This window comes from Arabidopsis lyrata, assembly GCF_000004255.2.
Source record: "Arabidopsis lyrata subsp. lyrata unplaced genomic scaffold ARALYscaffold_3, whole genome shotgun sequence".
Classification (NCBI taxonomy): domain Eukaryota; kingdom Viridiplantae; phylum Streptophyta; class Magnoliopsida; order Brassicales; family Brassicaceae; genus Arabidopsis; species Arabidopsis lyrata.
This window is the reverse complement of record NW_003302553.1, coordinates 13285175-13424311: the sequence shown is the minus strand read 5'-3', so window position 1 is coordinate 13424311 and position 139137 is coordinate 13285175. Positions and strand designations below refer to the sequence as shown.

Genomic DNA, 139137 nt, shown 5'->3' with positions numbered 1-139137 from the left:
GACAAAAACGAAAGATTTCGAGAAATATTACCTGACACATTATTTCGTGTTAGGTTGCCTTGTCGTCACAATCCACTAAAAATATTATTTTTAATTAACACTTAATTTTAAACCCATTTCTCACGGCAATACTTGGAGAGACTCTATTTGTGTCTACAACTCCATTTCTCTTTTGTTTTTACGTTTCTTGCCATTGCTAAAAGTTTGGTTGATTACATTAAAAAAAAAAAGAGGTTTGGTTGATGTCCACGCTAAAACATTTATTCATTATTTCAACCCTTTAGTTAATTTTCATTGAAATAATACATACGAAGACTTGCCGAGTCAAGTTCTTAACAGAGAAGTTTTTTGTCCTATTGTCAAGAGTATTGTATTAATTAAAGACTAAGAAAGACAAGGTTGAGGATATTATTTATATACATAAAATATTGTACGTAGACACAAACATTTTATGCTAACTTCTCCGCTTTAAAATTAGGAAAAATGTTTCTCAGATACTTAGGAAGCGCCAACATATGGTGAAGATGAGATGTCAGATGATGAGGCTAATGATGATGAAGATGGTTTGTTTGATACATTTATATTGTCTGCATATGTCACCATGTGTTGGCGATTTCTTATGTCACCATGTGTTGACGATTCCTTCAGGTAGCTGAGAAACATTTTTCTTTAAAATTAGCGTTACAAGAAATAAGAAAATGGAGAGATGTCAACCATGGGAGCTGCCAACATCCGTAGAAGTATATCTCCTCTACATACAGAAGTCGAAGCTCTCCTTTGGGCGATGAAGTGTATGATTGGTGCTGACAACCAAGATGTAGCTTTCTTTACAGACTTTTCAGATTTGGTGAAGATGGTGTCTTCTCCAACCGAATGGCCGGCTTTTTCAGTGTACCTGGAGGACTTTCAGAGTGACAGGGAAGAATTTTCAAGTTTTTCTTTATCTTTAATTCCTCGTAGCGCAAATGTAAAAGCGGATAAATTGGCTCGACAAGTTCGTACCGAACCGCTTCACATCACTTATGTAAACAACATTTCGCAGGAATGGCTCTTTTGAGCGTTTAATTTAAGTTGTTGACAAAAAAAAAAAAAATAAGAAAAATAGAAAATGATCAGAAAACTTCCTTACTCTTCTCTATTTTTTCCAAATATATTACAAATGCCGCCATGTTGGTGTAGACACTATGTTCACCAGATCAGAGCAGTACGTGACAAGAACAACTTCAGTACTCTTTTGTTCGGCAATTATGTTTTTCATCGCCTATACTAAAGATTCCACTTTGCTATGTAATGGGAAACTACTCCAGCGAAGGTTACAAACTCCCATGAGTGTTGCTTCATTTTTAACTTTCAGACAATATAATCTGTGAAGTCACTCTTCCCCCTTACATAGTGGAGTGGTAGGATGAGATTCTCTAATAACCTCTAAATAGAATCTCTAATATTTTTCAATGTATATTAACCCTTGTTCTAAAAATCCCCGCCTAGACCCGATTACTCCCCGTTTAATCGCTAGGCCCACCCTATCCGCCTCGATTAATGACTAATCCTCTAAAGAAATCAGTCACCCGATTACTCTCCGCCTAATCCGATTACTTCCCGCCTAATCCGATTATTCTCCGCCTAATCTTACATACCCCGATTATTTTTAGATTGCTAGTATAAAAAAACTTTTAATTTTTGTTATTCAATCATTTGAATTGGGACTTTGTAATGTTTTACAATAACTTATGTTCAAATTTTAATAAAAATCATAAATTTGTAATAAAAATCATAAAAATTTGTCTCAAAAATACATTTTTATGTATTTACTGCAATTTTGAAAATAATATTGGATTGATATGTTTTAAGAATATTAAAATAACCCTAAAACTAATCCCCGATTAATCCTCGATTTTAATCCGATTTTCCGACTAATCGCTAGGCCCATGCCGAGCGCCCGACTAGCGCCTAGCGATTTTTCAAACAAGGATATTAACAAACACATATTCATGCATAGTGGCAGAAATAAAAATAAACACTACAAGAGAGAAGCACTTGACGTCGGTTTATTTTGACTTTTACGTCACATATAAACTGACTTAAATGAATGACAACGGTTATTAAACCAACGTAATATCTTTCGACACAAAATATCTTAACATATCAAATACATAACCGACATTTACTTTAACGTCTCAAGATTTGTGTCGGTTTTACTCACATTCACAACGGTTTTAAGTGACGTAAGCTAAAACTGTTTTTTTTTTTTTTGTGATTAATGTTTCCCGTATTTTATTAAAATATGAAAATAAACGACATTACAAACGGATTAGCCTTGGTCGTGTTGACTTAAGACTATCCTCTCTCAAAATCGAATCCAAAGTGTTCGGAACAAAATCAAATGAATGAAAACCTAGAGAAAGAGAAAACGCATAGTTAGCTAACCCATCCGCCAGACGATGAAGTGTTTGAGTCAGTTATACAACCGACGTGCATATAATTAATCTTTTTAATTATTTTATGCTATTATATATACATATAATTATGCTATTATGCTATTTTATATATATATATAAGATTTTCCGATGAAAAATCTTGGTTTTTTGGCTTCATACAGAACATTCGATCTTTGCTTAAAATTTGATATAGAGGACACTCTCACATACAATGCAGACCAATACATAATGTTACTTGCTATGAACTAAATACTCACTTTTCGTGAGCGATTAGATTCTCCCATCTTCGTGGATGGTATGATGATCCTGCATCTCATCCATGGTGAGATAATTTCCAGTTGATCTTAGATTTCAAGTGGTATTAAAGAAATATTGATATTAGATTTCAAGTGGTATTAAAGAAATTTCCAGTTGATCTTAAATTTCAAGTGGTATCGATATTTTCAGATCGAAGAGAGAACTAAACGTATCTATCTCATACAGTTTTTGCATCTTCCAATGACTCCATTATATAATCAGTTGGTCATTAACTAGACTCACTCGGCATAAACCACACTATCAATCCGCCACAGTCATCTCATCGGCCTAAGGACAAAGCTAACTCATATGCTAAGTTGGGGTTGGTCCAAGAGGTCCAAAATCTTGAAATGGCCAAACCTACACATCATTATACATACCGAAGATTAGCCAAATAGATTACCAAAACAAATGCAAATAACACATTTGAAGTTCCGAAATCTGTTAATCTGACTATATTTGTATGTTAATGACAAAAAGCTTATACCCTCCAAAGCACTCTGCCTTGAATAAGACCTTAAGGTACATGACCAAAGTTTCTTGAGTCTCTCGAGTTATGAGTATAGTCACCTTGAACAAAGACATGTTCTTTAGGAACCTAAAACCAAAAGAACATCGAAAGATCAATTCTCCACTAATCCAACAAACTAAACAACTTATAATTGAAGAAGAAGAGGATGAAATTGTTCTCCGAAGAAAGAAGAAGCTCGTGTTTAGTGGTTGGGCTTTAACCCAATAAACAAATTAGAAGGACCCAAATTGAGTCCGTAATGACAATGGCCAGAAGCATGAAGCACTTTTGCGTTGGTTTATAACGTCGGTTTAGTAACTTTGTTTTTAAACAAGTTTACGTCATTTTCTTAACTGTCGTTAACTAAATGACTTTACATTGTAGATTTCTTGTAGTGACAGTGTGACACTGACACATAATTATGTCACTTAGAAAAGTTTAAAGTTTAATAATTAAAACGAGTATTCATTTTTTAATCAATTCATCTCTATGTCGGTTAAATTTTTACGTGTGATTCAATACCTTTTTGATACAAGTGATATTAAACAGTTTTTTTTTTAAATAAAATTATAGAGGATATTAATTGATATCAGACACTATAATGTGTACAAAAAAGTATTTATACCTGACTGCATATTCACATTTAAAAATGATAAACTAACATAAAAATTTGAGTATTTTTCTAAATACTCGTAAGTTTAAGATGGTTTAATATAGGAATCCAAAAAAATGTTTAAGATGGTCATGGTCCCCAACTTCTAAGATTGGGCCATATTCGTAGATAAACAACATTCCTTTCGAGACCATTAACTAAAGTTTAGTTGATAAAATAAAAAAGCGTTGGTTAATCAAAAGATTAGTTGGATAAGTATAATTAATCAGATTCATAATTTCAAGGTTTGTTGTAGCCTATATTGCAAACAATAGGCAACCTACTATAGGTTTGCATCTGGCCGACATGTGGCACCCTCTTTTATGTAGGAATTTCAGTTTTCTTCCTTTTCATTTTCATATGCTTATCACAATTATTTATAAGAAATTGATTTGTTCTTTTTAATGTATTTTTCACTCAATAGTGTTTATTTGCATCTGGACTACATGTAGTTTAGTTGATGGGAAGTTTATTCTAACATCAAGTCATTTACCTATACTCACCAAAACTCTTGCAAAGATGATGTTCTCTAATAAACAAGTCACACAAGATTAATCGTCTAGTGGATCACACAAAACTTATCATAAAATAATTTCATATCCATGATCTATTTCTCTGCCATTAGATACTTAGCTAGTTCTGTGAACCTATTTGTATATAAATATAGATATGTAGATTTTTTTTGAATCTATGTTGCATATTTGGTTTGGTCTGCTTGGCATACATATTTATTGAAAACATTGGTAGTAAAATTATAAAATCATCCTAAACCAAAGAGGCAAAGAACTAAGGGAATTTTGCCAAATGTGCCACATTTTGGGAAAATCTTAGCAAATGTACCACATTTGAAATGGATTTAGCATTCTTGGACGATTTTGCCCTTCTCTGTGCGTCAGGTATGTGTTAGGGGAAGGAGCTACAGTAGACGCCGGTTGGGAAACGGGGACAACTTTGTGTCAGAGAAGGACAACTTTGTCTGAAAGACAACTTTGTGTCAGAGAAGAATGACAAGACATTGCATTAAATGCAGTTTACATTTACCATGGACAATAATTATGAAATAGAGTGAATGATGTCCCCCAAGAATAAGTCCAGATCTCTTGATTGTCCATCGCCAGATGATGTGGTTTTACCAGCCAGAGATCTGGATTTACTCGGGGACAACTTCTCTTGATTGTCCATCGCTAGATGATGTGGTTTTACCAGCCAGAGATCTGAATTTACTCGGAGACAACTTGATCTTTATTTTATTCCGCCAGAGAGCCGAAGACGAAGATCTGGATTTACTCGGAGACAACTTTGTTTTACCAGCCAGAGGGAAAAAAAAAGGTTCAATAATCCGGGTAAGTGAGGACAATATTGTTCGACTAATCTGTGGACCAAAATAGATGCCGAGAAATCTAAATAAAATTCAAAACCCTTAAACGAGAACAATTGGTAGACAAAATGTGGGATTCATGATAATAAAACAAAATGATGAATCGGGGACAAGATCTAAACGCAACAGAGAATTCCCATTCGGGGACAAGATCTGGACAACAGTAGAGAATGTTTATATGAAAAAAGTTTTGTCGTGAATGAGAGAAAGAACTAGACAAAGAGAGAGATAAAATGAAAGTGAAAGAAATAAATAAAGAAAATAAAAATGTAACAACAAATAAAGAAAGAGAAAATTGTAGTTACCAATGTAGAAAAATAAAGGAAGGCAGAAAAGTCAGAGGGGCACATCAACTACAGGTTTTGGTCTCTCATGTTGGAGGGTAAAATGGTCTTTACCAACAGCAATTGTGGTACAAGAGAAAAATGAGTATATGAAGTGGTAGAACCAAAAATGTTTCGGTGAAATGTGGTATAGCAGCTAATTTTCTCAAGAACTAAATATATTTACGAAACAAAAACAGACTTTTTATAATATGTTGTAAATGAATCAGCCAAATATACATTTAAATTAAGAGAAAGACAGAGACAAAGAACAAACTAATGAAATTAAACAAACTTTTTTCTTCGAAAAAATAGTAGATTTTTTTTAAGAAGAGGAAAAAAAACACTAGTAGAAACGAAGATAGAAGCACACTTCACTAAACGCCTAGTACCAATTTATAAAATTTTCATTTTATCTATTGCACTATTTGCTATATGTTCTCAACTATGTGTTTTCAACCTTTTTATCATTTTCTTTTCACCTTTTTTTTTCTTCTGCTCAACTACAATATCTCATTACCATCAAATTTAAATTCACATGGATTTTTGCCCAACTAAACATTGGAGAGTGAAAACGTTTTTGGATCAATCTCCCAATCGATTCCTCTAATACGGAGAATGTTTTGTTTTCCGGCTAACCTTCGACATTTTTTGGTTTTTATTATTCTATTTTAATTTTTTCTTGTACCTCATATTTTATATTCTTTGGTTTCTATTCTTCTACTAAAAACTTTTCTTGTACTTCAGTCTCTAGTTTCAGAGGTTTATCATGAAATATCATGGTCGGACGGTGAGTAAACAAAAAATAAGTTTTTTTTCTTGGATTTTTATTAATGGTAATAAATAATAAAATTAATTTAAATTTAAATTAAATAAATTAACAGAAATTAACTGTTCCATCTTTTTTAATGGCGGTGCAAACAAAATAGCTAGTTTAAAAGTTTAAAGTGTTAAGTAAAATTATCTTGATGGTTTATAGTGAAATTTTTTCGAGTTTCAAAATGCTACCCGGTGACAGGGTTAAAAATGTGATTTTACCCAGTAAAATACAATTTGGAATCTCAATTCACAAATGCAACTTTGAATACAAATTACTATTCCATCAACCATTTCATTTTCTTCTTGGTAGACAAACATGCACTACTTTAACTTCCGCAAAAGAACTCGCCAAGTCGCCATGAAATGGATGTCTTGAAGGAGCGGTCGAAGGTATGGCCAATCTTCTCACTTGGTGATCATAGATACAAACAAGCTCCTTATAATCTGTCTCAAATATGACCCGTACTGAAACCTAGAGATGATCAACATGGCCCATCTCAGTGCCTCTATGTCTGTCTCAATCACTGTTGTTACTTACCCTCGGAATTGCTGTTGCCCATCCATTATACTTTCCCATCATGATTTCTAAGTACCACATTGGTTACCTTCTCTCGACCAAGCACCATCAGAATTGCATTTTGATTGCTCGAGTAATTACCAAATACACTTAACCGTAAGGTAGTATATACGGGGTCGATCCACAAGGACCAAAGATACTCTAAGGATTTCCGAGACTCGTTCTTAGCTAAAGCGAATAGTTGTTTTGTTTGGGTTTTCAGATTGTAAAATAAAAATGCAAATAAATTAAACGATTTAACTTTCAAGATTTAAAGACATTGGGTCATAGGGTATTTCAGAGATCAATGATCAATGGAAACATGAGACAAAGAATTCAACAACTAAGAACCGTTCTTGAACATGAACACAACTAGACTATTTCTCTTTCAAGACATTAATCACTAAATTCGACTATTCGATTACTAAACTTTCGCATGTAATTTCCTAGTCAAATTCACATTATCAAACAAGTTCATTAAGTTCACAATGCGTCCTAACGTCAACTTTCGTTGGCTAGAAATACATTGATCAATTCACATTCTTTCAGGCAATCCATCGAACACTTTTGATGCATAGAAAAAACCTCTAATCTACAACCGGGTGATCAATCCTATTCTAGCATTAAGAACATGTGAATAAAAGAACCTAGAGAATGAGAACCCTAATAACAATCAATCCATTAATCCATTGAATCTCCTAATTAGAACCCTAAACCCAATTGGAGAACTACTCACACATAGCAATAGAAACAAGACAAATAGATTGAAAGAAAAGCATAATTAAATTGATAAATAAAGAACAAGGGTTTAGAAATCTTCTCCAAAGTGTCAAAGAGTATGAATCTCTAGAATCCCAAAAAGCTTCCAAAGAGAAGTCTCAAGAGTTGCAGAGAAAGAAGCGTCAATGAGAAAATTAGGTCTCCGGGTTTTTATACCCAATTCCAGAAAATAAGAAATAAAACTGGTTAAGGAAAACCAAACTGGGCGTCTGGGGTTGGATCGATCGATCCGGTGGGTGGATCGATCGATCCCGCATCACTGGAAACTGATTCTCGTCCGTCAGGGTAATGGGATCGATCAATCCACAAGTAGATCGATCGATCTGGATCTTCTGGTCTCCAACTCCGCAACTGCTTCAAATGCTCGCCAGAATGACCTGTCTTCACTAATTCGAGTATAACTCTTGAATTCACCGTTAGATTTCCCTAAAACCACTTGGAAAATCAAGCGAACATCTTCATCTAGTTTGTGTCAAAAATTCAGAAAGATCTAACGGTGGAAAGTCTTCCATATGAGGTCAAACGTCTGACACGTCCAAACAAAACTGCATTTCCAAATGTGTGTTTATATCCCAAAACAGCTCGTTTTCCTCCAAAGAAACTTAAAACCTGTAGAGACTCGATAAAGGACTAAAAGACTCTTAAAGCACACTTTGACTCTATAAAATATATGATCTAGGAAAGAAAACAAAGACTCAAAACCGATAAAAACACAACACATCACATTTGACCCAATTTGAAGGAGCTAGGGAGCTGCCATCTTGCCCTGTTCATTTCCACTCCTCTAAGCCCTGTTCATTTCCACTCCTCTAAGCCCTGTTTATTTACTTCTTACTTTGATATATGTACAAAATGGAAATGGACGTTCTAATAATATAGTAAAGTATACATACATATTAAACTTATGGATATGTATTATGGCAAGTATCTGTAATTTGTTTCATATTCGAAAAATAATATATTGTACTATATTTTTATTGCTTCGAAACATTAAAGAATTCAAAAGTTTGAACAAAACAAAACGAAACAACGGATAATTTGACCACCCTGATATTAATAAGTATTGTTATCGCATTATCTTTGGTTTATAAACTTTCTATAATTGTATAATCTTAAAGTAAGTAAGATGACGCCCGATGGTGGCACATGGCTAACCAACTCTCTATGCCTTGGAGAGTGTACAAAGTTCAAAGCTCAAGGGTTTTGGCCTTTGAAGTCTCCAAGAGAATCAATTTCAGATGCCCAAATTATTAATTGTTTTGGTGCATAAATATTTTTGTTATAATATGATGTAATATTGAAGTTAAGTAAAAAGATGATGATGTAACTTATTGCTATCAAATAGTGTAGATCACTCTTTCTAAGAAATATCATCAAAGAATGTTCTAAGATTTGATGCATTACTTTTCAATAACTATGCACGTAATACATTAGAGTAAAACTATTTTAAATGATACTATAATTAGTGAGAATCGGGATTAGTGAGTGCAGCTTGGAGCTGTTGTTGCTCCTCAAATCTCGAAGCAAATTAAAACAAACAATGGACTGGTTTCTGGTTTTCTATTTTCATTAATATAATCAAATCTTGCAATTACCTAGGGTGGTATTACTATTAATAGCCTTTCTATTTTGATGATATTCCTAAATAGAGTTACAAAGCACTTTCCTATTAAGAGTCCAAACACTAGTACTTAAGTTCTTACATCAACCCACTTAGTTTTTTTAGGTTCTGTCTTTTTTCTAGGGTTTGATCATATTATTTGAGAGTTGAAATGAATCTTGAGAAGAAAATAGAAGAAGAGTACTTCTTGATGAGTTTGGCTTCAATTTTGTTGAAGAGGCCTTTTTTATGGGTCTCTCTCCATGCCCCTCCACTTCTTCATATCTTTGGCCTTCGTTTCTTACACCTCCTCCTTACTTCTGCTGCTTTGTTCTTCTCCTCTTTCTTCTTCCCAATCTCACGTACTCATTCTTCACTCCAACCATCAAAACAAGATCAAGATCAAGAACGAGACTATATTGCCACTGAAGATATTACCGGGAAATCCGAGGATAACCTTGAGACTACCAATGAAGAGGATGATGATGGCGCAATACCCGATGATGAGAGTCTCATAGAGTTGTCTTTACCGAGTGGTCACTATGTTGGTCACCACTACACTAGTAACAAGAACAATCTCTGTCTCCACAACAAGGTTCAAGATTTCCCGCTCTTTGACCTATTAACTGAGTTAAATGATTTTATCGAAGAAGATAATCTCATTGAAATCGATATCTCCATCGGATCCATTAAGTATTCAAGGTTTGAGATCAAAGCTTGATGTATTTACATCCAAATGCTTTTCTTCTTCTTTTTTTTGTGCACAATATCCGGTGCTTTGCAAAGAAGATCTGTCTTCCTAATCTGTATCTACAATTGTATACCTAATCTGTCTTCCTTTTTTTTCCCCCATATATGTTGGGGATTTCGTATAATTATTATCTGAATAAAACTCAGATGGCAAATTAATTTTAGTACTTTTTGCACTTCATTGTGCTCTCTGGTTTCTATAATGTTGTTAGGTTAAAGAATTATGCCTTTGTTATAATAATAATTATCTCTACTACGTAAATCTAATACAATGTCTCCACCAAACTTACTAAGCAGCACAAGATTTCTCTTTCATTTGCCGCTAGAAATAAGATTGATTCATTTGTGTTAGGAAGTCCATGATAATACGCGCGATGGACTTCCCTATACGATACATTATAGATGTAAATATTATCAAGTTTTCAATCTAAGTAATTAGTCAGTAATTTCATCAGGTTAAGTCCATTTGACTCCGTCTTCCCCACCGAAATTCGACTCCACAAGTCGCGTTACCCCGCGTAGTAGGGATTGGTTATAGATCGGGCCTTGTCAATCCAAAGATGTCAAAAAAAAAAAAAAAATTAGTCACTGCTCAAAATTTCCATTGTGTGTTTAAAGATTGGACAGTTCAGAGTTAATTTCCATTGCTATACGAATATATAGCAAGCAATATAATTTTGGAAATTATTAATGTGAAATAGTTTTCTTACAATATAATTGTAATTCATAAAACATGTTATTGATAGTTGGATTACTAATTTTACTAGGATCGGACCCGCGGCCCACCGCGGAAGAATATTGGTTTACATACGTTGCGTTTAATATTGTGTGTGTTTTTAGTAGAACGAATCGTATAGTATACTTATAAATATTCATAATAACGAATCGTAGAGAAAATATAAAATTGTTTATAAATATACCTAGGCCTGGGCAAAAAACCCGGACCCGAAAACCCAAACCGAAACCGACTCGAAAAAACCGGTTCGGGGCGGGTACGGGTATTAGCTATTTACCCTATTGGGTCTTGTATTGTCGTACCCGTGGGTATAGGGTAAAACCCGATCTGAACCCGATACCCGAACGGGTACCCGATTACCCGAAATTACATATAAATTTTAAATATATCTAATATTTGAGTTAAATATATTTATATCCAAATATCCGAGAGTAATTACCAAAAAAGAAATACATTTATATTTAAATACTTAAGACTAAATATATTTATACATGAGATATTTGTAAGTTTTTCGGATGTTTGGATAAAATTTTGGTTATTCGAGTAAAATTTTGGGTTAAAATTCGGATATTAGGATAAAATTTTGGATAAAAATCGGATATTCGAGTAAAAATTTCGGGTATTTGGGCAAACTTTCGGGTATTAGGGTAAAATTTTGGGTATTTGGGTATAATCGGGTATAATTTACCCGAACCCGACGGGTACCCGATTTTTTCGGGTATTTAGCGGTTCTGAAATTTTAAACCCGAACCGACCCGAACCCGATTGGACCCGAACCGAAACCGAGCCGATATTTTAGATTTACCCTATTGGGTCCTAAACTTCTCTACCCGAAGGATCCGAACCCGATCGGGTTTTACCCGAACCCGACCCGCGTACCCGATTGCCCAGCCCTAAATATACCCATCGTATTAATTATGATTTACAAAATAGAATTATGTGTTTTAAAATTCTAAAATTAGACTATTAATGGGAATTAGAGCAGTCAAAATAGATCAAAAACCGCGGGTCGAGCCCACATCATCTCACTATGGGGCAGATTTGGGAAAATATATTAAATCCGCAAATAAGCGGGCCACATGGATTAATTCGCAGTGGGTCATAGGTTTAATCGGTTTTCATCCGCGGGTTGGCGGATCAGCCCGCATATTAGTATTTATTGATATAATTATAATTTATTCAACATGTGGTAATTTATACAAACTTTTAATAGTATTTTGATTTATTTATTTTAGTAGTATTTGATTTTATTTCGATTTTTCATTATTAATTCGAATATATATTCCAAAAAAATTTCAAAGATCCGATTTCAGAATTTCGGGTCAATTTTCTGATTTTAACCCGACCCATTTTCATTTGTACTTCTCTTTTAATAGTATAGATATAAGGTATATATTGAAAACAACGAGTAACTCAGTTATTTCATCAGGTTACTCCACACTTTCTTTTGCTGGTGATTTACCAATGATAGATATTCATTTACATTTTATAGATATCTAGCAACCAAAAACAGATCCATATAGTTACAATAAAATTATCGGTCTAAACACTAAAGATAACATTTTCATATTGTTGACTGATGAGCTATATATGAACTGTGTGAAATTTTTTAAATTCCAACCAGATCACGTGATCTACAACGTTTTCGTGCATTGCATGTTTATGATTCTCTTTGGTTCTCCATGGTTTATAAGTCTAAAGAAAGTTTTAAACTTTTCTTTTGGCCGAAGATAGGCTAGAGCCACCACGGTTCTTTATCTCGAGATAACAAAACCATTGCAAGTCATAGAAGACAGGCTCAAATTCAAATCTGTATAAGCGAAAGAGAAATTAAAGAAAAGATGGTTACAAATTTATTTCAAACATAACGTTGAAGAAAAAGAGACAGGCGACAAATAACACAATATCAAGGGTTTGTCACATCACACAATCGATCTAGTAAGTAATGATTCTGAATACATTTTCGCCAGAACACCAAAATCACAAATTTAACAACAATGTATTATTAATAGTTAGAGCTTTAACCAACGTGGGTTGGGCTAGTGGTACTTGAGGGGGTAATCCCAATATGGTGTCCGCAGTTCGATTCCCGTTGGCCACCGAGGTTTTCATCTGGCCCCCTCGGGCCTCCAGGAAACACATTGAGCGTTGGGTTCGGACGGCCCGACAGGGAACCGGCCTCAAGCCTTGGTGCTAGTCGGGCTTCAGTCCGGATACCTGGATTATCAAAAAAAAAAAAAAAATAGTTGAGCTTGGTTTCACACGAACCATTGGTTTTTTTTTTTTTTATGGTTTATCTTCTTATTCGTCCTCACATTTGATAAATTGAACACTGGGAATGTGTTGGACTTTGTAGTAATCTTCCCCACCTGCTACCAGTTTCTCCTTCATACGGAAGCTCCAACTTTTTGCAGTCAAGGTACGAAGACAGGGCATCGACCCTTCCTCCACTCTCCACTCCTCCAACTCCATTTGTTCAGCTAATACTAGATCACAAAGTTGAGGGAATCCGCCTTTTCAACACACCATTCTCCTCCCAACGAAAGCACCACTTTTGAATACAACTGACTTCAAATGAAGCAAATTTTCTAGAACCTGCATTGGATCCTCCTTCATGTTGCAATGAACTAGAGATATGTGTGCATCAGTGCATGGTTGGGAGGAAATCGATATTGATCGGATAACTTTGGCACACTACATGTCAACACTAAGTTCTTAGGATGGATAAAATCCAGTACTACTTCTCCACCATGATCGGCGAGACGGATTTCTTGCCAATCGAATAAAGCAAACGTCTCGAAGTATGTCATTTCACGGAGAGATGATGATATAGTTTCAGAAGTACAGCTGCCAGTGAAGTATACATTGAGACTCCTAAGCCTAGTCAGGGGGAGGAGGTTTGTCACACTACGGTGTTTCGTTTAGAAAAAACACAAAGTATCCAAGTTCACTAGATCACCCAATTCCAACTTTGTTGTATCATCCATTGGAAGAGGTAGGAAAAGATACCTCAACTCTAGCATCTCTTTTAAAACATTTGGCACATGAACTGGCCCCAGATAATTAACAAATAAGGTCAAATAGAGCAAGCGCTTTAGGTTCCGTAGAGAAGAAGGTAGATGACAAACCCAAGCCTCGTATAAGTTCAAGAGTCTCAAGTGGATGAGCTCTCCAATGCTGGAATGTAACTTTGCTCCTTCAAACATTACTCCACTTAGATCTAATACTCTGAGCAACGGCAAACTCCCCAAGCCTGGAACGAATTGTATCCGAGAGTCTTCTTCGTCTCCAAAGAAGAAAAGAGATCTAATTTTTTTTTACTTTTTCCATGTTTCAATATGTGAAGTGCATTACGAATATGCATATTTAACCTCTTGGGATCCTCAGCAGGGTAACCTTTAATGATTGAACCAGAATCTTTCAGTTCCATATGAAGTCGTAAAAGATCGTGTTACACTGGAAAAGAAAATTACCAGTATAAAGCTCATACAGACAACAGCCAAAGGAACATATATCCAATGGATGGTCATAGGCATTAGGCAAGCCCAAGAATGATTTCAGGTGATCTGTAGAAGCTGCTGCGACTAACATAAAGATATGGTGTAACTTCGTTTTCGCCAACAAACATTGCATTACCAAAGTCACAAAGCTTTAAGACGTTTTTCCCTTCATTGACCAGCATGTGTTATCGCAGTAAAAAACCCCACAATTCTTTAGATGTTTAAGGGAAATGAATATCTGCTTTGAATAAGCCCTAACAGCAGGGAGTTGAAGACCAATGTTTCGACCAAACTTCTTCAAGATCTCACCAAGATTCATATGGAGCAACCCAAACACAAAGCAAAGGTGGTTACAGTACTTAAAGCTTGAAAGAAAACGAACGCAGTCTTGCTCTTGCAAGCTTTATCTATCGTCTCGTTGTTACTAATAATTTTTAAAGAAACTTTGGAAGGCTTTGAATCTGAAGTGCCTTCCATGCCTTAAGTGAATAACTCAGTTTTTTGGCAAAAGTCTCAGCATCTATGGGTTCACTCAAGTTCAACACAAGTACGCCACTCTAACTGTCTTCTTTCCCACACAAGTACATCAATGTTTTTCGTATAATCAATAAAGAAGTACATTCGTCAAAAGGGAAAGATAACTCTTTTTGCAGGCTAAAGAGATATTACATATGATGTTGTAGTGAGGATATGGTAAATTACATATGGCAAGTCTCCAGTCTTTAAACACGCAAGACTGGTGCCTTATTGAACAATAGACATGAAACAAAGAAACAGAAAACACGTTCTGAAGAGTGGTTTTTCAACGAGAGGTGGGAGTGGAGGTGGAGGCTGGGCCACGCGTTGCGTTGAGGAGGTTGGCATGATCAGTGTTACAGTAAAGATAACTCTCCCTACCAGTTGAAGTTGTTGTGCGGACAGTGGAGAAACCCACATATTCCATCTCCTGCGATCTCTTCAAGCAGATGTTAGCCATGAACCTGAACAACTCTTTCTCCTGGTTCCAGGGTTGGTTTACATATTCCTCAATCGGCATCCACTGACAAGAGAGCTGACCCGTTAAAAGATCTTTAAACTAAAACCATCCTTGGTTGAGGTTCATCACAAGATATGTAACATGTTTACCTTAGCAGCGTAGATCTCAGTCTTTTCTTTCTTGATTTCAAAAGTGCCTGGTTTCATGTTCAACTCACAGAGGAACATTATATCCGTCTTTCTTTTTTCCGAGAATGATTTGTGGCTTTCCCTGCAAAAGAATGATAATCCAGTCTAAGATTAAATATGTTGCCAAGACATTTAAACACATTTTTAGTCACAAATGAAGAGATGTGGTTAAAACCTGAAAGCTAGAACTTCTTTAAATGTCGTCTTAATCTGAAGCAGAAAAAGAAAATAGAAAACGCAAAGTCATTACAAAACCATGAAACTAGAAATGTTTACAAGATTTGAAGCCTGATACTTACACCAGTTTCTTCTTCCACTTCTCTTTCTGCTCCAGCCCACACACCCTCTCCCTGTGGATTTGTAAATTTCAGTTAGCTTAGATATGATATCAGAGGGAAATGCAAAAACAAACTTAAGTATTTGTAGTTGTAACTGTAAATATTCCTTAAGGCTTTGGGGAAATAAGATCAGATGACACAAAAAATGTGCCAAACTTTCACAAACTCACCTCTTTAATAACACCGGTAGGCAGTTTCCACACTCCTGTACCATCGAAAGGACCGCCAATCTCCTGGACAACGAGCACCTTCACATAGAAATATCTCATCCAGGTTCAGTTCTGTTCTCGTCATGCCAGAGGTCAAAACACTCGTTGGCAATAAACAAACATCACTGAGAAAAAAGACAAACAGAAGACCTATCTATACATTACAGAAGAACTAAACAGACTCTCTTGTTACCTCTCGGTTACTGTTTAAGACAAAAGCAGCAATCCCAATACGATGAGAAGCATTAGCAGGAATAGTGTTGTGCAAGTCTGAGAGCCAAGATACAAGCATCAAGTAATCACTCTCAGCATGGTGGTATTTAAACCCTTCCTAAAAAGAATCATAAAACAAAAAAAATGCAATCACCAAAACTGAACAAGAATCAATCCAAAAACTCCATAGTTTTCAACATAACATCTTCTTAATTACCGCTTTGGCAGGTGCAATAAGATTCTCAAGCCCATCAGCAAGCTTTAACCATATTCCCTTCTTCCCCTGCAAATCCCATTCTCAACTCATTGCCACAGAAACTTAAAAGAAACATTCTAATAAATTGTGTAAAGTGGTCTGTTATTGAAATACCTGATTCCTCCATTCCACAAGTGAAGCCCTCAGCTTTGGGACAAAATCCTCAGTAGTCATTGGCTCTGTCAAGTTCACCTTAACACCTCCATAATCATCGGGCTTCCATTGAAGTAAAGGGGTCTCCTGAGCTTCAACGTCCATGCTACATAAAGAACCAATCCATATTCTAAGAAAACCCAAGTTCCCATAATCAAATGTGAGTAAGAAGAAACATACCTTGAAGAAAATTGAGTTCTTTGTGGTAATGGAATGATTCGAACTCAAGGTTTTATTACAAGAAGCCAAGAGGACGACTTAAAGGGTAGACTTTTAAGAATTTCCATGTAATTGAGTTGCTACAGAGACTTAGCTTTCATTAATTCGGGTTTATATTATTAGTCTATTAAATCTCTATGACTTTGATTGTGAGATACATATACCAAATTAGTGCTATAAAAAGATACAAAATTAAATTTACCAAATTTCAAAAGTAAAATACCAATCAATTCCTTAGTTTCGATAGAACTGGAGGTTGTGAAGAGTCTTTTGCACGTTGTGAATTACTTGGAAAAGAAACAAAAATGACGTCACTGCTCGTTGAAGCCGACTCATAAATGGAGATGAGATTCCAAATTAAGGGTTTTTTTCGATAGAACTGGGCCATTTTGCTTCGTCAACGGTACAGTAGCTCTCTCTCTCTCTCTGCCTTTTACAGGTTGCAATTGCAACGGCGACTTAGGAACCAAAGAGGGTGCAAAACTATGCTAGGTCTTGCTTCGCATTTGCAGTCACAATGATGAGACTGAAGACATTGGTTTGGACCGTTTGGTTTAGCTAGATTTTGTTTATGAACAACCAAATATGAAGAGTCTTATACAGGTTAGGTTACAAGTGACAAGGAGAAAGAGAATTAGGTTAAACAGAAACACTTTCTGAAGAGAGTTGTGAAGAGAGACGTAGAAGCATGGTCAAGCTTTCCGTTGAGGAAGTCGGCCGTGTTGCAGTAAAGATAGCTCTCCTTACCAGTTAAATTCTTAGTAAGGACAGTGGAGAAACCTAAGTACTCCTCCCGAGACCTCTTCAAGCAAATGTTAGCCATGTACCTGAAGTTCTCTCTGTTCTGGATAAAAGGTTGCTTTACGTAATCCTCAATCGGCATCCACTGAGAAAACAAACAACAAGAGAGTGTTCTGCAGTAACTAAAACCCTCCTTGGTGAGTTGGTTCAGGCTCATCACAAGTTATATAAAATGGTTATTTACCTTAGCATCCAGGATCTCAGAGTCTTGTTTCTTAATTTCAAATGTGCTTGGTTCTAACTCACATAGAAAATATATATCCGTTTTTCTTTCCAAGAATGATTGGTGACTTTCCCTGCGAAAGGACGACAAGATTGCAGTCAAGACTAAACAGATTAGCAACTGGTGGTGGGGCTAACTAATATAGAGATCTTGTTACCCAAAAGCCAAGACTTCTACAAATTTTGTCTCAATCTGAAATCAAAAGACCAAAAGAAAACATGAATTTTTAATCTGCAATGTCTATATTAACCATAAAATTAGAAATGTCTTTCGAGGTTTGAAGAGTGAAACTTACACCAGTTTCTTCTTTTACTTCCCTAACTGCTCCAGCCCAAATACCCTCACCCTGTGGATTTGTAAAATAAGATCAATGTGTGACTATATTCTCTATACCAAGCTGACATGCTCAAAGAGCACAAAAATATGCCAAGATCACATAAAACTTACCTCTTGAATAACACCGGTAGGAAGCTTCCACAGTCCGGTACCTTTGAAAACACCATCAATCTCCTGAACCACAAGCACCTGCAAATGGAAATTTGTTCATTAAGGTTCAATCAAATGTATATTTCAAGCTCTTGTTGTATCAAAGAAAGAGTCAGCTATATATAAACATCAAGTAGTGAAAAATACAAGAGACTGATACACCAAATAAATAAGCCGGGAGAAATATGAAGTAATAATATATTGTTACCTCTCTGTTCTTGTTTAGTACAAGAGCACCAATCCCAATACGATGAGAAGCATTGGCAGGAATAGTGCTAGGCAAGTCAGAGATCCAAGATGTAAGAACCGCATATTCCTTCTCGGCATGGTGGTATGTAAACCCTTTCTGAGAAATCACCAAACAGAATCCGATACAATCACTAAAGCTGAACAAGAATCAATCCAAAAACAAAACAAAACATAACATCTTCTTACTTACCTTAATTGCAATGTCAACAAGACTTAAAAGCTCACAAGGCAGCTTTATCCAAATTCCCTTTTTCCCCTGCAAATCCATGTCCACAAAAGTCACGTTAAGGCATCACCAATGATTCAAAGAAGACCATATTAAAAGAACATTGAGAAGGATAAAGTCTTTAATACCTGATCCTTCCATGCCTTCAGTGAAACGTCAAGCTTTGCATAAAACTCTTCAGCAGTCATGGGTTCAACTTCCATTAAGTTCACCTCAACACCGCCATATCTGTCTTCTTTTCCATTAAGTAAAGCGATCGGTTGAGCTTCACCGTCCATGCTGCAGTATCTAAGTAAAACTCTCTTTATTAAAACTTAAAAGACAAGAACAACAAAACCAAATCCCAAAGATAACAAAGAAGACTGCATCTGTATTTTATAAGAAAACGTAAACAAAGAAAGTCTAGATAGTTTTCCAAATCACACTTCGATATATTCTTGATTTTTTATTTTCTTCTTTCTTTAGTAAACAACAATCAATGGTTTAGGGATTCTCTTTAGTCTTCAAATACAGATGAAAATAAAGAATCAAAGGAAAAAAATTCGTCATAAATGTCATTATAGGGAACTAAAAGTTACCAAAACAGAAATCAATCAAACCAAAAAACAAAGTCTTTCTCAATATAAGGAAGTAAAAAACACCATGAGCATCCATCACTTTTGCATTGATTATTGTTCTCTTAGGAAAAAAAGTCAAAAGCTTTAACAAAAACCCTAACACCAAAATCGAAATTCACCATAAATGTCATTCACAGGGAACTAAAAGTTACCAAAACAGATTGCAATCAAACCAGAACAAAGTCTTTCTCGATATAAGGAAGTAAAAAAAAAAAAAAAAAAACACACCAAGATCATCACATTTTTCACTGTATATTGTTCTCTTACGAAAAAGTTGGGAGCTTTCAAGCATTATGGGTCAAAAAGGCTCTAAAAAGACCCTAACTTGAAAAACTCTGACAACAAAATCGGAGAGAAAGAATAGAAACAAACAAAGAAACGGCATTGAATCTAAGAAAGAAAAAAATGGGCAAGACCTTTGCGAGATTGACGATATGTTTCAGGAGATGATGCTGCTATAGTTACAGTCTTCGAATTTGTTGAGAAGACAGTAACGCAAGCAAATGTTCTTCGTTAGTTATAACTGGAAGGAAACAAGAGGAGACAACCTAATTTGCCACTAAACGAGGTAAATGAATCACGCATGCCATTTTGTGATTTGAATGCCACTTTTTGGATAATACTCTTTTGTCCTTAATGAATTATCCGATTTAATTTTAAAACAAAAATAAAAAACAAACTAAAATCGAGATGCAATCTCTTCTCCGACATAATTGAAGTTTCCTCGGCAAGCTGAGAGCTCGAAAATTTCTCTGACATTTGTTTTGTTGACAGTGAAAACCATCTCAGGTCGACTAATTCATTCATTTCGCCGGCCGTCGTCTCTTCTCCTCTGGCGCAACGCCTTCTTTTTTTCCTCCATTGTTGGATCGAAACGAGATTGAGAGCTCGACATTTGGTTCCTCCACTCCTGAAACGCTCCTCCTCTGGGGAAACCATATTTGGTCGACTCATCCATTCGCTGGTCGTCGCCTCCTCGGTCGCAGCGGCTTCTTTCTTCTCCTCCATTGTTGGATTTCGATTGAAGTAAGTAAGTGAAACGAAATTTGGTTGTTTAGGTATTTGCAATGGTAGTTGTAGGATTTAGTAGTTGAATAGTGTTGAATATGAGGAAAATTAGAATGTAGCTCCCCGTTGTAATTACAGAAGGAAATGGTACAACTGAAAGTGAATAAGACAACTGGTACATATATGATATTGCAGTTCGACAGATACAAATGGTATAACTGTTACAAGTGATGTATCAACATTTGTGATTTATTTGATTCTATTTGCAGGAGGCGATGAAGAAGAATATCCACACAAACATATATTTTGACTATGAAGGGTACTATTTAGCAGAGCATGACTGGAATTGCAACAATTCACTATACGCTATAATATTTAAGACATCATCTTTGGAGAGAATAACATATGTAGTTTTAGTAGATAAAATCTGGAAGAAGATTGCTATAGATAGAGCGACAAGGAAGCTGAAATTGAGTTACATGATATATAAAACATGGAGAGTCTTATATTTTAGATGATGAGGATGTTTGTATATTCTTAATGTCTTTGGATAAAGAGGGACTTAGACCAGTTTTGCATGTGGAGTTATGCAGTTATCTTGAAAGTAATGAGAGGGTGGAGCAACTTCCAAGAGTATAGCGAAAAAGTTCATGCGGTCTGAATTATGGAGAAGTGGCTGCCAATGATGTAAGGATTGATGATGTAAAGACTGATGATGTAAATTATACAGGAATCCTGAGTACGTTTAGATGGGGGAAACATTAGAACAAGAGAAAGAGTGTGAGATAGTTAATGAGTCTATTATTGAACATATGATGATAGAGAATGGTGTTAATGAAAATTGTGAGAATGATGTTAGGCATGAATATGTTGAGCTTGCACCTCCGGTACAACAAAGTGAGGATACAATTAAAGAATGAGAAGATGGTATGAGTCTGGAAAAAGATCATGAATTTCGTTCTAAGGCGGCAGTCTGGGATTTGGTTAGTAGTGCTGCAAAGGCGAACTTGTTTGGTGTGAAAACTGTGAAATCGGACCCGGTGCAACTTATGATAAAATGCAGTCAAGCATCCATGGGTTGTGAATGGTATTTAAGAGTTGCTAAAATTCAGAAATTAGATTTTTGGAGTGTTAGAGTACACAGAAAAATGCATACATGCTCTCGGTGTGAGGAGAGTACTAGATATAGTAAACAAAAGAAAAAATTACAGATTATGTCCTTTTTTTGCGTGGCATTTGTTGCCCGTGTCCTTTTTTGCACAGTTTGTAGGAATTGCCATTTCTGCTCCCTGTGCTTTGACGAGATTACCCTCCGCGACTCTTCGTCATCATTTTTTTTTTTTTCGTTTCACCCGTGCATTTACTTCAGCTGGCCGAGAAAGAAGTCAGACAAACGTGTAGCCATAACTCTCTGTTTAAAGCACAGTACATCATTACTTTCCCTCTTCCCTTTGCTTTCTCCATCGTCTGCGAACACAGAGAGCTCACCGCCGGATCGTCCGTTCCGGCGTAAAATTCCTAGATCTAAAATTCATCGGCAACGCTGCAGCTGGTAATTTAATCGAGCTTTACTGTTCTCTCCCTGTCGCCATTGCTTGCTCGCTTCCGCATCGCTTCTCTGTTTTTTTTGCATGTTCCATATACCTATCTACCTCGCTTCTCTGTTGTTTCCGTTTAGGATATGTGGCTTTTTTTTTGTAAAACTTTAGTTTCCTGCCGACTATCTTGCTTAAACAGTCCATCAATTTCCTCTGCAGTTTCTGTCTTAGTTCAACATTTCAACCCCAAAAATGACATTACTTTGATCTGTAGGTTCTCGCTTTCTTCAATGGGTTCGCTTGGATCTGGAGCTTCTCCCTCTGTTGAACCTGGTTTGTAATTCTGCGACATGTCCCCCTCTCTTTTTTTCCCACTTACTATTGTTTACATGTCTACTTGTTTTTGGTCACCTTGGATTTTAGGCTTTACCATAAGTGTGCACATTTCTGCTTGGGTTTAGTTGAGACATACCTCTTAGGGTCTAGTTTCCTATAGGGTTTGGTACTGTCTATATTTCTGCTTGGGTTTAGTTGTCCCATGGCTCCTAGGGACTAGTTTCCTATAGGGTTTAGTACTGTCTATATTTCTGCTTGGGTTTAGTTGTCCCATGGCTCCTAGGGTCTAGTTTCCTATAGGGTTTAGTACTGTCTATATTCTGCTTGGGTTTAGTTGTCCCATGGCTCCTAGGGACTAGTTTCCTATAGGGTTTAGTACTGTCTATATTTCTGCTTGGGTTTAGTTGTCCCATGGCTCCTAGGGTCTAGTTTCCTATAGGGTTTGGTACTGTCTATATTTCTGCTTGGGTTTAGTTGTCCCATGGCTCCTAGGGACTAGTTTCCTATAGGGTTTAGTACTGTCTATATTTCTGCTTGGGTTTAGTTGTCCCATGGCTCCTAGGGTCTAGTTTCCTATAGGGTTTAGTACTGTCTATATTCTGCTTGGGTTTAGTTGTCCCATGGCTCCTAGGGTCTAGTTTCCTATAGGGTTTAGTTCGGGTTTTATATACCCTCTGCTCACTGTTTTTATCTTTAATGTTTGTTGTTTCTTATTATTTCAGGTGTTCTCCCTAAAAGAATTTTTGCTGTTGATTGCTACCCTTCTCATGCAGTTCGTATCAATTCTTATTCAAAACCTAAGTACCTGCTTGAGATTTTGAATGTTCTGCAAGGTATGCCAGAGTTGGAGACTCTGCTGTCCTCTCCTCTTGGTTCCCTCTTCTCTCTGCCTGTTCGTCAATGTTCTTTTTTCTGGCCAACTGGTTCATCAGATGCTCTGTAGACAGTTGCATACAACCAATCCTTCGGAAATGTGGTTTGTTTTTGGTGGTCAGCCGTTGCGATTTTCGCTAAAGGAATTTCATGATGCCACTGGGTTGTCTTGTTGTGATTTCCCTCCGCAGTCAGAACTCGAGGCTGCAACAACTCATGCTGATGGTTCTTCACCTTACTGGTATCAATTAATTGGAGGTACTCCTGGTGCTGTCACAGTTAAGGAACTTCTTGCCCGCCTTAAACGGGAGCCTACTATGCCCAGTTGGCGTAAATTCAGGCTTTGTCTGGTTGTTATTGTAGAAGGTATTATACTTTGTCGCTCTCAACCAGTTAAAGCATCTGTTGAAGTTGTTGAAATGGTGAAAGACATTGCATTCTTTCTTAAATATCCTTGGGGAAGACACTCCTTTCACCGAATTCTGCGCACTGCCAAAGTTGGTTCATATATACTCGACACTGCCTCCCTTGTGGCCAAGCTTAGACAATCCTCTGTTGCAATACATGGTTTTCCTCTTGCAATTCAGCTGTTTGCTTTCAAGTATGTCCCGTTGCTTCTTAAGTACTTGCCTCATGCTGAAGAAGAGTTTAATTTCCTTGACCAAGTCATTCCTCGTCTTCCTAAGTGCAAGTCATACCATTCTTCAAACATTCTGCATGTAGAATATTCACGACATGTGTGTCCTTCTTCTTTCACTGTCCCTTACTTATTTTTTTCCTATTTCTTAATAACTAATTTTTTCTTTCCTTTCTTCAGCTGCTTGTTTTGCCTCCACCGCCAGCTGATGCTACCTTTCTCGCGTCTCCGCATTGTGACCCAAAGGTTAAACAGTTAGAGGGCCTTATTGCATCATCTTTTAACTTTGATAAATCTATTTGGCCTGGTGGTGATAGCTCTCTGCCATCCCTAAGATGTTCCCGAAAACGTAAATGCAACCATTGCCAGTCTGATAGCTCAAGTTCTGCTGAAGAGACAGATGTCAAAAAGGTTAAGCGGGGTCTGCGGTCTCGTTCTAAGTTGAAGGTTAAACGCTCTCAGACACTGCATCCAAAAAATTAAAAAACTTTGAAAGTATCTCTTCTTGCTGAAGTTCGCGACCTTATTGACAACACTCTCCCTGATAATACAGTTGCCTCAGCGACTGTTAATGTTACTTCTCCTGTTAATCGTGCATGTTCTTTGCCTCGGCGTGTCACACGATCTCGTTCTAGTGCCATGTCTGTCGAATCAGTTGCCAACTGTTCTACAGCACCGAAAAAAGGCTCTGATCCTTCTGCTAACCTCTCAGCTTCAGGTCATACTGTAACTGACTCAGCCCATGCCGTGGTCTCTTCTCCCATCATAACTCGCTCTTTATCAACTGTTTCCTCTCAAGGTTGTACTGCTTTTAGCAATTGCCCCACTGCTAGTCCTTCTAATCAGGTAAGGGTTATCTTGCTTCCCTTTTGCAATGCATTTCGGAACTGCTTCTACTAATTTTTGGTTTTTCTTATCTAGCCTGCTTCTCCTGCCGTCAGTGGTAACCATGTCCCTGCTGTTTCATCTCTCTGTCGAGACAATATAGTGCTTACTCAGGTTATTTAATGGTTACCAATTGTTCTGCTTTCTTTGTTACCTTTCATCTTGCGACAATTGTACTCACCGAATTTTGCTTGTTTTGTTTATGTAGAAAACTTGCCGCAGTCCATCTTTGCTTCATGAAGCTGCGAAGTTCACCCTCAAAGCCTCCTCCATTCCTTCCGCCAGTGATCATGTCCCTCCTTCTAACCATGCTCCGGAAGTGTCAAACTCTCATCGTCCTCATCTCTCACCCTATTTGTCCACTACACCAAGGGTTAGTTGTTATCTGCTTGTACTAATTATGTCTTACTTGTTACACAGTCGGTTTACTTCTTTTCTTGGTTTTTTTCCCAGGTCATCCCAAAGGATAACAAAAAGCTGCTTCCAAACCAGGTTAGTACATCATCCACACAATTGAGAGATGTATGTGCCATCGACAGTTCTTCGGGACCTACTCCTTTGCCCTCACCTGTTAAACAATTGCCCCAACGTACTTCCCAGAAAACAATTACAAGGAGCCAAGCTCGCACTGCTTCACTTCCTCCTGCTAAGTGTACTCAACAGCTACTGGTTTCTGGGCCTGCTATGAATCTTCGTAGCAAGAAACAAGCCCCCAAGCCTCCTGTTGGTTCCAGTTCTGAATACATATTAAGTACACTTGAAGCTATAAACTCTCCGACTGTTTCAAAATTTTTACTGCAACTTTCAAAGTTTCAGGGCAGGTGCAGCCTATTCTGCAACCCTAACGCCTCAGTTAACTGTCTCTACTATACCATATTATACATTCCTCCTCTTACCATGTTTCTTTTGCAGTGAATACACTATAAATGGTCAGAGATACCCTGCTGCCTTCTTCTCTGACATATCTAAGCCTCAAAACTGGGTTTCAAGCTTGGTCAGTCTCATCTTCTGCACATCCCATTAGTATTCTTCATTTCAAATCTTAAGAGTCTCTTCCATACTTTTTACTGACATTTTTCTCTTCTTACCATTGTTTTCCATTGCAGCACATTGACTGCATTGTCAGCTTCCTTTGGAAAAAACATGGTCCGCACCTTGCATCACGGAGAATTACACTTCTGGACTCCATGTTCACTTCCATTATGAGCAACAAATTTACGAGTTTCAGCCAGAACCTCAATACATCTGCCTATGCTTGGAACCCTCTTCTGATTGCCTATGCTCGTGGTGTAGTAGATGGCCGTCCTTCTCAGTTGGCATGGCTCAAAGATGTTGATATTGTCTACATGCCCATGAATTGGGGAAAGCGACACTGGGTTGCCTTAGCCATAGATCTACGTCGTGGTCATATTGACATCCTTGACCCCTTTGAAGACTGCACTCCTGAAAGGAAGGTCGTCTCATACATGTCTCCTATGGCTCAAATGCTTCCTTCTTTGCTTCAGTCTCTATCTACCGATGTCCCTGCTACTTGGCCATCAACTGGCTTCACATTCATGCGAGTCCCTAGTCTTGCGCAAAATGACCGAGGTGGCGACTGTGGCCCCATATCTCTTAAATTTATTGAACTGCACTCACATCAGCTCACTTTGCCGCTTCAGCACCTTACACAGAAGCAGGTTGATAGCATCAGAATGCACTACGCCATGGATCTCTATGGGGAATATGTGTCCTTCTCTTGAATTTTTTCCTTTCTCTATTGCTATTTTCTTTCGTGTACCAATGACTTTACACTTCCTCTCCTTAACCTCTGTTCCTATGCTCTGCTTCTACTACATTCCCCATACTGTTTTACCTCTTCTCACATGTAACTATTTTCCTTCGTAACTAAGTTGAGTTCCTTGTATTATGACAATGGTTTATGGTTTTAGCTCATGTTGCAATATACCTGATTTTTCTTGCCATAAATGTCAGAGCTCCTCACCCACTTAGCTATTAAACATTTATTTGCTTGCTACCAGTGCCTCCATGTTTTGCCTTTAAAAACAGATAATCATTCACACTTTCCTTCTACCACAGAAGAAATGGAAAAACTGGACATCAACATTGCTCTAGATATTGTCTCACGTGTTGGTGAGGATTCGTTTAAGGCTCTTGGGGGTATGCTGCTGGCTTCGAAATTCTACCACTATCTCGCATCTCATCCTATTGTTCTCAACAATGTCAGCCTTCAACCCTTCCTTGCAGATGCAAGCCTTATTAACGAAGACTCTATTTATCGTCCATTCTTCCGCCTATGTTTGGACTCTCTTAATCCAACTGCTGCCTACCTTGAAAGCATCCGCCTTGCTGCAAAACTTGGGCGTGCTGAAGATGCTCTTCGGTTGTTATACTCTTCTGGCAATAGTCCACCTCAAGCCTGGTTCTCACGGGCATTATTAGAGGTTTGCCTCGGCTTTTACCAAGAATCAATTGCCACAATTGATAGCTTCATCTCGTCTGTTGGTTCATTCCGTCAAGCTGATGCTATTGGTAGCACTGTCTTCCGGCACATAATGCAAATTGGTCCAGTGAAGATTCGTTCGCACGCTAACACTTGGCACTATGGTGACATCCCTACCTGTTTTGCTACTAGGTGCCGCATTGACAGACGTTGCAGGCAGTGTTTTTTGTATTGGTTTAGTGTTATGTACCTCCTTCTTTGTTAATCTCTTTTCAAGATCTTATTCCTAAATCTTTTTTTTCTTTTTCATTTTTGTATCTTGTATGTGACAGTTCCAGTAAAAGCAGTTCCTGTATCTACACCAACGCTTACACATTCTGGTTTCCATATCAGTTGCTAGTTTCAAGGCACTTTACACTGTCACTTTTCCTTGACACAACACGCAAGGGAACACACAGCTTTTAATTACCACTTGCTGCTACTGTGCCACCTATATCACTTAATGTATGTCATTGCACGCTTACTCCCCACCTGCATTTCAACTCCAAATACGTTCCCTCTCTTGCCTCTAATTCCCTATTTAATCACTGCTGTTCTTTCTTTCTCCTGCAACCTCAGAAACGCAAACTCCAAAAAAATGAACATTATTCCACATCCTCTGCTTCTTGACATTGTTCGGCGTCTCTCCCAGCATGGTTTCAGAGAGTTAGGTTCTTTGGTAGCTGCTGGACCCGAGTGTATGGCCCTTGCCTTTGACGAGACCGTCCTTGCTGATGTCAATATTGATGAATTCGTCTTCGCACCACATCTGGCAAATATTGGTTCTGTCTACAGGCCGTTCTTTTTACGGTGTTTGGACGCTGATAATCACTCTGCCCAGTTCGTTGAAGGCTTACGCCTTGCTGCTGAAGCAGGTCCTTCCCAGCTATCAATTGATCTGTTAGGAGCTGCTGCTCCACACATGATATATGCTAGGTTTGCCTTGGGAATTGTTCTTGTTTGTTGTGGTTCTTTTGACCAAGGTATGGTGGTCATGGAATCATTTTTTAATCTTCTTCCTAACATTCCCGAAGCAGTTGAGATTGGTGAAATGTTTCTACATCAAGTTACATCCCAGAGATTACCAAGGAGTGGTCGTTATGACAATACCTTTCGTTTTGGTCCTGGTCTGCCTAATTGTTTTCTGAACAATTATACGGTGTTTTCCCTTTGTCGTCGATGTTTTGTTTACATGTATGCTACTTGCTTTCGCGATCTATGCTAACTACATCCTATTCTCTACCTTGTACTCACCCAATAAATAAAGTACCTGCTGTTTTCCTTTTACACCAACAGAAGCCTTTTTCCATTAATACTTTAAGGGACATACATGCGTAGTTTGTTTGAGCATCAGATTAATATATGGGAGATTTGCATGTTAAGGCACTTCTAGAGAAAGATATTAGACTTTAGACACTTTATAAAGTAGAGGCACTTTATCATTATTTCGGAGACAACGTATGACGCTTCTGCCCCTCCGTAAAACAAATAAACACAAACTTTACATTAATTCATGTTTTAATATAGATAACTATACCCTAGACCATACTTTGTTAACCCAAGCAACAAAATGTATACCCTAAAACCAAATTATACAATCCCTAACTACTACTACTTTATATTAATTCATGTTTTAATATAGATAACTATACCCTAGACCATACTTGGAGAACCCAAGCAACAAAATCTAAACCCTAAAACCAAATTATACAATACCTAACTACTAGTAGACCATATTTAGAAAACCCAAGGGAAAACCGTTCGCTTGGTTTCTGATTATCCCAGTTGGTGATTGACTGTTTTGTTTGGACAACCAATAAATAAAACTATACCCTAGACCATATTTAGTAAACCCAAGCGAGAATATTATAATTTCGATTTTAACATCATAGGAATACGAAAACTAATAATACTAAAATATAAACAATTATTGAAATTTTATAGAATTTTCAATATAGAAAACTATACCCTATACCATATTTAGTAAACCCAAGGGAAAATATAATAAATTCGATATATACATCATAGGAATACCAAAACTAATAATACTAAAATATAAACAAGTATTGAAATGTTATAAAAATTTCAATAAAGATAACTTTACCCTAGAATATATTTAGTAAACCCAAGGGAAAATATATTAATTTCTATTTATACATCATAGGAATACCAAAACGAACAATATTGAAATTTTATAAATTTTTCATAAAGATAACTATACCCTAGACCATATTTAGTTAACCCAAGTATATTAAACGTAAATGTGAAATTCATATATTATTAAAACCTTGTATAGACACTTTTTTTTAACTAAACTTCTATAATACTCACTAATAATTATAAACCGTTCGCTTGGTTTCTGATAATCCTAGTTAGTCGTGGACTGTTGTGCTTGGACAACGAAACTCCTATCTATAGACGCAACGGTTCATTGATAATAAAAAGTAACCATTGCATTCAATATTGATCCTTATTTTTGGCTTTTTCGTATTCATTGCCTTTTAGAGTTCATTGAATATAGGATAAACTATTAGAGACTGTACATACATCCAACTATGTTCGTGGCTTTCAGACTTCCAATTTTTTTACATTATATATTAGTTACCCCTTTCTCTCGCCAAAGATAGACTTTACACATAAAAAAAATATATATAATAACCTAGTTCTTTCTGTCTCCACCATCTCGAAGAACTAGGGATTTAGGTTTTGCAATTCGATATGGGTCATTACCACAGTCTTTACGAGTTGTCACCTGTGATAACGGGATGGACGATCTGTGTTATGGTGCTTAGGGTTTACAAGAAATGGATCAATCAATCCTCGTTCCAACTTCGCTTGGTGTTGGTCGATACATCGGTAAGTTATCTACTGTGTCATGTGTAATTTTTTCTCTCAATTTATCATAATTACTTAACATGCAATTCACAATTGTTTATTAAAGGGCACCCAAATTGAGGCAATAATTGATCGGAGTTTTTCTAAATTTTACTATGAAAAAATCAAAGAAAATCAGTGGAAAACCATAACAACATTCCGTGTTCGCCCTAACTCGGAAAAAGTTAGAGCGACCTCTCATACTTATGGGATATGGTTCGTCGATGAAACTTGTGTCACATCTGCTGATCCTAGAGAAACTGTCCTCTTTAATAATTTCACACCTTTCGACTACATTGTTGAGGACACTGTCCCAACAAATACATTGATTGGTAATTGGAATTCCCTTTAATTTAAACTTAGTCTTCACATATGTTTAAACGCTTGTACCGATCATATTAATCTTTGTGTATTTCAGATATAATTGGTGCTGTCGTCTATGTTGGTAGCCTGACCAATAACGCTCCGGATCGTGCTGATATCAATGGATACAGAATTCCTTTCAAACTCATGGATAGGAAGTAATTATACAATAAATATATATATCCGTTAGGAATTATTTCATAATTTCCTACCTAATTTGTGTTTATATATGTTAAAATTATATTTTTGATATTTTCAGCCATGTAGTACTGAGATGTGAGGCAACTGGGCAAACCGCCCTAGACTTTGACAGTAGCTACCGCAGATTAGGTCATCCGAATATTATTCTTGCTCTAGCTTGGTGGAGGATTGATAGGTATGCAGCAAGGCCGGAAAGTGTGAGGATTGTTAGCCATGGGCCTATATCGAAAGTTTATTCGGAGCCAGATATTGAAGAAGTGAAAGAGATCAAAATGGTGGTCGATTAACTTATCCAAAAGCTAAAAATAATATTCATGTCTCTCTTATGATGATTGGTGAATGTTTTTGTTAAACTTTTTGTAAGGATGTACTCTGATGTAATATCTAACCCTTATTCTATCTCCCTTATATGTAGTTATGTATTAAGTTTTTGATAAACCTTTGTTTATTATGTGGCCTTTGTAATGATTATGTAAGTTTACATTATCCATATAACTTGTTCAAATCCTATCAGAGATGATATACTTGCTACTACTACTTTATATTAATTCATGTTTTAATATAGCCTAAAACCAATAGAAAAGGTTATGGATGGCTTACTATCTGTATTATTAGATAAAATTAAAATAACTTTCTAATTTTTTTGTAAAATTAGTTATGATTCATAAATACTAATTATTATATAAGTATAAAATTTAAATAATTTGTTATTTTTCCTATGATTCAAGTCTCTAACTTACTAAATATTCAATGGACATGGGATGGATTACTAGATTTATTTTTAGATATTAGTACGTGAATGTTTTTGTTAAACTTTTTGTAAGGATGTACTCTGATGTAATATCTAACCCTTATTCTATCTCCCTTATATGTAGTTATGTATTAAGTTTTTGATAAACCTTTGTTTATTATGTGGCCTTTGTAATGATTATGTAAGTTTACATTATCCATATAACTTGTTCAAATCCTATCAGAGATGATATACTTGCTACTACTACTTTATATTAATTCATGTTTTAATATAGCCTAAAACCAATAGAAAAGGTTATGGATGGCTTACTATCTGTATTATTAGATAAAATTAAAATAACTTTCTAATTTTTTTGTAAAATTAGTTATGATTCATAAATACTAATTATTATATAAGTATAAAATTTAAATAATTTGTTATTTTTCCTATGATTCAAGTCTCTAACTTACTAAATATTCAATGGACATGGATGGATTACTAGATTTATTTTTAGATATTAGTACATAATTTACCCTTAATTATTGGAGTGATATGTTATAGTGACCCCCTGTTAAGAGTGACTGTGTTTTGTGAACTGAAAACCCTATCGAGTTGATCCAGATGGATGATATACTTTGGCTATATAGACTTGGACACCTTATTAACAATGTAGCTAATTAGGTCAACTCATATGTTAAATATATGATATATTATTTGTGCGGGAAATTTCCCCCCATAATGATTTAAACTTTTCACTGTTAACTCTTCTTTAGTAATGGATTGGGTTTTAGATTAGTTATTGGGATAATTAACAAGTACACATAATCAAGAAACCATTTTGTTTATAATTATACAAACAACATAATTTATTAAAAAGGTTTGTATTTTTCAAAGTCGTAGAGATGTCCAAAAATAAGTATCCATATCAGATAACATATTGTGAATGGAATGAGTTAAGGTGTCCAATACTAAAAATCCACGTTTAAAAATATTTATATTTAAACGGCGTCGCATATAATCAAACCTCTCCCAAACACGATAATCCGGAGCTTTTCTTTCCGAGATTTTTTCCATATATAGATTCTGATATTCCGGAGTAGGAAACACGATGTCGTCATGCGAAAGTGGAGGTGAGTAATCTATAATTTAAATGGTAAAAAATTTGGAAGAAGCTATTATCGAGATAAATGATGATATCTTTTTGATCTGGTGTAGGAGTGAGCAACCTGTCCTCTCACACCGTGAGTGGAATCCCTCGGCAATGTACATGTGGCCAATTATCTGTGATGAAGACTTCAAAGACCCCGAAAAATCCTGGTAGACTCTTTCATTGTTGTCCTTACGGATCGGAGGAGGTAAGCAGATAAGCAACAGCAATAGGAAAATCTGATTTATTTGTTAACATTTGATTAAAATTTTGTTTTGCCAAATATAGAGTAAGAATCATTTGTTTAAGTGGACCGACATATCCATGGTTGAAGAGATGGAAAGTGTTAAAAGGGTGGTTAAGACTCTGGAAGAAGACTTGGAAGTGATAGAGAAGAAATTCAAAGAATTTGAAGATTTTAAGGAACAAACACAGAAAGAGATTGAAGGTCTTAAGTGTGGACTGTTGCTATGTGGGAAAGATAGAGAAGATATTTGTGTGAAGAACAAAGTATTTATCTTTGGTGGTTTAATCATGGCTTTCGGATTCTATGTATTATTCAGTTGAGAGTAGAGTTAGTAGATTTAAGTATGAAATGTAATGTATGTGTGGGACTACTTATTCTATGAATTATGTTTCCATTATGTTTGATCCGACTCAAGTAATCCGATTTGTTAAGACTCAGTTCATGTGAAGGAAAATAGATAAGAATAATTCCATGAATTTCAGAGAAAATAATAGTAGAGTTAGTAGATTTAAGTATGAAATGTAATGTATGTGTGGGACTACTTATTCTATGAATTATGTTTCCATTATGTTTGATCCGACTCAAGTAATCCGATTTGTTAAGACTCAGTTCATGTGAAGGAAAATAGATAAGAATAATTCCATGAATTTCAGAGAAAATAATAGTTTGGGTACAGAGTACATAATAAAGAAAGGAAAACCAGAGTAGGTGCCAGTATCCACAGGAATATAGTAGGAAAGAAGGGAAATGATGGTTACGATTACAGAGAAAATAATAGTTTGGGTACAGAGTACATAATAAAGAAAAACAGAGTAGGCGCCAGTATCCACAGGAATATAGTAGGAAAGAAGGGAAATGATGGTTACGATTACAAACAGAAACTTGGGAAACATGTAGACACTAGGCAGCAAAGTCAGATGCATAAACAGGACAGACAAGATGCTCATAAATATCCATTGCATATTGACGCCTGAAAGAGTCAACGTGTTTGTCAGTGATTTTCTCCATTTGATCTGGGAATTTATCGCTTGCCATTATCTCAAGAAATTTCATAGCAACCGGGCCACAGTCACCAGATCTAACATTCTTGTATACACCATGTATTCGCCTCCACAGGGAAGGTTTTAGTCCATGGTTCTGGGAACATGCGGGCTTACAGTACCTCTGGATGAGGTGTGGCAAAAGGGTAACAACAGGCTCGATAAATTCTTTAACTTTTTCCTCCGAATTGAGGTCAGTATTTGGGTCGAGAATTTCAACTTCCCAGACTCCTAGATTGATTGAAAGGCCTACCCAGTGGGAAGAATTCCAGATCATAGGTACGTAAATGGTATCAATGTCTGTGAACCACTCGGTGGTGGGGCCAACAATAAAGCGTTTCATGGGATCGGACTAGCGGACGCGAGATTTGATTTTTGCTGCTTTGAAAGATTTGTATTTTCCTTGTAAATGGTTAGCAAACCATGGTTCAACAAAAGCAGCACGCTGTGTGGCAAGTCTTGTTGCAAGCCTACTAGAAAGTAACTCCACTAAAACCTCCATGTGCTGTGGAAAGAAAGGCTAATATATTATTATCTCTGAGTACTGGCTAAATACAGAACTATGAGTAGAAAATAAAATAGAGTTACCAGAGTTGAAACCCAATTTTGAGGTTTTGCAAGCTTGAGGAGGAATGAGTTGGGAAATAGGAATCCAGAATCCGTAACATGTTCCCTGAGAGGAGTAACAAGGATAGTTTAGGTGCCTTAATGACCACATGTGAGGATTAAAGAAAAAAATAACAGTGTATGCATACGTATTAGGAGCAGATGAAAGGGTATCCAAAAAATGGGCATAATCTTTCTTTTTTAGGAGTGGTAAAAGTTGGTATGCCTCCATTTTTGGTTTTGATAAAAACTCAGCTACAAGAATAGACTCAGGTTGCGAAAGAATAGGTTTTTCTCTCGCTTGTGCTGGTGATGAATCTGAAACATCAACTAAATCCTCTTCTATAGGGTCTGATGTGTTAGACAGTTGCGAGTTATTATCCTGGAAGATAAAATAAAATAAGCAATCATAATACTGTTAGATTAAAAAGACCAAATTAGGAGGAAACAAAATAGAAAGTACATATGAAAGACTAACAATGAAATATTCTTTGTCCTGCAGATAAAGGAGAAATTGAATTTTAAAAGTCAATATCAATATAAACTTGTTCTATTTATAAAAGGATAAAATTATAAGTAAACCTGATTATCCACAATGTTTTGTCCATCAATGTTTTCCCTTAAGAAGATTTTACCCTGCACCAATATGGAAAACATTGTAAAGTTAATGGGATTAAATGGTAAGAAGTAAAGAATGACTGAAATAGTTCATAGGCAGAGATAATATGTCCATACCTTAGTTGGGGATGATTGGTTGCTTATCTCTGATTTGGATGTGGTATCAAAAACAGGATCCCCCACCAATACCAATGCCTACAAACAGAAATAATATAAATCAAGAAGGCATTTATACGGCGACCTCTATAATAAGGGTATGAGAAGTTTTAAGGTAGACCATATTCAAATTTGCTTGAGAAATTACTGTATCAGGGGTATGAACAATCTTTACGTGGTCCTGTGAGTATAAGTAGAAATACACATAAGAATTTGGGAATTGGTATACAAAAAACTTTAAATACACGTCATACAATACTGGCAAAGTTTAAGAGAAGAGAAGACCTGCAGTGGATTATCTTCAGAGATTGGTGGCATAGGTGTATCAATAATTTCCTGAGATGCAATAACACTAACCAATGTTTCCTGAGTGTATTAGCAAAAGGAAAATGGTCAAATAGATAAGTCAAAACAAGTATCCATTAATTCCTGACCATTATAACAAGACACACTCGGAAACTACTATCTGTTTTTGAAGGTATACCTTTATTGGGACATCTTCAGCAAATACCAAAGGCTGCAAACAACAAATAAATCAAATAACTATCAATATTATACTGGAATGGGATCATAATCAATGTGCTTAACCTGTAAGAATAGTTAGGTTGAACTGTTAAACAAGAGAGAAAAAAAACTGGAATGGTTGCAAGATGTATATGTGTGCAATTATACCTTGGAGCAAGATGGATTGTATTCGTTACCGTCGAGAGCAGAATGGGTATTAAAACCAAGGGAATCTTTGTTGGCAGTGTCATAAATGGGATTTCCTTGATGTGTATCAGGCTTATTAGGCTCTTCTGATGGGAGTGGGGTAATCAAGACATCCATGGGGTCAGCACCAAGCACCTGATTGTCATACGTGAAGCAATGATTAATTAAAGGGTAATTTTAAAGAGTAGCAATAAACCAGAACACATACCGGGGTTTTAAATGTCGTTCTTTCAATGGAGTCCTCGACAAAACCATCAACCACATCATGGATGCCCAACTGGCCAGGATACCCAAACACCTCCCGGTATTGTTTCCAGTTGTGCTGAACACCATCACCAACCAATATATCTCCAGGAGATTGAGGTGCGACATCCGATATGTTGAAATTCTTGTTGGATTGTGGTTGTTTAGAAAGCTAAAAAATGTTTAATATTATATAGATATTGTTACACAATAAGTAGGAAACAAAAAAGATATAACAGACATACCTCCATATCCAAATCAGTCTTAGTTTGCTCGAACCCGGAGTTATATTCTGACTGATTGGTGTAGCCTTCATTGTTGTTTGCCATAGGCAAATAATTGTCTGATTGTGATCCGAAATTGTCAGCATTGACTTTGGTTGCGCAGTGATCCTGTAATGTTAAACCACTTTTTATATTAATATTATAGTTATAGTCATAGCTATGTGAGTGGTAGAAGCTATAAACCTCCATAAGAAAGCCTTCATGGATGTGTGGGTTTGATAAAAATTCATTGCTTGAACGATCATTCTGGTAAGAAATAGTAGTTGTTTCCATAAGGTGAGGGGCAAACAGTGTCACTGAAGGAAGGGTAAGATGTATACCTCATTGGACATATCATCCGGAGTGGTCTGAGATTTAACACGAACTTTAGCTTGCGTCATGCGCCTGGATCTAGAGGCATATTCACCACATCTAGAAGAGAGTTTCCTAGAGCGCTTGAATATGATTGCCTTATTTCTTTTTTCTAGCTTCAATACACGCTTTGATAGCTCTGCCACTTGGTTTTTCAGTTCCACCATTAAAGAAGACTTCTCATCATCACATAGAGTTAGAGAAGACCGGCTACGGGTAGCATAGCGATGCTTTGATTTTGGAGACTGAGACTTCACACGTAGTCGCGTGTTAGATTTCTTCTGCCCTGGTTTCTTTTTTTCGCTCGACAATGTGCCTTTTATGAACAACTGCGACTTTCTCTTTTGGGATAGAAATGAATGGTAATGAATCATCACCTCCTGGCCATTCAGATTTATTGAATTTATTTGATCTGAGTATCAGTTCCAACATATAAGCTACTTTCTTGTCTTTCACCTCATCATCCCACTCCCCCCAAGATTTGTCAACATTTTGGCCAAGAAGAATATAAGGATCCACTTTTTCCTGACCAAACAGAAGGGTAAATTGAGTAACAAAGAGGGTATGTAAAGATGAAGATACCAAGGTTGGAAACTTATACCTTCAGGTGGTGCTCAAGAGCGTGTATTTGAGAAAGAGAAATTAATTGTTTTGGCAGAGAGACTTTATTCCAGTGTTGGATAGTCAATGAGGTGGAATCATCAGTGACCAAATCAACTATGCCAGGAATGTTTCGAAATGCTAGGAGTTGCAACGCAAGCGGAAAACCTTTCAGACGGAATGTGATCTGCTGAAGTTGTTTGGCGAAATTCTTCACAGGATCAGTTGACACCAATTTTTTCCCAGTGTCTGATGGTAGAATACGTTTCCCGGGTCTCATGGATGCTATTGTCTTCATAAATGACTCTCTACCCCAAGGGAAGGCAAGGAACGCTTCAATATCTGCCAACATCTAAACATATTTAAATGTGGGCCTCCCAGTTTGGTTTGAGGATATGAGGACACCATCAACAATGAGGAGATACGCAAGCTTAACTCTGTGTTCAGGAGACAAGGGTTTTTTGGGGTTGAGGAGCATTTCAGATACATCACCTAAGGTTGCGTCCTTATCTTTGCCTATTAACTCGTTCCAGTAACAATCCTGCCCTTCAACATAAGATGGCTCACTTTCTGGATCATAGTCCTCTAGAAATTCACCGCAGGGCAAACCAGTTAAAGCACCAAATTCAATTAGGGAAAATCTCAGGGGTTGTCCACCAAACACAGTCCATAATTCATACTTCTGTTTGGTTATCAACTGCCTACATAGCAAAGAATGTATCAGCTTGCAAGAACTAGGGCTTCGACTTACCGGCAAGTCGAAGAGAGGACCGAAGCAAGATTGCAGAATAGTGTCGAATTCCGGTGTCCCATGGAAAATAGACCGGATAAACGAAAGAATGTCGGGTTTACAATAGACATTTAGCCTCGCTTTGGGATAACGATCAGTGGCGAAAAGTCGATTAGGAAGATTTGAATCCCATTCTGAAGAAGGTTGCTTTGAAGTCGAGGCTGCAGTTGGTTTTTGAACTGGTTAATTGCATAAATTAGTTATGAGAACATGAGCATAGGGTTCAATAATCACCTTCCATTAGGGAGATGCGTGGAGTTTCTGATAATGTAAACACTTCGAAGACAATGATGTACAGCACTACGAAAGCGATGAAGTAGGGAAACCGTGCGACGGGGGTGAGTTGACCAAGGAAATGGCGGGTCACATTTGAGCTTTAAACGGGAGAATGAAGAAACAGTAAAGAAGTTGGGAGAAGAAATTAGGGTTTTTTACAGTAGGGGGGAAACCGTAACAACTGGGGAGGATAGAGACAGAGGCAAACCAGGTTCGTTTGTTGGAAGAGAAACAGAACCGGCTGTAGAACCGGATTGGAGGGTATAATGGAGATTTGGCAACGTGAGAGTGCCTTCTCCCTTAAAGTGCCTAAAGGCACAAATAAGTTGAGGTAAGTGCCTTTTTATGCAATAATTCCTTAATATATTACATGCTTCCATATTACCATAATTCCTATGTACATTTAAGGCACTTTCTTACAAGTTGGTTGTACCCAACTAAACCGAGCTGATCTCCAGCTTCCTATACATTGCATTGCCCTAAACCAACGATAAGCCGAAATACAAAAGGGTCTGTCCCCGTCGCTGCTAAACATATGTGTCCATAGGCCATTAAATGGCCACGCCAAAAAAACAATCACTGCAACATAAACTACCGCTTCGTTGGTCCAAAAAGTTATAGTCTCCATCCACACAGCTGCCACACATTGTAACATATTGTTTAGTACATATAACCAATAATTGTACTTCCAACAGAACAAATATATGATATATTTATTTCAGGCATGTACCTTAAGCTGGCATGTTAGAGCAAATTGCTCTGTTATGACCTTGTTCACCGCAAGTAGAACACTTATGCGGTCCAGTCTTTCGCCTTTTTGCACCCTGCAGAAACATTAGAGACTGTTAGTTCCTAAATTTTTAGTTTTTCCCCTTTTCTCGGCTATGTAGAAAACATAACTTCCTTCCTTACCGTGTACTCTCCCCTCAAAGGGATCCTTCTTTTCCTTCTCCGACCAGGACCATTCTTATTTTCAGGTGGGATGAACTGTGTTTCTTGCACAGTAGTTGGAATTTCTTCGTCACATTCATTAGGCACAGGGAAGATCAGCTTCTCGTAAGTGGCAGCAAAGACTTTTACCATGTAGTGTTCACCTACCAAAGAAGGTACTTCAACGCGCTTCCTCCTTGCTGCAGCCAAGGCATGACAACAAGGGACTTCCAGCTTTTGAAATTGCAAACAAGTGCAGGTTTTCTGAGCTAAGTCCACATAGTACTGCTTTGTTTTCGAAGCAACTTGGAAACTCCACTCTGACACTGGTTTGACAGCCAAGCCAGCAGACTCAGTGTGGTGGCGGAGGAGTAATGTGTTGACAGCAGGTGTTATCACCTGTCCCATAGCCAGTAGTTTCCTTCCCTTCTCCCTTCTGAAGCAAAACCACTCCATTAACTTTGTTCTAATAGACTCAACCATTGAAACAATTGGTAGTTCAACAATTTTTGCTAATGCGCTATTTAGCGCCTCAGCAATATTGCTACTCATCATGTTGTAGCGTTTAGCTGGACAAAACGCTTGTGTCCAATGCTCAAGAGGAATTGCATCTAGATATGCTGCACACTTTTTGCTTCTCTTCTCAATCTCAGCATACCATTCTTTGTATTCTCCGGAGTTAAAAGCACGAGCTGCTTTACCAACCAGGGCTGAGATGCCTGCGCCAGGTTTCTTAGCCCTAACATTTCTTTCAATGTGCACTGCACATGCTCCATGGAAGGCGTGACTATAAACTTTCCGGAGACCAGCATATATTGACCTGTGCCTATCAGAAACAAGGACTAAATCCTCTCCATCAGGGACAAGAGAGCTGAGTTGCTTGAAAAACCAGGTCCAAGCCAAGTCATTCTCTGCATCCACTATTCCAAATGCTATTGGAAACACTTGAAAATTTGCATCTTGCATGCTTGCAGTCATAAGCACTCCTTTAAACTTGGTCTTTATAGCAGTGCCATCAACAAGTACGACCTTCCTCATGAACTTAATACCTGCAATGCTTGCTCCAAGAGAAAAAAATAGATACTTGAACTGCTTTGCAGCCAATCCTCCACCAGTATATTCCAGTTTGTATACAGTTCCTGGATTTCCTTTTTCCAACAAGTACATGTAGACTGCTAGTAGCTTGTAGCTTTTTTCATCACTTCCACGGGTTCTTAGAACAGCAGCTTCCTTAGCATACCATGCTTTCATATAGGTTACAGACACTTTAAGCTCTTGCAGAACTATATCTGGAATATCGCACGCCCTTGGCCCAGGCAATCCGTTAGCATACTTTCCTTTTAGAACCTCTGCGATCACTTTTGCTGAAGCTTGCTTCTCATACTGGGACCTAGCAGTTATTGAACATGTGTGGGTTAGAGTAGCTGTTCGGATGACATAATTCTCTGAGTTCTCTGACACCCTACGAGCAAATACTCTCCATCGACAATGCCGATCAACACAAACAAAGACCGCCCGTGTAGTATCAGATTTGGTCTGCCTGAAATGGAACAACCTTTTAATGGCATATATTGCTAAAGTGTTTTGCAAACTCTCCTTGTCTTTAAACAGTCGACCAATATATATTGCATCTTCTTCAGCAGACACAATGGCACAACCATCTGTGTTAGTGAGTTGATATATGTCATCAAACACTGGTTCGGCATCTCTTTGTGTATACTCATCATACACATCGTCTAAACTCCCGCCTTGGTTAGCCATAGGAATTGCAGAGGCATCTGGCTCCTCTTGGATACCTATAGGAACATGAACCTCAGAAGCACGGGTTTGGTTGTCTATACTAAAGGAAGAGGAAGCCAGCCCCCCTTGGTTGCTCACAGTTAAAGCACCTTCATAAGACCCGCTTTGGTTAGGCACTGCAAATGTTAGTCCACTAGGCCCACCATGGTTGCCAACAGAAAAGACAGAGGCATAATTTCCACCTTGGTTGTCTAGTGTGTCTACAGGGGAAGCATTCTCTATTATGTTGCCGCTAGAAAACGCAAGGGAATTAGACTCCCCAAAAGTGTGCTCTGAAACACGTAGGTTACCATTCCCTACAAGGCTGCCCTCAGGTAAAACAGCAGGGTCCTCAGTTCGCCTTCCTACATATGACAGAACCACTGCACTTATGTCCTCCTCCACAGAGATTCCATCTTCAGCATTTGGTGCAACTTCAGCTGGTTCACGCTCCCCTAACTGGAGTAAGGAGGAATTAAAGTCAAAAGCATATTGTCGATCGAATGCCAAGGCCCAGTAATCCTCATCACAAAGCTCATCATCGTCTGTTCCTGACCACAAAAGCCCATCACTGTCAGAATCTTCACTATGGTTACTTAGAATAGCATCCCCACTTTCAGTACATTTCCCTTTCCCCTTACGCATAAGTCGCTCATTTTCTTGCTTCTCGGCTGCTTCAACTGCTCTGACTAACTCTTCTTCCTCTTCTGATGCTAAGGTTTGCTGTCCAGCAGGAACTGTTTCATTGTTCTCTTCACAGTTAGAAGACAGAGAAGGTGTGTCTGGATCAGCAAGTCTAATGACACCACTCTCTTTTGTCCCACCATCTTCAATGAAACCAGGTTCTCTGTCATAACTTGACTGAGTCCATGTTCCATCAGTACTTTCAGGAACAGAGTACATCCTCAATGGTTCTTTGGAAGAAGATGCCTCATTCCCACCAAATAGACGTCTCCTAACACCACTCAACTTGGTTGCATTACTGTTCTGGTCATCAGGCATGCCTGGGTCAATTGGCATCAACGCTGCGAAAGCCTCTGCAGTGTCAGCTAGACCTTTAGCCTTTTCAGCAGCTACTGAACATTGTTTCCTCAACATGACGCCAACATCATCACTATCTTCAGGTTCAAGAGACAGTAATAGATTAAGATGAACTGCAGTTTCCTTTACAGCCAAGAAGTTTCTCACCCCAATATTACTAGCAATGACGACAGGAGGTCTTGCGTTCACTGCAAATACAGAAAGTTGGCATGGAAGCCAGTAACTTAATTTTGGTTTGAAGCTCAGGCCATCCAATTCAAACTCTTTACGCACACTGCAAATCAGCTCCTCGTACGTCATAGATAGATTCATCCTAATACTGCACGCAAAACAATCTTTTGCAATATAGAAATCCCAGATACCCTTATCAGAACATTCCCAACTTCCAGCAATCACAAATACAGGAACATCCGCTCCCTGCAAAAAATTATATATATCATAAGAAACCATGTTCAATACCTACTCCTACGCATCCCTAAAAGCAAACTGTCACACTACATGAAAATAAAGAACACGATTACCTGCGGATCCATAACTCTTTTAGCGATCTTATTCCTAAACACGCCAAACCTAGATCTGAGATCGAACTAGCAGCAGCAGAACTTTGTTCACAATGTCCACAAGAGGGCAGTCGCTTTATAATATCCTCATACTTAAGAGCCTCTAAATGACATCCACCATAAAACAAAACCCTACCAAATCTCAGCCACACGAATCACAGATCTACTGTGCCGGCGGTCACCTCCATGAACAGAGGAGGCGCTGTTCAACGAAAAAAAAATTTCGAAATCCCTCACCTCCCGCTCCTTACGCCAGGGGTACTTTAGTCTTCTCAAGTTTCAAAAAAGGACAAAAACAAAAGCCCATTCCGAAAAGGGTATGCCTCAAAGTTTTGGCCCAAAAAGGGTATTCTAGCCAATAATCCCTAAACAAAAAGGCACACCACGATTAGTAGCAGGTGTTTTGCATGGTGACTTCCCAAGTCAATTTGAAACACCGTCTCCTAAAATCATCATGAGTATTGTTAAAGGAAGACTTGGTTTGGATTGTTCCTACATGTTAGTGATGTGCGTGGGAGCCCTGAAACTAGCTACACGATGTTGTTTGTTTATCTGCACATGTTAAAGAAGGTGAATCCTGGGACAATAACGGAAGTGGAATTGGATGAAGAAGAAAGGTTCAAATACTTATATATCGCTTTGGGCGCAAGCATTAAAGGGTTTGGGACAATGAGGAAAGTGATATTGATCGATGCAACTTTTTTGAAAAATATATATGGTGGGATGTTAGTTATTGCAACAGCTCAGGATCCTAATCATCACCATTACCCAATTCGTTTGGTGAAATTGATAGTGAAATCATGCTAGTTGGAACTAGTTTTTTAGAATGTTGAAAACCGTTATACCGCATGAAAGTGGTTTGGTTTTCATAAGAGACAGACATAAAAGCATTATCAAGCTAAGGGAGTCATGGATGTGTTTCCAAACGCATCACGTGGACATTGTATAGGGCATTTGTCCCAAAACTTTAGACCAAAGTTGACCTGCGACTAAGATGTGGGTGTTGACAAATTCAGAGAATTGTGCTCATGTTTATACTAAGAGTGAGTTCAACATTCAGTATGGTGATTTTATGAGAAGGTATCGTAAAGCTGCTGCATATCTGGATCATTCAATTGGGATTGAAAAATGGGATATGTGTTATTCCGAGAGAGACAAGTATAACATAGATACTAGCAACACCGCAAAGTCAATGAACGATGTGTTTAGGAAAATAAAGAAGTACCATCTATTACCGATGATTGATGCGATTATAGAGAAGTATTCTGAATGGTTCAACAAACACCAGAAAGATTCTGCTGCTACATTGAACACAACGCAAGTAGTGCCTGTTGTGGAGAATATATTACACTTCCGCTGTCCTATTGCTGCAAAGTTAGGGGTCACTTAACTTAACAGCTCCTGACGTGAATACAACGTAATTGGAGTTGATGGTTTAACTTATTTGGTAGACTTGGAAATGAAAACTTGTACTTACAAATGTTTTGATATAGACAAATACCTGTGTATCCATGCAATAGCCGCAACCATAAAGCATTATCGAAATGAATGGAGAACAACGAGTGTAAGTATATATGTTCTTTGTTCGAAATATTACTTGATCAAGACGTGGGCATTGGCATATTACAGAACGATTTATGTGGTGCCGCATGAGTCTCATTGGATTTTTCCTGCTGACTATGAGGAGAAATCGTAAAACCGCTGGATTACACTCCAAAAAATAGGCGGAATCAAGAAATCCGGTTTTCATCCACCAAAGAAAAGCACCGAAAAACGACTAAGAGTTGGCCGAAAAAGCCTCTGGTCATCGCCTCTGTTAGTGAGGTAATAGATGCAACAACTGTAACTAGATCAGGGCCTCCTTTCTCAGGGACTTCACTATGAGGGACTTCTTTCTCAGGGTCTTCGTTCTCAGGGACTTCATTTCCAATTTGATGGACTTCATCATCAGCCTCAACGATATGTCGAGACGCCAGGTCCAACTGGTACAGTCCTTTCCACCATATCTTCTTTTTCTCTATAACTAGACGCTCTCTCTAACTGTCAACAATTATATCAATATAACCTAGGCCATCATCAACGTGATCTTCAAGGATCTGTGCCAACAGAGATTTCTCATAAGAGTATGGTTCCAAGATGCTATCAATATCATGTGAATACAAATACATTTAACTTAGACTCAATCTCATTATATATACACAATTTATCAAGTAAATACATAAACTCTAACCGTGTTATTCCCAAGCTCTTGATATATTTATTCCAAAGGGATACCTTTCATGCCAGTTTCTTTAAACTTGTGCTTGCACATCCTTGGATGTGGAATAGACTCATAAGCCAGAATCTACGAATTACAAAAAAACACAATTTTAATATCATAAAACCATAACTTTACTTCTTATACTAATACATTAATAATAAAGACTTACCTCAAGAGGTAAAATGAATCTGTGGATGTCGGATTCACACACTCAAGTATTTTGTTAAGTGGGAAAGATTATCTTTGAGGGACAAAAATGAATATGTAAAAACTTATAAATTGATACGAAAATTGCTATAGTATTTCTCTCTTGAGAGGAAGATCCTCTTTACATGGCCATTGGCCTCTATATTTATACATAGATAAACGACATTAAAATGAGTAATTAAGTACAATTATTCCTTCTTAAATGTGTCCGTTTTGATTCTTCGGCTTTAATGCTCAACGTTTGAATTTGAGTTGACTCTGATCTTCATGGGCCTCGCCTCTTTTGGCCCAAGTGTCCTTGAACCGACTTACCCGTGTCTTCTACACCGAACTCATGTCACAGTGCAGTCACTTCGGATTCTCGAAATGGTGACAATCACTTCGACCGCTCCTTCGGCTCATGGGTCCAATGGGCTTCATCCTTTATGGGCCATTATCTTGACTACGTGGCAATCTTTGGTTGGTCTCGTACTCCTGGTGCGGGATCCGACACCAACAATTAGCCCCCAAGTTCTTCGAAGTGTTATGGCTTTAAATGCTCAAGTGGCCAAAGATTGCGCTCGAGAATCTTTCTGATTTCCCGCCGAAAATCTCATCACTCCTTTAATTTCGGCACTAGCCATTTTTAACCGTGTGACATCTGTCATCATTATGACCGTATATTGATTAATTACTATTAAAACGGGAAAAAACCTTCCCACTTCCCACACAACTTCCGAGGCTGTTTCATCATTAGCTTGAGGTAACTTCTTTTCACCATTACTCTCTTCTTTTACTTTTGTGCTTTAATCAAAACCTCTCTCTACTTTTCTTCACAAAACCCTTCTTCGCCGGATCTTGAATTTTTCATTTTTCTCCGATGAATTCCGATTCTGAGAGACCTGAATCTCCTTCTTACGATGAGAGGCGCTCTAGTAATGATGAATGCACTCGTCCTAACGATATTGCCGGTCCTCATTACAAATCCACCTGTACTCTTCAATCCCTTGAGCGATTGAAGGGGCTTTGTCAAATTCCTCCTGGAATTATAGCGGAGGCGCAAATAGCCGACCCTACGGAATCTCCTGAGAACCACCGTGCCGGCTACTTTTGTGTTTACGAAATTTTCTTCAAGGGCTGCGGATTGACCTTCCCCCTTCCCGAAGCCCTAGTTCGATTCTTGGCGGCTCTTGAGATCGCTTTGCCCCAATTAACCCCCAATCTCCTCCGAACCATCCTCGGGATTATAACCGTTGCGGCGGAGGCTGGCTACGTCATTGGAGTTCCCGAGCTGAATGAACTCCTAAGCGTAAGGAGTTCATCAAAGGAAACTGGGTACTTCTCGGCGTATCCAAATGCCAATAGGAACGTCATCTCGCACCTCCCGAACAAGGATGAATACTGGCACCATCCTTGGTTTCTGATTAAGAAAACTCCTGCTTCGATTGGGAATCTTTCCGATGTACTCCCATCGAAGTGGTCTGCGAAACCTGGTAGAGACTAGGTCGTATATTCCTTTATTGTTTATTATTATTTTTTACTGACCGAATTCGTTGTTTCATTTCGCAGCTTTCATCGCTTCAACTCTCCCGACTGAAGAATTTGTCAAGTTCTTCAAAACAATCCTTGAAGGGGAAACCCTTTGGAATTCTTTTACCCTCGACCGATTTGTCGAGGCCAACCGGAAACTCAGGATGAGTCCTCCCAATCTACTTCATCGTCTTCCGCCTCCTCCCTCAACTCAGGGAATGTCAGCTCGGGCCCTCGCTGCCCAGCGTAAGAAACTCTCCAAGCCGATAGCAGAGGCTTGTGATGAAAACAAGGCGTTCCTTGCGACCGCCATTGACAAAAAAGATTACAGCAGGACCCTGCTGGTTGATGACAACAGCTCCGAGGGAGCCAGATCCGTTGCTGCTTATAGGTTAACACCTCGCCGCGAGCGCCGTGACGAGCGTTCTCCTCGGAGAGAGCGGTCTCCTCGTCGTTATTCTCCTCGTCCTCCCCGAGACGATTTCAGCAATGAACCACTTAAGAATTTGGTTCGTAAGAAGAGGGACAAGTCGTCCCGTGATGACTCGTCTCCGCGAAGGGAGAAATCAAGGGCCCGGACTGACCGTTCACCTCGATCATCCCCTTCTACTGAACCAATGGGTCCTCCCCGACCTGTTGACATGTCTTCTTCTTCCCAGCCCGTCAGCGAAAAGACTGCTCGGAGTGCATCCCCTAAAAGTGGAGATTCTGAATCTCGAGATGCTTCCTCGAGGCTGAAGCCTGCTCTTGTCCCTCAAGTCAAATCGCTTTCAGGTTTGGTGATTTACACATGCTTAAACTTTTTGTCTTTATTAAAATTCCAATTTTTACAATTCTTCCTTCTTCGCAGCTATGGAGACAGAAGGAAGCGTCTTCCGATGCTTCAAGACCCGTTCGGGTTCGATCTTGCCAGATTTCAACAAATGGCGCCCTGCAATTTGTGAACGCTATTTGCTTCACGCTTATCATTCATCTCGGGTTAGTTCCGTTTTCTTCCCCTTTTTTGTTTTTATTGTATTGCCATTCTGCGAACTGACTTGCCATCCCGGGTTCATGTATGATACCAGGCTCATAGCGAACCTAACGACATGATCGAACATTACGAAGGGTTGGTCATTGGACGGGAGAAGGAGATTGATATGTGGAAGAAGAAATTCTCAGCTCTTGAGGCTGAACTCAATTCTTCTGCTGGCTCCAAGCACGATCTGGAGGATAAGGTCGACAGGTTAACATCCGAGCTGGCGCAGGTAAAGGGGGAGCTGCAAGACTACTACGACCGGAATTACAAACTCCAGGACGAACTTTCTGGTGTTCAGGGTAGACTTCATGAATCCGAATCAACCGCCGATACCCTGAACAACCAACTTATCGAGCTTGACGCGAAGTACAAGGCGCTAGCCAAGTTGCGTGATTCTGAGTTGGCAAGGTCGGCATCGAAGGCCAGAAAGGAGGTTAAGGGACGCGGGATGGAATTGATCCAAGGGGCCATTCGCTTCATGCAAACCGAGAAAGCTAGGTGGGACTTGGAGTCAGACATCAAAGAGCACGAAAGCAACCTTATTCTGCTGGACCAAATCCATGAAGCAGATTTCGCCGAGGAGCAAGAAAGGACCGAGCTGTCGACTAACCTTTCTGAAAAACGGAGTCGCTTGGCAGCTCTTCCCACCTCGACCTTCAACCCGCTTGACTTCGAGGAATTCTTTACTGAATCACCTCCTATAAGTGAATCGGGTTTAGACTGGGCAGGTAACGCTTGGCTCCTGAGGCTTACCTTTTCTTACCTTGTACCTTTGATTGACTGGAGTTATTATTTCCAGGTTCAAGTGAGACGGAAGGCATTGTCCCGCCCGTAGCTCCTGTGGTACCGGAGGTCACTCCGGAGGTTAGTTGTACCGCGGAGGGTGGTCAGGGAGCTTCATCTGATCAAGCACCAGTCAAGGAGGTGAATGAAACTTTGGTTGCTGAACCGGAGTCCGAGGTGGAGATCACTCCGTAGTGGCTGTGTCCACTTTAAATTGGGGATTGTCCCTTTAATTTTAAGACTTAATTTCAAACTTATCTTTGGCCTAAGGAGGCTTTATTGTTTCTTTTGAACAAGATGTTTGCCTGAGGAGGCTTTTAAACCTTTCTAGGTTGCGACCCAAGGGGGTTTGGTTAAAATTATATGCGGGTTTGCAAAGTCCGCTTTTAACCTTTTGTGGCCTTGTGGCTATGCTTTTGAGATTTTTAGGCTGATCAGACCTTTCTCTTTAGAATGCGAGAACTGAGCTCGGCTTAAAGCGAGTTCCCCACTTTGGGTTTAGTCAACTCGATAAATTTGTTGGGCTTGGGCCATAGAAACTTTTGTAGTTAATGCGACGGTTGCGCTTTCCCTTCTTATAAGTAAGGAAAACGGCTCGTCTTTAATGCAAAAAGTGCTTTTTCACGATTTCCAAAAATGGTTTAAACCACTCGGACACATTACCATTATTGGGTTTATGGTTTCAAGAAAAACCCTAAATCATTATAAATAAAGGCTTACCTACTTCTAAGCTTTATTTAAACATGACTTTAGAATCTTACTTGAGAAATATTTTAAGAATGGAAAACGAAACAGTAGCCCCCATTGATCCCGGCAGCCCACTCTTCTTGTCCGGCGACGGCTTTGAACCGGCCGGCGTTCTCTTCCCTCACGCCGTCTTTCACTTTCCTCTGAAGGAAAAGAAAGAGGCTTGCGATTTCATTGATAAGGTAAATATTTAAAGTTTTTGACTCAAAAAGTTTTTGCTTCGTCTTATTTACTCATCTTTATGCTAGGTCGCCGACAAGCACCGTCGCTTGTGCGAAGAGAGGCAGCGGCTGGGCCTCAAAAGGCAGACGCTCGAGGCTCGCATCGCTCGGGTGGAAAGGAAGATACGGGCCTTGGAGAGTGATCCCTTTCAATGGGAGTGGCGGAACTTCGACTCCGTTGCTGAGATCCCGAAGATGCTTCGGATGTATCTCCGCGCTAGAGGAGTACCGGGTCCCGTGAACGCCCCTGTCTGCGCCGTTCCATCCGACAGTGAAGAGGAAGAGGACCTGGAAGAGGAGGCCAGCAACTGCCGGAAACGCGTTCGGGATCGTTCCGAAGTGGATGCCAAGAACAAGGCGTCCACTTCAAAGACTAAACCGGCGATGAAGGAGCCTGTTCCTGAGCCTCTCCCATAAATGTTCCTTAACTTCTTCACTTTTTTTCTTTTTTTTTAAACTCGTAATGGGCTTCGGCCCCTTTTTATTTATGGAAATATTTGCAACTTTCCTTTCTTTCCAAATATTCTTGGAGATGCGTCTTTTAATGCAGGATCCATTCGAGGGCATAAATCTCTCCGCGAATCATTCCATTCCTTGGATAGAATCCGCAGCTTGTTAGGGATATGACTTGAATCTCACCCCGGAGAGTGGATTGAACTTGGAATTTTAGACTTTGCTCGAATTCCGGACTGCATGATGCCAATCCTCGATCTTGCTGGTCAGGGAGTTGAAGTGTTCTGCTCGTCAACAAGGTTTTCGTAGTTCGAAGTGTACGATGTGGGACACTTCGTCTTTTTTTTTTTTGAATAAACGCTTTATTTCCAATCTCTTGTATGTTCGCATAGCCGAACCTTCTTCCTTTAATAAAGAAATAAAACAAAAATTTTATTAATAGCTGAACTCGTTTTCGAGCTGCCTACGTACCCATTTCGGGATCAAGCCGAATCGTAGTTCATGTACATAAACAATGCATGTAGCTTTAAACATAAAATATCTTTAGGTTGATCACATTCCAAGGTCGCTTGACTGGATTGTCTTCTAAGTCTTTCAACCTATAAACACCGCTCCGAACCACTTCGGTAATAATGTAAGGCCCTTCCCAATTAATACCGAGTTTACCGGCATCTTCTTCTTTTTTGTTGTCAAAGACGCGCCTTAATACATAATCTCCCACGAAGAAAGGCCTACTTTTAACCTTGGAATTGTAATACCGGGCTGCTGCCTGCTGGTAATTCTGGATCCGAATTAGAGCTTGATCACGCCTTTCATTTATGGTATCCAGTGAATCATCAAGCATTGCTGAATTTTCTTCCTCATTTAACGGTGCTTCTGTTCGGCGAAGTCCGGGCACATTGAGTTCAGCTGGTACTACTGCCTCCATACCATAAACCAAAGAGAATGGAGTTTCTCCTGTAGGTCGCCTAGGGGTTGTACGATAGGCCCACAGGACGGGTTGGAGTTCTTCATACCATCCTCCCTTTAGATGATTTAGGCGCTTCTTGAGGTTGCTTAATATTGTCTTGTTCGCGGCTTCAGCTTGACCGTTTCCTTGCGGATATCGTGGAGTAGAATAACTAACTTTAATTCCCCAGTCCGCACAAAAGGCATCAAACTCGTGTGAAATGAATTGTGGTCCATTATCAGTGACTATTTCGTACGGAACTCCATGTCGACATATAATGTTTTTCCAAATAAAGGTCTTCACCGCCGAATCCTTGATACCAACATACGCCTCAGCTTCAATCCATTTCGAAAAGTAGTCCGTAAGGACTAAAAGGTACTGTACACCTCGAGTTGATTTGTGCAATGGTCCAATGATGTCCATTGACCACCTCATAAACGGGTATGGGGCAGAAATGGAGGAGAATAACTCCGACGGTTGATGGATTAATGGCGCATGGAGTTGGCAGCGCTTGCATCTTTGGGCGAATTTAACACAATCTGTGATCATAGTGGGCCAAAAGTACCCCATTCTTTTAACTTTAAAAGCCATAGCTCTTCCTGATGAATGACTCCCACATAATCCTTCATGCACCTCGCTCATGACGATTTCGACTTCGGGCCCAAAAATGCATAATAGGTAAAGGTCACTAACACCTCGTCTATATAACGCATCTTTTGATAGACAAAATTTCGCGCTAACGACTTTCATTTTCCTGGCCTGCCATTTATTCTTTGGGAGCTCGCCTGTCGTGATGTAGTGCTTTATTGGCTCCCTCCAGTCAGCCCCCCAGTCTTTAGCCGGAATTTGGTCAACTTTGTGAAATATCCGTGGCTCTGGTTCGGGATGTTCGTTTGGTTCAAGAATATTCTCCTCGAGTAATGGCTCGGTTTCTAACATCGTTTCTGGAATCATTTCTTCAGCTAAGACAACGGGTTCCTTGTTAGATGTATTTGATCCCTTTGACTTTCTTCGTTTGTTGGGTGGCGGTTCGATCTCTGGTTCGCCACGGTCGCGTGCCGCTGCTCGAGACCTTGTAACGACGAGGGTTTCCTTGCTGTCTTGAATGCTTCGCTCCGAGATGCATTCTACTGGAATAACTCTCTTTAACTCAGGATCTGATGTTGACGCCAATGCGGCAAGTGCATCTGCAGTTGTATTCTCTCCCCGAGGTATACGGATTAATTCAAATTTCGAGAAATTTTTAGATAGATCCTTCACCACTTCGAGGTATGCTTCCATTCTTGAATCTTTGGCCTCATAGTCTCCATTAAATTGGTTAACTACTAATTGCGAATCGCAATAAGCCAATATTTCCTTAGCTCCAACTCCTTGTGCTAGTCGAAGTCCGGCAATAAGGGCTTCGTACTCTGCCTCGTTGTTGGAGGCATTGAATAACAATCGGAATGATTGTTCTAGAATTTCTGATGTTGGAGATTCCAACTTGATTCCCACTCCGGATCCTTGTTTTGTTGAAGACCCGTCTACGTGTAATTTCCAAGTTTGGTTCTCCGGTTGCTCTATCGTTCCAGGTATTGGTAGTTCGGTCAGGAAGTCTGCTAAGACCTGAGCCTTCATACTGATCCGGCTTTTGAACTCTATGTCGTACTCGCTTAATTCCACCGCCCATTTCGCCAAACGTCCGGACTGACTTGGACTATGAAGTATTGTTCGGAGTGGTTGGTTAGTTAATACTTCAACCAGATGGGATTGAAAATATGGACGCAGCTTCCGAGCCGAAGTTACCACCGCGAGTGCGAGTTTTTCCATCATTGTGTATCTGGTTTCCGGATCCGTCATTGACTTGCTCACGTAGTAAATTGGTTTCTGCTCCCCACGGTCTTCCCGAGCCAAGACTCCACTAACCGCGTGGTTTGAAACTGATACGTACAAGTAAAGTTTTTCATCCACTTCCGGTTTGGACAGTACAGGTGGAGTGGTTAAGTATGCCTTAAGCTGCCCAAAAGCTTCTTCACACTTCTCATCCCAAAGGAATCCTTTGTTCCCTTTTAGAATTTGGTAGAAAGGCAACGATTTATCTGTTGACCTCGAGATAAAACGATTCAAAGCCGCAATCCGCCCAGTCAACCGTTGTACTTCTTTGAAGTTTCTTGGAGATGGCATGTTGAGAAAGGCGTTAATTTGATTTGGATTGGCTTCAATCCCTCTTTCTGTCACGATATAGCCAAGAAATTCTCCGGATGGGACTCCAAATGTGCACTTCGCCGGGTTCAGCTTCATTTGATATTTATTGAGAATATCAAAACATTCCTCCAAATGTTTAACATGATCTTCTTTCTTCAATGATTTAACCAACATATCATCTATGTAGACTTCCATAGTCTTCCCGAGGTGATTGTGAAACATTTTGTTCACCAATCGTTGGTAAGTTGCTCCTGCATTTTTCAAACCAAAAGGCATTACCTTGTAACAGTAGATACCTCTATCTGTGATAAATGACGTCTTTTCTTGATCATCGGGGTTCATCATTATCTGATTATAACCCGAGAAGGCGTCCATGAACGTTAACAGCTCATTTCCAGCGGTGGACTCCACAAGTCGATCTATATGCGGCAGCGGGAAACTATCTTTGGGACATGCTTTATTCAGGTCTGTAAAATCGATGCAAACCCTATCTTTCCCATTCTTTTTCTTGACAACGACAGTGTTTGCTACCCATTCCGGATATTGCACTTCTCGTATGGACCCTATTTTCAAAAGTTTATCCACTTCATCATTTACTATTTTTGCCCGCTCTACTCCAAGCTTTCTTCTTTTTTGTTTCACCGGTTTGAAGCTTGGATCCATATTTAGTTCATGACAAATTATACTCGGATTTATGCCAGGCATGTCCGCTGCTGACCATGCAAATGATGCTTTGTTTTTCCTTAAGAGTTCGATCAAAGCTTCTTTTATTTGGCCAGTCAAAGTTGCTCCAATTCGAATTTTCCGGTCCGGCTTGTCTTCTTCCAATACCACTTCGATTACTACATCATCTTTCTTCTGCCCGCTAGGAAATTTTGTTCTTAGTCCTTCTTTTACGGGCTTCGTTAGTTGCTATTGAATCTTCATACGGTGGCTAGCTAGGTAGCACGTCCGTGAAGCTTCTTGATCTCCCCGAATTGTTTCCACCCCATTTGATGTTGGAAATTTGATACATTGATGGTATGTAGAGGGAACTGCTTTCATTCGATAAATCCAGGGAGTCCCAAGGATGATGTTGTAAGCTGCGGGCTTATCGAAGACGACGAAGTCCACAATCTTCGATACTTTTTTGGCAAGGACCGGTAGCTTGATTGTTCCGAGAGACATGGCTGACTCGCTTGTGAACGCAACTAACGGAGATGGGGGTCCTACTATGTCTCCTCGGCTGATTCCCATTTTTTCTAGGGTACTTAAAAATATCAAGTCGACCGAACTGCCTGTATCTATAAGGATCCTTGATACTTCGAAGTTAGCGACATCAAGAGTAATAACTAGAGCATCATCATGCGGTCTTTCGAGATGCCGCGTTTCTTCTTCGTTAAATGATATTGGGGCACCTTGAAAATCAATTTCTTCGCTCAAGCTTGCTTTGAGTAAGACATTTCGCCTATGCTTTTTGATGGAACTTATTGAATCTCCGCAAAATCTGGAACCTCCTAGAATCACATTGATCTTACCCTTCGAACTCCTTGGTTCTTCCTCGTTGGATAACCTTGGTCTTTTGGAATCTTGATCTTTGGAGTTTTCCTTTGCTTCGTGGTATTCCTTCACAAAATCTTTTATATCGAATTTAGAAAGATCGCCACTAGCCCAAAGCTCTGCGAGGTGCTTTTTAAGAACGCTGCAATCCTTGGTTAAATGTCCGGTTACTTTATGAATGTCGCAATATAGACTTTCATCACGGACCCAAGTGTTTGATCTTCCTTTCCCTTGGAATTGCTTCCCGACGGTATTGTTGAAGGGTTGCGACCCAAACCTCTTTGGTCCTTTGCTCTCCCTAGGCTCGAACTTCCTGGCAGGGACGGTGATTGCTGGCTTTTCTTGCTTATTTCTTTTGGCAAAACTTTCTTTTTCGTCCTCTACCTCCATCCAATTGTTCGCGCGAAAGAGTGCATCCTGAATTGTGTCTGGTTTATGAAGTATTAAGTCTTCTTTAAACCTTGAATCATGTCGCAATCCTTTTCCTAGGGCAGATAAAGCTGATTGCTGCGAGATTCTTGGGAGTTTTGACAGCACTCCTTTGAATTTGGTGATGAAAACTCGAAGTGACTCACTAGATCCTTGCGATAAGTTCTAAAGATCAGCATCCGAAACACTTTTATCCATAAGAATGGAGTATTGCTTCAAGAATACGGCTGATAGTTTGTCGAAATTGCTGATCGAACCCGGCTCTAATTGGGTGAACCACATTAGAGCTTGGCCACACAGATTCTCCGAAAAAAGCTTGCAGTAACCTGCATCCTCATCAGCTTCATCCAATTCGACTCTTCCAGCATCGATCAGAAAAGCTGCGAGATAGCTTTTTGGATCCTCCAATCCGCTGTAAGGGTCCAACTTGAGCTTCCGGGAATCTTTGATCCTCAAACTTGCAATTCGCGGGATAAAAGGGGTTCGCCTAGCTTCTTCAATGACTCGATTGATGTCTGGCTCCGAACTTGTAGCCTGATGAAATTTTGATTTCATTTCTTTTAATTCCTGGCTAACCTTCCTCATAGTCTCGAACTGGTCAAGGTTCTCCTGCTCGTACTGAGCTGCAAGTTGTTCTTCATCCCCGAGCTGCGTCTCTTCCTCCGACGTCTGAGCTACATTATTAGTAGCACCGGGAGTTGTTTGTCCGCTAGTTTCATTTCGTGCAGCGGAACTTGGTGAGTTGAATATTCCTCTACGGATTCCCACCGGGTTTCCTGCACTTAAAGAGCGAACACGAGTTTGTATAGTATTGACGTTTTGACTAAGAGATACCTGGGATGTTTGCAACGTATCGACGGCCTTTTCTACATCCGAGAACTTTTGTGATATGTCCGCCATGGTTTGTTGCATAGCTTTGAGGGTTTCGGCCAATGATGTCTCAGCAGCGTCTCCTCCGGACATTGTTGCTTATCTCGGAAGTGTGATAAAGAAAAAATCTGACCACTCAAGAACTTAATTTCCCCACAGACGGCGCCAAAATGTGGATGTCGGATTCACACACTCAAGTATTTTGTTAAGTGGGAAAGATTATCCTTGAGGGACAAAAATGAATATGTAAAAACTTATAAATTGATACGAAAATTGCTATAGTATTTCTCTCTTGAGAGGAAGATCCTCTTTACATGGCCATTAGCCTCTATATTTATACATAGATAAACGACATTAAAATGAGTAATTAAGTACAATTATTCCTTCTTAAATGTGTCCGTTTTGATTCTTCGGCTTTAATGCTCAACGTTTGAATTTGAGTTGACTCTGATCTTCATGGGCCTCGCCTCTTTTGGCCCAAGTGTCCTTGAACCGACTTACCCGTGTCTTCTACACCGAACTCATGTCACAGTGCAGTCACTTCGGATTCTCGAAATGGTGACAATCACTTCGACCGCTCCTTCGGCTCATGGGTCCAATGGGCTTCATCCTTTATGGGCCATTATCTTGACTACGTGGCAATCTTTGGTTGGTCTTGTACTCCTGGTGCGGGATCCGACACCAACAGAATCCACTAAAGCTTAGTTGGGATTTAGGTTTCACGGACCCATTCAAGTTCTTCATCATATTCCGGATCCCTTTCATATATTAAGAATAAATACCAGCCCCATGAAAATGTCTCACATGCATGCAAATCATCAACAATCCGTAAAAGAAAGGATTCTATGTTTCTCTCACCCTTTGAGTTTGCTTTTACTACCTTTCATAGGAAGTACAAGATGAGTAACTTCTTTGTATCTTCTGCCATGCTACTCTTCTTTTCCTCCAACTTAGCTAAGACATCCTTTATCTTTATCTTCTCAGTCCTTTTGAACATCCTCTTCACAAACTTCAAATCCCCCAATTTCTCATAGTTAACTTGGTAGTCACGGCAATCAAACCCAGTTAGTAACACATGCTCTTTAATTGAATACCTAATATACTCCAATAACCACAAACCAGCACTCTCTTTCAATCCCTGCCTCAACTGTGCGAAGCATAAGCATCCACATGCCTTTAGTCATGTGGTTAGGCTCCTTAGGCATGTTGAATACATGCTTGAACTGAGGGTGACCTCTGAACCAACTTGCTTCTTCTTTAAAGTCCTTCTCTATGTACTCCACTGTCTCAGTGACCTTACATCTAGTTCCTATTTTACACATTTTGGTGTATTCAGTACTACCAAAAAACATATTCTCTAGCGGCAGTGGCTGGGAATCATTCACCAGTAACATCATGGCTCTCCTCAGAAGCATCACAACCATCATCCTGACCAGAATCATGACTTCTATCCTCTGCATCATCAGAACCACTATCTTCATTCTCACCATCATCAGAATCACCATTTTCATTCTCACAATCATACTCGCCCTTAATAGCATCAACATCTTCTTCAGCCTCGCCATCTTCATCGTCCTTATCAGCATCCTTTACACCAGTATCATCATCCTCTATACAAACATCATCATCATCATCATCCTTGGCCTCAAATGTATCCTGCAAATCCAAAACATATTCACTAAGTTTTAGTAGTTGAAATAGTTATATCAAAAACACATAATTCAAACATATATATATATATACTCGGAATCATATGTACCAAAAAGACAAAATTCCACTAAGTTGTAATAGTTAAACTAGTTGTATCAAAGCTTGCAATGTATATACCTGAGCATTAACGTTCTCTTCCTCTTCTTATGTTGCATTCACCATTTCCTCCTCTGAATCCTCCCCATCACCTTCATTCACTTCTTCCATTACATTTACATTTTCCGTTTCTCTGGGAAGATTAGGGATTTGATTTTGAGGGAAAAGAGAGAAAACGATTTGGTTTCTTTTGTTGGATGGTTTAGGGTCGGTTGGGCTTGGGTCATAATGGGTCGGATAAATACGTTGGATCTCAAGAGTTTTTGGTTCTTTCGTAACAGTTTGACTTAAATTCCTTTAATTTTAATTCTCCCAAAAATGAGAATTAGAAAAGTGGTTCTTGTTATAATACATCATATTGGACTTATAACCGGGCCCAATAAGCCCATCAGGGTTATTCATTATGTACTCTAAAACCCTAGGTTTATATGCCTATATATATGTATCATTATTCATGAAATGGAATAAGATAACAATAAGTTTCACAACACGTTATCAGCACGAGTTTGCTCTTAACAACCCTAACCCTAAAAATCGCAAAACACTGTTCACGCCGACACTGTTCATCGATATTGTTCACCGACACTGTTCATCGACACTGTTCACCGATACTGTTCATCGACACTGTTCGCCGTACTGTTCATCGCCGTACTATTCATTGCGGCACAGTTCATCGCAGACACTGTTCATCGCAGACACTGTTCATCGCCGACACTGTTCATCGCGACACTGTTCATCGCGGTACTGTTCATCGTGGTACTGTTTGCGGTTCGTTGCAGCAGCGTGAGTTACCGAGGTCTTTAGCTCCCGGTTCAATCCGTTCAACCCCAATTGGTGAAAGGTAAAAACAAAACCTTAAAAGCTTAAAGATAAAAAAAACCTTGTATTACTTAAACCTAAATCAAATCAAATCCAAAACCGCAATTTTCGTGTATCCCCTAAACCGGAAATCATTCTCGGTTAACTCCTAAACCCGAATATCAATTCGGTTCATCGGTTAAACCGATTATCCAACCGGTTCCAAAATAATAACCGGATCTCAATCTGGGTAAACCGGTTCAAACTGGTTATTCTAAACCGGAAATCAATTCGGCCCAAACCGAAATCTAATATTCCGGTCCAACTTTAAACCATTAAACCGAACTTATGTTCCGTATCCTTAAAATTTACGATTCCCGAGAAAGTTTCCTAAAATAGAAACTTTCCTCAAATAGCAAATGACCTGGAATGAAAACTTTCCTCATTTAGAAAGTTTCCCAAATTAGAAACTTTCCTCATTTAGAAGGTTTCCTCAAATAGAAACTTTCCTCATTTAGAAAGTTTTCCTCAAATATAAACTTTCCTCATTTAGAAAGTTTCCCAAATTAGAAACTTTCCTCATTTAGAAGGTTTCCTCAAATAGAAACTTTCCTCATTTAGAAAGTTTTCCTCAAATAGAAACTTTCCTCATTTAGAAGGTTTCCTAAAATAGAAACTTTCCTCAAATAGCAAATGACCCGGAATGAAAACTTTCCTCATTTAGAAAGTTTCCCAAATTAGAAACTTTCCTCAAATAGAAAATTTAATTATCTTCATATAACTATCCTTTTAACAAATCCCTAATGAAATCAATTTCATGTTCAAGGCCCTCAAGGTCTCCGGTGAAAACTATCTCGAATGGGCCCTGGACACCAGGATTTTCCTCAACTCAAAGGGACTGGGCGAGTGTATCAAAGCGGATAACACCGCATCTGATAAAGACCGGTCCCAGGCGATATTTCATATCCGCCATCATTTGGCCGCAAGCCTCAAACAGCAATATCTCACTCTTGAGAACCCACTCGAACTTTGGGTGGCCCTGAAAAAATGGTATGATCACCAGAAAACGGTGCTCTTGCCACAAGCCAAGTTTGACTGGAAGGAACTCCGGTTCCAAGATTACAAATCTGTGGATGACTACAACTCCGAACTCTTTCGGATAGTTTCAATCATGAAACTATGTGGTGAAGAGGTGTCTGATAATGATCTCCTCGAGAAAACATTATCCACCTTCCATACCCAAAATATTGTGCTTCAGCAACAATATCGTGCAATGAAACATACATTGTACGAAGATTTGTTATCCTGTTTGCTCTTGGCCGAGAAAAACAACGAGCTGTTAATGAGGAACAGTGCCCAGAGGCCCTCGGGATCGGCTCCAGTACCAGTTTCCCGCAAAGAATCCTATAATGTCCAGCGAGACAGATCCTCAGATCGTGGCAATGGACGTAGGAATGGACGTGGAAAGCGTGGACGCAGAAATGGACGTGGCAACCGACATAACCTCGGTTATGGTTCCGGTAAGGGCCGTGGTATCTCTTAACCAAACCGCCCTGCCCACCCAACCAATCAGTCTGCCTGCACCAGATGCGGAATGTTTAATCACTGGACAAAGAACTGTCGTACTCCCATCATAACGACACCACCACCGAGCCAACCGATCCCATGGACTACGAGATCTCAGATCTCCTCGATTGATTCTATCATCTGAACACTTGCCCATGTGTTGTTATCAAACGGCACACATCTGAACATTCCAGATGCATTATACTCACCCATCTCAAAAAGAAACCTTTTAAGTTTTAGAGATATCAGACTTAATGGTTTCCACATAGAAACCCAGGGTGAAGGGAACAAAGAATCCCTACTGATCACTAAGATCACACTTGGCCATAAACAAGTCCTCGAGACTATACCCGCATTATCTACTGGCCTTTACTATGCTAAGGTCAGTATGATTGAGGCTAATAATGCTATCAAAGCCCGGTTCCAAGATTACACTATTTGGCACGACCGGCTTGGTCATCCCGGTACAACTATCATGCGTAAATTAATCCAAAGTTCTCAAGGACACACCCTTCGAGAAAACCGAGTCTTCCCTCAGCACCTCATGTGCACAGCTTGCTCCCAAGGGAAGTTGATCACTCGGCCTTCACCAGTAAAAGTGTCCAAAGAGACATTGCATTTTCTGGAAAGAATCCAAGGAGATATCTGTGGTCCCATTCACCCACCTTCTGGGACATTCCGGTACTTCATGGTACTAATAGATGCTTCGACCCGTTGGTCGTATGTATGCCTGTTGTCTTCTCGGAACCAAGCTTTTGCTAGGTTGTTGGCTCAAATCATCAGATTACGAGCCCACTTTCTAGACTTCCCACTAAAGACTATACGTCTTGATAATGCTGGTGAATTCACTTCCCAAGCGTTTAATGATTACTGTATGGCCATGGGGGTGACCGTTGAACATCATGTGGCACATGTCCATACTCAGAATGGACTTGCTGAATCATTCATTAAACGAATCCAATTGATTGCTCGACCATTACTCATGAGGTCGAAACTCCCGGTCTCAGCTTGGGGACATGCAGTATTACATGCTGCTGAACTAATACGCATCCGACCATCTAGTGAGCATAGATATTCCCCATCCCAATTATTACAGGGTCATGAGCCAGACATCTCCCATCTCAAAACATTTGGGTGCTCAGTATATGTACCCATTGCTCCACCACATAGAACCAAAATGGGACCTCAAAGGAGGATGGGAATATATGTTGGTTTTGATTCTCCCACCATCATCAAATATCTCGAGCCGACCACTGGAGACCTATTTAAGGCCAGATATGCAGATTGCCAATTTGATGAATCGGTATATCCAACATTGGGTGGAGAGAAACACAAGCTGGTCAAAGAGCTATCATGGAATCAAACATCCTTAAATTGGCAAGATCCTCGGACTCTAGAATGTGATTCGGAGATCCAAAAGATTATACACTATCAAAAGCTAGCTAATCAATTGCCAGATTCCTTTGCTGACCCGAACAAAGTAACCAAATCGTACATACCAGCTTGTAATGCACCAGTACGAATCACTGTTCCAACGGGACAAGTTCAAGTTGCTACAGAGTCTGCATCACGAAATAAACGTGGCAGACCTCTAGGTTCCAAAGACAAGAATCCACGGAAATCAAAGAAAGGTGCAATAGTTGAAACCGGGATTCTCAATATAACAGACAGAGCGCGCGCTGAGACTCACTCTAATGAACCACCAGAAGAGGTTCGGGACGCCGAATCTCTAGGTTCTGACGAGATCGATAACAATGAGATCTCTATCAATTACAACATGTCTGGAACCCAATGGAACAGAAAAGAAGTCGACTTAAATGCACTCTTTGCATACAAAGTAGCACTTGATATTGCGAACACGCACGAGGATCTAGAACCCACGTCTATCACAGAGTGCACTCATAGAACAGACTGGCTAAAATGGAAAGAAGCCATAAACGTGGAGTTAAAGAGTCTCAAACTCAGGAATGTGTTTGGTCCGATCATCCGGACACCATTCAATGTCAAACCAGTGGGCCATAAATGGGTCTTTGTGCGTAAAAGAAACGAACTCGGTGAAGTCGTTCGTTATAAAGCACGGCTTGTAGCACAAGGATTCTCACAGAGACCCGGAATCGATTATGAGGAGACTTATTCTCCGGTGGTGGATGCAACTACTTTTCGATTCCTCATAAGTCTGGCCATAAGAGAAAATCTAGATTTGCGGTTAATGGATGTTGTCACCGCATATCTCTATGGGCCCCTCGACAATGAAATATACATGAGATTACCAGATTGCATAGAGCTTAAAGATAAGCATGCATCTCGAGATCAATACTACATCAGGCTGAACAAATCCTTGTATGGACTGAAACAAAGTGGACGTATGTGGTATAACCGGTTAAGCGAATATCTCATCAGAGAAGGCTACAAAAACGATCCCATCAGTCCATGCATTTTCATCAAAAAATACTCAAACAAAGGATTTGTAATCATAGCAGTTTACGTGGATGATCTAAACATCCTCGGAACATCTGGTGAAATCTCCCAAACAGTCGACTGCTTGAAAGCAGAATTCGAAATGAAAGACCTAGGTAAAACTAAATTCTGTTTGGGTTTACAACTTAAGTACGTTAAAGGAGGAATCCTTGTGCACCAAGCGGCTTACATTGAAAAAGTACTCAAGCGATTCAATATGGACCAGGCCCACCCATTGAACAGCCCAATGGTTGTCCGGAGCCTAGGATTGGACAGTGATCCATTTGGTCCCAAGAAGGACGATGAAGAAATTCTCGGTCCAGAAAAGCCATACCTCAGTGTTGTAGGAGCGTTAATGTACTTGGCTAGTCACACTAGACCAGACATTTGTTTTGCCGTGAACCTCCTAGCTCGCTTCAGCTCATGTCCAACTCAGAGGCACTGGAATGTTGGTTTTGCTGATGCAGGTTATCAATCAGATCCGCACAATGCCAAGTCTCAAACTGGTTATGTGTTCACGCATGGAGGAACAGCTATCTCTTGGAGATCGATAAAGCAGACAATCACTACCACTTCATCAAACCATGCAGAACTTTTGGCCATTCACGAAGCCAGCAGAGAATGTGTTTGGCTACGATCCATGACTCAGCACATCCGATCAGATTGTGGTATGAAAGAAGATAAGGAGCCCACGGTTATGTTTGAAGACAACGCGGCTTGCATTGCTCAACTCAAGGAAGGTTATATCAAAGGAGATCGGACGAAGCACATCCTACCGAAATTCTTCTCAACCTCGGATTGGCAGAAGGATGGTACGATCAGCGTTCAACAGGTCCGATCATGCGATAACTCCGCCGACCTTTTCACCAAATCATTGCCCGCTTCAACACTCCGGAAGCTCATCCAACAAATAGGAATGCGTAGACTTATAGATCTACGGTGATGCTCTAATCAGGGGGAGTAATGCGTGTTGTACTCTTTTTCCTTCACCATGGTTTTTCCCACTGGGTTTTCCTGGTAAGGTTTTAATGAGGCAACATTCCCCAGCGTATTATCGAGATCCCGATTGACCATCAGGTCCGGTTACTCCGTCCAAGGGAGAGTGTTATAATACATCATATTGGTTATTCATTATGTACTCTAAAACCTTAGGTTTATATGCCTATATATATGTATCATTATTCATGGAATGGAATAAAATAACAATAAGTTTTACAACAGCTCTAAGTTTTTTTTTCTCATATAGTGGCTTTCTTGCTATTGTTCCAAACAAGAGAGACGAAAGTAGCCAACCGGGTTTAGTGGAATTTTTTTTACTTCAATTTATTTCGGTTTGGTTCTTTCTTGTTGGACCAATATTATTATGTATTATTAGGAAATTGTCGTGAGGACATGGTGAATTACATATGGCAAGTCTCCAGTCTTTTGACACACAAGACTGGTGATTTTAATTGAACAGACGACGTTAAACAAAGAAGCAGAAACACATTCTGACTAGTCAGAGAGAGAGGTGGAGGCTTGGTCAGCTGTTTCGTTCAGGAGGTTGGCGTGATCGACTCTACAGTAAAGGCTCTTTTTTGGTGAATCCTTAGTAAGAACGAAGCCGGTGTACTTGTCCCGCGACTTCTTTAAGCAGATGTTAGCTATTAACTTAAACATTTCGTTCCCCTCCTTGTTGTGAAAGGGTTGGTTTACGTATTCCTCAACCAGCATCCACTGAGAAACCCACAACAAGAGACCTGAGCCGTTAAAAGATCTGTAGTAACTAAAACCCGGCTATATTGAGATTCATCACAAGATATGTAACAGGTTTACCTTAGCAGCATAGATTTCAGAGTCTTGTTTCTTGATTTCAAATGTGCTTGCTTCCAACTCACAGACGAAAAATATATCCGATTTTCTTTGCCAGACTGCTTGATGGCTTTCCCTGTGAGACACCAACAATATGATGTCAAAACTAAATCGACCAGCGAGTAACTTAAAAAGAAGGGATGAAGAGATCTTTTGTTACATGAAAGCCAGGACTTCTACAAATTCTGCATCAATCTGAAGCAAAAGACCAAAAGACAACAGTGAATTTCGATTACAGTATCAATATAAAACCCAAAAGCTATAAATGTTTGTCGGGATTTGAAGCTGGATACGTACATCAGTTTCTTCTTTCACTTCCCTAACTGCTCCAGCCCAGATACTCTCACCCTGTGGATTTGTAAAATTCAGTCAAGATATCAGAGGGAAGTGCAAAAACATATGCAAATAAGTTGTTTAAGTGCTAATAAGTTGCAGTTGATACCATCAAGCCTCACTATATCTCTATATCAAGCTTACATGCACAAATAGCCACATATATATATGATGTTTAGCATTCATAAACTTGTATTCTACAAGAAATAGTAGTGACCTATCGATAATATACAGAGTTTACTAACATATTAGTAGACAAGTTTTGTAGAAATAGGAAGTTGGCTTGGACAAGTATTAACACATTGCTTTCTTTGATTATGTGGTCAACTCTTGGCTCTTAACTTATACTAAATTTGGTTCACTGATTCTTATAATTGGTAGAGTAGAGGCTGAAAGTAATACTTAGCTTTAACTCTTCTTGTGATTGCAAATATTACATTAGGGCTTTAAAGAAAAGATTACACACATATACAAAAATGTGCCAAGATCCAAAAAACTCACCTCTTTAATAGTACCGGTAGGCACCTTCCACACATTTTTCTCTCTGAAATATCCACTATTCTCCTGAACCACAAGCATCTAGAAATGGAAAATTGTTCATTAAAGTTCGATCAAATGTAAGTCTCAGCTCTTGTAGTACCAAAGACCAAAGCTAGAGTCGGCAATAAATACACATCATGTAGAGAAAATGCAAACCGATACACTAAACAAAATATTTGTCCAAACACTACTCATCCGAAATTCTTGTATCTAAAGCCAAAAATGTTTTCTATTCTCTCCCTTTTTAGCAATTTGACTCTCTTTCAGTCCATTTACATTCAAAGTTATTGGCTTACAGAAATATATAAAAATATCGTGTTACCTCTCCGTTCTTGTTCAGGACAAAAGCACCGATCCCAATACGATGAGAAGCATTGCAAGGAAGAGTGCTAGGTGGCTGGGGAAGCCAAGATGTAAGCATCACGTATTCATTCTCGGCATGGTGGTATGTAAACCCTTTCTAACAAATCACCAAACAGAATTTGATCACCAAAGCTGAACAAGAATCAATCCAAAACATAACATAACATCTTCTAACCTTAATTGCAGTGTCAACAAGACTAGATAGCTCACGAGGCAACTTTATCCAAATCCCCTTCTTCCCCTACAAATCCAAGGCCAAAAAGTCAAGTCATTGGCAATACAAATTCAATGCCAACGGACCAAAACAAAAAACCAATTAATATTTTGAATCAAACTTGGAATGTTCTGTCTAAATCAAGAGGTCCATATCTTAGAAACGGTTAAAGCAACACCAATGATTCGAAGACGACCATATTAGAGAAACATTGGAAAGATTAAATCTTTAATACCTGATCCTTCCAAGCCTTAAGTGAAGCATCAAGCTTTGCATCAAAATCATCAACAGTCATGGATTCCACTTCCATCAAGTTCACCACAATACCTCCAAATCTGTCTTCTACTCCATCAAGTAATGAAATTTGCTGACCTTCACCCTCCATGCTACAGTATCTGTTAGAGATAAATAAAACGATATAGTAACAAGAGTATAAATAAACGCTTCCCCTCGGCCTAACCCGATAGAATCCTCCAAAGCTCTCAATTGCTTGGATAGGTTTCAGGCACAAAACCTAACCCTTATTTATAATAAACGTAAAGTATAAGACTTTAGGAAATCCTAAACTATTTCCTAAATCATAAATTAGGAAGTATTCGAATCATTACCCAAGTAAAAGGATATATCTTTGACAACAAAACACCAAGAAAAGCAATGATTTTGTCAAACCCATGTCACACAAACCCCAAAAGTAGAATGCTAGTAAGAGAGAAGAAGGACCTTGGAAGAAACTGAGTCATCTGTGGGAAAGAATGGAGAGGGACACTTAGGGTTTATACTTTATACAAATCCAAGAAGACGACTTTGATAGGATTCAAGAATTTCCAGGCAATGATTTGGTAATCGAGTAACCAAAATGGATGAAGAAGACAATTTAGAAGCAAGTGCATATTGATGAATGTTCGATGAATGTTCCTTTGCTTACACTTTCGTGGAACGAAGAAATCACAAAGATTCGGTGGTTGGGCCATCTTGCTCCGTCAACGGAACAGTCGTTCTCTCAGACAAAAAGACGAGACGGTAACTTTGGAAATTGGAACCAAAGAGGACGACATTGGTTCGGTCTATTGTTTCCAATTTTATTTGGTTTTTATACCAAACCAAAATTCTGGTTTTATACCAAAGATTTTGTTTTCATTTGGGCCCTGATTGGTAAAGAATTTGGAGGCTTTAAAATTTTTTAAAGTTGTTACCGTCATTATTTTCCCAATCACACTTTATTGATTTTTTTACATTGGAATTTTTTTCTTGTTTTATTAAGATTCATTTCTCCATATTTTCGATAGTTATTTAAAATTGTAATTTCTACAGTGACATGTTTTACCAATCGGTTATAAATAAATTTACAGTCAAAGTCCTAACAGCAAAAGTCTCTGCAGCCAAAGTCTTTACGGCGAAAGTCTTTAAAGCCAAAAGTAACAAAATCGGCCTCTTGATTTGGTTGTATACTAAAAATCAAATCTGATTTTTGTTGGAACTCGGTCTTTTGTTTCCAATTTGATTTGGTTTTATACCAAACATACGAATATAGTATTTTTTTTTGGTAAGGATACGAATATAGTACTTAATAAAACAAAACAAAATTTTAAAAGAGAAATTTTGACAAACACCACCTTTTTTTGGTATGAATATAAAACTATATTTAACAAAAAAAAATCATTGTTTACAATAAATGTGACTTTTGTTTTAAAAGCTTGAAATTTTTAAAAACACTTTAGATATTGTTACTACTATGGGTATGAAACCAAAACTGCAAGGCATCCTCAAGTCTTGAGTTTCCCAACTGTGGTAAGGTGACAAACACCACTTTTATGATAGAGATAATTGGGTGAGAAGTATCCGATCTGAGTATAATTAAATTTCCGGTTTTATCTTTTTGAGCACATGACAATGATAATTTCAACCCAATTTTCTGCCTTCTTTACCCTCACTCGCGAAAATAGAGCAGCCCAAAATTAACTTCATTTATTTTCATCTTTGTCTCATATTTTCTCTCTCTCAAAACCTTTCTCTTAGTCTCATCGTCTTCTCATCTTCGTCTTCGAGAACTTATTTTTGCTCCAGCGAAGTACATAATTCCCGCCGTTGTCACTATTAAGTCGCTGTCTCAAAGCGTCTTCCTCTCTAATTCGGTAAGCCGGAGGGTAGAATTTACACGAAGTTTTGTTTCTCGATTTCTTTTGTTTTTCTGATCTTACCACCCGTCGTTTCAATTGTTTCACTCTAATTTCGACTTTTGTTTTCCAATCTTAAACTCTAACTTTTCTGTTAGGCCTCTGCAGATCCACTTGTATCTCTACTTATTTTACTTAGACCTACATATAGACACTCATAATTTCCTGTGGATCTCCATTTTTAACTTGCATGTTGTCATCTCCCCTTCGTAGATCTAATTTTTTGCAGGATGGCTGATATGGAGCTTCCTTCTCATTTATTTGCCGACATAGAAGAACCTGCTGGTGGTCGTCTCATAGTGTACTTCAAGCTCAATACAATCAAAACTGTTATGAAAGCTTTACAATGTTTAATGTACATGTTTAAACATGTTTATATGTATACAAATATTAATAACGCTCTCTCTCTCTCTCTCTCTATATATATATATATATATCTATTTACATATATACATAGATCCAATAACTTAACACTATAATTATTTTTAACGCTTTATATATGTGTCTGCATGTATACTTTTTGGCAACACAGCTGCATGCCTAATTATTGGGTGTCTATTCCATTAGGTTAGTAGTAATTTCAAATTCTCGCTCAACAAGTTGGGTTATAGATTCAAAATTAAGGGATTCGAAGACAGTCCGTCAGTTTGAATTTAATACAAGTCTTCTCCTTCTTTCTATGGCTGCGTAAATATCACTTATACAACAGAGCATTTAATAACTGTCATTTCATTTTTTTCCCTCCCCAAAAGTCAATGGCGCTATCACACGCGCATGGAGTCTGTAACTAATTGATTTTTCTGTAATTCTTTTAAAGTTGAAGGCTATTAGTAACGCTTGATTTTTTGTTTGTCTGGGACGAAGTCGCCTATTACCGATTAGCTAATTAGATGTCCGGTTTTTACCTCTGCACAAATTCACTCTTTATGATATCATATTTCAAAAATATTATAAAGAGAAAAGTTGTTCAAAAATCCTATGAAACCTTATTAACATTTTATAAAACTTTTTAAACATTGTTTATAACGTACGCTGTAGAAGTATATGATTGTTTTTTATAAATTCATATTTTGTGGTATTTTTGAAAATGGACCAAAAACAAGTATATCATAAAAGTGGTATTTTGGGAATTCTACTTTTTTAAAAAAAATAAAAAATAATACCGAAGGGGAACACAAATAAATGATGAAACCATATGACTAAAATTATCATGTAAAAAAAACTATTAAACAAAATATTTGCTATGAAAAACTCATTATATATTATTTACCATATGGTATGGAAGATATATTAAAATATATATCAAGAAAGATTCCAGATAAATTCTTTAATATTATGGAAGATCTATTAAAGTAAGTTTGAATGGTTCATATGATGTTAATTTATTCAGTTCTAGTCAAAGCCATTAAAATAGATCATAGAAATATCATAAAGCCAAAAGATAAATCATCAATATTTTGACCAAAAAAAAGGTTAATCCTAAATATACTATTAAACTTCGTCGAAAATGTTGAATATTTTCTATTGAAGAAGATAAGAGATGTTCCTCTTATTTCAAAATTTATTAACTCTACACTGATTTTGAATTTTACTTTTATAGGTTTCACTTTCTTGTGAGATCTAACAATATTTTCTGAAAAAAATTAGTGTATTCTCTAGAAATATATCTAATGGCCATCAAACAAATTTCATCTCTTATATTACTTTCGTTGATGATTTCGACTTTCATCTTTATTCCCATGATTTCAGGTAAAACATTTATCTGTTTATAACAAATTATCTCATATTATTCATAGATTATCTTAAGAAAATTGGATATTATTACCATTTGAGTCTAATAACTAGACCCAATCTTAAAATGTTCTATTGACCATTTTTACATTGTTGATATCTTTGTTCATGAATCAAACAGGAGAAATGATCAACAAGATAAGAGAAATCAAACAGTGTGGAATGAAATGTTATAGTACACATGAATGCAATGAAACATGCATAGATGAAGGGTACGAAGAAGGGAAATGTCTAGGATTAGGATACCGGAAAGGTGGAGTTGAATGTTGTTGTCTAGCCAGTTCTCAAGATGGTTCTCCTATTTCTAGTCCTTAATAATATTTCATGTCATCTTTACCCTCAATATATGAATAAAAATATATTACATGATGATTCACAATATTGCATCCAAGTTCTACGCAAATCAAATTGTAAATCCATTATCATTACTTTTTCTCACTACAATCTCCATCAAATGTATTCTCTTTTGTGCCAAACATGCTCACCTTTCTTCTACCCAATTTAGACATAAATGACCATCACCAAATTTTCATTCTAAACCTTAAAACACTTCATCACTACTTCTCCCAAAATATTTTCTTTAGACCATATGCTTTCAAATTATTTTACTAGAAACATAATAACAAAAATCACTGAACATACTTGATTGGATACACCTCTAAAGGAGGGTGTATTCGATAACTGATTTTTTTTTAAAATTAAAATGAATAGAAAAATAAAAGAATTAAAGAATTTGAAAAATTCTATCTAAATCACACCATAAAATGTGAGATTTGTTTCTTCAAGTTTTTTTTCTTTTGATTTCTATTAAATTCTAATCAAATCACATTGGCATTAAAAACAATTTTAATATTGGATAACAGTAAAAATTTAAGAGAATTCTAAAACCAATAAATTGAATAACAGTAGAAATTAATTTAATAGAACTCTAACACCAATAAATTTAATAACACTAGATTTAAATAGAATTCTAAATTCGGTCCGTCTAACAATCGATTCGGTTCAGATCAATTCGGTTCGGATCGATTCGATCCGTCCAACAAGATTTTTAACAAGTAAATCCGTTCATTATAACTGGGCCAGCGATTTTTCAGATAAACCTCAACGAACCGGTCGGTTATTTTGGTTAACCGGTTATTTCGGATTTTGAGATTAAAAAAAAATAATAATAACCGAGTTTGGGATATAAAAAAACGGCGAGACGAGAGTGAGATAAAAGAATGGTTTACTTCACTGTTGAAACGTTCAAATCAAAATAGCAAAAAAAAAAGACATAATGGGCCCATTAAGGCCCAAGAATCCATGGCTCCTTCTTTTTCGCCTAATCCCCAAAAATTTCACCAAAAAAGATAAAACAAAAGCTGAAAGGAGGAAACCTCCCAGAGGAAGGAGACGACCACCACCACAACGCATCTCAGCTCTTCCTTAATCCATGGCAGTACGATCTCTCTCCCTCCCTCTCTTTTGTCTCCATATTGTTTAATCTATGAATCTTGAGATTTCTTGTTTCTTCTGTTTTTGGTCTCTTCATCTATTGATTTTGATGTTTATGTGATTTCTTGTTTTTTTTTTTTGTGTGAAATTGTTAAAGTTTGATGCTTTTTCTTCTGATTGTTCATCTGGATTTGCTTTGAGATTTATCATTTCTTGTGGTCCTTTATTTATTTGGATTTATTCGTCTGCGAGTTTTTTTGACTCTTGGATTCTGTAATAATGGTTTTTGCTTGTTGAAAATGGAGCTTTCTTGTCTTGATCTTACAAAAGTTTAATCTTTTGTATAGATTTGTAGTTACTGTTGGAAAAAATCAAAGATTTGTTATCTCTGCAGTTTCTTCTATTCTTTTAGTTTCAAGATTTTGGTGTTGAGATAAAATTGGTTTGTTAATCTTTCATAATGACTCTGCTCTCATATAGTTGGCTAATTCTAGATTAGTGAATAGACAAAGAGAAAGTCTTGGTAAGATCTTGAACAGTAAGTAAGTAGGGACAATGAGAAATTGCATAGTTGTTGTCTATGCATATCATCTTCTGGATTTCAATACTTTGCATATAGCTTGCTTTTGCTGAAACTTTTTCCTAAATATATGTTTGTTACGTGTTGTTGTGTTGGACATAGAGGCTCTTATACTGTTAAATCATAGAAGACAACAACCTTGAGTATTTTGGTTTGCAAAGAATCAATATAAGTATTAATGACATTTTTTTTGAAATGGATGTTTTGTGTGAGTGTTGTTGGCTTTTAGAACTCATCGTCTTGGACAATCGGGTGACTTAAAATGTTTGGATTGTGTGTAGGACAAGGGCCGCCCGTTGCCAAAGTTTGGCGAATGGGATGTGAATGACCCTTCATCAGCTGAGGGATTTACTGTTATCTTCAACAAAGCTAGAAACGAGAAAAAGGGAGGTGGAAAATCCGACTCACCAGGGAAAGATGAACCTGGATATAATAAAAATGGGGAAGTTCTTGAGAAACCCGCCGTAAGCAGCAGCATCTCTTCTTCGTATCTTAATCATCGTAGTATAGATGTATTATTGATGCTGTTTCTTGCATAATTTGCAGAAAAAATGGTTTTGCTGTATACGCGCAGAATAAGTGGAGAGGTGTTTGCCTTGGAAGGTCGTTTATCTATATCTAAAATCATACTGCATCAAGAAGACTGGAGCTTGTCTGAGAAGCCATGACAGTCACTTTTGGATTCTGGTAAGAAATGTTTTGAGTGGTGTGTTTAGTGACTCTGGTTGTTGTGCAAGGATGAATGTATTTAGATAACAACAATGTCGTCGTTTCTATGTATTGGTGTGATGGGTTGTATTCTTCACCTGTGAGTTAATGACAACGTAATATTGCTATCTCTCTGTTGATTTCGGTTCCATGGAAGCTACCTTGAATCATATTCGATTCACTTTATTCGACGGTATTTGAAAATGTCTGAAACATCAGAGTCAACAAGCCTTTCTAGTCTTTCCTCAATACTCACAATGCAAGATACAAACAAATGTACTAGGAAACATATTTGGAGATGTAAAATTAGGTGATACGGTTTTCTAAGTATGAGAAATGTTCCTGCCAAAAAGTCCAGCTATTCCTTTCTCAGGGTCGTTCTGCTTCACAATGGACTCACCAACCAATACCTGTAAAATTAGAATAAGCTCATACATCAGCAATTCAGCGAATCGATTATCTGATGAATGCTTGCAGAGGTTTCAAGCAGCCAAATGTTTGGATGGATGGATGTGAAAGCTTACCGCTTTTACTCCGGCAGCTTGTACATAGGCAATGTCATCTGGTGTAAACAGACCAGATTCGCCAACCACCTTAAACCCACAAAACAGGATCATCATGGTCAGGACTCAGGATGATGTTCCAGCAATTGACAGACACCAATTGAAGAATGGAAAGTGGAAGTACTTACAATCATGTCTCTCTCACGGATTTGTCTACCATGCTCTCCTTCAAGAAGCTGCTTTGTGTTACTGATGTCCACTTCAAATGTTTCTGAAACACAAACATTTTAGATTCGTGAGACTCCTCAACTGAACTAAACTCTCCACAACAAAACTCACATCCTCATAAACTCATTCTAAGACCACAGATATCAGAACTAGCGATATGTACAAAAGCTTTATTACCAAGGCTTCGGTTATTGATGCCAACAAGCTCGATTCCTTCTATTCCAAGCACACGACCCATCTCTCTCTCATCATGTACCTAATTGAAAGTCAAGAATATTAAGAGTGAAACAAAAATAATACTAACTTTCAACGTGAATAATTTGTCACCCGATTAACTATAATCAAAGCAGGAAAAAAGACCTCAACAAGTGCAGCCAAACTAAGCTTCTTGCAGATCTTAAGCAAGTAGGTTATTTCTAGGTCAGTCAATACAGCAGCAATAAGCAATACTGCATCTGCACCTTTAGTCCGGGCATAGTAGATCTGCCATGGATCTACAACAAACTCTTTGCATAATAGTGGACACTGCAATAATTGAAATGCATGGCTTACACAAAGTTTTTTGAATATAAAGCTGCAAAAACACCAGTCTTTGCTAAGAAAATACCTTCACACCAGCGCTCCTAATTGCTTCCAAGTTTTCAAAGCCTCCCTGTTGAACAACATCAAGATAAAAATTATACATGTTAAAAACTTGTTACAAATGTGAATAAGATATCTGCAACTGAATACACAAGTGAACCTGGAAATACTTCTGGTCTGTCAAAACGCTGAGGCATGCTGCTCCACCTTTTTCATAAGCTTGAGCAATCTCGACCTGTAAGACGATATGCATTAGTAACACAGCCATAGGAATCATGAAGACCTTGCAGGTCTAGATAAAAGAACAATAGCAAATCATATTGGGAACCGTTCACAAGAAAAAAGAAAAATGTTGATCTACTACCCAAAGCCAAAGACTACAATGCTCAATGTTCCAATCTTTTATCCATTGAAGAATCAACCTTTACTCGCTTAATCAGAGTCCACTAACTCAATTCAAGAACACGATCTAATGTCATTACAGAAAGAAACAGAAACCAGCATCACATACCGGGTCAAAATTTTCTTTTAAGATTCCTCTACTTGGAGAAGCCTTCTTAACCTCAGCGATCAACCCAGGGAACCCAGTTCTTTTATGAGCCATCCTAAGCGCCCCCACAAAATCCCTAGTCGGAGGAGCATCCTCTACAGCTTTCTTCAGCGCGTCAAGCGAGTTTAGTTCCTTCATCTGAAAAGTGAAAAAACAACCATTAAGTCACAGACCTTCGGATAAACAAACACATTCTAAGGAGAAAGTCTTTACCCGCGAAACTTCTTCGTCTTTGTACCATGTAATCTCCTCCAAGATATTACGGGGAGAATCAGCATCATCATTATGCAACCTCAACTCAAATGGTCCAGAGTATCCCAAAGGAGCCTTACTCGGTGGTTTTCTCCTTATCCTAATACCTTGACTAATGGCTAATTCCTCCTGATACATCTCCACTTCCCATTCCTTGATTCTAAGAGCATTTCCTTTATCCTCTACTGATGAAGAAGACACAGCTAAGCTTTCCTTCAAATCCGACTATCCAAAACAAAAAAAGGCAAACACTTTCAGCAACAAATTGATAGAATTAGAATTAGAAAATCCCAATTTGATCCAGCTAGGGTTTAGACAACATAAAATGTGACAAATCATTAAGAATCAAACGAAAGACTTGAACTTTATTTAAGGGTGTTGTTAGAAATCATCAATCATAGACAGAAGAATCAAAAATGGGAGAACTTTGGCCGTACCTGTTGAGCTCGGATCGAGAATTGCGGCGGAGCCCTAAAGTTTATCTTCCTGTCCATGGCAAAACCTGAAATTGAACGTCTGATTGAGATAGAATTGTTACACCGATACAGAGAAGGTGAAGCCACTCTAACCGGAAGTCTCTGTACCGGAACTAGTCCCTCCATTGCCGGAAAAAAAAAGTTTCAAACTTTGAAGGAGAAACCAAAACTAAACACACACGAGAAGGAAAAATTCAAATGGGTTTTGTAATTGATGGTCAAACAAAAGTTTTTATAGAAGCAAATCAAGAAATTTGGATTCTGAATATTTTTGGTAGTTGGTGTGATTAACACGTGGGTTAATAAGAACACCAACGTTTGACGGCGATTTTTTTTTGTAATGGTTGGTGAAAATACCGTTGAGCAAGAGACTGGTCTAGTCTTTTTTTTTTTTTTTTTTTTCATCCGTAATTAATTAGAGCTCAAAAGAGTCATTCCTGAGGAATGTTGTTTATATAGGTGATATGAAACGGTTTTGTACGAACATTTCGTGCCAGATTATCTGCCTTAACATTAGCCCTACGAAAAATTAAAGATAAAGAAAAAGATGAAAACTCCTCCTTGTCGCTCTGAAATTCCTCCAAATACACTGAAAACGCCGGCCATTCGGTTGGAGAAGACACCATCTTCACCAGGTCTGAACAGTCTGTAAAGAACGCTACCTCCTGATTATCTGCACCAATCATGCACTTCATTGCCCAGAGAAGGGCCTCGACTTCGGCATGTAGTGGAGAAAGACTTCGCACTTCATTGCCCAGAGAAGGGCCTCGACTTCGGCATGTAGTGGAGAAAGACTTCTACGGAGGTTCGCAGCTCCCATGGTTGGCGGCTCTCCATTTGACGATGTACAAAACCAGCCTGTACCGGAGAACTTATCACTTTCTTTCCATGATCCATCCACAAAACAACGGTATCCCGAATACTCCGTCTCAAGTGAAATAGCTCTCACTCGATCTTGATTTACCAAGTTCACAGAACCATGATTCTCATTATGGAGCTCAATTTGAGCTGACTGCCACAATTGTGCCTCTTTTTCCGCTAATCGTAATACTTCTGCTGGGTCTGTATCTATGTTTTCAAAGATCTTTTCATTCCTTGCTTTCCAAATATACCAAATAATCCATGGGAAGGCCGATGAATCAAATTCTGTAGGTATTCTCCAAAATAAGTGATCCAAATTCGTAAAATTAGATTCCGTGGGGAAAATCCCCATAGCCGTAGGAATCTGTGACAATGCCCAAATCTGCCGTGCCGGGTGGCACTGAAAGAGTGTATGATTGATCGTTTCCTCTGATGCCCCACATCTGGCACATCCCCTGTCACAAGCAATTCCTCTTTTCCGTAAATTTTCCGTAACCGGTACACATCCCGTTAAGATTTGCCATATGAAATGGCGTATCTTAGGTGGACACTGCACTTGCCAAGAATATGCTTTTAATGGGTTGATGTTAGGGCCAAAATAGTTTGAATTGGTCTCCGACTTCTCCATCCGTGCAGAATGATATCCCGATTTGACTGTATATTTTCCGGATTTTGTAAAATGCCAATCCAAAGAATCTTCTTTTGTTGGCGCACCCTTAGGTATGGCGCTTATTAGAGCGACATCTTCTGGATTAAAGATCGCTTTTAAGAGATCAATATTCCAAAAGTTTGATCGACTATCTATAAGGTCTTTAACTTTTAAAGATGGGTCAGCAACTGAACCATTACTTTTTGCTGGTCTCGGGAATTGAGCTGGAATCCAGGGATCCTCCCACACCGAGATGGATGTCCCAGATCCGACTCTTTTAATGAGTCCTTTATTAACCAAAGATCTAGCTGAACATATACTTCGCCATCCATATGATGGGTAATATGATTTTATATTTTCCAAAGGATTGGATTTCCTAAAATACCGTCCTTTAAACACTTTTGCGAATAAAGAATCTGGAACTGTTTAATTGGATATTTATATTTTAGGATATTTATATTTTGCGATCGATATTTATATTTTAGGATAAAATAAATAAATGCTTATATATATATATATATATATACAGTAAAACTTCTATAAATAAATACTCGATAAATTAATAATCTCTCTAAATTAATAATTTCGTCCGGTCCCGAATTGGGACCAGTGTAAAAAATAACATAAATCGATAAATTAATAAGATAATAATTTTTTTAAAAATCCTATGTAAACATATGGTCCCATCAATATTATAAATTAATAATTATATAAATTTATCAATATATATATATATATATATATATATATATATATATAATATTTAAAATTTTTATTGAAATATGACTCTAGTATTGTTTGTTTTTCTTAAATTTGTATTAATTTTTGGTAGAGTTTAATTTTAATATTTTTACCACCTCGAAAAAGTTTGTGTTGTCTTTTAAACTTAATGATTGATTTTCTACTTGTAATTGGTTTCGGAAAGAAATTGATTATAAAGAAAAAACTGCTTTTCAGGTAGATTTATAATTTTTTTTTATAAAATTAGTAAAATCTCTCTATAAATTGATAATTATTAATTTATCGATAAATTAATACCTCTATAAATTAATAGAATTTCTCGGTTCCAACATTATCAATTTATAGAGGTTTTACTGTATATGTATAACAAAATAAAAAAAAATATTGAGTTTGTGCTTTGTTATTTATGATATATTTCATTAGATTATACCCTCCCTTTCACAAAGAGTGTCGTTCTAGAGTTATTTCTTTGTTTAAAAGAAAATGACGTTTTACATTTTCAATGCAATTTTTGTAACTAATTTCTACTTTTATCCAAAACTACATCTTTTGTATTTAAATTATTAGGGGTATATTAAATAAGTGTATATTTGTATATTTAATTCATGTCTTAAAATGTATCAAAATGTCACTTTTTGTGAAACAGAAAGAGTATATAAGAAAAAGTAAAATGAATACCAGTTTCATATTAAAAATCATTTTGAGTTTTAATGAAACAAAGAGTAATATCTAAAATTTAGAGATTTTGATTTAACATTTAAAATTTAAAGTTCCTGTAAGTTTGTACTACTGTTTTCAGTTTATGGTTTTATAGAAAACTCATATATTTGAAAACAACACATAAAAATAGTTTAGAGAAACCAATTATCAAAACTATAAACCACCAAAGTTATGCGAAGGTACAAGCGGTCGCTCATCATAAGCTATAATTCAAGCAGCCAAAATGTCGACCAATTAGGGCAAAAACGTCTTATTCCTGTGGATAAAATGCTTAACCTAAGTCTAGGAAATAGTTCCTAAAATATATTTTGAATTCACAAAATATCTTTTTTTGCTCGCAAGATTATATTTTATTAATGGGAACATTACAAACATGGCCGAAAGAAAAGCTCTAAGAGCATCTCTAATGGGGAGCTCTCTCCATGAGTCTCTCTCAAGTTTTTTATTATAAATTTTTTGAAAATGTGAGATGAGAACTTTTATTTTTTTTTAAAAAATTCTGTAGTCCAATGGTAGGTTCTCTAGTGAGGTTCTCTTAGAAAAAAAAATAATTAAAATATTTTTTCATAAAACTTAATAATTATTACATTTCAGAAAATATTAAACATACATTATTTCAAACATTTTTAAAAAGATGTGCAAAAAAAAAGGTTTTGTTTTTTAAAAAATATTGATGTTTTTTTAAAAAATATTTTATTTCATAAAACTCAATAATTATTGCACAAAGGTTTAAACACAAGGGTTTAACACGGGTCATTGGTGGAACAAGAATCTTCAATCAATCTTAAGCTTCCATTTTTAATTGATGTTTTCTTTGATTCATGGGAGGTGATTGGTACTTGTATTCATGGAAGTATGGTTTAAAGTATGGGTTCATGTGAGGTGCAAGTAAAAGATGTAGTGTAAGTATGTGTGTGTTGTGTCTTGTAAGAATTATCTTGTGATCCAATAAACAAAATGTAGACAATTAATATTTTCTCTCTTCTCTCTAACTAAAACGTTTATATCTTTGTGATAAAACAAGAAACTAACCAAAGACTTGAGAGGATGAGAGAGCAAGGTTATTTTTGTGCTTGTGTTTAAGAGAGTGAGTGATACAAAGCATTAAAGAGAACAAAGAATCATATGTATCCCAACCAAACGACTTTGTCAGCGCCAATGTCGTTACACTGAAGCTTGTAAAACAAACTCTGAAGCGCCAATGGGATACTAGCTGTAGGTGCATCAAGCTATCTCCACAAAGATCCATCTCAACATTGGTAACAAAAATCCTAGAATATTTAAAATTGACTGTCTTTGATTAGAACAAGGGTCACAAAGTCTCTAGATGCACAATAGAACTAAGCAATCAAAACAAAGAGAACAATGTCACAAATCCAAATAATCCACAAGACCTAAAGGTATTCACAAAACTTTATCACTTCTTTCAATAAATTTTGGTTACAAGACAACAACCATTTATAGGACAAAATCATATGAAAACAGAGACAACCATTTATGGAATTCTATCTCTTCTTTCAATAAACTACTCTATTAGATCTCAAGACTCAACTAGCTTGCAAAGCATAATCTGTTAAAATCAGAATCCGATCAAGGAACAAGACATGGTGCAAAATAAAAAAGAACCCAGAAACCAAAATAGCCTAAGTTGAATTGTAGAACTCTCCCTAAGCTATTCAATGCCCCCAAATAATTCTCAAATGACAAAACCAAATTATAATTTTTTTCTCCGAAACTATGAACCCTAAATCAAACAATCTATGACAAATTCGTCAACAATCATGGAAAATTTACAAACAAAAAGCCTCCAAATTGATTAATAATCACCCTATTGTCGCTAAAAATGAAGAACCCTAATTTACAAATCAAAACTCTAATTTTGTTCAAACCCTAATTTCTATCGAGACCACAAAATACAACGAACTAAGTCACGATACACATGGGAAACGGGCTAGATTCATACCTGGAACAAGAAATTGGACCATCCTTCAACGAATCCTTCTTCTCCATCGCCAATCTTCGATTTGTTTTGACTCCATTCGCCGATGGTCTTTACCGTGAATCCAGCTGATGATCCCGGCGGCAGGTAAGTCTCACAAACCACGATTCCGGTGTCGACTCATCGGAATCTCAGGAAATCGCGATGTTTCTGAGGTTTGTTCATCAGTTTTTTTTTCGCAGTTGCGATAACGAGAGAGAGAGAGAGTGTTTTTTTTTACGAGAGAGAGAACTAAAAAAATTGAGTGTTTTTTTTTCTTTTGTTAAAACACTCCCTCCAATCGAACACTGACACGTGTCCGGCTCTCTCAAAATCTCAAAACTCCCTCAAGAGAATCGATTCTCTCATCTTTATTCAGTTTTGAATTATTATTTTTTCCAAAATCAGATGAGAACTTATCAAAATATAGAAGAGAACCTCCCATTGGAGGTGCTCTAACAATATAAAATGGATTACGAAAATAAACTAAAGCCCAAAAGAAACCCAAATAATGTGCCGCTTAATTTCATTTACTTTTACCGTTTTGCTGGATCTCAATTTTTTTTTTTATGAGTTTAGCAACTTTTTGAGTTTTATTGATCTGTATTTAATTTATTCATGATGCTGTTTTTTAATTGCCGGTGAAAAACAAATGAATTTCATTTACCTAAAGAATCGAAGGTTCCGACATGGAGAGACGCCAACCATGGGAGCTGCCAACATCTGAAGAAGTCTTTTTCCACTACATAAAGAAGTGGAAGCTCGTCTCTGGGTGATGAAGTGTATGATTGGCACCGACAACCAATATGTAGTTTTTTTATACAGACTGTTCAGACCTGGTGAAGATGGTGTCTTCGTCAACCGAATGGCCGGCCTTTTCAGTATATTTGGAAGATTTTAAGAGCGACAAGGAGGAATTTTCAAATTTTAAATTATCACTAATCCCTCGAAGTACAAAAATAAAAGCGGATAACTTGACACGAAAAGTTTGTATCGCATCGTAACAACATTTTTGAGAAATGACTTTTTTGAGTTGAAAAAAAAAAAAATCGAAGGTTTCGACGGCAAATGATGACGAATGGTAATCTTTCGGTGCTCATCATACATGTGTTGATGACATGTGGCTTTGAGGGGTTTATTCGATCAAAACTTCTTCTTTTAGCCATCGTCGCGAGAGCTAATCCCAAAATATAATTCTAATAAATCCTGAAAGTCCTTTCTGTTACAAAAGTCAGAAAAATACAGCGTCAACAATAGACACTACGCGTTCAAAAGATTAAGATTAAAATATAATTTATGTGGAGCCCACCGTCACTATGCATGCATAGTAACTTACTTTTTCCTGCCTATATAAACGAACGAATTCGTTCGTTGTAAATCACATTTCATACTTCAACAATAAGAAGTTATAAGAACTCTCTCTCCTCCTCTCATCTCTTTATTTTCAGTATCCCGATCCTTCTACGGGTATAATTCTTTCTCCATTATTTATATTTATATACACCATATAATAAAGTAATTATTATAACACGTTATCAGCACGATCATTCTATGATCGCTGAAAAAAAAATACGGTAATATACCGGCCAGTATGTCGCCTCGTTAAAAGAAAAAATATGAGAAAAAAAAAAGAGAAAAGAAAATTATATAAATAAATAAAAGAAACTATATGGTTGGCTGAGCCACCTGAAATTACTTCATGCACCATAATTAATTATTTTCTGTTAATGGTTGGCTGAGCCACCTGAAATTTTATTCACTGCTTTAAATATTTATTTCTGCTACCGGTCGGCTGAGCCGCCTTAATTTTATGTACTGCTTTAGATATTTATTTCTGTTGCCGGTCGGCTGAGCCGCCTTAGTTTTATGCACTGCTTTAAATATTTATTTCTACTACCGGTCGGCTGAGCCGCCACATATATATTTACTGTTTCTATGTGGATAATTCGTCACCATAATATCACTGTGAATTATTTGTTTATATTATGGTTTATTCACCTGTATAAATATTTTTATCTGAATCGATAATTTTTATCTTATTGATCTCTAATTTTTCAGATTAATTTTTTTGTTTAAATCTTTTTCCGCCAACGGTCTCAAAGAAAAATTTCAAAATTTTTTCAAAAAATTCAACTTTTTCCAACGGCTAGGAATAGTATTTTTCAATCTATAAATTCATTCATTTTCTCATTCATTTCATCAAAACAAAATTTTTTCATCTCTCTAAAAAAAATCTCTCCGAAAAAAGAAGAAGAATTTTGAAGTTTTGAAGTTTTGAAGAATGTTTCGATTATTTTTAATATTTGTTTTTGGAATCATTATTATGTGTATCTATAATCTTTGTGTTGTAGATTTTACTCCGCAAGAATTTCGTTTGACTATTAGTTTACTTGTTTGTACGCTTTTTCTTTTTGTAATCGCTTGCATTATTAATGTAAACGGTTCATTTTAAATATATTTTAAAATAAATTAAATAAAGATTTCTAATAATATTCTATGTTTTTATTTTTAGAAAACAAATGGCAAACATTGAAAAGCTTAAGATCCAAGCTCTTCAAATCACTGGAGCAAATTACATAGCATGGACCACTGATGTGGAACTTCATTTAGATTCGCAGAATCTATTAGAGACGATAAAAGAGAAAAATGAATCACCTGCCAATGAAAAGGCAAAGGCGATAATTTTTCTAAGAAAGCATCTAGATGAAAATCTGATGCATGATTATGCAAATGTAAAAGACCCCGTGGAGTTGTCGAAAGCTTTAAAAAATAGGTTTGACAACCAGAAAGCAATAACTCTCCCACATGCCCTTGACGAATGGGCAAATTTGAGGTTCCTAGATTTTAACAAGGTAGCACAGTATAATTCTACCATGTTAAGAATCGTGGCTCAATTGGAATACTGTGGTAAGAAAGTGAGCGAAGACGAAATGCTCAATAAAACCTACCTTACATTCCATAAGGAGCACTATGTTCTTGCAGAACAATACAGGAACTGCAAGTACAAAATGTTTTCCGAGCTGATTGTGGCGCTTATGATAGCAGAGAAGAATAATGAACTTCTCATCAAAAACCACAATGCTCGGCCTGCAGGAACCAAAGCATTCCCTGAAGTGAATGCAACGGATGTAAAAAATCCAGAGAAAAAGGATGTAAACTATCCTGAGAAAGGGAATCAATCATATCGGGGTCGTGGTGGTCGTTTTAATCATGGGCGTGGAAGAAATTACAACTCACGTGGAAGGGGGTCGTTCAAATGGGTTCGTCCTCAAAATGATTCAAAAGGGAAGGAACACCAAGAAAATTCCACCCAGAAGAGTGAGAATGTGTGTTATAGATGTGGATCTAAGGGATATTGGGCCCGTACTTGTCGAACTCCTCCACATCTTTGTAAGTTGTACATGAATTCCACGAAAGGAAAAGGGAAAGAAGTCAATTTAGCAGAAAACTTCGAGGATACATCGTATCTCGATTCTCCCTCCTTTGCAAATGATTTGGATTAGACCGCTCTTGCGGTTAACTAAAGAGCTTGTATTGAGACTGCTGAAATAGTCTCTAGTTATGTCATATATATAATATTATGCTTTTGTTATTTTAAAAAAAATAATGTTGTTTTAACAACAATTTAATGTATAATTATTGTGTGTTTTCCTTTTATGAATAAAATTTACTTTCTTTTTATTGATGTTTATCTTAATCACAGAAATGGATGAAACAATCTCCAAGGAAATGGCTCAAGAAATTTGCATACCAGATAGTGGGACAACACACACTATTCTAAAGGACAAAAGATATTTCTCTAACTTAAAACCGACAAACATGATTGTCAATACAATATCAGGTCCTGTAGACGTGATTGAAGGAACTGGTATGGCCAACTTTATGTTGCCTAATGGAACCAAGTTTTCCATAAAAAATGCCTTGTATTCTCCAAAATCTAAAAGGAATTTGTTGAGTTTCAAAGACATATACCTTCAAGGATATGATACTCAGTCTGCAACTGAGAATGAAAAGAAGTATATGTACATAACTTCTGATAAATCGGGAAAAAGGCTTATATTGGAAAAATTTCCAAAACTTCCTTCAGGATTGCATTATACTCATATAAGTGCAATCGAATCGCATCTAGTGATTAAAAGAAATCCAGAAGATTTCACATTATGGCATGATCGCCTCGGTCATCCAGGCACCTCGATGATGCGAAAAATCATAGAGAGCTCACATAGACACCCATTGAAAATCCAGGAGATATATCATGGGAATAAAAAGACATGTGCTGCATGTTCTCTTGGAAAACTTATCATAAGGCCATCGCCAGCCAAAATTGATAAAGAATCACCAAAATTCCTTGAACGAATTCAAGGAGATATTTGTGGACCAATACATCCACCATGTGGACCATTCCACTATTTCATGGTATTAATTGACGCATCCAGCAGATGGTCACATGTTTGTCTATTATCATCTCGAAATATTGCATTTGCGAGATTTCTAACTCAAATAATCAAACTGAGGGCTCAGTTTTCTGATTACCCTATTAAAAGAGTTAGACTAGACAACGCTGGTGAATTCACATCCCAAGCTTTTAATGATTATTGTATAGTAACGGGAATTGAAGTAGAACATCCTGTAGCTCATGTTCACACACAAAATGGTTTGGCTGAATCTTTAATTAAACGCCTGCAATTAATTGCAAGACCATTGATCATGAGATCAAAACTCCCAACCTCTGTATGGGGACACGCTATTTTGCATGCTGAAGCACTTATCCGAATGAGACCAAGTGCATATCATAAATATTCCCCATTACAACTAGTATTTGGTCATGAACCAAATATTTCTCATCTAAAGATTTTCGGTTGTGCGGTATATGTGCCTGTAGCACCGCCACAACGTACAAAGATGGGACCCCAACGAAGGTTAGGGATATATGTGGGTTATGATTCTCCATCTATTATAAGGTATTTAGAACCTCGAACTGGTGACCTCTTTACGGCACGCTTTGCTGACTGTCATTTTGATAAAAAGAGTTCCCAGTTCTAGGGGAGAAAACAAACAAGTAGGAAAGAATATAAAGTGGAGTGTACCATCTTTGTTACATCTCGATCCTCCTACGAAACAGTCGGAACTGGAAGTTCGACGAATTATGCATTTACAAAGTATAGCAAATCAATTACCTGATGCTTTTGCAGATACTAAAACGATAACTAAATCACATATTCCAGCTGCAAATGTTCCTGCTTGGATTGAAATTCCACAAGAACATGGAAAAGGAGACGATACACGTGAGTCTAGAACACGCCTGAAGCGTGGTAGACCAGTTGGTTCTAAGGATAAAAATCCTAGAAAGCGAAAGGAAGCTGAAAAGCTCGATATTCCCAAAATAGCAGAAAGCATTTTGGAAGAAACGAATCATGAGTCTAATGACAATGATGAGCATCATGAGCCTGAAGGAAATCATGAGATTTCTATCAACTATATCCATAATGGAAAGATCTGGGATCGAAATAAAATGGATGAAGTCGATGACGTTTTCTCATACCTCGTAGCAAAAGAAATAAATGAGGAAAACGAAGATCCAGAACCACAGTCTGTATATGAATGTCAAAAGAGACACGACTGGATAAAATGGAAGGATGCCATCCAAGTCGAACTTGATTCACTTAATAAGCGAAATGTATTCGGACCTATTATACTCACACCTGAAGATGTGAGACCGGTTGGATACAAGTGGGTTTTCGTTAGAAAACGAAATGAGAAAAATGAAATTACGAGATACAAGGCTCGTCTCGTAGCTCAAGGATTTTCTCAAAGACCCGGGATTGATTATGAGGAAACATATTCCCCCGTTATGGATGCAATAACGTTTAGATTCTTGATGAGTCTAGCGGCTCATAAAAATTAAGAAATGCGTCTCATGGATGTTGTTACAGCATATTTGTATGGATCATTAGATACAGATATCTATATGAGAGTTCCCGACGGGTTTAATATGCCAGAAGCATTGAAATCTAAACCCAAAGAGTTATGTGCAATAAAGTTGCAAAGATCATTTTATGGGTTAAAGCAATCTGGGCGAATGTGGTATAATCGTCTCAGTGAACATTTAACGAAAGAAAGATATGTGAACGATCCTATATGCCCATGTGTTTTCATCAAGAAAACAAAATCCGGATTTGTGATAATCGCAGTATATGTTGATGATCTAAATATAATTGGGACTCAAGATGAAATACAGAAAGCAACAAACTATTTAAAAGGGGAATTCGAGATGAAAGATCTCGGACAAACAAAGTTTTGTCTTGGCCTACAAATTGAACATTCCCAAAAGGGTATATTTGTGCACCAATCCACGTATACTAAAAGAGTGCTAAAACGATTCAACATGGATAAGGCAACTCCTCTGAGTACTCCTATGGTCGTTAGATCACTTAACGTTGAAAGTGATCCATTTCGACCGCATGAGGAGAATGAAGAGATACTCGGTCCTGAAGTACCGTATCTAAGTGCAATTGGAGCCCTTATGTATCTTGCAAATTGCACTCGACCTGATATATCATTTTCAGTCAATCTTTTGGCTAGATTTAGTTCATCTCCTACACGAAGACATTGGAACGGAATTAAACATGTCTTTCGTTATCTTCAAGGGACTATTGATTTAGGGTTATTTTATCCTAAAAATATAAATGGTCAAATGATTGGTTTTGCAGATGCAGGATATTTATCAGATCCACACAAAGCTCGATCCCAAACAGGATACGTATTCACGATTGGAGGTACTGCTATATCATGGCGTTCTCAGAAGCAGACACTTGTAGCTACTTCTTCAAATCATGCTGAAATCATCGCACTCCATGAAGCGAGTAGAGAATGCGTGTGGCTACGATCAATAAGTCGACACATTCAAACGAGTAGTGGAATTCGTCTGAATACGGAGCCAACTATCTTGTATGAAGACAATGCTGCATGTGTTGCTCAGACAAAGGAAGGATATATCAAAAGCGATAGAACCAAACATATCCCTCCTAAGTTCTTTTCATACACCCAAGAGCTCGTGAAGAATAAAGACATTGAAGTAAGATATGTCCGATCATCCGAGAATTCTGCGGATCTCTTCACGAAATCATTACCCACCTCTATATTCAGGAAACATGTTCATAACATTGGAATGCGTCGTCAACAAGACTTGTAAGTTATGATCCTGATCATTCGAGGGGGAGCTTGCGCGGTTGCACTCTTTTTACCTACTATGGTTTTTCCCACCGGGTTTTCCTAGAAAGGTTTTTAACGAGACAACAGAAGATATTACGCAAGAGACATAGTGACACTGGTCTCCAAGGGGGAGTGTTACAAAAGTCAGAAAAATACAGCGTCAACAATAGACACTACGCGTTCAAAAGATTAAGATTAAAATATAATTTGTGTGGAGCCTACCGTCACTATGCATGCATAGTAACTTACTTTTTCCTGCCTATATAAACGAACGAATTCGTTCGTTGTAAATCACATTTCATACTTCAACAATAAGAAGTTATAAGAACTCTCTCTCCTCCTCTCATCTTTTTATTTTCAGTATCCCGATCCTTCTACAGGTATAATTCTTTCTCTATTATTTATATTTATATACACCATATAATAAAGTAATTATTATAACACTTTCCTTTTTTTTTTTTTTTTTGGTGGTCTAAAACAAATATTGACAAAAAAAGAGGAAGAGAAAGAAAAATGTTGGAAAGCATTAACCTCATCTCCTGCAACTTCTCTCGTCTTCCTCTTCTTCTTAAACCCTCGAGACCACACCAATCCTTAAGACAATCCCCAAAAAACCTCCTTCTTCTACAATCACGAGCTTCTTCTTCTTCAACTTTTCTAAAATCCGATAAAATTCTCCATCACAATCACCGTTTCTCGAGGAAAGACACATTCTTCCATATCTGCAAAAGCTCTTTAAACAACCCAGAAGAACCAGAGAAAACTCAAATTCAAGAAGAAGGAAGAGATTGGTCAAGCTCAATTTTGCTTTTTGCGTTATGGGGTGCGCTTTTGTACTATTGCTTCAATCTCGCTCCTGATCAAACACCGGTACGCATCTTCACATACTTATTAGTCAAATCTCGTAAATGTGTGGTTTTTGCAATCACAATCTTAGGTTTTTCATTGCAGACACAAGACTTGTACTTTTTGAAAAAGCTTTTGAATTTGAAAGGTGATGATGGTTTTAGAATGAATCAGATCCTTGTTGGGTTATGGTACATTATGGGTTTGTGGCCTTTGGTTTATGGCATGCTCTTGCTTCCCACTGCTCGAAGGTATCATCTCCATTGTCCTCTTTAGAGAGTTTACCATATTAGAGTTTGTTCAAGTGAAGCTCTTTTAGGAACACTAATAGATGCCTTTGTTCGACAGTAAAACTCCGGCTTGGCCTTTTGTCGTGCTTTCGTTTTTCGGTGGTGTATACGCTTTGTTACCTTATTTTGCACTGTGGAATCCTCCTTCTCCTCCTGTTTCAGAGACTGAACTGAGACAATGGCCTTTGAATGTTCTGGAATCAAAAGCAACTGCTGGGGTAAGAGATCTTTCTCACTCTCACTTCTCTAAATCTTGATGTGTTATCACTGAACTAGAAGAAAAAAGCAAAGTGTCTCTCGCCTTTGGTTTTTGGTTATTGGAGTTAACACAGTTTATACATCAGGTAACTCTTGTTGCAGGACTGGGTATAATTCTTTATTCAGTAGTTGGTAATGCCGGTGATTGGACAGAGTTCTATCAGTACTTTCGAGAGAGCAAATTCGTAAGCCCGATATTCTCCTTTTTTCCAGAAATGAACTCATGTTCTTGCTAGTCTTGTTGACATAACAGGACTTAACATTCTAAAATGCAGATTCATGTAACGAGTCTTGATTTCTGTTTACTGTCTGCATTCGCTCCGTTTTGGGTTTACAACGACATGACCACCCGAAAATGGTGAGTTCTATGTAAAACTATTTGACAGTGTTTAACTCAACCTTTTCCATATCTCTAAACGCACTGCTTCTTTATCAGGTTTGATAAAGGCATTTGGCTTTTACCGGTATCGGTGATTCCATTCTTGGGACCTTCTTTGTATCTTCTCCTACGACCAGCAGTGTCAGAGACGATAATAGCTCCCAAAGATTCTGCATCATCTGACCCAAATGAATAGTAACATCAACGCTCGATGACGAAACGATTTTCATGGATTGTCCAGAAAACCGACGAAGGTTTTCCAGAGACCATCAAGTTTCTGCTGATGATGACATTATCAAACATGATAAACCACCAACGTCACAATCATAAGGAGGATTTCATTTGTACCTTTGTATACAGAGAATTTCTTATGGTTAAGAAAGTATAGAAGTTTTACCTAAAGGAGGTTTTTCGATCCCTCGAAGCTAAAAAACTGTCTACTTTTCGAATAATCAACAAAACCGCGATAAAATTAGTCATTGCTTTGATTTGCTTCTACAAGAGCAAACTACTTCAGCTCCTTATATACCACAATGATTTACTCTCTTCTATAGCTGATGGAAGTGGAATCATATAGATATTGAATTAACAAAAGGAGAAAAACTCCAAGTTTAATGTAGATAATAACAAAATGAGGAAAGTCAAACTGAAGTATATGGAGTTTGTCACAAGTCCAAGAAAAGTTTTTAGGCATACAACTTGTTGAGATCATCTTTGAACTTGGACTTTATTTGTTCCCTCTTTATCTTAAGAGCAGCTGTGACCAATCCCGACTCCGGTGTCCACGGCTCCGGCAGCAACTTGATCTTTGCTGGAAGTTCAAACTTTTCGAGCTTTGCCGCCTTTCCGGCCTGAAATAATAACAGTTTTGGAAAACATATACCTACCAGAAGTAACTGAAAAACCTGAGACAGCTATTGAAAATACAAACCTTGGTAAGAGATTGTTGAACCTCCTTGACTGCTTCACTGTTCTCGCATAGCTCAGCGAATTCACTGTGTTTAACTCCTGCTTCCTCTGCCCATTTCTCTAACGCTCCTCGTGATGGAACAACAAGAGCTACACAGTAGCTGTTCATTGGGTCCGCGTGAACCATGATGTTATCAACGTAATTGCTCGAACCCAAAGCTGCCTCCACCTGTGAATTGTGTGATCCAGACAATGCAAAAGCATGAGGAGATTTTATCATATACCATCCTCTATGTGGAATTTAAGTTTTATGGGCAAACCTTTCCAAGGGATACGTATTCCCCATGTTGAAGTTTAACAATATCTTTCTTTCTGTCGATGACTTCGAGACATCCATCAGGGTGGAATCTCCCAATATCTCCGGTGTAAAACCACCTCGTGCCCTTCTCATCGACCTGAAATTGTCACATGGATCCTCAGAAATCTATATACCAAGCGGATCAATTAAGCTCCCTGAATGTGATTTACCTTGTAAACCTCATCGGTTTTTTCTTGATTGTTGAAGTAACCTGCTGTTACACTGTTACCACCTACCACAATCTCCCCTCTGGGCATTGGTTTGTCTGAAATTCTGTAGCCACCTTCTTCCCAAGAAACGAGCTGCAAGATGAAATTTGTTACTCATGATTACAACAAATTTACACATTTTCAAAGTGTTGTGTTAAAGATTGTCTGCAAACCTTAACATAGCCGCATGGAAGTGGAGGTCCCACACGGCCAACAGCAGGATCGTCCCACTCAGAAAACGTAGCTCCAGCACATGTTTCAGTCAATCCATATCCTTGGCCGATGGGAGACCTAACAGAAAACAATGCGCAATCACTATCAGAACAAACTAAGCCCAAGCATTGTGAAGTTGCAAAGAAGAATACAGAAAAAAAACAGACCAGATGAGTTTCACCAAGCAAAAGACAGTGGGTTCAAGTTCAAACATATCAAAACATCACTAATAAGTAACACAGAATCCATTTGATTTTAATGGCGTTTGCCTAAGCCAAAATGGGACAAGACTCATATGAAAATGTCAGATGTGAGACCACTTTACCCCATGCAGATATTGATGAAGCGTTGCGAATCAGGAGATAGAGGAGCTCCTCCACAGAGCATAAATCGGATGTGTCCTCCAAGCACAGCGCGTATTTTCTTGAAGACAAGAGTATCCCAAAACATTTTCTCCAAACCCCAGGCACCAAACCAACTTCCATCCACAGCTGCTAACCGGCGCTTGTATGCAAAGTCAAAAAGGGTCTTCGCCATCCCTCCCTTTTCCTCAACCTAGATTATTACATACACAGATATAAGTGATCAAGTAAGTAAGTCCAAAAATACACACAACATTGTCGTCGCTAAGATGGTACCTTTTTAAGAACTCCTTCTCGGACACGATCCAGAATAGCTGGAACTGCAGTCATTATAGTTGGCTTCAGAGCTGAAACATCTCCTTTGGTTCCTTTCTTAATTTTATTTGAAGTGTCAGTTAAAGTCATTGCTGAGCCGTAACCGATGGCACTACCTGAGGTAAAGACCACAATCTGAAAAACCATGATTTGGTAAGAAAGAGCAAGACAACAAGGTAGCAATTAAAATAAGAGAGACATGGAGAGTGAGAGAGAGCATAGCAACATACCTCAGCTTCCAGCTCAAACACATGAGCCAAAGGTAAGTATGCAATATATGTATCATTCTTATCCAGCTTTGGAACCACCTTCATAACTCCTGCAGCAGTTGCGACAAGATTTCCGTGGGTAATCATAACTCCCTGTGTGAATGCACACAATGTAAGGTACATCAATCAAGAATTCAGGTAAACAAAACACATAAAGAAGAGAGTAGACACAGTCCAACACATACCTTTGGTAGACCGGTACTACCACTGGTAAACATTATAACAGCAACTCCATTCTTCGAAGGTAAGATCGGTGGAACATGGTTCTTCTGCCCCAGTTTCTCAACTTCAGAGATCGACGAAACAGTGATGTCACCCATACTATTTAAGTCACTAGAAGTAACATCTACTCCATCTTCTTCAATGTAAATAATATTCTTCACAGTTTTCAAGCTTGATTGTATTGCAGACAACTTCTTAAGTTGTTTCGAGTCGCATATCAAGGTTGATACTCGAGTCTGTCAACAATAAGATACCAAGATTCAGAGGTCCAACAACCAAGTTTACTAATAAAAAACATAAACATACAAAACTTCCCCTACCAACCTCATTGAGTGAGTAAATCAAAGCCTCTTCTCCTAAAGAAGCATATATAGTAACAACGGTTATGCTCTGCCTGAAACATCCCTGAAATTTTGCAACAATAAAACCCATTTCATCAAACAAATACAAACCAAACCCACAAAAACAAATTGCAACCATTAGCTAATAAACAAACCTGAAACGCGATAAACCACTCAGCTCGAGTATCCGAAAAGATAGCAACACGATCATCAACATTATGTCCGACATTAACTAACCCCGACGCAAAGTTACAAACACGTTCAAAAACCTCTCCATAACTTTGCCATTTATACTCTCCTAAATGAAGCTTCTCAAACTTCCTCCCATCACTAGCAGTTACAAATTCCCTATCTATAAACTCTCTAGTCCCAAGTAACCGATCTTTCGAATACTTCTTACAAGACTGCTCAAACAAAGCAGGCATAGTAGTAGCTCCTTCCCAAGGAACATCAACCAAATCAGGAGCACGAGCATGACGCATCGTGTAACCTTCCTCGCCGCCTACTTTGATCGGAACACCTCTCTTTTTACCCTTTTTGCTTCCATTCAACACCACAGAGAGTAACACTGGTACAAGTAAAGCCACAATTCCACCTCCTATGATTCCATAAACTCCAAATCCACTGCCTTTAGACGGTGAATCCATTGGATTCACTCCAGAATCTTCCATAAGAGCGAAAGCTACACAAAGAAAGGAACAATAACACTAATCACAGTGATCCGATGATCGATCGGGCAAAAGCAAAACCGGTAGATCACAACAAAATCCAAAGTTGAGGGATCGAAAAAAATGGTTTTGGAAATGGTTTACCTACGAATGGATCGAGGGATCAGTGAAAGGAAGTGTCTTGATGCTTTCTTCGAATCGGGTTCCAGGAAAAAACGAGAAAGTTTAAACCTTTTCGATGTTACTTGTGAACAATCCGAAGCTTGTGGACTCTGTCCTTTTTCGGGCAGCTGTGGTTAAGGAATGTTTCGTCGGTAATGGGCACGTGGCATTTGGTAAATGGAGGGACACGTGTATGTTTCTCCGTTTGGCTTTTTCTTGCCACGTTTGCCTAAAATTCCGGAGAAGCTGCTTCGTTGAAGTTCTTAAGATTCTCCAATTGAATATTGTGAAAACGACGATTTTTCAAATCAGAAGCAACCAGAAACGTCTATTTTCTCAAAACGCTACTCCCTCCGTTTTATAAAGAGTGTCGTTTTAAGGTTTTATTTTTGTTTCATAAAGAGTGTCGTTTTAGGTTTTCAATGCAAAATTTAATGATTTTTTATGTTTTATGACTATTAGTATTCTGCAGATTGTTTTACTATTGGGCAGATTATGTTTAGGTATATAGTTAATGATGTTTTTGTTTTGAAAAAACAAAAAATTTAATGTTTTCTTAATCTGTGTGCAAAACTCTAAAATGACACTTTTTGTGAAACAGAGGGAGTATATTTCAATCAACGAAACGGTAAGCGATACTAAAATACTTAAAAGACAATGTTCTAAAATACACCCTAGGCGGCCGTATATACGGTAGCTATACGCTATACGGCAGACAACTGTACAGTTTTTAGGCTATGCGTTTAACAAATACGGTTGGGTTCAATACGGCCACTTACACGGCGCTATACGGCTCAATACGGCCATTATACGGCGTTATACGGCTCAATACGGCCATTATAAGGCGTTATACGGCTCAATATGGCCACTTATATGGTGCTGCATATCTAAATACGGTTGTCATTATGTTTTCATTTTTTTGAGAGTTGGAGTTTAACGTGAGACTCCTTTTATTTTTTTTGACAATTGTTTTTTTATGATATTATATATATTCCATTTGCAATATATTTATATTATATATATATATATATATATATATATATATTAAAAAATATATATTCACCGTATATACTCCGCATATACAGTTAGGCGCTATACGGTGATCCACCGCCCGACTACCGTCTAGCGTATTTTAGAAGACTGTTAAAAGGTAATGGACAAGAAATAGCGGTTCCAATTTTGCGATTGTTAAATACTAAACGGTACACCCTTAACCGATCGGTAAGGAGTCCTAGTTACCAATCAAACCCTTTGAAATGATTTTGATGAAAATGTGTGCGAGTTAAACACAGATGAATACATAAAGCAGTTCCAAAACAAAGTAAAAATATTCATATCTCCATTTCCAAGATTTCTCCGTTACAAGACGGCTTGTGCTCTTATCTCTAGTGTCCTAATGAAGTAATGATGCCTATGTTCGCTTAGGAAAATGGCGGAGAGTGTTCTTCACTATTATTAGATTTTGAAGATATATCCCCTATATATTAATAGAGAAATATTTTTTTAAAAAAACCTTACCATCATGTGTTATTAACAAGATTGCCACGCTGATGTGTCGCTCTTATAATGATTTGGCTTCTATTTAGATAATTACCCAGGATTTATTAGACTATTTACAGAATTTGTCATTAGTCTCATGTATCTATATATCCCACTAATCAAAAACGAATTTCTAATTAAAAATTAAAAAAACACACAATGTATACGAGACAAACTTTATTATTTCTATATTAGCAAACACAAAACAAATGTTACATTTTTTCTATATATGCATAACAAATAACAAATCTGTATTATCTAATATTAAAATTTAAGACATGCTACGTCCAAGCTTAAACTTAAAATCAAACAAACATTTTTTATTTCATAAATCGAGCAAACTAATGATCTATATATTACTAGATTAGTTACAAATGTGCCATGATATTCTAATTAATTCGTTAATTAACATTAAACATCAGTAATACAAACATCATATCTCTATCTATACATAAAGAATTCGTGTATATGTATATATATTAAATTGATCTAAGGTCTATATTTTTAAATCCAGACTAACACATATATATATATATATATATATAGATATATTTAACAACTCAAACATGTAAGCCTATAATTCATGTAAATTAATATATTAGAATATATTTTATAACTTTTGTAAGTACAAATTTTCCTAGGTTCATAAATCCAAACTACATTTATAAAATTAATTCTCAAAACTAAATCTATCATAAAATCAACAATAAATTAATTTTTCAAATTTTGAAGGCAATCCAAATTTCAAAAATTAAACGGAACCCTACAAAAATATTTCTCTATAAATATATTCCCTGATATCATCTTCATCCTCTCAAATTTACCAAACACACATCTTCTTAGTTTTCGAGCAATCTAAATTTTGTAAATCTTCATCAACTCTTTTACAAAGATGTATATGTGTTTGTTATTTAAGTTACGTTAGAAAAGAAATTGTCGTCTTTAATTAATTTACGGGTAAAACGAATTCCGATACGAAAAATCGATGATTGGAATATAAAACGTTTTTTTAACATGTTTCATAATACACTAACAGATTTTGGATTTCGGATAATAATACAATAATTTTTATAACTAAAACTACAATGCACTTCTTTAATTGTCATTTCATCCCGCACATAGTGCGGGTAATTTATCTAGTATGTATATTAACTAGGAAGCTCCCATTGAATTGAGGAGAACTCATGAAAATCTAACTGGATCTGCGGCGAACACTTTCTTCGGTTCGTTCCAGTGCGTTTGTTAGCACGTCTATTGTCCAGTTCGTCAAGTCATCCTGATGAAAAAGGAAACAAGCAAAAAGTCTGATTATCGAATGAGGATACGATTTAGGAAAATACAGTAAGGGTTGATGATTGAATAGAAGTGTTTACCTTGCGCACAGGTTCTCCAGTTCTTATTTGTGCATTTGGGCGAGCAAGCTTGGACTCAAAAGGTGTTCTTGGCCTTACTTCTCTAAACTCATCCCACTCCTCACGCTCAATTATCCGCACTGTGCCTTGTCCCGGTGGTGCATTCTTTATCTTGCGTTCAATCATTTCTTGGGATTTCGAATCATCAATCTGGCAACAAACCAACAATGAAAATCAGCAATTTCCTCAGATTTTATTTTAAACTACATATATTGCAAAGTAGGCATAGAGCAACGAGGGCACATCTGCTTAATAGCTACTCAAATCATTGACAAGAAAGAGATGGTAGAAGAACGCTTACTACTTACCATCATTAACACCTTTGCAAACAATGCGATACCGACCACAGCGAGGAACATAGGCATCGTTGCAGTGTCCAAATACGATCTTGATTCTGGAACCTCAACTAGAAACTGGTTCTTTATTGGGTTCCTTCGCTTCTTACTCTTTTGCAAATCGGCTATCTTCTTTCTTAAGGTCTCCGTTGGGGCATCACTAGACGGGGAATGAAACCTTCTCTTAAGCAATGTAAATAACTGACTCTGCCGAGACATCATAACCAGAAACAGGGATCTTCTTTCTACACCAAAGATAAAGAAAAACACAGTTTAGCCAAACTGGAATCAATGAAACAATGGAACCATCAGCCCAACTCCAACACATACATCAAGCATCAAGTAGAAATGAACTTTCAGTGGCCATTTTTGTACTACCTTCAGTTCAATCAGAGAAACTAAGATGCGACAGATATAGGCTCATTTGGGCGCAAAACTTTAAAAAAATCCCTCTTTTAAATTTAACCAGAAGACCTCTTACAAGAACACACTCATCCTGGACACGGTTGAGACGGTACCTCTCTCTCTCTCTCTCTCATAATGACCTCAACAAAAACACTTCAGAGATCATCACTGAAGCTTCACCACAAAGACCGCAAGCCCTAAGTTCCTTGATAATCCTAACAAGAAGCTGACCATACAAAAACTAATCTCGATATGCAAACCCAATTGCGACTTACTGTGCTATACTTAGAATTTGGTAATGAACTATGCTACAAGAATTGAGTGACATGTTCAAAACAAAAACCACAAATTTTCAAGAAATAATCCACCTTAGGTAAGCAAGATAACACTGATCGCTAACTAACTCCATAGATGTACAAATAATAATCTGATCTGGAATGTTAATAACTTTCGTTGCGGCATTTTGACGAACACTTTGTGTGCAGCTTTTCCTCAACATGAGACATACGAAAAAATTCGACATTTTTGCAACAAGGAATAAAGGGAAATCGAGATGGGTACTCTGAAAAACTTTCATTTGAACCAGAAAGATCATTCTTTAAACAAATCAATGAAACCCATTCCGAATAATTTGTTCGGTGATTAAATCTCTAAGTGAAGAGAGGTTACAAGATGAGGAGATTTCATATGTAAACGTACCAGATCAAGAGGAATTGGGTAAACAAAAAGAGACTGTCTTGATCTCCAAAGTCTTCTTCTTCCTTTGATCAAAGGTCCAAAATCGCTACTGTTCAGAAATAAAAACAAGAATTATTTTAGTTTCTTCTGAAATATATATATTTTTTTTTCTTAACTGTTTAGCTTCTTAAATTTACGTTGGAAGTGAAAAAGTGTGAGTTAATTTCGTCCAATTACACCAAATTTTACCATTTTGTTACGTTTTGATATATATTTTCAAAATATTTAGACGGACACAATTGTTAGACCAAACTATTCAGGAACAAATTTTGCTTTTTCTTGCTATTGCTACATTACTTTTAGATTCCGGTTACAGTGTGAATTCATAAAATCGACGAACATTTTTCTGTTTCGAGAGAAAATGAAGAACCCTAATTTTAATTTTTCCCCAAAATTAAAACGATGACGTTTTATTTTTTTCCCGCCCCCAAATAGTTTGGGTTGGAAAAACCCGCCCCCAAATAGTTGGGGTTGAAAATGGCCGTTTTCCCCCACGTCAATGCCACGATATCGCTGACTCAGCAGCCGTTAAATCCTGAACTAACACCGTCTTCTGTCATGTTGAAATCGGCTAATTTTCATTAGTTTAGGTTTTGAATTTAAATTAGTTTTGAGTTTGGGTAGAAATTGACGGGGGGTCTTAGTTTGGGTTGGAAAAACCCGCCCCCAAATAGTTGGGGTTGAAAATGGCCGTTTTTCCGCTTCTGTGGAAGCCCCCTTGGCCCATTGGTTGACCAAGGGTTAATTAATGCTTTCACACCAAGAGGTCTGGGGTTCGAGTCCCAGATACTGCGATTTATTAATAAATTTGCAGATTAATTAATGGAGGTAAGTGTGCAGGAGATCTCCAGCGATGTACAATTATAGCCGTTTGCCAGGATTATACGCAGAGAGAGAAGTGTCGTCAGGTCGTGGATCATTGAAGGTGTCCGTCAAGAGCATGAAGAAAGAAGTGTCGTCTATCGTGGATTTAATAAGGGTCGGAAGGAATTATCCGTTGTAGAATCGTCTATGTAACAGTTCTCATAATTTGCAAATGCAAAAAATAATAAATCTAGAGAAAAAAAAAAAACTGTTTAGCTTCTTAAATTTACGTTGGAAGTGAAAAAGTGTGAGTTAATTTCGTCCAATTATTATGCTTGGTTACACAAACTCAAAGACATAACCAAAAAAGAAAAGTCCGAATTTCTTCAAGCAAACCTAAATCCCAATTCCAAGAACTTTGGAAGATCAAACATCACCCAAGATTCTAAACTTCTCATAGAGAAGGTTGCCAAATTGTTTTGGGCTTCAAAATTAAGGGAAAATTCCCAAAAAAAAACCAAAGTAATTTCTATTTGGAAGTTTAATGCCCAATTCTTTTGCGTTGGTCTAAAAATACTTTAGTTAATTAATTGTTGTCAATTAAATCATAAACTTATTACTGATGGTCGTTTAAGTCATTCGACTTAACAGACGTTTAATCGGCTGACGGAATCCCTAAACCGGGTTTACTGGTTAAGAAAACGTGGTTAATTAGCCTAATTAAAAGACTATAATGCCCTCGTTACTTTCCCCCAAATCGTTGTTGGAAAAACCTAAAAATCAGAAACCCTAATTCTCTAACTCTCTCGATTCTCTCCTTCGTTTCATCTCCTAAGAAATTCAGTGAGGCGATGATTGGAAGCGTTTGATCGGTTGCATATGTGTTGAGTCAGTGGATTGTATATCGAAGAGATGAGGTATGTCGATTCGCGTTTTTTTCTCTGTAGATTAGAATCTCTAGGGTTATCCGACTTCAAAAAATTTCTGGGTTTGGGTTGGATCGATATTGTTTTACTTTGTTTACAACGATTAACAACTGAATTTCTTATTTTGTAGTGATTTCGAGTGTTTGAAACTCAACATTCACTACCGAGGAGATGTATCAATCAAGGAGCAGTCGTTCGATTACATTGGAGGGTTCGAGGATAAAGACATGTTGATGGATCATGATCTGATGACATGGTCAATCTTCGAGGATTTTTGCAAAGAAAAGGGAGTGAGTGGTGAAGTCGAAGCGATTTGGTACAAGCTTCCGCATGAGGATAGAAGTTCAGCAAGGGTTATCAAGACAGACAAAGATGGTGGAATTAGGGAGTTGTGTCGTGAGGCTGTGGTTATGTCTTGTAAGTAATCTGACATTTTGAGTATTGCCTCTTTTAGTTATGTCTTATTCAGATTTGATCAATGTATGTCTTATTCATAGGATAATGATGATCCATGGAGCATTAACAATGCTCCAAAGAGGTGGCAGCAAGCTCAAAGCCAGTCCACACCATCTGGTTCTCAAAGTCAGTCCACACAAGTACCTCAGCATTCAAGTGCTCCAGCAGCTAATCCAAGTGGTAGGGGACGTGCTCGTGGACGCCCTCCAGGAACTAAGAATGGTGAAGGCAAGGGTCGTGGCAAAGGTGCTGGCAAGGGTTGTGGTAAAGGTGCTAGCAAAGATGAAGCTCCTAAACCGCCTGTTTTCTTTATGTCCCCATGGACTGACAAAGTGTTTGATGTTTGGCAGCCTGGCAAGAAATAGGCTGATCTTATTGATGTCTTTTAGGATCTTTCTGATGTAGGATGCTGCTTAAGTTGGATGATGTTTGTTTTGGTGGGATCCTTGTATATTTTTGGTGGGATCCTTATGACTAAGCGGCTCTTTTTGGCTCTTATGTTGGATTAACTTTTTATGAAACTCCCATTAGTTCAAACAAGACTTACAAACTTGTCATACCACAACAACAACAAAACAGAAAACAACAACAACGACAACACAGAAAACAACAACAACAACAACAAACAAAACAAAAACTACTTCCCCATTGCAAGTATCATGGCAATAACAACAATGAAGCATCCCCAAGACAACACAATGAACTGCCGAAGCATTTTCTCTCTCTCATTAGCACCCATAACTTCACTTTCAAGCTTTGCCTTCTCTTGTCCGTATATATTCCCTAAACCACTTTCCAAATTCGTCGAAGCACTGATAGCTTGATCATTCTTCGTCTTCACAGATTCATTAAGCACTCTTTGAGTACTCTTTCAGTGTATGCCATTTGATGCACAAGGATTCCATTATTCACGTACTTAGGTTGTAATCCCAAACAGAACTTAATTATTGCCTAGGTCTTTCAACTGTTTGGTCGATTACCCAGAGGTTTAAATCATTCATATACACTGCTATGATTACAAATCCTTTGTTTGCAAACTTCTTGATAAAAATACATAGACTGATCGGATCGTTTTTATAGCCTTCTCTGATGAGATATTCGCTTAACCGGTTATACCACATACGTCCGCTTTGTTTCAGTCCATATAAGGATTTGTCCAGCCTTATGCAGTGCTGTTCTCGAGAATCTTTCTTATCTTTGAGCTCAATACCCTCTGGTAATCTCATATATTATCCAGTGGACTTATATAAATATGCAGGCATTACATCCATTAGCCGCAAATCTTTCTCTTTTATATAGCCAGACTTAGCAAAAATTTAAATGTCTTAGCATCCACCACAGGGGAGTATATCTCCTCTATTTCTGGTCTTTGTGTGAATCCTTGTGCGACAAGCCGTGTCTGATATATTACGCTTTCACTATGTTTATTTCACACAATCACAAAGACTCATTTGTCCCACTGGCTTTACATTGAATGGTGTCCTTTGTATTGGACCAAACACATTCTTCTTCTTAATGATTCTTAGCTCCACGTTTTATGGTCTTGTACCATTTTAATCAATCAGGTCTTTGAGTGCACTCTAGTATAGACGTGGGCTCCTGATCCTCATTCATTTCAGTTGCTACCTTGTGCGCAAATATATTATCATTGATGTCGACATCTTTTCGGTTCCATTGTATTCTAGACATGATATAGTTTATAGAGATCTCTTTACACCTTCAGGACCTTGAGGTTTGGCGTCCCAAACCTCATTGATTGGTACCTTAAGGTTATGTCTATTAGCCGGCCATGTCTATGGTTTCTTGAACCTTCTCGACTTCCCTTGCACCTTTCTTTGATTTCCGAGGGTTCTTGTCTTTGGAACCTTTTTGGGTCTACCACGTTTCTTACTTGTTTTAGCCTCTGTAGCAACTTGATTGTGTTCCTTGTGAACATTAATACGTACTGGTGCATTACAAGCTGGTATGTACGATTTTGTTACTCTCTTTGGGTCATTATAGGAATCTTGGCAACTGTTTTAGCTAGCTTTTGCAGATATATAGTCTTTTGGATCTCTGATGGAGTCCGAGGATCTTGCCATGTGAAGGATGTTTGATTCCATGTAAGTTCTTTGACCAGCTTGTTAGTCTCTCCACCCAGTGTTGGGAAAACGGATTCATTGAGATGACAATCCTTGAATCTGGCCTTTGGCTCGAGATACTTAATGATGGTGGGAGAATCATTATTAACGTATATTCCCATCCCCTTTTGAGGTCCCATCATTTGCTCTCTGTGGTGGTGCAATGGGTATATAGACTGAACACCCAAATGTCTTAAGATGGGAAACGTCTGGCTCATGACCCGTTAGCAATTGGGATGGGGAATATCTATGCTCACTAGAATGGCCTGATGCGTATAAGCTCTTGTTGCATGTAATATTGTGTGTCCCCAAGAAGGTACTGTCAGTTCAAGTATGGACATGTGCCACGGGGTATACTACTCTCCCCCTCATGGACATACTGTAGCCATAAAACGCTTGGGACATAATTTACCAGCATTATCTAGACATATAGTCTTAAGTATGTGGGCTCACAGACTTATGGTCTAGGCCAGCAATCTAGCAAACACCAAGTTTCTAGTTGCTTTGACTGGTGATGATCTTAGTATGGGTTTCCCTTGTGTACATGCTGCACACGTGAGATCCTTAAGGAGTGTGCCCTTTTGATTTTAATATCAGCTTTACGCATCATGTTAGAACCAGGCTGGCCAAGCCGGTCATGCCATTAGTGAATTTCTCAGTAAACCCTTTTGTTTACTGTATTAGCCTCTATCATATTGACCTTGGCATAGTAAAGGTCTATGACGCGGGTATAGTCTCTAAGACCTTCTCATGGTCTTGGGTGCTCTTAGTAATATATGGGAATCCTTTGTTCCCTTCACCCTTAGTTTCAATGTGAAAACTATTCAAACACATTTCTTTGAAACTCAACAAGCCCCTTTGAGCTGGGTGAATATGAAGCATTTGAGGATGCGTGCCCTTGGGAATATGGGCCTGCCATGGGCCTACCCTTAGCCTTCACTAAATTTAGCTATACCCGCAATTTGGCTAATGAACCATGTCTTTAGATATTTCGTTTATTGAATTCTCATAATCATCTATCTCATGGTCGAAATCTTCTTCACCATCGTGATGAACTAAATGAGCTTCTTGATTCTTTTCAAACTCTCTTGATAGAGATCAACGAGATGCTTAGGTGTCCTGCACGTCTTAGTCCAATGGTTTCCCCATTCCTCATAAGTAGCAAACAAGTTTATTTGAGTGTTGTGGTTTGGGTATACCGTGGCCTACCTCGATTACGACCAAAGTCGGGTCGGTGGCCTTAACCATATGAATGGTTTCCTTGATCATATAAATTATAATTCCCACTTCTACCACGTTCATTCCATTTACCATGACTGTGGCCATGATACTTATCTCTTTGGACGTGGTTAGACTCTTTAGTCTCTTTAGGCTCTTCAGCCCAACGGGCTTCTGATAATGGGGTAGGACCAGGAGGTCTCATTTCACTATTTATAACTCATTCTTTTGCTTAGCAAGTAGCATATCAGAATCAATGTTCTCATCACGGTTTCTCCAAAGCCTCACTCCTTAGCACTCTCTACAGAGGAGTCTTCCCCAAAAACAAGAGTTTAGACTTGCATATGTGGTAAAAACCTTTTTCACGATATTGTTGCTGAGGCAATATATTGTTTGTATGAAAGGTCGAGAATGCTTTCTCTAGCAAGTCATTCTCAGTAACTTCCTCACCACGGAATCTCAGTATTGACACTATTTTAAATAGTGCTGAGTTATACTCATTCATGGATTTGAATTCCTGGAATCTGAGATTCTCCCGATCGAATCGGGCTTTTGGGTAATAGCACCGTTCTTTGGTGGTTATATTGATTTTTTTTTTTTTCAACTCTGTCCTGAGGTCCAGAGGATTCTTAATAGTGAGGTACTGATTTTGAGACTCTCATTGAGGTGATGGCGTATGTCAGTAATTGCCTTATATCTTTCTCTTCTGGTGACATTGTTTCCTTCCATAATAGATTCACCAAGCCCTTTTTCCTTTAGGACAATCTCAGTGTCCAAAGCCCATTTTAAATAATTGTCACCAGAGGCATTGAGTGCCGTGTATTCATAATAGTTGATATCTGATATCTATAATATATAGAGTTAAATGAGAACTCATGTAATCGGTTATACCAAGTCATGCGGTATTTAAGACCGAGCCATGCTTGTCTTCAGCAAGTGTTTTCTAAACAATCATGTTATATATGGATGAAATCAACCCTAGAAGATTGATCTAGTATGCAACAACCAAACAATCGGATCATACTAGATTAGGATATTAGGATTTCGCGGTTAAGTTTTAGGGTTTTAGCATCCGCGATTTATAGTACTAGGGTTTTTGCTAGGATTTCGGTTTTATGTATGGAACTTTCTATTTATGGAAACTTTCCTTTTATAGAAAATTTTTATTTCTCATCTAGAAAGAAATCCTAAACAATTATGTACTTTAGGGTTTTGGAATATTTCCTTATGAAGGGGTTTCCTATTTTGGTAATTTTCCATTTTGGGAAACTTGCTATTTTAGGGAACCTTTTATTTTGGGAAACTTGCTATTTTACGAAACTTTCTATTTCTGTAAACTTTCTTTATATGGAACTTTCTATTTCTGGAAATTTTCCATTTATGGGAAGCTTGATCTTAAACCGTGACTTAGGGTTTATTAAACCGGTTTAACCTAGGATTTAGAGTTTCGGTTTACTTTCGGTTTAACCTAGGGTTTATATTAAAATATTCAATCTATCATGCCATTAAACATTTTTCCATTCACTAACTTCTCAATTAATTCTCCAATCATAAATCAAATCACATGTGCCAATTTTCATGCAAATTTTATCTTATCAAACTTTAATTGGATCATGTATATAAAGCATAATAAATAAATAGCACTTATCTTAATTGGAGAACTGAAACAGAGACCCGAGATCTGATACGGAGATTGGAAACAGTTATGTCTCTTAGCTGGTTGGGACCTCTTACAAAATCTCAATATATATAATCCTGATTCCTGAGAAACTCAAAATTTTGCTCATGGAAACATGGCTATTACATTAGTAAAAAAAAATCCATCTTTAGTTTCCTATTTAATATCACTACTAATGATTAAATTCTTTTAATATTGTTGGTGCTATCAAACCAAACGAATTACTAAACAATAAAATAATGAATCAAACAACTGAGACATGTGGCGATGAAAACAATATATGAAGCCATGGGATCATGCATCGTAACCATAGTGATCATTATAATTTATAAAGTGAATTAAACTTTAGAACTTACACCATCGATTTATTAAACTGACCATCATGACAAACGTGACTACATGAATCGGTTGATTCATGAATAAAATCTATGATAAAACATGTGTTTCCGTGAATTAACTAAATGATTATTATATGTGCATGACGAATACATAATAAGTTTGTGTCATGGATATATAAAACCATGTATCAATAAAGTATACAAACAGATACTAAATACACGAGCAATAATCGATGCATGAGATAAACAAACAATAAAGTATCGATTTCAATAATTAAACAATAGAGCACTAAAGCATGTGTCGATCATAGAATAATATAGTTATATAGATCTTAATAATTAAACGACTGAGCACTAAAGCATGAATGTATTAATGAGGTCTAAGTATTATGATGAGTAATAACACTTAGCTCGGTAGGAAACGAGACGGAGAGATAAGCGATATCGTTGAGGAACAAAGACGGCATGGTTTTGGATTTTGTGAGAGAGATTTAGGGTTTTGGGATTTTTAGCTTTTAGGGTGGAGAGGCTATCGTGCTGATAACGTGTTGTGAACTGTATCTTTCATTAATAGAATAAAGGATATATATACAAGGATAATAGCATGATACAGAGAATAAGGTAAAACCCTAATGGGCCGTAGATGGAATCCATCCATATGGTTTATAACATTTTCTTATATTTAGTTATTTACAATGATTATTTTCAACAACAACAAAAAAAAGTTGTTGAGATTCACTCTAATTAATATAGTGCTAATTTTGTATTAAATATGTAAATTTGACATTAAAAACATACTATATGTGAAAATAGTAAAATCCATAAAGATTATATGATCCAATCTGTGCCATTAAATTTGATCTGACAGATTCCGACTTGTTTTTGTTTCTCTGGTCAACTCTTTCTCCATCAAACTTTCTCAACAAACCAATTTCACTGTTTCATCGTTCTCATCGTTCTCACCCGTCGATTCCACAACTGGGTCTTCTCCATAAGAACCAAAATCTCCAGCTAGATCTCACCTTTGCATGTGTAAGTTCACACCGATCTAAACTCGTCTCTCTACCGGATTCTACAATGTTGTTGTTGTTGTTTGTTGATCATGAGATTTTGCATTTACCCAATTCGTTTCAGGAACTGATTTCGCGAGTTTGATGATAAAGTTTCAATTTTTCTTTGTGGGTTGATTTCAAATTGTGAGAAAGATTCAAGATTTGTTGTCAATGATGCAGCAGCAAGATCGAATTGGTGATGAAGTAGATGAGACGGATCTTGAGTCTTTAACAAGTAGTGTTCCTCGTAGAGACGCTTCACATAGGTTTAGTTCTCATCAATTCTCAGGAATGGTGAGACAAAGAGCTTATATATTTGATGGTGATGGTAAATACTATAATAAAGAATGGGATCTTGCTGAAGGAACAGGGAAAGAGTTTTGTTGGTATCATGTTGAATTACCTAAAGGAAATCAGAAGCTTTCTCAATCTGCTCAGCATTTGATTGATGCTTTATGTCCACCGTTGAAGTTGCAAGATATTCTTTCTCTTGTTAGTAATGGACCCTTTTGTGGGCATGTTGATGGAGCGCTTGTGTTTCGAGTTAATTCACCTGGTCCTGCTTCGAGTAGTTTTACGTTTAAGATTGCTGCGAGGATTACTGAGAATTCTGTGATTACTGTGTCTTTAGGACGAGTTCCTAGGTTAGGATTCTCGCCTATGGGTCAATCGCTTCTCTCAGAAGTTCCTAGTGTGGATTCTCCTTCGTATTATCGTGGTGAGAGGAAGGAAAGAAGTGGGATTGTTATTGAGGAGCATGTTCTTGAATTCTTGCTGACTATGAACCATTCTGAGGAAGCTGATAACCCTGTGCCAACTTCTGTTTCGAATCTTGTTGTGCATATTATTGATACACATGTTGATCAGCTTCAAGATGTTGTTACTAAACTTGAGATCGAATTGGATGCTGTGGAACTCGAAATGGATAGAGGTTAGCTACCACTCTCTTCTTCAACAGCTAATTTTGTTACTAAACCCTTATATGACTAAAATGAGAAACCTGCATTTGCCATTTGTTTTGTTCTCCATTTGATTATTTCTTTTCAAGTCTATGCACATTTGCAGCTTTATTTCAGAAGGCATTTGTATAGTTGTTTTTTGGTTTCATATGTATCATCATTTTTGACGATAGGTGGATTTGCTATGAAGAAACAGATGTTGGATGATAGAAGGTTCCCTAAACTGCATCTCAACTTGCAGCGTCTTTTGCAGGTAGAGCTATATATCAACAGCCTCAAGCTTTCTTCAGAACATTGTTTTGTGTGATTTCATGTCTTTGCAGCAACTATTTTGTTCTTCTAGGAACATCCTGCTTTGTGATTTAGAAGATTCTGGCTTCATTTTGTGTTTCTACTCTTAGTTAAACATTGGCATGCATCTCAGGTGATTGCACATGGAGAACAAGTATTTCCAAGAGTGAAGGAAAAATGTTCAACGAAGCCTTGGTTTCTGGCAGAAGACATCAACTCGTTGGAAGAGTTGATTGGGCGGTTAAGACGGTTAAAAGAAAATGTAGGCTTCATTGCGAATCGTGTGACTGCAATTCAAGCTGGTTTGGATAGCTGGCAAGCCGAGCAAATCAACCGAAAGCTCTATTACCTCTCCTTTCTCTCCATAATATTCCTTCCTCTATCGATTATTACCGGAGGTAAACCAAAGCACCCAAAACCCAATACTCTGTTTCCATTTCGTCACGGAAGTACTATCTTAACCTGTTGTTAATGTGTCTAAATGGCCAGTTTTTGGAATGAATGTTGGAGGAGTTCCATGGACAGGACAAGACAAACCGGAGCTAGGAGACGGATTCAGAAATGTGATGTACATCTGTTTGATAATGCTGGTTCTAGTGTTGTGCTGCTTCGGTTTTCCAGCGTTATATAGTCGGATAGCTTCTTGGTGGAGAGTGAGAAATTTGAAAAGAAGTTGGTCTCTTAACAGAAGATCGTTCCAGAAGAGACCAAACATAGTCCAAGAAAGAAGAGGCTATCTTAGGCTCTAAACCAAACACACTTCTCTCTGAGTTCTTCTTTTGCTTTCTTTCATGTTTCTTCATTTGCAGTCACATATACTTCTCTCATACTCTTGGTTTCACATGTATTGTTGAGTAAGACTACAATGTACAGTTGCTATTCTTTTAATTCTTAATTTATTCATCTGAAATGTTGATTCTTTTTCATTGATAGACTCTTGTAAGAGACAATTGTGTATCCTTTTTGAGAGAGAGGCAACAAAAGATTGAATAGAGATTGTAAGTGGAGATCTTCTGAAAATCGGATGCTTTTTTTCGATTGAATTCGATGCTTCGTCTTAATTCTTGAATCACCGTAATGTTTTTTTTTTCTAAAGCTTTAACACGATCAAATTGACTTCTTTGAGAAGAATGTGATCTTGAAGATCTCTAGTAAACAGTTGCTTTCTATAACCCCAATTAGTTTTTATTCTTACCGAATTCAATAACTTCGGGTCCTTGCTAGAAACCTCGTGCCACCACCTTACATGGTTAAAGTCTAGGCTCAGAGGAGTTTAGCTCGATCGTTGTTTGTTACCTTTGAAGAATACATGTAAGTATGTAACTTATCTTTGTGCTTAACTGATTTACGAGTTTTTAAATGCTGTATTTGCTAAGTAATTAAATTATTTTTTGAACGTGGTCTTGCCAATGTAATTTTCTTTAAGCGTCTATTTTATTTTCTCATTGAGCGTCTATTTTATTTAATTTTCTGCAGTTGGTCTATCCCTACCCAATTTTTCAATCTTCCAGCAAAACTTAGGTGGGTTTAGGGGAGTTTTGATTGAGTCATTTGTCTTTTACTATATCTAGAGCCTTGCTAACTAATCTTGAACGAAACGAATCACATTTATCAATTACAAAAAGTCATTACAAACATTCAAATTTATTAAAAATAACTCACCAAATATAACAAAAGATAGATGGCTCATGTAGCCTAGCGAGCTACAGGGGTATATTCAGTACCAAAGTTCATGCTGACTTCTGTAGAAACCTTTGACTCCATGTTTTGACTGATTCCTTTCCTTGAGTTTTCTGATGCCAGACATTCATTTAATTCGATAACAACTTGAGACATGGTTGGTCTTCCAATTGAAGAAGGATTTACACATGACATTGCTAGTTCAACTGCTCTCCAGACAGAACCAGCGTCATAATCTCCACTAAATTTTGGATCTATAATGCTTTTGATGTCTCCTTTTGTAAGCATTACCCCAACCCATTCAGCTATATGTGGCTTTTCACGACTTTGGTTGATCACGGGTTGGTTTGTGATGATCTCTAGTAGTACAATTCCAAAGCTATAAACATCACTTTTCTCGTTCAACCAATTTGTTCGATAATATCTGCAAAATAGTTTCTTTATGCCATTAGAAAAGCAGAAAAAATGCAAAAAGTATTGTATCAATTAAGCAATGAAAAACGAGAGCTGATAATGTTGATCTCAAAACTAATTAATAACCAAACCGGTAAGCAACAAACTTATAACACTTACTCTGGATCAAGATATCCAGGAGTTCCAGCAACAACTGTGTCCACACGGGTTTCTCCTTCGATAGGAAAAGATCTCGAAAGACCGAAATCAGCAAGCTTGGCCTGAAAATGTTCATCCAACAATATATTTGTGGTTTTGACATCTCTATGTACCATTGGTGGTTTGCATCCATTATGCAAGTATTCCAGCCCTATATAGAAAATTTCATTTTCGTCATGGTTTAAGCAAAGAACAAGAGGAAATCAAGAAAATATGTATGTCAAAACTCATTAAACCTTGCGCGGACTCGGCCACTATCTTTAGTCTAGTTTTCCAATCCAAAATAGATCCACCTTGGTTTCCTACAGTTAAATCGAGATATAAATATGAGAAGACAAAAACTGGAAACAAACGTGATATTTGTAGAAACTCTTTAATTATAGTACTTACCTAACATATGTTATTTAAGATCTCCTTTAGCCATGTACTCGTAGATGAGAGATAAATTTTCTCCTTCATCACAATATCCAACGAGGCCAACCAAATTTTTATGGTGAACTCTGAGAAGAAGTTCTACCTGCAAGAGTAGAAAGAATGTAGAATCAAGATTTAATTTAACAAATCACATCTTAAAGAACACTGATTTTTCTACAAATGTTTAATAAAATGTTCTATAAAGTACCTCTGCTTTGAATTCCTTATACCCTTGAGATGATGAGGGTGAAAGCATTTTAACGGCTACTTGTTCAGCACCATTCACAGTTCCATGATAGACCATTCCAAACCCTCCTTTACCAAGGATTTTCTCAAAATTATTGGTCATCTTTACAACTTCCGAATAAGTAAATCTTCTGTTCTTGTTCATTATTATCGGGTCTGATGATCTAGTTGTTCTAGCATCTGATACTTGCGTTTGAGTCGATGATGATGGTCCTATGTTGTATGGCATAAGCATAATGAGACTTTGCATATTTATATTGTGAATATGTTGAAATGTTTATATAAATAGATAAGTTTTTCGTATATACCTTCACTGTGCGGTGTTTTTCTTTTTCTAAACACCAAAAAAAGAGCTAATGCAGTTCCAAGAACTACCACAACTGCAATTGATACCACAACCAACACTAGAACATTCTTTTTCTTGGCACCTCCATTTCCGTCTTTGTGTACACATGATCCACCCGGACAATTAAGATATATATTTCCTTCAAGACTGAGGGTTAATTACCCGTGTTATTTTGGATAACTTAACACATGAAATTCTTCTATATATTCATCTAAAAAATATGATATGATAAAATAGTTACTTTAACGTAAGTCCTTTCTTCTGTAGAAGGGTTTGGGGAACAGAACCAGTAAGATTATTCCCACTTAAGTCTCTGTTAAAGTAGATACAAAGTCAGGAAAATAAGCAAGTCTATAGTGGACGAAAAAGGCTAGCTTGTAATGGAGCGAAATGAAAAAAAAACAAAATTTATTAACTCAAAAGCAACTCACATGACCAAAAGTGATTTTATGCTGGCAAGAAACTCAGGTACTCCGCCTGTCAAATTGTTATTTGACAAGTCCCTAATTAAAGCATTTGAAATACATAAGATGTAACTCTTGTATCAAAGATAACAAATTTTTTTCGTGATGCTTAGTTGCGAAATTTAAAATACTTACAATTTTTGTAGGTGGGTTAGGTTTTGAAAGGCAGGTGCAATGATCCCCGTTAAATGACTTGAGGATAGGTCTCTAAAGACATGTTGATGAACATACATTTCATAGAAAAATGCTTTCAATAATGATGATACGATGTGACAAGTAATATGATAATTTAATGATTGATCTTACAAAGAAGTGATTATAGGTGGTGTGGAAACATCCGAGTTGTTGCAGTTTAAACCATCCCAGATAAACAGTTTAGGAACACATGGATCTCCTTGCCAGTTAATTTTACTCACTCCATAAGTATTTTGGATATTCTTGATAGCAAAAACTAGAATAAAATTCATGATATATCAGTAATCAACACATAAAATGCAATAATTCAAATAAATGATATTTTGCATTGACGTACCGTCATCTTGATTTGTTTCCAATTCAGGGAACTTGATCACGGTAAAAACCTCGAGGGCGCTACAGAGCGGAGGAAGAGTAGACTTTGACGTTTTTAATAACTCTATGATGCATTTCCCTCCTTCACATGTTTTTGGTTTTGTGAGGAATATAGTTCCTGCTGCGAACGTTTTAGGTCTATACCGTTCCAAGGCAACGTTCCCATTCAATATAAAGTTGAATTCTCGGGTATCATTGGCCCGTAGTGTCTGAATATCAGCAAAGTGCATGTAGCTATAAAATTCGGCCGTAGAGGGGATCAATGACCAGGTGAAGTTGAAGGGCGCATTGTTACTTATGGGTGTTGCGGCCGAAGCCATTATAGATTTTGGTGGATCATAACCATTAGAACTGTTAACATTGAGATTTGTAGTCAATTCTGTCCACACATCCTCATCGAAGAATGGATACCAATGACGATCATTGACATCATCCGGGTACCTGACACATTAATTATATATGTATTAGAAACAAATTATTATGTAGTCTAACCAAAACTGAACTTGATTAATATAAACGGCATGATTGATATATACCTTATTAGTCTCCTTGAAGAGCTGAAATAATTCCGAAATAAATATTTCAGCGAGCCGCTTTGCGTATTGTAGGTATCGTTTATAAGTGGTCGCAGCTCTAAGCTATTAATAATAGGTATACTCGTTCCTGTTTTAATAAGACAAACCTGGAGTACCTTAGATTTGGTACTGTGGATGATTTCCTCTGTGGTCACTCCGTTCCTTAAATACACGCTTGTTTTCACGTTTGCCCATAGATTCGGACCAAGGTAAAGGTCAAACTCGAGTTCTTTATTAAGACCATCGTAGTTACCATACACGAAACTGGCTCTGATCAGGTAGTTTCCGAGGGTGACGTTCAAGGTATAACAGTTTCGGACTCCTTCAGGGAAGTACCTAAGCTGTAAAATTGGTTTGTCGTAGTCTGACTCCAATTCCTTATCGATTCTACCAGTTTTACCGCTCTGCACGAAACCATTGTCCGTTGTGTATGTTAAGTCGGTTCTAGCATCGACGTAAGGAGGTTCATTGGGGGATAACCCACAATCTAAACTGATGAATCCTAGTAAGAAATATGAATTCAAACGTACATAAATATTATAAGAGTACGTAAATGTATTAAAAACAACAACAAAAAATTGTGTATGTAGCTAGTAGATATATACCTTCTTGACCTCCAGCTTCAACGAGATGTAAAAGGCCAAACGTGATGAAGAACAACACACATAAGAGAAGTGCTTGAGGATGTGTTTTCATTTTTCTTCTATCGTACAAACCGTACAAAGGAGATTGACATGTACAAATACATATACAGCTTTCGAGATATATATGCAATGGACGTTATGGGAAAAAAGTTAGCACGACGTTATAGTTGCTGGTTCAACTTGTCGAAAAAATAGAGTAGGCCAGCTCTCAAACCTATATAAGTTAAATGCTAAGTGGGTTTTGATTTAAAATTTATAACAAATCAAACATCTAATAATCGCTCCTTGCTCTTTTAAATGACTAGTTTATTGTTGTGGTCCTGATTCTCGAATGCCAACTAGCAAAGAGGGATTCTTTAAAGGAATCCTTGGCCAATCACCACAATGTACCTCATACAATATTTTAAAAGTCGGAGGGAAAATTTGATTTTTTCATGTGTCAACGCTAAATCGGTTCTTAGAATGAAGTTAACATGTCAGAAATTACGTACATCAGCCATTACTAAAAACAAAGTGCTTATTAACAAAAAAATAAAATCAGAGACTTATATAGTAACTAAATAAAATCTTATACAAATTTTTCATAAATAGTACTAAATATATTTAATCAGTGTCGATTTCGGATGTTGAATCGGAATGCAAGAGTTGAGGATGAAATTCGGTGTCTTCTGGTTTGGAAAGGCTATGAGGGATGGTTCGACCATTGTGGACCAAACTTGATCTGCCCCACAATGGAGTCACTAAATAGTTGTTTTCTTGATGATTAGCTGATGATCAAGTTATAGTAATATGATCACGTGACTATTCGGAGAAAAAAAGTACGGTAGGAAGAAAAAGGTACGGTTGAGTAAGTTCTGGAGCGGGTTGAGAGTCAATATGTGGTTCAGTCTTCTATATGTAAGTGAGGAGAATAAGAACAAAGCTAAATTTATGGAAGGTGGACAAATACTATCACAAGGAGAACGAAATGAGTTTGTGCTTGAAGGTAAATGAATGGAGCTGTCTCTTGGGCTGGATGACCATGGGTTACGCCTAGTCCATATTGTTTTGTGTTGACCACGGACATGCCATATCCGAATGGCCAGAATGAGGTAGGACCAAACTAGTCCGCGATTAAAAAACGGGTTGGAGCAATTGGTCAATGGACAACCCAAATAAAATTATTTTTATGGTTTTATCAGTTTGAGGAAAACATTTATTTGCATCTTTTTCATCATCGACGCAGAATGTTATCTCTTCCTTATTTAGTTAACTAGGCCGTTCTTGTTATTACTGTTATTAGAACATTTCCTTGTTCTTGCTCCACGCAGAACAAGTCGAGTGATTTACTCGACTTATCTTATTTGGAACCTTTCGGTTTTAGAAGCAAGTATGGCGTCCAGGAGAGTATCTACTACAAGTAGAGACATATAAGAAAACCTCAAGCTTCATTCTCAGCCATTGGATCAACTGGATTCAATCTCACTCATTCAAACTTCAACACTTTCCATATCCGGCGCCAAGAGCATTCATACTTGGAGCAATTAATCTCCAACGGTTCTTTCCTTCTCCAAAACACCTTTCAATCATCTAAGAAATATACAAGTTTGTTTTTATTCAATGAGTGTCTTTGTTTAAAGTTTGTCTTTAAGTTTCATTTGACAGATTCATTTGATTCTTGAGATTATAAGATTAGGATTGTTTGTGTGATTCAAACAAGTCTAGTTCTCCACGGATTAAGAGAGTCAATCGCCCCATTGATTGAGAGAGTCAATCACAAGTATCACCACCACCTCTACATTCGTTTCCATCCTTCCGCCTAAGCTTGTTGATCAGTTCTTGTGATTGACTCTCCTACAAACTTTAACGATGCAGTGGAGATAATAATCACCGTTTAATATTCATAAGATTGTGGAGTGAATCCCAATCCTATATCAGAAAGCGGCATGGAGCCCGTCTCTACCCCATGGCAACATAGGCATTTGCCATGGGTCCAATGTTATTTTCAAAAAATTTAGTAAAGAAAAAAGACGTAATTTGTTTTTTAAAAAATTTTATTAAGAGAATTTGTTTTTTTTTTTCATAATTTTACCAAAGACCCTTCTATAGATTAAGACGGTACCGCATGGAGCATGTGTTAATTAGATAAACCAAATACCGCTATATGTGTAGATCAAGCTACTACCAAATCGCTTTCTAGCAATTATTTGCTTATCTAGCTCTTCCAAATATTCATGATTCTGGGTCAATAATGATCGATATCTCAATAAACATATCTTATCTTGAATTCTTATTAAGTATTGTGCTTAAAAAAAAAGCTAACGTTTTTCTTCATGCTACTAAGAAGTGATTTTCATGGTTTTAAATAACAGATCTTTTTTTTGATCCAAAACTACTACAATATCCTCCAAATTTATCATAAAAACCTACAAATTTGTTTCTTGCTCGATAGTGACTCGGTCGGATTAATCCAAATAAAATAAAAATTTCAGAACTTGGAGTCAAATTCGACAACAATTTTTTGTTGCCCTAACCAAAGTTTTGGTTCCGGTAGACTTTTTCTCGATCCGAAAGGTTGACCCAACACGCTTGCAACGTGAACGTGATATATAAATGTTAGCTTGAAATTACATTTCTGCCCTTGTCGGTGGATTTTCACTCCTAACTCCAATCACACCTCACTCAAGCTTCATCGACTCGAGCCAGGCAATCACAGTAACACTGATGATGGATACACAACTCCTCCACCGTAACTAGAGGTGGCTCATCAAATCTCTCTTCTTCTCATTCTTCTTCATTCCCAGATCTGTATCTCTAGATCTCTTCCTCACTTCTTGATTCCGAAAGAAGAAAATGTTTGGCCGATCTGCGATTCGTGGAGGTTTCCGTCCTGAGAATCTAGGGCAAAACGCACTTACCTTAATAGGTAACATAGGCTTCTCACTCTTCGTCTTCGGAGTACTAATCTTCACCATCATCGCCGCAACTTACGAACCAGAAGATCCTCTCTTCCACCCATCTGACAAAATCACAACTTTCCTCACTTCCACATCAAACGCTACACTGAGATCCGATGACTCCGTTGTTAAAACCGGTGAAGATTTCATGGTAGCGAATCAAACCGCATTTGCGGAGTTTATCAACATAACTGATGTTGAAGCAACCAATACCAATGAGACTACTTCAGAGGGAGAGGCTAATCAGTTGGAATGTGATGTGAATACTCCTATTGATTGCAAAGATCAAGAAGTGTTTCATCTTATGATGAGAGCTACTATTGAGAAGTTTAAAGATATTCACTTTTATAAGTTTGGTAAGCCTGTGGTTGGTGAAGGTGTGAATTCTTGTGATATGGCGTGGCGGTATAGGCCTAAAGATGGGAAGAGTGCTGCTTTTTATAAGGATTATAGGAGGTTTGTTGTTGGTAAGTCTGAGAATTGTAGTGTGAGTGTTGTGGGGATTGGTGAGTATCATTCGGGTTTGAATGCGAGGAAGCGGAAGAAGAATCAGAAAGCCGGGTTTGAGAAAACTGGTGAGAAGAAAGATGATTTCTCTTTGCCTGTTGTTGGTGAACTAGTGAATGATTCTCTTCCTATGGTTGAGTCTGATAGTGTGTTTAAGAGTGGCAAGTATTTGGTTTATGTTGGTGGAGGGGATAGGTGTAAGAGTATGAATCATTTTCTGTGGAGTTTTTTGTGTGCACTTGGGGAAGCTCAGTATTTGAATAGGACTTTGGTGATGGATTTGACGTTGTGTTTGTCTTCTATCTATACGTCCTCTGGTCAGAACGAGGAAGGGAAGGACTTTCGGTTTTACTTTGATTTCGAGCATTTGAAGGAAGCTGCTTCTGTGTTGGATGAAGTTCAGTTTTGGTCTAAGTGGGGGAAATTGCATAAGAAGAGAAGAAATAGATTGAATATTCATCTCGTGGAGGATTTTAGGGTCACGCCGAAGAAGCTTGCGGCTGTAAAAGATACGTTGATAATGAGGAAATTTGGGTCAGTAGAACCAGACAATTATTGGTACAGAGTTTGTGAAGGAGATGCAGAATCTGTTGTTAAAAGGCCGTGGCATCTGTTATGGAAATCAAGAAGGTTGATGGAAATCGTCTCTGCGATTGCATCAAGGTTAAACTGGGATTACGATGCAGTACACATTGAGAGAGGAGATAAAGCAAGAAACAAGGAGCTGTGGCCTAATCTTGAAACAGATACTTCCCCGACCGCTCTTTTGTCGACCTTGCAGGACAAAGTAGAAGAAGGAAGGCATCTCTACATTGCAACAAATGAAGAAGAATTATCCTTCTTCAACCCTTTGAAAGACAAGTATGCCACTCATTTTCTTTATGACTACAAAGATCTTTGGGACGAGAATAGCGAGTGGTATTCAGAGACTACAAAGCTTAATGGAGGCAACCTGGTCGAATTTGATGGTTACATGAGAGCATCTGTTGACACAGAAGTATTCTTGAGAGGGAAGAAGCAGATTGAAACATTCAACGATCTTACAAACGATTGCAAAGATGGAGTTGGGACCTGCAATGCTGCAACTTCTTGATCTCTCTTAGATTTCTTATTTGTTTGTTGTTTGAATCTTGTACCACTTGTTTTCAGTTTTGTATTGTAGATTAGCTTTGTATTTTCGACTGCTGTTTCGTCTCGTGACTTCTAGACTAATACTTGCCCTTCTAGTTTGGTTCCATTTCTTTGAAATGCAAAATCTGACTGAAGAAGATGATATTGATACACAATAATTGATTCGGTACAGTGAAGAACGGTATTATTTGAGACAACTAACAAAAGTGATGCGAAATTAAGAAAAAAAATGTTTCATCGTCTATGTTTACCACTGGTCTTTTCCTTCTTGGGAATAAGAGTGAGCTTCTTCTTGCCTGAGGAGTCTGCTATGGCGTCAGCTTTCTTGAGGAGTGAAATAGCAACTTGATGCTGTCTTTCGTTTACCGTCTTCTCATCCATGAACGGTTTGACCTCAAAGGTTCCTCTGGTGAAATGTCTAGCAACCTAAAAAAGACATTGTGTCAGAAAAACTAATATTCACACACAGCCTCATGCAAAATGCTGGCTCCAGCCAATCACATCAAAGGAGGAAGAGTGTGCTAAGGTACCTTCAAGAGAATCCATACTTTCAGGGAACTACTCAGGATTGCAAGCCGCGTCCTCTTCCCCGTAGTCAAGAAGCTTGACATATGACTGTCCACCCGCAATATGAATCTTGGCCAAGACTTGGGGTTTTCTAGGTCTCCTCTTTTCTCCATCTTTGCCTGAAAAAGTTAGATCGTCATGACATGGAACAAAACATCATCGAAGGATGGTCTAAAATTTTGTACAAAAATGGAGAAGATCAATAATAGGTAACAGGTTGGATCATTCATTCAAGATGTTGTTCATTTGGTTGGAAAGAGAAGTAACAGAAAAGAGGCGAGACTAAAACACTCACGAGCTGCCGACAAATCTCTTGTTCAATTTTTGAGAAGGAAGTCTCTAGTGCCTCCACTCTACCAGTTGCGTGACAGCAAGAACATGGTTCACTGATCATGAATGTTACACTCGGCCGAACCTGTGGAAAAATAGATTCATTACAATAAAGGGCTCAGTTCTTTCTAGGGAACGGCCCCTCCTGTAACAGTATATAGTGGACGTGCTATGCCAAAAGATTTGATTAGAAGCTCTACAGAAAGAGTAAAACAAACATCCACAAGTTGGGACTATACCCTTTTTCTTGTTATTTCCATAAGTCCGTGCCTAGACAGTTCTGATACTTTTACCAGTGACCTATCTCTCTCCACGGCTTTCTTAACCTCTTCATAAACCAGTCTCTTATTTGCTGAAACCCAACAAAAAAAAAAAAAAAAAATATACAAGACATCCATCATCCAAGAAAGGGATTTGCATATCGAGAATTATTGAATATGTGATTGCATGAATAATAATGACATTCTACTCACATTCATCTGCCATGTCAATGAAATCTACCACAATGATACCACCAATATCTCTCAGCCGAATCTCCCTTGCAATCTGAATAATGATCGCATCGAGTATTACTTAATAAATGCTTCTCAAGATCAGCATATTGCAAAACTTGAGTAGACTTCAAGGAGAATCACGCAAGACAAGCAGGACTCATACAGTTATTCTTTCTCTCTGTTAAATTTTTCCTACGGCATTCACTAATCATCGGATAATTCATACACCCATAAATATGCTCGTATCTGACCTCATGACGCTCTATAGAATCATTAGTAAGGAACTTTTCAGAGGTAAAATTCTGCCGCAAAAGGTTGGCAAATGAATATGTAATCTAGCAGCCAAAATGTATCACATACTTGTCTGCCAGCAGCAAGATTAACTTCTAAAATAGCTTTCTCCTGTGAATTACCCTGACCAAACATTCCATGTCCTCCGTTCACATCAATAGAGACCAACGCCTCAGTTTGTTCAATCACTAAAGAACCTCCATTAGAAAGTGGAACTCTGCAAGAGGCAATAGATAATTTACATGAAGATATCAGGGAAGGGAAAGGTGGGTCATAACTCCCGACAGTGCAGTGTTAGCCACTTCTTACCTTTTACTAAGAATACCTTCGATTTCCTCCTCAATGTCGTATAAATCAAAAAGAGGGATACCCTTATCATGCAATTCCACTCGATTACAAAGATCAGGTGCCATATCCTGCAGGTAGTGTGTGACCTGTAAACTAATACCAGTTAGTGAAATAATTTGGATACAGCATCTACTCTATTGGGTGAGCCGTTCTAGATGACAGTAAACGTTTAAATTATCTGCAAGTGCAAAAGTTGGTACAAAAAGAAAAGAAATGACACATGTAACTGGAGCTTTTACTTGAGCATTTGAAATAACATTCAAGTGATGTCTATCAATATATGTATGAGGGTAATAAGATCATTGTTTATGACAGGGAAGGTCTCCTTCGACGCACTATTTATTTCTTATTATGGAAAATGGAATTGAGCATAATGGGGGCAATGTACCTCATGGTATGTCCTGGGAGAGTCAACCACCATCTTCTCAACCTGGAAAAAAAACAAGATATTACTGTCAATTGACATGTCAACACATAGAACCTAAAGGGGCCACTGAAAAATATAGAAAATGGCCTAACTACCTTGTCATTGAAATAGTCCTGCACAACTGAGAGTGTTTGACCCATTGCTCTATGTAGCAGCGCAGGAATGGCTCCTTCCACACCTTCATCTGCAGCAAGAGCTGAAGATTTTGCTTCATCTGTAATGTTCTTCCAGGTTAAAAGCAGACCTTCTAAGTCTTTCTGCAGTTCTTCTAGAGAATGGCCTGCAGCCACAGTCCTTACAGTCAGTCCAAAACCTTGAGGCTGCAATGTTTTTGCTATAACTTTTAACCGGGTTCTCTCAACTCCCGAAATTTTTTTCGACACTCCAATTCGTTTGCAACGAGTCAGTAATACCTATAAGGATAATGTTTATGTCAGACAATAGAATAATAAGAAACAAATGAAAAAGAGTTGGACCTCCACATGACATACCCAGAATCTACTTCTCAGTTTCGGGTAAGCAGTAAGAGTTGGACCTTTCGTACCGAGGCCCTCTTTAACAACTTGCACAATTATCTTGGTGCCTTTCCGAACTTGAATCCACTTATTATCCTTAGACGGCATCGCCTTAGAAGTTTTTGAAACTGATGGATTAGAAACGAGGGAATCTACAGAGTGTTCTCTCTCCAGAGGAATAAGGCCATTCTCAGATCCAACTTCCACAGCGCCATGGTTCACTACAGTTCCATTAACTAATCCAACTAGAGCATCTGAGACATGATATTCATCATTTTCATGCTCATCGTCATCATCATGAAAAGATTCCCCAGGGTCATTTGAATCAATGTCTAATAAACTACTGGCTTCAAAGTCATAGGAAGCATGTTCAATTTCATGGGGGGCTGGAATGTCATTAATAGAGAGGATCGGAGAACCATCAGCTGCTTGCTTCTTCGATCCATCACAGAATGGAGGGAATATGAATGGTTCCCTGTTTGACTTAATGTCCATGAAAGAATGTCTAGCACTTCCGATATTCACAAATGCACCACCCATATGGGGCACAAACTTAGTAATTACGCCCAGGTAAACACTATCACACTGCACATTGGTCTTAACTGGTTCCAACAATAACTCGACCAGCTTTTCACCTTCCAATACAGCAATCCTTTGCACTGTACATATAGAAGAATTGATCAGTATCGTAGTAGAAATGGATTCTGGTTGGAAAAATCCACCATCAGGTAAGAGAGTCTCTGTCAGCTGGTGATTTTGTTCAACAGTAAGTAAGCTGTTTTCATTTTCATCACAGCTTTCAACATCTTGTTCGCTATCAGTCTGCATATTCCTTGCATGTTGCAAGGTAATAGAGTCTTGAATCAACCACGGTTCCTCGATAGGCTGATAGTTGTCAGAAAATAACGCACTTAAGTTTGAGTTCTCTGACGAAAAGGCTGCAAGCTCATCACAGAAGAAAGATTCATCTCCTACTTGCTTATCATTCAGAAGTGTTCTCGGGACTTCTATAGCACTATCAGAAGTGTATTCATCTGCCAAACCACTGGAAGCATTTGAGTTTTAAAACATATTGCAAAGGATGAAAAGAAACAGAAAGAGGAGGAACCACAGAGATGTTACCTTCGCTTTGAGCTGAGGTAACAGAATTTGGAAAAAGGTAAGCATCATCGATCCAAGACCCCCATACGTAGGATTCTTGTGATCTTGAGGAAACACTCATCCATGAATCCCTTATAACTACTTTCCTCTCTCGATTGACAGAAGAAGGAACTGATAACGAAAATTGTGGCCCTGGTCTCCAGATGACATCAGATGAAGATCCGTATCCAGCTTTTAAAAAATAATTATACCTGAAATTTACACCAGAAGCAATCTGCCAAGCATATTAAGTTATAAGCAAACAACACATATGAACTCGTTTTCAAGAAAAGACTTTGGGTACTTTTGATGCTACAAGTGAACATTTAACGGTCTTATGTAAATCAAGATACATCTCTACTTATGTTCGCTACGGCTTAAGTGAAACAAATGAATAGATTACCTTGACTTTAGCTTCCCATTCATTATCATTTTCAGTAGGATACATTGAGATTGCACAGTCTGGCTCCCAGCTACCTAAAGCAGAAGGATCTCCAGTAACGTAGAGATGTTCATTGGGTGCAAGATCAGCTTCCACAATCCAAACAACCTCGCATAATCCTTTACTACGACTAGCTGGCTGTTCTGAGAATACAGATAACAAAAATCTCAGTGGCTGAAAATGCAAACAAAGAAACTTCGAAACCTGAAGCAGGAAAGTTAAACCAAGATATTCTTTCATAAGAAAAGCTTTATAATCTCAATTACCTTGTTGTGCACTTACAATAGCAGACCTTGCACGAGAGACCCCAAAGCACAAGGTGAGCCTAAACGACTTTCCACGCTCAACATGAGAGAACATATATCTATTGAACAACAGAGATTCCAAGTTAGTCCAAAGAAGCATTTTTTATTCACCAATTTTAGTTAGAGCAAATTAGAAGATAAGAACAGGTCACAGACAAAGTGTATGATAAAATGCCTCAATGAAACAACTTACGAAGAAACAGGAAACCCAGAAGTAACAAGCCACGAGGCGCGTGACGAAACGGAAATTTGAGGAAGACGACGCCATGGAACTTCAGTAACATCCATGGTGGTGTTGAGTTGCTATGGGTTCATCAATACACGGAGCGGTGGGACGAGACAAGCGGAATTAGTAGAAGAGCCAGTTTTTAAGATGGTGAAGAGAGAGGCGAAGCCAAGAGATGTGCAAAGAGCTCGGCTTTCTGAGAAATTGGGATTCCGGGGAGGTGGAGAAGATGACGATAACGGAAGGATAATGGTGTGGCTTTGGCGCCTTGCAGTGACACGTGCGGTGGATATTGTATCACACGTGTGTAGTTTTTCCGAAGCCCAACAAGAACTCATAATCAGATTTATGGTCTACTTTAGTTAGACCCATTAATTCAGGTCTAAGCCCAACGGATGAATTTTGGAATGTTCAAAATGATGATATCAAGTGTGATTGGTAAAAATATTATGACATTTTAAGGGGGCTTAAATGCAGCGGATGAGCAGTGCCGGCTCAACAGTATTATAGGCCCTTAGAATTTTTTTTTTTTTGTTCTTTGTGTTATATAAAAAAATTGTATGATATTTTTATTAAAAAGTTAATATTAAAACTAAAAACAATAATAAAAAAATTTATGGGCCCTTCTAAATTTTATTTTATGTTGTAATTTAAAATTTTAATATTTTTATAAAAAAAAAAATTAAAATGGGCCCCTTAATTATTGGAACACGGAATTGGACCTTCGGCCGTCGCACCGCTGCCCCTATTTGAGCCGGCACTGCGGATGAGGATGCCAATGTTGGAGTTACCAAAACACAGGCTAATTCCATTATAAAGGTTATTAAGGGCTTGATTGGAACGACTTGTGTATCAAATGTGATTGGTAAAACATTTAAGGCGCCATGTATGGGAAGGACCCATTTAAAAAGTAAGACTGTTTTTATTTTACATCTTTGGATAGACAAGGACTGATCTATGCGTGGTTACACGACTTAGTGGAGTCGAACTTTAGTGGAGAAGGTAGAGTCAAATGGACTTAACCACTTGATTAACTGACGGATTCCCAACATATTTGTCTACCTGTTCCAGAGCGTCGGAAAAATCCGTTGGTTTTTCAAAAATCTGTCAAGAAACACACCGACGGAATCCGACAACTACCCATTGGTCGTTATCGACGACGAACCGACATATTGCTGAGGAATAGAATTTCTGTCATTCCCTATGGAAAACCGAATGGGAACTATTACCGGCGGATTCACCCGGCGGATTCGCTAAGGATCTCTAGATGAATTTCCAACGGAAATATATTATATTATTTTAATAGTATTGATTTTTTTTATATAACTAAAATAAAATTTAAATTTAAATCTTCTAAAATAATGAAAATTTTAAAATTAATTAAAGACCATAAATATTCAAATCTAAAATAAGAAAATACGTATATATTTTTAAAAAAAGAGGGAACTAAAAACTAGGGCCGGGAAACCACTCTCCGCTTGTTCTCTGCTTTCTCCTTGGCCATGAAACGCGACATCTCCTCGTCTCTCCACTTGGAGTTTATTATTATTTCTAGCGATGGACTATGTAATAATATGTTGTCAAACAAGGTTAGTTTCAGATTCGCTCATCTCAATCCATTTGCTTTACACTTAAGTTTTGAAAATGCACATTTTTCTTGATGGGACTTATTGAGAACGTTCTTGAATCTTGATGAATAACTTACGTAACTAGTAAACACACTCTCAAAACTAATTCTGCAGCATGCCTTGGCAATAGCACAAGACATCTCAGATGCGGAAACAGCATCAAGAAAGTTGTTTGATTCGAGGTTTCTTGAAAAAGAATCAAAGTCATAGTGTTCTACTGTGAATGTACATAAACTTCAGTCGTTCCATGTTCCGGTTTTTAGCCAAACTATTGCGTTATTTAAACTAATATAGATATAATTAGGAGACTCAGTCTCCCTTCATACACAACCAACATGTAGTTTCAGCAACAATTTGTCACATATGGTCTGAAGAAGTAAAACTGACATATAAATTAAAGTTACTTCTAATTGTCTTGAAGATAATTAATAGCACCAAAGAGCTACTTATGGTTGAGCATCTTTTATTCTTTAGTCTCAGCATCTTCAATCTCACCCTCTTCCTCAACATTGGTATCTTCTTCCTTCTTCTTCTTCTTCTTGTTTTCGAGGAATTCGAGGAGACCTTTGAGCGCAATATCACTGTTCTTACTCGCCATGAGCTGCTGCGCCATTTCAGCCGGAGTTACACTCACCTCAATGACAAGCTTCTCAATCGGACCAAACAGGACATGGTCATCAGTTTTGAGGTACATGGCCACAAGCTTCTTCAAGACAAATGGAGTGCAATAGTCCATGAGAATGTGAACATCCATTCTTCCCGGCCTCAGCAAAGCCGGGTCGAGCTTCTCCTTGTGATTGGTTGTGAAAATTATGATTCTTTCTTCTCCGCAGCTCGACCAAAGACCATCTACAAAGTTCAATAGACCAGACAAAGATATCTGTCCACAAGATAGAAGATTCATAAGGTTATAAAAACAGAGAGGTTATTAAAAAAACAGAGGAATTTTGTCAACTTACCCCAAGGTCAGGCTCCTTTTTTTGCTTTTGGAGCTCAACATCTTCTTCATTTTTGGTCTGGCGTCTACGAGATGCATCAGCTCCACAATCAATGTCTTCAATGAGAAGAATTGACCTGTTCTTGGTGGCGGTAAGAATCTTCCGCAATTCACCATCATCTCTAACGCTTTGAATCTGGAGATCATAGATATTGTAGTTCATATGATTAGCTATTGCAGCCACCATAGAGGATTTTCCGGTACCGGGTAGACCGTATAGAAGATATCCACGTTTCCAAGCGCGTCCCACTCTCTTGAAGAAGTCTTTTCCTTTCGAAAAAGCATCAAGATCATCGATCATGGTGGTCTTGAGTTGCGGCTCGATAGCTAAGGTCTCGAAGGTCGTGTGGTGCTCGAAAATGGCTGATCCCCATGATGAATCTTTTTGGTTGTAAGTATAGATCCGGAGATCTTCGCGATGTCTCATTATCTTAGCTGCTGATTTCGCAAAGTATGCGAAGTAATCTGTCATTATCTTCTCACGAAACTGCTTTTTACAAGTAAGATGAAAGTACCTGAAACATTAAAAAATGTAAGAACAACAAAAAGATTAACGATTTTAGTCATGGATAAGAGAAAAGCAAAGTACTTTTTCTCGTAGGGATAACTTTTAGTCTCAACAAAGTGTAGAGTCCACTCAAGATGAATCCCTTCAAACTCATCAACGGGATTCCGAGATTTGGCTCAGCCGTTGGATTCTTGAGGTCACTCGAACCCACGAGGATTTCTTCGATGAAGAGTCCGGCGAGACGCGTAGTTAAGTAAACTTTGGCCGCACGGAAAGTATTATTCTCGCAGAAATCCCATTTGTGCTCAATCACAAACGTGAAATTTGACTGAAAGTAAGAAGAGAACAAGTCTACAAATTTCACAGTGATGTAATCTCGGATTTTCTGAGGCACAATCTCGTTGAAGATCTTACGGACGATCATCATGATTGCAGAAAAAGATGTGTAGATAGCGAAAACTGCGGATACAGAAGGGACTTGGTTAAAGAGAGAAGCCATAGTTTAAGCGAACAAGGAAGTTGATGAAGAGAGAGTATGTGCTTTTTTAGGGTTTATAAAGCGTTTGAAGAGTGGTGAACAAGAAAGTTTGCAAAGTTTATTAATTATTCAAGAAAAAAAAAAAAAAGTTTGCATTTTCAGGTAGGAAACTGACACAAAATATGGACAAATTGAAAAGTGTCAATATATTTGTGAATATACTGTATTTGTTTAAAACATTCTATTAAGGTATACACAATGAATACAAATCTTAGATATAAATGAATGGGAAAATTGGATATAAAAGATAAATAATTAAACTATTGTCCATCTATGGATTCTATATTCTTAATTGATCATATATGCTTTGATATAATTAAAATCCCATTATATCCCCAATTTTTGTTTTTAAATCTTGCTAAACTATAAAATTCCAAAATTAATTATATTTGTTTCTAAAAATGATTTGGAGAAAAGATATGACAAAAAAAATATTTAATTACTTTCTAAATTTTTTTTGCCGTAGATAATTTCATATCTTCTTCCGCTTTCTTCCTCTTTTTACGGCATCTTCTTCTTCAAACTTTTTACGGCAACTTCTTATTCGATTTTTTCTTTTAGGACTGCCCATGGATATGTTGGACGATGTTAACATATACATGCACGTCAAAGGCTTGTAGTTGATCAATGGGAAGCAGCATCTGCTCCTGTATTCATTGATCGAATGACAAAGTATGAACTTCCACAGCTAAATTCTAATATAATAGAGATTGAGTGAGAAACAAACACACATTGATTTATGCAAACTTTTTACATGTCAATTCACTTTTATGTTAGTCACTTTCAAATATTACGCTTATAGTAAGCCAAAATTTTCCACAAGTGTGGTACTTTTGTTAGTTTATAATTGAGTTAGGTCATATTACATATTTTGTATTTTGTGTAAGTAGAGCAACACGTTTCACTCATGTTACATATTTTCCACGAAAAAGTTCTGTAGTTTCGTAATCTTAACTTTTTATATTCAATTTCCTTATTTTATAATTTATTTTCCTTTTTAAAAAAAAAATCTAAATTACATAGAATTTGATTTCTATTTTTTTTTGTAGAATATAAAAAATATATAAGAATGTGTTTTCTAACAATTTTAGAACATGGGTAAATGTTAGAAAATATATTCTAATTTTTCTAGAAGAAAGAGCAAAGTATAGAATCGGTATTCTAAATTTCGTAGAAATTAGCATTCTAAATACCGTAGAACAGAAATGCGTTCTAAATTTTATAGAACATGTAGAGTACATAGAATACATTATCTAAATTTTATAGAACATGTACAATGTATAGAATACACATTCTAAATTCAGAATGCGTATTCTGAACTTCGTAGATCATATTTTATTCATCCAAAACGGTAACAAATACGATATATTTTCGATTTTATAAGTATTCCCATGACTTTTTTATCATGTGCGTACAGACTGTTCTGATATTTTTTTGAAAACTTGGTTAAATCAATTACAAAAGGTAGATTAGGAATATGTAACATTTGAATATAGAATGCATAGATGGACAATAGTTTAATTATTTGTCCTCTATATCCAATTTTCCCATTAATTAATTAGATATAAATTAAAAGTTATCAATCTTATAGATAGTCAGTCGAACTTTTGGAATATTGATCTCCTACAGGCGATCTTTGATCCAGAAGATGTCTCGCTAATAGGTGCTCTACCTGTGAGTGCGCCAACTAAGGAAAATACTCTGGGTTGGCATTTTACAAAATCAAGAAAATATATAGTTAAATCGGGTTATCATACCACACAGATAGAAAATTCGGAGACCAATGTATCTTTTATGGGCCCAGACATCAAACCGCTAAAAGCACATACTTGCGAGTGCAGTGTCCACCTAAGGTACGCCATTTCTTTTGGCAAATTTTAACGGGTTGTGTACCGGTTACAGAAAATTTGCGGAAAAGAGGAATTGATTGTGACACAGGATGTGCCAGATGTGGCGCACCAAAGGAAACGATCAATCATACACTCTTTCAGTGCTATCCGGCACGGCAGATTTGGGCGCTTTCACAGATTCCTACGGTTATGGGGAATTTTCCCACGGAATCTATTTTTGCGAATTTGGATCACTTATTTTGGATAATACCTTCAAAATTCGATTCATCAGCTTTCCCATAGATTATCTGGTATATTTGGAAAGTAAGGAATGAAAAAATATTTGAAAATATAGACAATGACCCACTAGAGGTATTACGGTTAGCGGAAAAAGAGGCAAAATTGTGGCAGTCAGCTCAAATCGAGCTTATTAATGAAAATCAGGGTTCTATGGATTTGGTATCTCGACCTCGAGTGACGGTTGCTTCACTTGAATCGAATTATTTGGGATACCGTTGTTTTGTGGATGGATCATGGAAAGGAAGTGATAAGTTCTCCGGTACAGGATGGTTTTGTACATCATCAAGTGGAGAGCCGCCAACCATGGGAGCTGCCAACTTCCGTAGAAGTCTATCTCCACTACATACAGAAGTCGAGGCCCTTCTCTGTGCGATGAAGTGTATGATTGGTGCAGATAATCAAGAGGTAGCGTTCTTTACAGACTGTTCAGACCTGGTGAAGATGGTGTCTTCTCCAACCGAGTGGCCGGCGTTTTCATTGTATTTGGAGGAATTTCAGAGCGACAGGGAAGAATTCTTAACCTTCTCTTTATCTTTAATTTTTTGTAGTGCTAATGTAAAAGCGGATAATCTTGCACGAAAAGTTCGTACAGAACCGCGTCATATCACATATGTAAACAGCATTCCCAAGGAATGACTCTTTTGAGTTTTAATTAATTTCGGATGATAAAAAAAAAGGATTCTTTTCTCATTGGAAAGTGTCACTATAAAATAGATTCCAATCAAACTATAGTTTATTTTAATGATTTACTTAAATCATAAAATTTATATTATATACTGTCTTTCACAAAAAAATATAATGCACAATAAATCTAAAATGTAGTAATAATAATGAAAGAATAAAATATAACATAAATATATAAGCAAGAAAGAAAATTGAATAAAGATTGTATGAACCAAAAAACAGAAATGGTAAAAATATTCAAAAACACATATACATATATTATGTCCTATCATCTAATTTTAATTGGGGTAATATTAGGGAATAGCCAAATAAAACATTCAAATTAAGAAAATAGCAAAGAGAAAGTTTGTTGTTGCAAAATAGCCATGGACCAACGTTGTCAGATGATGTGAAATACCAAAACTATCCTTTGTTTGTTGCGAGATCAACGATATGCGAGACAGTTTCGTGAAGTTTTTCAAAATACCATGTAACATTTAAAATTTGCATGTTATATTTAACTAAAAGACATGATATTGTAAAAAACATAGAGAGATATTACACTGAATAGAATATTTTTTCAGAGAAATATCATGTGTTCTTTATAAATAACGTGTCATACGAGAAAAATACAGAGATATTACACTGAATAGAATGTTTTTTCCAAGAAATACCATGTGTTCTTTATAAATAACGTGTAATACGAGAAAAATACATGATAAAAAGATATATATTATGTTATCACATGTAATTCGAAAAAAACATATTACAAAGGACATTAACGTAATTACATATGCATTCCGACATGTTACAGACAAGTTACTATAGCTCATGGTTAGTTTGTATATTCTTTTTGAATCCATGGTTACTTTGTATATATTCCCTTTTAATTGTGTGTATGAATTTCAATTAGAAACTGACAAATGGAGAGTTCTATTTTCATCACTCTGGTTTTTCTATTTGAAAAAAAAAACTTGCATAGTTACTTGAAAGTCTGTTTAACTTTTTTACTAATCAGTTCACACCTCATTGTACTTATTATTTTAATTTGTTTATTATATTATATTAAACTAAAATAACAAAAAGTTGTAACGTAATAAAAAAATTAACAGTACTGAAATAGTTTTATAAGGAATAAATAAGATTATAATGTTAACTGGATAGAAATTCATAGAATAAAATATTTATTAATATTGTAAGTACATACAAGACCATGGTTTTAAATTAATTTTAGATTTTTTTCTAGATTTGCATCAATGTATTACGCAAAATTAATCAAAGATGAAATTATGCTTTCATCTCTACATCATTAAGAGTAACCTAAAATATTATTCATCGGCGATAAAGATGATATAATTTACATGTTTCCATGTTTTTCAAAAATGGCTCTTACTAAAAATACTCTTTCTCAAAAATGTCCATCAATGTCTATGTCGCTATGTTGGCACGTACTGACTGACTGGACCTCCAAAATTTTTTTATAAGAAGTTTTAAACCTTGTGAAAACTAAAATCTTTATCAAACCTTTTAAAATCTTTATAAACCTTGTAGAATCTTTATCAAACCTTTGTAAACCTTTTAAAATATTTGAAAATCGTGTAAAACCATAGAAATGAATTTTATAAACGTATTTATAAAACTTTTGAAAATCTTTATAAAACTTTGTAAAAGGGGTATAGCTGAAAATAGACAATGTTTGGGAGTAAATATGAAAAGGGGTACCGGAAAATGAGTATTTTTGAAATTCTCCCAAATATCAAATGGTTGTTAGGACTTGCCTTTTGTCTTTTATCTTTCTTTAAGTTTGACTTGGGTTTCTATCTTAGAGTGTTAAATACAGAGAGAAATTTTATTATGGTACATTTTATTTTCATACATTATGTTTGTTATTGTAGAAAATTTATATATTTGTTTTTTTTTAATTTAATAGCGAGTTTTCATTTAAAATCACTTTAGATGTTCTCCAAGCAGAGTTAAATTTCTTTTTTTTAAGTAACATATAAATTAAATAGTTTAAATTCTTAGTTCAAGATCGATAGTATCTAATATGGATTTCGGTTAGGTTTAAGCATTTAGGTTACTAGATTATGTACCCGCGCATTGCGCAGAGTTTTAACTTAATTTTTTTATCAGTGCGAACATTTGAATTTTTTGAATTTTAAAAGATTTTACTTTACTCATTTTCATTATCTTTCCATAGTAGTAAATTTTTTTTCACACTTTTCACTATAATTTTTCTTGTTATCTTTTATGATTCACTCGTCGTATCCCGATATCTACTCTTTTTCACCTTATATTGTACCTATAATATTTTCGACTATGAATTAGATCTCAAGATAGATCGTATATATTTTCTCATTCATATCTTTCAATACTCAAATTTGTTTCATAACTGGCATGAACATTTTATTAAAGTGAACATTAGAAAATCTCGGGAGATATTTGTCTTAAAGTTTCTTTGACCATGTTTGGTGCATGTAAAATTTCTTTATAGACAACAAATCTCATATATGGACTCATTCCTATTCAAAAACATCGGATTTCAACATCAAATTTTGCAGTTTATCTTTACCATTTGAAAAATACAAAAAAACAAATTCACACATATAATTTTACGTATATTATGATTCTATATAGTATTCTTAATGTTCATTTTCGTAAAATTTGTAACTTACGAACTCATATAAATCATTCTAATTTTAATATATATTTTTAATCCTTAATTTTTAGTTCTAATTAAATACTCTTTAATATACCATTACTATTCTATTTTCAACATAGCATTCACAATTATTATTATTACACAGTTTCTTATTCGATTGGATTTTTTTATTTTTATTCGTGATGTTTAGGATAGTTTTTGTTTTATTTCAAATCACCTTAAATTTTTTCGATCTATGTTGAAATTTCATAAACACTAATTAATATTTAGTTTCTCTTTTTTAGGTATTCATTTGATTTTGAAAAAAAAATCCACCACTTTTTAATTTAGAAAACACTGATAATATAGAAAATTTTATTAATGTAAATATTTATATTATATTATAATTATAAATACTAATATGTCTTGTTCACAAAATCAGTATCATGAATGAATACTTTAACATTTAAAATATATTTTCAATTTATAATGTGTATTTTTCTGAAATGAATTAATTTTTTTTTTCAGTAAAAACCTTAAATTTAGTATACTTTTAATTGATATTTTTCTTTATTCTACTAAATAATTGTAACTCTTAAAAATGATAGTTTTATCATTAAATTATATAATAAGTTTTTTTTTCATATCTCTAGTCATTTAGGAATATTTACCTCATTATATGTTAAGATATAATTATCTATTATTACATTTATACAATTTTTATTCAAAAATTTATATTTTGTGGTATAATTTTTTTAAAAAAATATTTAATTTATTCTTTTGTAAATTATTTATTTTGTTTAATGAAATATAGTAATATAAATTACAAAATGTGTGAATTAATTATAGTTTTAATATTTTTGTTTTAATAAATAAAATATGTGGAGCACACACAAAATTAAAATAGGATGACTTGAATGATGATGTGGACAGCCCCGGCTTAGAAGGGTGGGGCGGAGGTGCGACTGCCTGGGGCTTTTTTTAGAAAAAAAAATTTTACATGTAAAAAAGGCCCAAATATTTTTTTAAAATATTATTAATATGAGAATTATATTTTAAGAGGTCTAATTCTTTATAAGAAAATTTATAAAAATGCCCAAAATTTTTAAAATAACAATTTTCACTATAAAAAATCCGCAAATTTTCTAAAAATTAAGTAAATTTTGTCTTTATATAATAATAGGTTAAAAAAAAAAATTTGCCCTAAGGCTCCCAAATATATTGGGCCGGGGCTGGATGTGGACACCACCTTAGATGGAGAGACAACACTCCTATTATATATATAGATTGGTAGCCCAATTACGAAGCTATGTCTACAAAACAAAATTCAGAGAAAAGATTTCGAGAAGGTATTTAGGTATTTAGGTTATTAGTATGTTAGTATTCAAAGTAAAAAGTAGTTGTATACATATAGTTTGGTATGGTTTTGGTATATAAAAAAAAAAAGAGTTTTGTTCAAATATAACTTTCATTTTGAACTATATTTAAGTTTAAATTAATATATTTCGGTTAGGTTCAAATTCATATTCATTTTTTTGGATGTAAAAATTATACTAATAGTAGATGATTATCCACGTAGTAGGTATTTGTAGTTTGTTGTAGATTATTTTACGTTTTGATATAAATAGATCTATTTATACAATTAGTAATATAATAAATTTTGAAGATGTCTTACATCTCGTAATGGCTAAAAGAATTAAGTTTAGAAAATGATAAGTTCAAATAAAATAAAATAAAAACACTTGCATTGTTGTTCGATTCGAGGTTTCTTGAGAAAGAATCAAAGTCATAGGGTTCTGCTGTGAGTAAACCCGTTCGTAGTTTGTTATGTACCATCTGCAGTTGTTGGTATCTCCTTTCATCTTCCAGTTTTTAGCCAAAATATTGAGTTATATAAAAGAAAGATAGATATAATTTTGAGACTCGCAGTGCCACACTAATTCTTAATGCACAACCAACATGAAGCTATCTGTCTCATCTGGTCTGAAGAAATGATTTTTCTTGCCAAAAGGAATTGGAATACAAAGTTACTTCTCAATAGTAGCATAAGATCTAGTTATGTTTAAGCTTCTTTAATGTCAGCATCTTCAATCTCACCCTCTTCCTCAACTTTGGCATCTTCTTCCTTCTTCATCTTCTTGTTTTCGAGGAATTCGAGTAGACCTTTGAGCGCAATATCAGCGTTCTTACTCGCCATGAGCTGCTGCGCGATTTCAGCCGGAGTTACACTCACATCAATGACAAGTTTCTCGATGGGATCAAACAGGACATGGTCATCAGTTTTAAGGTACATAGCCACAAGCTTCTTCAACACAAATGGAGTGCAATAGTCCATGAGAATGTGAACATCCATTCTTCCCGGCCTCAGCAATGCCGGGTCGAGCTTCTCCTTGTGATTGGTTGTAAAAATTATGATTCTTTCTTCTCCGCAACTCGACCAAAGCCCGTCTACAAAGTTCAATAGACCAGACAAAGATATCTGTCCACAAGAAAGAAGATTCATAAGGTTCAAAAACAGAGAGGTTATTAAAAAAACAGAGGAATTTTGTCAACTTACCCCAAGGTCAGGCTTCTTCTTTTGCTTTTGGAGCTCAACATCTTCTTCATTTTTGGTCTGGCGTCTACGAGATGCATCAGCTCCACAATCAATGTCTTCAATGAGAAGAATTGACCTGTTCTTGGTGGCGGTAAGAATTGTCCGCAACTCACCATCATCTCTAACGCTCTGAATCTGGAGATCATAGATATTGTAGTTCATGTGATTAGCTATTGCAGCCACCATAGAAGATTTTCCGGTACCGGGTGGACCGTATAGAAGATATCCACGTTTCCATGCGCGTCCCACTCTCTTGAAGAAGTCTTTTCCTTTAGAAAAAGCATCAAGATCGTCTATCATGGTGGTCTTAAGTTGCGGCTCAATAGCTAAGGTCTCAAAGCTCGTGTGGTGCTCGAAAATGGCTGCTTGCCATGATGACCCTTCTCGGTTGTAAGTGTAGATGTAGAGATTTTCGCGATGTCTCATTATCTTCTCTGCTGATTTCGCCAAGTATGTGAAGTAATCTTTCATTATCTTGTCACGAAACTCCTTCTTACAAGTCAGATTAAAGTATCTGAAATGAAACATCCACAAAACCAACACGGTAAGAACAAGAAAAGATTAGGATTAATGCCAAGGAGAAGAGAAAAAACCGAGAGTACCGTTTCTCGTAGGGATAAGTTTTTGTCTCAACAGAGTGTAGAGTCCACTCTAGATGAATCCCTTCAAACTCATCAAAAATCTTTGTGTTGATATGGATTCCGAGTTTCGGCTCAGCCGACAGATTCTTGATATCACTTGAACCCACGAGGAGTTCTCGGCTTGAAAGTCCGGCAAGACGCGTTGTTAAGTAAACTTCGGCCGCACGGAAAGTCTGATTATCGCAAAAATCCCATTTTTCCTCTATAACAAACGAAAAACTCGACTGAAAATAAGAAGAGAACAAGTCTACAACTTTCGGAGTGATGTAATCTCGGATTGGCTTAGGCAGTGGCGGAGCCAGAAATTTTGTTTATAGGGGTCATAAAACATTTAAAAAATTAGGCCTGAAAAAAATCTTATTATAAATATATGTATATATATATAATTTTAAACCTAAAATATTTCATATTTCATCTTTCAAATCAAAAATATTCACAGTTTATCTTCTTTAGTTGTATCATCAAAACTTTTTTTTTAGTTGTTTTTTAATCTCTTGATTCATGATCCTTTTACTCTTTTAGGAAAAAAATATTCTAAGAACAATGTTGAAAAGAATGTAGAAATAAAAACAGTATGTCTAAAAAGAAGAAAAAAATCGATATGTTAATAGGTTTTTTTAATAAGAAAAAAATATTATAGATTTTTAGGTAAACCATTAAGATTAAATGACAAAATGAATATGCATGGGGTCAAAGACATGAATATATCACATAACATAGGGGTCATTGTGAATACTTTAACCCAAAACATATAATTATTGTAGAAGATTACCTTATAATTAAAAAAATCTAAAAATGTTATGGGGGTCAACTGACCCCCTTAATTGTACGTTGCCTCCGCCACTGGGCTTAGGCACAATTTCGTTGAGGATGTTACGGAGAATCATCATGATTGCGGATAAAGATGTGTAGAGGGCGAAAACTGTGGATACAGAAGGGACTTGGTTAAAGAGAGAAGCCATAGTGTAAGCGAACAAGGAAGATGATGAAGAGCTCTTTATCAAAAAAAAATATGATGAAGAAATGATAAAGAGCTTCTTTAGGGTTTAGAAAGAGTTTGGACTTTGGAGAGTAGTGAACAAGTGCAAAATTTTACCATTTATTAATCAAGAAAGAAAAAAGTAAGTTTGGATGGAGGAAACATACACAAAATATGGACAAATGGAAATGTGTTTATCTGTGAATATTATATTTGTTTAAAACATTCTATTAAGATATACATAATGAATGCAGATTAAAGATATAAATTAAATGGAGAGTTTTTTTTTTTTTTTTTCTCATTGGAAAGTGTCATATATTGTACTTAAAAAAAATCAAATCAAGTTAAACTAAAATTTAATGATTTAATTAACTCATAAGATTTATATTTACTGTCTTTCACAAATAATTATAATCTACACAAGAATCTAAAATTAAATATTAAAAATATAACACAAAGAAATTATGCAAGCCAAAAATAGAATAAAGATTGGATGAACAAAAACACAGATGTTAAAAATATACATATATATATATATGTTAGATAATCTAATTTTAATTGTGTGTATTAATTTCAATTAGAAACAGACAAATGGAGATCAAGTGATTAAATTTGGAAAAACAAATAGTTAAAAGTTAATAAGAGACATCAAATTTAAAATAACATTTACATTTTTTCTAGATTTGCATTAATGTTGAAGAACTACAAAAAGAAGTAAATTTATTTTCATCCAACACTATAAATCATTTTAGAGTACCATAAAACATTATGCAACCACGATGAAGATGATTGTTTACATGTTTAGTTTGACGTAAATATAAATAGATTGTTAGGACTTTCCTTTTATCTGAAGATGGTATCTCCCAAGCAAACTGAACATGTAATGCAGTGAAGCCCAAGTAGCTTTGAGTTTGAAGGTAGTTATAATCTAGTTAAATTTTTAAAATTGAATTAAATATTGAAACAAATAAAATATTAGAGTAACTAATCTATTCACCTTATTCTAAATCACCAATCTAAATCTTTTCGATGCAAATTTTTTATAATGACTAAACATCTATCAATATGTTATAATTACTGAAATAACTTTAATCAAGAGAAAATAAATTGATCAAAAATTTGCAAAGGTTAATGAAAATATGAGCAAAACATAATATTTTTTTTTAAACCGACAAAAAATCACAGATTCAAAGTTGAGATTCTAAACAAATAGAAACAAACATATATAAGACCATAATTTTGTGTTTTTGGCGGCTCCGATAAGTTACTACATGAAGTTGATAATTAATTTGATGATAAATTACCACATTTAGCTGATAATTCAATATCCTTCTTCCATGACCTATGTTATAAAGGAACCCTTTTGATTCATTATTATTCATCAATTTTCAAGATGTCCTCAATTTCAAATCCTCGTTTTCCTGAATAGAAAAACTAGAGTAACTAATTTATTCACCTTGTTCTAAATCACCAATTTAAAAATTTTCGATTCTATTTTTTTTTGTTCTTTTCTATTTTATAAATCGACCTCATAATCAAGTTATAAGATTCTTCGTTATGATTTCTGTTTGTCATCTAAGAATAGTAGTTTGTATAATTTTACTCCAATTTTAAACAAAAAATTAAATAATTGGCTATTAATCTACTATAGTGATGGTTGATTCATGTTTTTTTTAGATTCGATTAATAAATCTTGAAAATGTTGGTAGAAAATATTTTGTTTATTGGTGTAGTTCTTTTGTCACAAAAAGATGATATTTTTTAACTTTTGGTTTTTTTTTTGTTAATATTCGCCTCTGATCTCCATACATGTCGGCACGGCTTTGGTTGAGGTCGAGGTTGAGCTTTGCATTCTGTATGCTGAACTCAGGGATCCTTGGTCTGATCACCAAGATTGCAAGCGTGGTGAATATGAGAAGAATGACGCCAAAGAAGACAAGCCATGCGAGAAACCAAACCCAAGGCTTCAAAGAAGCGATCTCAAATTTACTATTTGTTTTACGTGAAACGTAGCATTTCACGTTGGAAAAAAAATAACGAAGAGAAAGTCTCTAACAGAGAGAGAGACTTCACTTTACCAATTCGAAATTCTAGGGTTTTATGATGTTTGAAGATTTCACAAGATTCGTTTTTTTCTTGTGTGTCTTAAACATAAAATGCCACACAACCTACATGTTCATTTCCTCTTGCGCTTGTGCGTTTATCCAGAGCAGGCAAGTCGCAAGAAGATACCTATTCTAATTGATGCAGAGAAGAAAAAAGATGGTTTAGATGATCTCTTGCAATTCGCCGACTACGTTGTCTGCTTAACAACTCCCTCAGGCAAGTTATCATTGGGTTTTTATTTTTATTTTAGGGTGTTAGATACCGAGACGTAAATTTAGTTTGCAAATTTTATTTCACATAACATGTTAGTTATTTGCAGTAAAAAGTTATTATTTTTTATTTTAAATTTTGTAGGCCTTTTATTTTATTGAGTGTTTTTTTTTTCCATGCCATGGGTAGGGTTAATATTTTTCTTCACATATCAAATATATTAAAAAGCTTAATTTCATATAGTTCAAGCTCAATAGAATCTAATATTGGGTTGGATATTGAGGTTATTAATATTTTAGTATCCAAAGAAAAAATCAAATTTAAATTTAGATTTTAGTTTTTTTTCCCATTTTTTGGTTAGTTTCAAATTCATAATTGTTTTTTTTTAATATACAAATAATGAACCTCTTTCTATTATACTAACTCTTTTTAGTGAAAAGTACTAGAAGATGCATAATACAGTAGTCCGAAACAGGGTGACTAGTGAGCTCCATTCGTTACCAAGAGTACTCACCGAAACTTGTTCTTCTTCTCCAAAGATGGTCATGGATCTTCTTAGATTTCTTAATGTTGTTTCAAACTTCCACTTTTCATATAAATAATTTATAGATTTGCAGTAATAAATTTAACAGTCATTATAAAATAAAAATAAAATAGAAGATGCATAATAGAAAGTACTTGTAACATATAAAACAACTCACAAATTGTATAAAGCCAATCGACTTAACAATCCGAAAGACCATTTTAAATTCTTTTTGAGCATAACAATTTATTATACGATACATGTTTTCATATGATCTTGTCTCTTTATTTTTTTTTTTTTTAAGGTAAGAAGGACTCAGGGTCTCAAGACATACCATGGCAGTCTCTGGGAGAATATGCC

The 139137-nt window shown here is 37.0% G+C and overlaps 17 protein-coding genes, 3 long non-coding RNA genes and 2 pseudogenes across 29 annotated transcripts; 9 read left to right on the top strand and 13 right to left on the bottom strand.

Moving 5' to 3' along the window:
- Positions 1-2590: 2590 nt before the first annotated feature.
- LOC110229655 lies at positions 2591-3349 on the bottom strand. The gene is made up of 2 exons (XR_002333029.1): positions 3223-3349; positions 2591-3095 (listed from the first exon to the last, which is right to left on the bottom strand). It is a non-coding gene; the product is annotated as an uncharacterized LOC110229655 (long non-coding RNA).
- A 5458-nt stretch (positions 3350-8807) lies between these two features.
- LOC9319711 lies at positions 8808-10271 on the top strand. The gene is given in 5 exon segments (XM_021033313.1): positions 8808-8957; positions 8960-9010; positions 9241-9284; positions 9287-9309; positions 9499-10271. Coding segments are annotated over 5 exon segments (762 nt in total). The 5' UTR covers positions 8808-8890; the 3' UTR covers positions 10076-10271.
- Positions 10272-13141: 2870 nt separating this feature from the next.
- On the bottom strand, positions 13142-14867 carry LOC9319710 (annotated as a pseudogene).
- Positions 14868-14967: 100 nt separating this feature from the next.
- LOC9319708 (nudix hydrolase 6) lies at positions 14968-16958 on the bottom strand. Of its 2 annotated transcripts, XM_002883595.2 has the most exons (9): positions 16854-16958; positions 16635-16779; positions 16482-16547; positions 16245-16382; positions 16013-16090; positions 15804-15854; positions 15680-15714; positions 15466-15586; positions 14968-15379 (listed from the first exon to the last, which is right to left on the bottom strand). In XM_002883595.2, the coding sequence occupies exons 2-9, from the start codon at positions 16776-16778 to the stop codon at positions 15143-15145; spliced, it is 870 nt and encodes a 289-aa protein (XP_002883641.1). In that variant the 5' UTR covers position 16779; positions 16854-16958; the 3' UTR covers positions 14968-15142. The 2 variants fall into 2 exon arrangements, with proteins under 2 accessions (XP_002883641.1, XP_020888757.1); XM_021033098.1 differs by lacking the exons at positions 16635-16779; positions 16854-16958 and having other exon boundaries at positions 16245-16385; positions 16481-16536.
- A 473-nt stretch (positions 16959-17431) lies between these two features.
- LOC9321824 (nudix hydrolase 6) lies at positions 17432-20067 on the bottom strand. 2 transcript variants are annotated; one of them, XM_021033097.1, is made up of 9 exons: positions 19911-20067; positions 19006-19156; positions 18842-18907; positions 18611-18748; positions 18364-18441; positions 18212-18262; positions 18074-18108; positions 17878-17989; positions 17432-17778 (listed from the first exon to the last, which is right to left on the bottom strand). In XM_021033097.1, the coding sequence occupies exons 2-9, from the start codon at positions 19153-19155 to the stop codon at positions 17527-17529; spliced, it is 882 nt and encodes a 293-aa protein (XP_020888756.1). In that variant the 5' UTR covers position 19156; positions 19911-20067; the 3' UTR covers positions 17432-17526. The 2 variants fall into 2 exon arrangements, with proteins under 2 accessions (XP_020888756.1, XP_020888755.1); XM_021033096.1 differs by having other exon boundaries at positions 19006-19165; positions 19911-20066.
- A 1898-nt stretch (positions 20068-21965) lies between these two features.
- On the top strand, positions 21966-23281 carry LOC110230379. The gene is made up of 3 exons (XR_002333483.1): positions 21966-22054; positions 22315-22373; positions 23099-23281. It is a non-coding gene; the product is annotated as an uncharacterized LOC110230379 (long non-coding RNA).
- Positions 23282-23289: 8 nt separating this feature from the next.
- On the top strand, positions 23290-24688 carry LOC9321823. The gene is made up of 2 exons (XM_002885711.2): positions 23290-23986; positions 24067-24688. The coding sequence occupies exons 1-2, from the start codon at positions 23309-23311 to the stop codon at positions 24367-24369; spliced, it is 981 nt and encodes a 326-aa protein (XP_002885757.2). The 5' UTR covers positions 23290-23308; the 3' UTR covers positions 24370-24688.
- Positions 24689-32611: 7923 nt separating this feature from the next.
- LOC110229711 lies at positions 32612-33205 on the top strand. Its single transcript, XM_021030428.1, has 2 exons — positions 32612-32776; positions 32857-33205. The coding sequence occupies exons 1-2, from the start codon at positions 32708-32710 to the stop codon at positions 33133-33135; spliced, it is 348 nt and encodes a 115-aa protein (XP_020886087.1). The 5' UTR covers positions 32612-32707; the 3' UTR covers positions 33136-33205.
- Positions 33206-63966: 30761 nt separating this feature from the next.
- On the bottom strand, positions 63967-66954 carry LOC9321820 (nudix hydrolase 5). 3 transcript variants are annotated; one of them, XM_021033793.1, is made up of 9 exons: positions 66823-66954; positions 66133-66292; positions 65859-65924; positions 65643-65780; positions 65282-65359; positions 64745-64795; positions 64608-64642; positions 64412-64523; positions 63967-64312 (listed from the first exon to the last, which is right to left on the bottom strand). In XM_021033793.1, exons 2-9 carry the CDS (start codon positions 66280-66282, stop codon positions 64091-64093), a joined length of 852 nt encoding a protein of 283 aa, XP_020889452.1. In that variant the 5' UTR covers positions 66283-66292; positions 66823-66954; the 3' UTR covers positions 63967-64090. The 3 variants fall into 3 exon arrangements, with proteins under 3 accessions (XP_020889452.1, XP_020889451.1, XP_020889450.1); XM_021033792.1 differs by lacking the exon at positions 66823-66954 and adding an exon at positions 66618-66816; XM_021033791.1 differs by lacking the exon at positions 66823-66954 and adding an exon at positions 66506-66611.
- A 2787-nt stretch (positions 66955-69741) lies between these two features.
- Positions 69742-70290, top strand: LOC9321819 (putative defensin-like protein 86). Its single transcript, XM_002885707.2, has 2 exons — positions 69742-69820; positions 69984-70290. The coding sequence occupies exons 1-2, from the start codon at positions 69742-69744 to the stop codon at positions 70175-70177; spliced, it is 273 nt and encodes a 90-aa protein (XP_002885753.1). The 3' UTR covers positions 70178-70290.
- Positions 70291-71181: 891 nt separating this feature from the next.
- On the top strand, positions 71182-72728 carry LOC9319705 (RPM1-interacting protein 4). Its single transcript, XM_002885706.2, has 3 exons — positions 71182-71300; positions 72158-72340; positions 72423-72728. Exons 1-3 carry the CDS (start codon positions 71295-71297, stop codon positions 72453-72455), a joined length of 222 nt encoding a protein of 73 aa, XP_002885752.2. The 5' UTR covers positions 71182-71294; the 3' UTR covers positions 72456-72728.
- An 18-nt stretch (positions 72729-72746) lies between these two features.
- LOC9321818 (indole-3-glycerol phosphate synthase, chloroplastic) lies at positions 72747-75453 on the bottom strand. Its single transcript, XM_021031752.1, has 10 exons — positions 75137-75453; positions 74661-74924; positions 74409-74585; positions 74058-74132; positions 73923-73967; positions 73676-73840; positions 73493-73571; positions 73276-73358; positions 73109-73177; positions 72747-72994 (listed from the first exon to the last, which is right to left on the bottom strand). The coding sequence occupies exons 1-10, from the start codon at positions 75299-75301 to the stop codon at positions 72908-72910; spliced, it is 1209 nt and encodes a 402-aa protein (XP_020887411.1). The 5' UTR covers positions 75302-75453; the 3' UTR covers positions 72747-72907.
- A 3617-nt stretch (positions 75454-79070) lies between these two features.
- Positions 79071-80377, bottom strand: LOC110230239. Its single transcript, XR_002333354.1, has 2 exons — positions 80110-80377; positions 79071-79417 (listed from the first exon to the last, which is right to left on the bottom strand). It is a non-coding gene; the product is annotated as an uncharacterized LOC110230239 (long non-coding RNA).
- Positions 80378-87820: 7443 nt separating this feature from the next.
- Positions 87821-89526, top strand: LOC9319704. The gene is made up of 6 exons (XM_002885705.2): positions 87821-88206; positions 88288-88433; positions 88531-88690; positions 88817-88915; positions 89006-89088; positions 89167-89526. Exons 1-6 carry the CDS (start codon positions 87850-87852, stop codon positions 89303-89305), a joined length of 984 nt encoding a protein of 327 aa, XP_002885751.1. The 5' UTR covers positions 87821-87849; the 3' UTR covers positions 89306-89526.
- A 143-nt stretch (positions 89527-89669) lies between these two features.
- Positions 89670-93406, bottom strand: LOC9319703 (long chain acyl-CoA synthetase 8). Of its 2 annotated transcripts, none has more exons than XM_002883590.2 (12): positions 93120-93406; positions 92463-92989; positions 92291-92371; positions 91930-92202; positions 91706-91837; positions 91437-91610; positions 91124-91353; positions 90759-90876; positions 90547-90678; positions 90339-90473; positions 90041-90247; positions 89670-89960 (listed from the first exon to the last, which is right to left on the bottom strand). In XM_002883590.2, exons 2-12 carry the CDS (start codon positions 92976-92978, stop codon positions 89796-89798), a joined length of 2163 nt encoding a protein of 720 aa, XP_002883636.1. In that variant the 5' UTR covers positions 92979-92989; positions 93120-93406; the 3' UTR covers positions 89670-89795. The 2 variants fall into 2 exon arrangements, with proteins under 2 accessions (XP_002883636.1, XP_020886978.1); XM_021031319.1 differs by having other exon boundaries at positions 93124-93249.
- A 2243-nt stretch (positions 93407-95649) lies between these two features.
- On the bottom strand, positions 95650-97640 carry LOC9321817. The gene is made up of 4 exons (XM_002883589.2): positions 97528-97640; positions 96397-96668; positions 96050-96238; positions 95650-95952 (listed from the first exon to the last, which is right to left on the bottom strand). Exons 2-4 carry the CDS (start codon positions 96643-96645, stop codon positions 95869-95871), a joined length of 522 nt encoding a protein of 173 aa, XP_002883635.1. The 5' UTR covers positions 96646-96668; positions 97528-97640; the 3' UTR covers positions 95650-95868.
- An 8402-nt stretch (positions 97641-106042) lies between these two features.
- On the top strand, positions 106043-108338 carry LOC9319702 (zinc transport protein ZntB). Its single transcript, XM_002885704.2, has 5 exons — positions 106043-106138; positions 106241-107089; positions 107291-107370; positions 107542-107806; positions 107898-108338. The coding sequence occupies exons 2-5, from the start codon at positions 106330-106332 to the stop codon at positions 108155-108157; spliced, it is 1365 nt and encodes a 454-aa protein (XP_002885750.2). The 5' UTR covers positions 106043-106138; positions 106241-106329; the 3' UTR covers positions 108158-108338.
- Positions 108339-108996: 658 nt separating this feature from the next.
- Positions 108997-113057, bottom strand: LOC9321816 (putative leucine-rich repeat receptor-like serine/threonine-protein kinase At2g04300). The gene is given in 12 exon segments (XM_021030387.1): positions 108997-109512; positions 109662-109851; positions 109937-110002; positions 110091-110217; positions 110323-110573; positions 110669-110853; positions 110948-111019; positions 111138-111209; positions 111306-111377; positions 111477-112181; positions 112277-112817; positions 112921-113057. Coding segments are annotated over 12 exon segments (2781 nt in total). The 5' UTR covers positions 113012-113057; the 3' UTR covers positions 108997-109103.
- Positions 113058-115534: 2477 nt separating this feature from the next.
- LOC9319701 lies at positions 115535-117685 on the top strand. The gene has a single exon (XM_002885703.2). The coding sequence runs from the start codon at positions 115792-115794 to the stop codon at positions 117493-117495; it is 1704 nt and encodes a 567-aa protein (XP_002885749.1). The 5' UTR covers positions 115535-115791; the 3' UTR covers positions 117496-117685.
- On the bottom strand, positions 117660-122987 carry LOC9319700 (ribonuclease E/G-like protein, chloroplastic). Of its 5 annotated transcripts, none has more exons than XM_021030804.1 (14): positions 122586-122987; positions 122354-122451; positions 122049-122230; positions 121628-121880; positions 120482-121539; positions 120086-120403; positions 119952-119993; positions 119525-119649; positions 119285-119432; positions 118904-118976; positions 118670-118782; positions 118396-118515; positions 118064-118219; positions 117660-117959 (listed from the first exon to the last, which is right to left on the bottom strand). In XM_021030804.1, exons 1-14 carry the CDS (start codon positions 122678-122680, stop codon positions 117768-117770), a joined length of 2973 nt encoding a protein of 990 aa, XP_020886463.1. In that variant the 5' UTR covers positions 122681-122987; the 3' UTR covers positions 117660-117767. The 5 variants fall into 5 exon arrangements, with proteins under 5 accessions (XP_020886463.1, XP_020886465.1, XP_020886466.1 ...); XM_021030806.1 differs by having other exon boundaries at positions 121628-121857; positions 122586-122984; XM_021030807.1 differs by having other exon boundaries at positions 121628-121857; positions 122049-122225; positions 122586-122984.
- Positions 122988-124530: 1543 nt separating this feature from the next.
- LOC110230442 lies at positions 124531-126367 on the bottom strand (annotated as a pseudogene).
- A 6769-nt stretch (positions 126368-133136) lies between these two features.
- LOC9321815 (AAA-ATPase At1g43910) lies at positions 133137-136193 on the bottom strand. Its single transcript, XM_021033039.1, has 4 exons — positions 135790-136193; positions 134921-135240; positions 134280-134832; positions 133137-134201 (listed from the first exon to the last, which is right to left on the bottom strand). Exons 1-4 carry the CDS (start codon positions 135919-135921, stop codon positions 133785-133787), a joined length of 1422 nt encoding a protein of 473 aa, XP_020888698.1. The 5' UTR covers positions 135922-136193; the 3' UTR covers positions 133137-133784.
- Positions 136194-139137: the final 2944 nt, after the last annotated feature.

Excerpts from the sequence above, each read along its gene's own strand:
- LOC9319708 (XM_002883595.2), bottom strand. The coding sequence starts at position 16,778 with ATGGACGTTGAAGCTCAGGAGACCCCTTTACTTCAATGGAAGCCCGAT. Across the intron at positions 15,715-15,803 it reads AAGTGGAAGAAGAAACTGGT|ATTAAGACGACATTTAAAGA; the intron begins GTAAGTATCAGG and ends TTTCTGCTTCAG. Across the intron at positions 15,587-15,679 it reads AAAGAAGTTCTAGCTTTCAG|GGAAAGCCACAAATCATTCT; the intron begins GTTTTAACCACA and ends ATTCTTTTGCAG.
- LOC9321824 (XM_021033097.1), bottom strand. The coding sequence starts at position 19,155 with ATGGACGGTGAAGCTCAACCGATCGCTTTACTTAATGGAAAAGAAGAC. Across the intron at positions 18,908-19,005 it reads TGAAGGCATGGAAGGATCAG|GGGAAAAAGGGAATTTGGAT; the intron begins GTATTAAAGACT and ends ATGGATTTGCAG. Across the intron at positions 17,990-18,073 it reads GTAGAAGTCTTGGCTTTTGG|GGAAAGTCACCAATCATTCT; the intron begins GTAACAAGATCT and ends GTCCTTTCGCAG.
- LOC9321823 (XM_002885711.2), top strand. The coding sequence starts at position 23,309 with ATGCTCTGTAGACAGTTGCATACAACCAATCCTTCGGAAATGTGGTTT. Across the intron at positions 23,987-24,066 it reads ATGTAGAATATTCACGACAT|CTGCTTGTTTTGCCTCCACC; the intron begins GTGTGTCCTTCT and ends TCCTTTCTTCAG.
- LOC110229711 (XM_021030428.1), top strand. The coding sequence starts at position 32,708 with ATGAAGACTTCAAAGACCCCGAAAAATCCTGGTAGACTCTTTCATTGT. Across the intron at positions 32,777-32,856 it reads GTCCTTACGGATCGGAGGAG|AGTAAGAATCATTTGTTTAA; the intron begins GTAAGCAGATAA and ends TGCCAAATATAG.
- LOC9321820 (XM_021033791.1), bottom strand. The coding sequence starts at position 66,570 with ATGGGTTTGACAAAATCATTGCTTTTCTTGGTGTTTTGTTGTCAAAGA. Across the intron at positions 66,293-66,505 it reads AGATATATCCTTTTACTTGG|ATACTGTAGCATGGAGGGTG; the intron begins GTAATGATTCGA and ends TATCTCTAACAG. Across the intron at positions 65,925-66,132 it reads TTAAGGCTTGGAAGGATCAG|GGGAAGAAGGGGATTTGGAT; the intron begins GTATTAAAGATT and ends TTGGATTTGTAG.
- LOC9321819 (XM_002885707.2), top strand. The coding sequence starts at position 69,742 with ATGGCCATCAAACAAATTTCATCTCTTATATTACTTTCGTTGATGATT. Across the intron at positions 69,821-69,983 it reads CTTTATTCCCATGATTTCAG|GAGAAATGATCAACAAGATA; the intron begins GTAAAACATTTA and ends TGAATCAAACAG.
- LOC9319705 (XM_002885706.2), top strand. Across the intron at positions 72,341-72,422 it reads AAGTTCTTGAGAAACCCGCC|AAAAAATGGTTTTGCTGTAT; the intron begins GTAAGCAGCAGC and ends CATAATTTGCAG.
- LOC9321818 (XM_021031752.1), bottom strand. The coding sequence starts at position 75,301 with ATGGAGGGACTAGTTCCGGTACAGAGACTTCCGGTTAGAGTGGCTTCA. Across the intron at positions 73,841-73,922 it reads TTAGGAGCGCTGGTGTGAAG|TGTCCACTATTATGCAAAGA; the intron begins GTATTTTCTTAG and ends CAATTATTGCAG. Across the intron at positions 73,178-73,275 it reads TCCGTGAGAGAGACATGATT|GTGGTTGGCGAATCTGGTCT; the intron begins GTAAGTACTTCC and ends TGTGGGTTTAAG.
- LOC9319704 (XM_002885705.2), top strand. The coding sequence starts at position 87,850 with ATGTTGGAAAGCATTAACCTCATCTCCTGCAACTTCTCTCGTCTTCCT. Across the intron at positions 88,207-88,287 it reads TCGCTCCTGATCAAACACCG|ACACAAGACTTGTACTTTTT; the intron begins GTACGCATCTTC and ends TTTTCATTGCAG. Across the intron at positions 88,916-89,005 it reads ACTTTCGAGAGAGCAAATTC|ATTCATGTAACGAGTCTTGA; the intron begins GTAAGCCCGATA and ends TCTAAAATGCAG.
- LOC9319703 (XM_002883590.2), bottom strand. The coding sequence starts at position 92,978 with ATGGAAGATTCTGGAGTGAATCCAATGGATTCACCGTCTAAAGGCAGT. Across the intron at positions 90,679-90,758 it reads TTCCATGCGGCTATGTTAAG|CTCGTTTCTTGGGAAGAAGG; the intron begins GTTTGCAGACAA and ends TTCATCTTGCAG. Across the intron at positions 90,474-90,546 it reads AAACCGATGAGGTTTACAAG|GTCGATGAGAAGGGCACGAG; the intron begins GTAAATCACATT and ends TGACAATTTCAG.
- LOC9321817 (XM_002883589.2), bottom strand. The coding sequence starts at position 96,645 with ATGATGTCTCGGCAGAGTCAGTTATTTACATTGCTTAAGAGAAGGTTT. Across the intron at positions 96,239-96,396 it reads TTGCAAAGGTGTTAATGATG|ATTGATGATTCGAAATCCCA; the intron begins GTAAGTAGTAAG and ends GTTTGTTGCCAG. Across the intron at positions 95,953-96,049 it reads CTGGAGAACCTGTGCGCAAG|GATGACTTGACGAACTGGAC; the intron begins GTAAACACTTCT and ends CTTTTTCATCAG.
- LOC9319702 (XM_002885704.2), top strand. The coding sequence starts at position 106,330 with ATGATGCAGCAGCAAGATCGAATTGGTGATGAAGTAGATGAGACGGAT. Across the intron at positions 107,371-107,541 it reads ACTTGCAGCGTCTTTTGCAG|GTGATTGCACATGGAGAACA; the intron begins GTAGAGCTATAT and ends CATGCATCTCAG. Across the intron at positions 107,807-107,897 it reads TCTATCGATTATTACCGGAG|TTTTTGGAATGAATGTTGGA; the intron begins GTAAACCAAAGC and ends CTAAATGGCCAG.
- LOC9319701 (XM_002885703.2), top strand. The coding sequence starts at position 115,792 with ATGTTTGGCCGATCTGCGATTCGTGGAGGTTTCCGTCCTGAGAATCTA.
- LOC9319700 (XM_021030804.1), bottom strand. The coding sequence starts at position 122,680 with ATGGATGTTACTGAAGTTCCATGGCGTCGTCTTCCTCAAATTTCCGTT. Across the intron at positions 119,650-119,951 it reads CTCCCAGGACATACCATGAG|GTCACACACTACCTGCAGGA; the intron begins GTACATTGCCCC and ends ATTAGTTTACAG. Across the intron at positions 117,960-118,063 it reads AAGTATGGATTCTCTTGAAG|GTTGCTAGACATTTCACCAG; the intron begins GTACCTTAGCAC and ends TGTCTTTTTTAG.
- LOC9321815 (XM_021033039.1), bottom strand. The coding sequence starts at position 135,921 with ATGGCTTCTCTCTTTAACCAAGTCCCTTCTGTATCCACAGTTTTCGCC. Across the intron at positions 135,241-135,789 it reads AGCCCAGTGGCGGAGGCAAC|CCAATCCGAGATTACATCAC; the intron begins GTACAATTAAGG and ends CCACTGCCTAAG. Across the intron at positions 134,202-134,279 it reads AGAAGAAGCCTGACCTTGGG|ATATCTTTGTCTGGTCTATT; the intron begins GTAAGTTGACAA and ends TCTTGTGGACAG.